The sequence below is a fragment of the Vanellus vanellus genome (assembly GCF_965231255.1).
Source record: "Vanellus vanellus genome assembly, contig: HAP1_SCAFFOLD_109, whole genome shotgun sequence".
NCBI classification, from domain to species: domain Eukaryota; kingdom Metazoa; phylum Chordata; class Aves; order Charadriiformes; family Charadriidae; genus Vanellus; species Vanellus vanellus.
Window position 1 is genome coordinate 203,408 of NW_028127033.1, and position 141,479 is coordinate 344,886.

At 53.9% G+C, this 141,479-nt stretch overlaps 1 protein-coding gene across 1 annotated transcript; it reads right to left on the minus strand.

Moving 5' to 3' along the window:
* Positions 1-29,489: 29,489 nt before the first annotated feature.
* LOC309685567 (electroneutral sodium bicarbonate exchanger 1-like) lies at positions 29,490-111,760 on the minus strand (the record flags this gene model as incomplete). The annotated part of the gene is made up of 31 exons (XM_082501312.1): positions 29,490-29,552; positions 30,113-30,208; positions 30,655-30,739; positions 31,364-31,443; positions 31,571-31,774; positions 32,190-32,321; positions 33,037-33,114; positions 93,736-93,817; positions 94,328-94,425; positions 94,842-94,976; positions 95,073-95,246; positions 96,518-96,586; positions 97,378-97,629; positions 98,225-98,386; positions 98,740-98,853; positions 99,556-99,717; positions 100,606-100,711; positions 100,814-101,059; positions 101,952-102,085; positions 102,220-102,394; positions 102,882-102,973; positions 103,138-103,284; positions 103,722-103,809; positions 104,183-104,340; positions 104,473-104,582; positions 104,729-104,917; positions 105,867-106,027; positions 106,219-106,354; positions 106,758-106,901; positions 107,612-107,693; positions 111,737-111,760. 31 exons carry the CDS (start codon positions 111,758-111,760, stop codon positions 29,490-29,492), a joined length of 3,978 nt encoding a protein of 1,325 aa, XP_082357438.1.
* Positions 111,761-141,479: the final 29,719 nt, after the last annotated feature.

Genomic DNA, 141,479 nt, shown 5'->3' on the forward strand with positions numbered 1-141,479 from the left:
CCTGTTTCCATAAAGACCGCAAAGCCGTCGCAACTCACAGTCCTGCCAGCTCAGACAGCCAATACCAATGAGGCCGCTGGCCTCTCAAACCCAACTGCACGCTGCCTTTTTCCCCCTCCTAGGCAAACCCCAGGCATCCTTTGGGACTTACAAAGTCCCCAAAACTGCCTCAAGTCCCACCAGGCTTTACAAGCTCTCTAATCCTTCTGCTTAGGATGCGGGTTTCCAAGTGAAAGAAGTGAAATGTCAGCTCATTGATGGCTCGGCAGAACGACTCACAAACAAAAACGGATTCTGCACATCCAAGGGCAACTTGGGACGGCCACCACTCGCACCCTTACTGGCTTTCTTCCCACAGCAAACACCACACCAGCACAACCCTCTTTGTCACGCAGCACGGCTCTCGCTTGTGTTGGAGATGCAACTGGCTTGCAAGCAATTCCGGAGCCGCAAGCTAGCTACTTCTCTTTCACAGCACTGAGACGATCAAAGACCGTTGGTCATCTTCGAGACTCTACCAGCGGCTGAAAGAGATACACGCGCAGAGCCAAAAGGAACAAGAAGCATCATTAGAAGAGACTCTACCTGATCGTATCACCTCTCTGCGACCGCTGCGGGCAGCAAACATCTATACATTCGACACCTGCACAGAAAAGCAGTAGTAAGAAAACAAGAAGTCGACTTTCAATCACCATCAGATGTACACAGCTCTCCATTTCTGAGTGATAAATAAAAAAAAAGGAAAAACTTTGAAGGATGACGGTATGGTCAGGAAGTTCGAATTCTGGCAAGCACTTTGAACTCGGAACGTCATCTGCGAGTGTGTAAGAAATGCCCTATTCGGATTTGACGTCTACCTACAAAGTGGAACGGATTGGAATCATGGGGATACTCACCGGTCCTGAGTGTTGCACGTGGATAGACGTCTCCTCCGTATTTTGGTTCTTCCCGGTGACCCACAGTCGCCACTGGTTCCTTGGAGGAGGCTTGAACACTTTGGGGCAGGAAACAAACAACAGAGGAGAATCACAATTTTTATACGGGGGGCATTTGTTATCAGTGCGTACCAATTCACGCTGGCTTTTGGGGTTTTTCTTTAAGAAGAACAAAATATTCTTTGCACATCCGACAAATATCTGCATTAACCTGAGGAGGCCACTTTACTCTGTGGGACAAGACAGCGTTCATTTCAACCAGCCCTGACCAATTCTGCTCAATCTATTTGTTAAAGGTTATGCTGACGCTGAGAATGGCAATGTCCACAACATCCACACTGCTGGGACATTTTACTTCAGACCTGCCCTGCTCTGACCTCAGGGACTATATGCTCAGTAGCGGTTGGAGTGCATTAGACACCTTCCCCAGGAACTTCTCTGGTTTAGCTTCCTCTGAAAGGAATCTCTTTCTCAGGCTCCAGATCTGCTCCAAAATATGAGCCAAACCACAATAAGCAACGACTGGCAGATGAGACGCCGACAGCAGAGTCTTGACCTGCTCTCAAATGCAGTGCGCTTAAACTCAGCGCACCCAAAATTACATGAGAAACTCTCTTCTGTATCATTTTCATGGTATGGATTTTCATCTGCAGTGGCGGATTCTGGCGCAGCGCACTCCTTAACTGGTGGCCTCAGTGGTAAGAAGCTGTCTGGAGCAGCTTTGATGCTCTGTTTGCCCTTCCGGCTTGTGCTCAAAACATCAACGGCAAAAGAAACGGTATCAAGAGAACATTCCAATGTGCACCTCCACCACCACCTGCTTTGTCAAGCACGTACACCGATGACGATGGAGACAGACACGAGATGTTTATGACTTTCAGATGAAGACCTGCTGTCTTCAACTGGCTAATGGGGAAGTAGAGAGAAGTAAAAGTGAAAATCACAACAACTGCCTTGAAGATACGCTGTTGATTGTGTCCTCAGCCTCCTCTCAAGTTCAACGCTTCCTCTTACCGCAGACCTTTAATCTCTAGCTAATCTCCTGTGTCAATTAAGTAGCTGGATTTAAAGAAAAAGTTTAATATTGGTTCTTCGGGAGGGGAAGCAGCTGACGACCTCCCTTACCATAGGCAGTAAACCTTTCGGGGAAGAAGTCAAAGAAAACGGAAGGATTTTTACCTCAGACGGGGAATTGTCTTGTCAGGACGAGAGAGTGGTTCCTTAGTCAAGCGAGCATGGGTCCCACACGGCATTTGACCTACGAGAGAAGAGCGTAAGGCATGGGTAAGTATAAAAGGAAACTGAAGAGGTTTATGAGTTTACAGTAACGAGCTTCACCAAAGATAAATTGTCATTTTCTCTCTCACATCATCATATGATTTGTGTTATGTCACTTTAGGACATTTTCAGGTTTTCACACCGGCAACTGCAGCAAGTTGCGCGCACAAGGTATTGCCAGCCGAAACCTGAAATACAAAAGGCTCCTCAGGATCTACTACCTAAAAGGACCATTGAAAACAATTTGCTTCTGGCAAGCTAACAGTGGACCTATCAGAACGGAAGGACTGCATCCAAGGCAGCTCTGGTACCGAGACGACCAGATCGACGCCCGGCTCCACTCCAGAAGCAATGCGAGGATGCGGGTAAGAAACAGAGGTCACGCCCAAGTATTCCCAGATGCTGCCTCGTCCCGTGCCTGCCATAATCCCTACAGAACCCTAGGGGTAGACTTGGACAGTACACAAGGTAGGGTGAAAATGAAACAAGTCGTATAACTTGATGTCAGCCTTACCAATTTGCAGCACGGCTACCTCGAGTGACGAAAATCGTGGTCTTTTAGTGGAAGGCTCTAAAGAAGTGGACCCAGGCTTAAAAGAAAACAACAAAAAAGCACCAGCGTGAGTGTAACCTGAATGTGAATCCCAGCAAACACACTTCCTGAGGCGTAGTCAGCTCTACTATGACTTGGGGACCATGACTTGCTGGTTCAGATTGCAGAAGGCGGCAAATCTTGGCAGGACCTTTGACAGGTACGCTTTAAATTTTGAATACAGGCTCTCATATGTGCAGCAATTAAAAGAATACAGTCTTGTCACTGAGTTATCACTCAGTCGGCTTCTAAACATTCCAAAGGGTGATAGTTCGGCCCTTGAGAAATATATTGTGTACAAATAAGAGTTAACGACTCTCTCAGGAACGAAGAACTAGAGCCCGACAGTCTCTTAGCCCTCTAATCCCATGGGGCAATAAGAAAAACTGCACTACACCTTTGAACCAAACTAGGCAGTCAAGGTGGCTCATTTTTACAGAGCCAAAGTCCTACAGGAACGCTCTCCTGGACTGGTGGATAATGAGCAGAAAGTGGTTTATCCAGAGCAAGTATGCAGTTTTTCTTGTCAGGTAGTGTATATTGATTCCTTAACCACAAGCTTGAGAAAGAGAATAACAGTTTGCAAACACACTAAAACTATAAACTTGAACCATTCTCAAGTATCTGGAAGACAACAAACAGTTTGCTCCTCCCGCAGCTGCCAGTGCCGGAGCAGAGGACGCAGGCTTGAGTAAGGCAAACCCAGCCCACATTAGAGCTGCCTGCTAGAAATGCAAAAGAACCACCTACTGCTGTACAGGCTCAGAGCAGGCTCAACCTCAAGATGCAGTAGGGAGAGCCGCTTGCTCTCGCACCTTGCACAGACCCTAACATTTCAAAGCCCTCGCTAACCTCTTCCGCAGACTCTGTGCCGGCAGCATCTTCGCTGACGGAAGCCGCCGGGCGTTTGGTTGCCTTGGTCGGCAACTGCAGCACTGCAGAAACGTCAACTTTCTCTTTCTGCTCAGAGATGGAATAATCTAAAAAACAAAGACAGGCCGTATAAGAACAGGATAGAAAACCAACAGAGGTACATTGCGAATACAGACAGGAGGGAGCACACAGCTTGGATTTAAGATACTCTTTCTGCTGACAGGCGCGGGCTCAGCGCCAGAGACCTGGGCTATCTCCTGCTGGCAGTAAAAGTATTGGGCCCTGCCACAGTCACCGCAGAGAACGTCCGTCATCTATAGGGCTAAGCCCTACCGGACACCCTCAAGCCATTGGCTATAGGCATAGAGAGCCACAAGGCAAGAAGCCAACAGCTTGAAAAGCCACCGTTTCAGGAACAATGCCAGAGCACAAAAGCCAGACTTTTCCAAGGGACACGAAACCTCAGAAAAATCGGGCATATTCAGTACTTGTGTAATGCGCGATACCTGATTTTTGCTTTTTCGGCGGAGTCTCGTCATCATCATCATCCACAACTATGCAAACGCTGAGGAAAGAACACACACAACAGTGTTTTGCAACCCTAGGGAAGCTCCCAGCAGGCTGACTTCCCTTCACAGGGCCCAAACTTCCCAAGTTACTTTTCCTATCCCAAAGGTCTCCCCCTCCAAGCGCCCCTGGGATCATCTCAGGCACATACACCTAACTGCAGCCCTCCTCAACACCCCCCAACCTCTCCCAGCCAACGACCGCTCGCAGAGAGCTAATGATCCCGCTGCAGCACATTAGGCCTCTTTGGCTCATTCCGTTAATGCTTCCCAACATTTTACCTTTCTTCCTATCGCCAACAAATTAAGTTCGTTTCGGAAATCCCTACACTGAGTTGCAAAGAAAAGTCTAAGGAGGACAGGACATAAAAGGTGGGAAAGCAACTCGGGCATACACCCACTTCAATCACTTTGTGCTTTGGGAATGGAGCACACAGGTTGGTCCGAGGTGGGTTTTTTCCTCTCTTTGCCCCCCCAAATGTCAGGACAGCCGGATCCTTTGAAGAACTCTTTGGTCTTTCTTACACAAAGGAATTTCTCTTGAACTGTTATGCCCCCGACCCCTGCTGATAGCATTGCTTCTGGCCGGGGAGATGGGGGGGGAGTGGGCGCCGGGGCGATGCCCGGGGGCGGCCCTGAGGCGGCGGGGCGGCTCGCTGCCCTGGGGGGCGGCCTCTTGCGCGGCGGCGGGGCCGGGGGCGGCGAGGAGGGCGCCGAGGGCCCCCCGCAGCCATTAGTGGAGGAGAGGCTGAGGGGGGAGAGAGGGGCGGGGCGGTGGGTGCGCGCGCGCAGGCGCGCCGCCGTCTGTGCTCTGCCTGAGGGAGCCGTTAGCGGCCGCCCGGCCCGCTTCTGCCCCTGCCCTGCGGTGGGGCCGGGCCGGCGCCGTCCCGCCTCGCCCTGCTCTGTCTGGGGGAGGCGCTTGCCCTTCTCCGGAAGCCCCGAGCCGGGCCCCGGCTGGCAGCTGGGCGCCGGGAGGCCGGGGAGTGCCCGGAGGAGGGGAAGAGGCCTTCGGGGAGAGGCCCCCACGGAGGCCGGAGGGCCCCCCCAGAAGCCCTCCAGAGACGGAGGGGCCCCCCAGAAGCCTCCCAGAGAGCGGAGGGGCCCCTCGGAGACCGGAGAAGCCTTTCGGCGTCCCGCAGGCCTGAGGCGAGCGACAGCGGCCGGCGGCGCGGGCTCTCGCGCGCCCCCTCCTGCCTCCTCTGCCCTCGGTGGGTGAGGGAATGCCAGTCCCGGGCTTACCGAGCCCTTTCCTCCGCGCTCGCACGGCGCTTTGCGCCCCTCTGGCGGGGAGCTGCGCTCGCTGCACCCGGCTGCGCCATGGCTGCGGTGCGACTGGAAGGACGCGGACTGCGTTCGGCGTTCCACCATGGTGAGCGGCTGTGACGGAGCGGCGCCCGACCGCCGGCCGCAGGCAGCCCCGCTCGAGCCGCTGCTGCGGGGGCCGGCGAGCGTGTGGTGAGTGCTGAGCTGTGTGCGGGGGGTTGGGCTGGCTCTTGGGGCGCTGCCTTGCTCCTAAGGGGGCTTTGAAATGCGGTGCTCGCCCCTCGTTAACGAGCTGTTTCCTGTGGGGTGGAAATGTGCGGCTGTTGCTGCAGCCCCGTCCTGGAGAGGCTTTTTTTCCAGGGCTGGGAGCGAGAGCGGCGTCCAGGCTGGGCAGGGGAGCCGGGTCTGCTCGTCCTCCAGCTGAGCAGTGGTGGTTTGCAGGTAGCATCCGGTTGCACTTGCTGGAATGCAGAGCAGGAGAGAGTTGTGTCGTGGTTTTCCCCTGCAGATGCGGGACACGGGCGGCAAGGTGGCAGCGTGGGGGGAGTGGGGGTAACTGGGAGCCCCCGTCTGCCTCCCAGCCCCATGGCGCTGGATGCAGCTCAGATGCACCCACGCTCTGTGAGGGGGGGTTTGAGGGCCTGAAGGGTTGTCCCCGTGTCCCTGCCGGGCTTATGGTGGTATCTTGCTGCTGTGCGTGGGTCTGGGGGTGGCCGGGAAGGGTCTGGCATGCTGGGGCCATCACTGACCCTCATTTTCTCTCCCACCATAGAGCTCCTCGGCGGAGCTCTCAGCCAGCTCTCGGCGGAGCTCCCCCAGCCAGCGCCTTCCCACATCAGCACCCTTTAGGTGCCTGTCCCCCCTCTCCAGGAGATCTTTGCTGGGGCACCTTGGGAGAGTGGGCAACCACTACCATGGGATGGTGGGATGGGGACAGCCACCTCCTTTGTCCCCTGTCCAGCTGGTGCCCTGACCCTCTCACTCTTCCATGCCCCCGCAGCTTCCGGAGCAAGAGGTTGTGAACGTGTTCATCGGGACGCAGGCGGTGGGGGCCATCATCGGGAAGAAGGGGCAGCACATCAAGCAGCTGGTGCGGTTTGCGGGTGCCTCCATCAAGGTGAGGAAGGCGCTGCGGGGCTGGTCCTGCGCTTCGTGCCTCAGTTTCCCCTCTGCACTGCCGAGGTCAGGGAATGGGAGTGTGCGGGGAGCAGTTTTGCTCCCCAACTTATCACAGAACGGTTGAGGTTGGAAGGGACCTTGAAGATCATGGAGTCCCACCCCCCTGCCCTGTTCAGGGACACCTCCCCCCAGCCCAGGTTGCTCCAAGCCCCGTCCAACCTGGCCTTGAACACCTCCAGGGCTAGGGCAGCCACAGCTTCTCTGGGCAAGCTGGGCCAGTGATTCACCACCCTCACAGTGAAAAATTTCTTCCTGTTATCTCCTCTAAATGTCCCCTCTTCCACTTTGAAGGCACTCCGCCTCGTCCTGTCACCCCATGCCCTTGTAAAAAGTCTCTCCCCAGCTCTCCTGTACCCGTTGGCATGGGCCCACCTCTCCCGCCTGTGTTTAGTAGAAGGCCAGATGCTCAGTGGGGGCTCAGGGGTGGGTGGTGGTGGGAGAAACAGTGCCCTGACCCCCAACTCTTGCTTTTCCCTTCTCCTCCCCAAGACTGCACAGTGCAAGATGAGGGAAATGGTCCAGCAGGTGAAGCAGCAGGAGCAGAAACACGCTCCGGGAGCCCCGGCCTCGCAGCACAGCAAGTGATGCTCCTGTCGTGCCGCCCAGCACCGCCTGATGAATGTAACCCCACTGCCGGACAACCCCCTCCAACCTCCTCCACCACCCCCAGCAGGTCAGGGGAGCAAACCAAAGACCCGCCCAGACACACAGCCCCCCATTCCCGCGGCGCTGCGAGGATGCGCAGCTGAGGGGTACGGGGAGGGCTCTCTCCATCCCACAGCCTCCCCCTTCCTCCTCCGTCGCCTCCCGACGCTGTCCCTTTAGTTGGACTAACAGGGGCAGGTTTTGGTACCTCAGCACCTCACGCTTGTGTTTCCCTTTTAGAGATTTTGTGTGCCTTGTAAAACTGAGAGTTGGAGCATTTTTTCATTAATTTTTTTAATAAAAAAGAATGAGTTGGAAAAAACCATGTCAAGCGAGTGCGAGGCGGGAGAAGGAAAGCAATCCCAGGGGTGCTGACGTGGGGAAAGAAACTCCCCAACTCGGGGCGAGTTACAAAGCAGCATGTTTATTGCAGCGCTGGGTGCAAGGGGGATGGCTCCCAACTCGCCCAGGGGCTGGTAAAGCAAGCGTTCCTTTCTGATGCAAAGGCGTACGTATTCATTAGTGTAGGCTGGGAATAGGCACCACTCTGGTCATGATCTGTGGGTTGTTGTGGAGGAAGGCTCCCAGTCTTCCTGCCGGTGTACTTTTCCCCTTTGGCTCAAGAGTGCTGCTGTGGCTGAGCTCTGAGCCGCCAGACCGGTTCTCAGCAGATGGTTACTTCGCGCAGACAATAAGGCCCTGAATAGCCCTTCCTGTTCTCTGGGTGGCTCTGGGTGGCTCTGCTCCTCTGCTGCTTCTAAGGTCGGGCTGCCCCAGTGTCATCATTGAGGAGCCTTTTGTCTATCCAGTTCTCACTTGTGGGTGTTCCTGCCCATGTCAGTGCCAGAGCTCTTCCGTAGGCTCCTTCTGCTAGCGGAGAGCCAGGGGCCGTTCCTTCAGGAGAAAGCTTGAGAAATGTTTAAAAAGAGAAAAGGGAAAGGAGGAAAAATAAAGTGGGAAAATGAAAAAGAGAAAAAGAAAAAAAGGGGGGGAAAAAGGGGGAAAAAGCAAAAAAGGTCAAAAGAAAAAAGGGGTAAAAGAGAAAAAAGGGGGAAGCGAAAACATATTAAAAAAGAAAGGTAGAAAGGAAAAAAAACCAACCAAACCAAGCAAGGAAAGTGGGAACAGCTGCGGGGCAAGAGGAGGGACAGGAGCTGGGGGGGGGGAGGTGGCAGTGCCGGCGCCGACCCCGGGGGCTGCGACACCACGTTTTTGTCCTCTACTGCAAAGTGTTGTGTGAAAAACAACCAAGCAAAACCCACCCAACGACAACATCAAAAACCAAAGAGAAATCTCTGCAGCTCACAGGAGCCTGAGCTTGCTCTCGGTTGCTTTCTTTCCAGTGTCTTGGGGGTGTCACCGCCGAGCTGAGATTGGGGTGTGGTGGTGGTGGGAGTTTGTCCCATGGCTGTGATGGGGGGAGAAGGGGTGGGCGGGGAGTGGGGGATGTGGTGTGGAGTTTTCTTTGGGTGATGGTGTTTTTTTGCCAGGCATCGCTTTACCCAGTGGCTCAGGGAGGTGTTGGCATCACAAAGCCTGCGCTAAAGCGGGGTGGGGGCCTCGCCGCAGTTGGTTAGCAGAGCCAAAGTGGTTATTAATGGTTCTTAAGGGCGCCCTAATTATGCCCGTGTAACTGGGAAGCTCAGATGCCCCCTAAGCACCCCCCCGGTGCTTCTCTAGCCAGGCGAGTGCTGGGCGTCCCCCCCTGCAGGAGAGGAGCGCACCTCCAGGGCGGGTGGAAGGGCATCACCCAAGAGGGAGAGGACCAAGATGGGGCTTGGGTGTCCTTGGGGTGGCCGTGTGGCGGGGTAGGGCTGCTGGGGGCTGCCACGATGAGGGACACCCCCACGCCTTTCTCCATGGCTTCCAGAGCTGTGCTCCCTCCCTCCCTCCCACCCATCCAGTGCCACCGGAGAGGTGGTGTCCCCCCTCCCGGGGCGGGCAGGGGCTGCTGCCACCCCACCTAACACCTCAACGCACCAAACCAGCTTTCAGCAGTCACAGCCACCCGGGCGCTGCCAAGGGGGCAGCAGGGACTCCCCAAAGGGGGCTTACAGAACACAGAGAGCGTCCGTACACCGCTGACCCCTCTCCAGGGGCGGATTTTCGGGATGCTGCTTGCTCATCTCACCACTGAACGACACCTCGATTGCCCCTGCAGCACTGTGTGACCATCGCTTCGCGGCTTCTGTGCTCCGATGCTCCTCCTGGCTCCAATCCTCTTCCTGGGGGATTGTGAGGGAGCGAAAATCCACATCGCTACATCCAACTTTTTTTCAGTTAAATAAAAAAAAAAGAATAAATCACCCTCTCTCATTACCAGGTAGAGTTTTGTTCCCTTAAGGCTCTTTTTATGAAAATAAATATTTAAATTATATAAAGAAATAAATACTTCTCTTTTCACATTAGATAACTCCCTGGAGACAGCAAAAAAAAAAGCACCACCACTGTGCACCAGTGTCCACCAGGGCTTTATACTTTTGTGGCTCTCATGTGCCAGGCCATCGAATCCACACAGTCCAATAAAGTCGGTTGTCCCTCTCCTCCTCCTGGCTGGAGGCAGGGCACCTCTACTGTTGACCGTAGTACCTACGATTATCAGATTGGTTCCCACCTGGTCCGTAGGATCGCCTACCGTAGGTTGGAGCAACCTTCTTCCTGTAAGAATCCTTTCTTCTATCGGCTTCATTTTGCAACTCAAGCACCTGTGCCTGTAGGGCTGAGGTAGGTTCTCCATCCCTCTTCTTCATGTCTTCTGCATATTCACAGAGGCAAACCCACAGGATATCTCGCATCGGCTTTGATTTGTCTTGAGTCGGAGGGTGGTTTTTCTCTTGAGTAGGAGGGCGTTTCCTCTTAGCAGCTGCAACATGAGTCTGTACAGGGAAAGCATGGAGTTTTTCCTCCACCTTGGTTAGTTTATCAAACAGTTTATCGGTTTGCTCAACTAATCTCTGGGTCATTTGCTCTATTTTCTCAGTCAGTTTCTCAGTCATTTTCTCGGTGGTCACAGTCAGCTTTTCTATGGCTGCCACAGAGAAGGGACCAGAGAGACTGTCTTCATACTGTCGTACCTTCTTAACCCCTTCATTTACAGTTGGTGTGTCAGTATCGGATCCTCCCCAGACCATTGTTGACAATGGGTGGGAATATGTTGATGGTGCACTTTGTACAAACTTTTTGAGCAGAGATCGTTTGCATGGCATTTCATCAGGGTCTACTGTCGCTTGCCCATCACTATAAATCACCTCTCGCACAGGCAGTTCTCTCAGGTACTTCATACCTTTTCCCATGTTGGTCCATTTACTTGGACGGCATTCGATATCGTCCTTGAAGGGATACCTGCGCTTTATGGCTGACACCAGTCGCCTCCAGAGACTGAGAGTGCTTGTCTTTCTCCCAATTTCTTTATCAATCCCCCCATCCTTGGCCAGGTTTCCCAATCGCCTAGCTTCTCTGCCATCTCAGTCTAGGGTATCTGCCCCGCTATCCCAGCATCGGAGCAACCAGGAGACAAGTGTTTCGCCTTCATGACGACTAAAGTCCTTCCTGATACTTCTCAGATCTTTCACGGAGAAGGATTGAACAACTCCCTCTACATCTGAGTCCTCCTGTGGGGAGGCTGCCCCAGAAGGGGCCTCTCCAGCATCTGCTCTAGAAGGACTCTGGCCTTTGTCTGTTTTCAAAGGTCTCTTTCCCTTCTGTGGTCTTGAAGGACCCTCCCCTGGATCTTGTTCAGAACTCTCCCCCAAGCTATGTGACTTGAGGTGGTCTTTGTGGTAAGGGGCAGGGGAAGGAGTTGACCTCCTCTTCCTGCTCCTGGTTCCCGGGGCGGCTTGTACCGATTTTGATGGAGTTGGAGTAGTTTTGGTACTGGTTGTAGTGGCTGCAGTAGGTTGTGCCGGGAGAGGCGGCGGCGTGGCTTGTGCCGCTGCAGGGGGGGGCGCGGCTTGTGCCGGGACGGGCGGCGGAGGGGCCGGTGTTGTTGCGGTGGGGGGGGCGGCTGCCGGTGGTGCGGGTGCCGGTGCCGGTGCAGGCGGCGGCGGAGGCGCCTGTGCCGTGGCGGTGGGGGGGGCGGCTGCCGGTGGCGCCGGTGCCGTGGGGGAGGCGGTAAGGATTTTAATTTTTTTTTTTTTTTTTTCAGAGGGGGTGGGGGCGGGAGGAGGATGTTTGGTTTTTAGCCAAAGCCGGCTTTTCTCGAGGTTCAAGGACAGGAACTAGTCCAGTGGTTCTCTAATGCCCAGTAGAGCAGGGATGTAGGATTGCCAGCAGGGGGTGAAACCCCCCATAATAATTAAAGGAGCGTTAAAAAGCGATTTCTTAAGGGCTTTGAGAAGAGCAGTGCCTGTATGAGCCAAGAGAAGGGATCCCGTCTCCTCAAAGAGGCATTTCTCTTTCACGCGCCCTTTCCTCTTTGCTTCCCTGAGTCCCAAACTGGGGTTGGCATCTGCTGCGTCCCCCTGTCCCGGCTGTCCCTCTGTCCCTTCGCTCTCCATCACCGCCCCGACGCGGCTGAAAGATGCGGGTTGCAGGAGAGAAGGGGGGAAAGAGGGGCGGGGGGTGTCCTGGTTCCGGCAGGGATGGGGTTAATTTCCCCGAGGAGCCGGCAGGGACACAGGTATCCCATCCCCTGTGAGCCATGCCCGGGGCTGGGGGGAGCTCGCCGGGGGAGGGGGCGGGAAGTCGCGGCTGGGAGCGGGCTGCGGCGGTGCGGGGCCGGTCGGTGCGCGGAGGCGCTGTCATCGCGTCCGTCTATTCCTTTACCGCTGTTATTGGGATTGTTTGCCCTTCCCGTTGCTCTTCTCTTAAACTGCCTTTATCTCAACCCGCGAGTTTTTTGCCTTTTTCTTCCGATTTTGCCCCCGGCTGCGGGAGTGGAGCGAGCGGCCGCGTGGTTCTTTGTTGCCGGCTGAGGCCAAACCACGACGGGGGAAACACCGGATTTCCAAGAGGTTGTCAGCCCAGGGCTGGGAAAAAAAAAAAAACACCAAAAAAAAAAAACAACAAAAAACGTAGCAAAATTATTATTTTTTTTAAATTTCAAAAATAAAGCACACACAACCCCCAACCCCAGATGACACACACACATCCACATAGAAAAAAACACCTCAGGTTTTCATACCTCAGCACCTTGCGTTTGTGTTTCCCTTCTAGAGATTTTGTGTGCCTTGTAAAACTGATACTTGGAGCTTTTTTTGTTGTTTAAAAACAAAACCAAGCAAGGAAAGCGGTGAAAGCCGCTGGGAAGAGGAGGGACAGGAGCTGGGGGGGGCAGTGTGAGGTGGCGGTGCCAGTGTGGCCCCAGGGGCTGTGACACCATATTTTTGTCCTCTACTGCAAAGTGTTCCGTGAAAAAAAACAACCAAACCCCACCCAACGACAACATCATCACAAGAAAAAGAGAAATCTCTGCAGCTCACAGGAGCCTGAGCTCGCTCTCTGTTGCTTTCTTTCCAGTGTCTCGGGGGGTCACGGCCGAGCTGAGACTGGGGGGTGGTGGAGGTGGGATTTTGCCCCATGGCTGTGATGGGGGGAGAAGGGGTGGGTGGGGAGTGAGGGATGTGGTGTGGGTTGTTTTTGAGGTGGTGGTGGTTTTTTGCCAGGCATCGCTTTACCCAGTGGCTCGGGGAGGCGTTGGCATCACAAAGCCTGTGCTAAAGCGGGGTGGGGGCCTCGCCGCAGTTGGTTAGTAGAGCCAAAGTGGTTATTAATGGTGCACTAATTACGGCCTTGTAACTGGGAAGGTCAGATGCCCCCAGTCACCCACACCCCCCCCCGGTGCTTCTCTAGCCAGGCGAGCGCTGGGCGTCCCCCCCGCAGGAGAGGAGCGCACCTCCGGGGTGGGTGGAAGGGCGTCACCCAAGGGGGAGAGGACCAAGATGGGGCTTGGGTGTCCTTGGGGTGGCCGTGTGGCGGGGTAGGGCTGCTGGGGGCTGCCACGATGAGGGACACCCCCACATGGCTCCATGGCTCCCAGAGCTGTGCTCCCTCCCTCCCTCCCACCCATCCAGTGCCACCGGAGAGGTGGTGTCCCCCCTCCCGGGGCGGGCAGGGGCTGCTGCCACCCCATCTAACACCTCAACGCACCAAACCAGCTTTCAGCAGTCACAGCCACCCGGGCGCTGCCAAGGGGGCAGCAGGGGCTCCCCACGGGGGGTTTACAGAACACAGAGAGCGTCCGTACACCACTAACCCCTCTCCAGGGGCGGATTTTCGGGATGCTGCTTGCTCATCTCGCTGCTGAACAACACCCCAATTGCCCCTTCAGCACGTTGTGACCATTGCTTCGTGGCTTTTGTGCTCCGATACTCATCCTGGCTCCAATCCTCTTCCTGGGGGATTGTGAGGGAGCGAAAAACCACATCGCTACATCCAACTGTTTTTCAGTTAAATAAAAAAAGAGAATAAATCACCCTCTCTCATTACCAGGTAGAGTTTCGTTCCATTAAGGCTCTTTTTATTAAAATAAATATTTAAATTATATAAAGAAATAAATACTTCTCTTTTCACACTAGATAACTCCCTGGAGACAGCAAAAAAAAACCACCACCACTGTGCACGAGTGTCCACCAGGGCTTTATCCTTTTGTGGCTCTCGTGTGCCAGGCCGTTGAATCCACACAGTCCAATAAAGTCAGTTGTCCCTCTCCTCCTCCTGGCTGGAGGCAGGGCACCTCTACTGTTGACCGTAGTACCTACGATTATCAGATTGGTTCCCACCTGGTCCGTAGGATCGCCTACCGTAGGTTGGAGCAACCTTCTTCCTGTAAGAATCCTTTCTTCTATCGGCTTCATTTTGCAGCTCAAGCACCCGTGCCTGTAGGGCTGAGGTAGGTTCTCCATCCCTCTTCTTCATGTCTTCTGCATATTCACAGAGGCAAACCCACAGGATATCTCGCATCAGCTTTGATTTGTCTTGAGTCGGAGGGTGGTTTTTCTCTTGAGTAGGAGGGCGTTTCCTCTTAGCAGCTGCAACATGAGTCTGTACAGGGAAAGCATGGAGTTTTTCCTCCACCTTGGTTAGTTTATCAAACAGTTTATCGGTTTGCTCAACTAATCTCTGGGTCATTTGCTCTATTTTCTCAGTCAGTTTCTCAGTCATTTTCTCGGTGGTCACAGTCAGCTTTTCTATGGCTGCCACAGAGAAGGGACCAGAGAGACTGTCTTCATACTGTCGTACCTTCTTAACCCCTTCATTTACAGTTGGTGTGTCAGTATCGGATCCTCCCCAGACCATTGTTGACAATGGGTGGGAATATGTTGATGGTGCACTTTGTACAAACTTTTTGAGCAGAGATCGTTTGCATGGCATTTCATCAGGGTCTACTGTCGCTTGCCCATCACTATAAATCACCTCTCGCACAGGCAGTTCTCTCAGGTACTTCATACCTTTTCCCATGTTGGTCCATTTACTTGGACGGCATTCGATATCGTCCTTGAAGGGATACCTGCGCTTTATGGCTGACACCAGTCGCCTCCAGAGACTGAGAGTGCTTGTCTTTCTCCCAATTTCTTTATCAATCCCCCCATCCTTGGCCAGGTTTCCCAATCGCCTAGCTTCTCTGCCATCTCAGTCTAGGGTATCTGCCCCGCTATCCCAGCATCGGAGCAACCAGGAGACAAGTGTTTCGCCTTCATGACGACTAAAGTCCTTCCTGATACTTCTCAGATCTTTCACGGAGAAGGATTGAACAACTCCCTCTACATCTGAGTCCTCCTGTGGGGAGGCTGCCCCAGAAGGGGCCTCTCCAGCATCTGCTCTAGAAGGACTCTGGCCTTTGTCTGTTTTCAAAGGTCTCTTTCCCTTCTGTGGTCTTGAAGGACCCTCCCCTGGATCTTGTTCAGAACTCTCCCCCAAGCTATGTGACTTGAGGTGGTCTTTGTGGTAAGGGGCAGGGGAAGGAGTTGACCTCCTCTTCCTGCTCCTGGTTCCCGGGGCGGCTTGTACCGATTTTGATGGAGTTGGAGTAGTTTTGGTACTGGTTGTAGTGGCTGCAGTAGGTTGTGCCGGGAGAGGCGGCGGCGTGGCTTGTGCCGCTGCAGGGGGGGGCGCGGCTTGTGCCGGGACGGGCGGCGGAGGGGCCGGTGTTGTTGCGGTGGGGGGGGCGGCTGCCGGTGGTGCGGGTGCCGGTGCCGGTGCAGGCGGCGGCGGAGGCGCCTGTGCCGTGGCGGTGGGGGGGGCGGCTGCCGGTGGCGCCGGTGCCGTGGGGGAGGCGGTAAGGATTTTAATTTTTTTTTTTTTTTTTTCAGAGGGGGTGGGGGCGGGAGGAGGATGTTTGGTTTTTAGCCAAAGCCGGCTTTTCTCGAGGTTCAAGGACAGGAACTAGTCCAGTGGTTCTCTAATGCCCAGTAGAGCAGGGATGTAGGATTGCCAGCAGGGGGTGAAACCCCCCATAATAATTAAAGGAGCGTTAAAAAGCGATTTCTTAAGGGCTTTGAGAAGAGCAGTGCCTGTATGAGCCAAGAGAAGGGATCCCGTCTCCTCAAAGAGGCATTTCTCTTTCACGCGCCCTTTCCTCTTTGCTTCCCTGAGTCCCAAACTGGGGTTGGCATCTGCTGCGTCCCCCTGTCCCGGCTGTCCCTCTGTCCCTTCGCTCTCCATCACCGCCCCGACGCGGCTGAAAGATGCGGGTTGCAGGAGAGAAGGGGGGAAAGAGGGGCGGGGGGTGTCCTGGTTCCGGCAGGGATGGGGTTAATTTCCCCGAGGAGCCGGCAGGGACACAGGTATCCCATCCCCTGTGAGCCATGCCCGGGGCTGGGGGGAGCTCGCCGGGGGAGGGGGCGGGAAGTCGCGGCTGGGAGCGGGCTGCGGCGGTGCGGGGCCGGTCGGTGCGCGGAGGCGCTGTCATCGCGTCCGTCTATTCCTTTACCGCTGTTATTGGGATTGTTTGCCCTTCCCGTTGCTCTTCTCTTAAACTGCCTTTATCTCAACCCGCGAGTTTTTTGCCTTTTTCTTCCGATTTTGCCCCCGGCTGCGGGAGTGGAGCGAGCGGCCGCGTGGTTCTTTGTTGCCGGCTGAGGCCAAACCACGACGGGGGAAACACCGGATTTCCAAGAGGTTGTCAGCCCAGGGCTGGGAAAAAAAAAAAAACACCAAAAAAAAAAAACAACAAAAAACGTAGCAAAATTATTATTTTTTTTAAATTTCAAAAATAAAGCACACACAACCCCCAACCCCAGATGACACACACACATCCACATAGAAAAAAACACCTCAGGTTTTCATACCTCAGCACCTTGCGTTTGTGTTTCCCTTCTAGAGATTTTGTGTGCCTTGTAAAACTGATACTTGGAGCTTTTTTTGTTGTTTAAAAACAAAACCAAGCAAGGAAAGCGGTGAAAGCCGCTGGGAAGAGGAGGGACAGGAGCTGGGGGGGGCAGTGTGAGGTGGCGGTGCCAGTGTGGCCCCAGGGGCTGTGACACCATATTTTTGTCCTCTACTGCAAAGTGTTCCGTGAAAAAAAACAACCAAACCCCACCCAACGACAACATCATCACAAGAAAAAGAGAAATCTCTGCAGCTCACAGGAGCCTGAGCTCGCTCTCTGTTGCTTTCTTTCCAGTGTCTCGGGGGGTCACGGCCGAGCTGAGACTGGGGGGTGGTGGAGGTGGGATTTTGCCCCATGGCTGTGATGGGGGGAGAAGGGGTGGGTGGGGAGTGAGGGATGTGGTGTGGGTTGTTTTTGAGGTGGTGGTGGTTTTTTGCCAGGCATCGCTTTACCCAGTGGCTCGGGGAGGCGTTGGCATCACAAAGCCTGTGCTAAAGCGGGGTGGGGGCCTCGCCGCAGTTGGTTAGTAGAGCCAAAGTGGTTATTAATGGTGCACTAATTACGGCCTTGTAACTGGGAAGGTCAGATGCCCCCAGTCACCCACACCCCCCCCGGTGCTTCTCTAGCCAGGCGAGCGCTGGGCGTCCCCCCCGCAGGAGAGGAGCGCACCTCCGGGGTGGGTGGAAGGGCGTCACCCAAGGGGGAGAGGACCAAGATGGGGCTTGGGTGTCCTTGGGGTGGCCGTGTGGCGGGGTAGGGCTGCTGGGGGCTGCCACGATGAGGGACACCCCCACGCCTTTCTCCATGGCTTCCAGAGCTGTGCTCCCTCCCTCCCTCCCACCCATCCAGTGCCACCGGAGAGGTGGTGTCCCCCCTCCCGGGGCGGGCAGGGGCTGCTGCCACCCCACCTAACACCTCAACGCACCAAACCAGCTTTCAGCAGTCACAGCCACCCGGGCGCTGCCAAGGGGGCAGCAGGGGCTCCCCACGGGGGGTTTACAGAACACAGAGAGCGTCCGTACACCACTAACCCCTCTCCAGGGGCGGATTTTCGGGATGCTGCTTGCTCATCTCGCTGCTGAACAACACCCCAATTGCCCCTTCAGCACGTTGTGACCATTGCTTCGTGGCTTTTGTGCTCCGATACTCATCCTGGCTCCAATCCTCTTCCTGGGGGATTGTGAGGGAGCGAAAAACCACATCGCTACATCCAACTGTTTTTCAGTTAAATAAAAAAAGAGAATAAATCACCCTCTCTCATTACCAGGTAGAGTTTCGTTCCATTAAGGCTCTTTTTATTAAAATAAATATTTAAATTATATAAAGAAATAAATACTTCTCTTTTCACACTAGATAACTCCCTGGAGACAGCAAAAAAAAACCACCACCACTGTGCACGAGTGTCCACCAGGGCTTTATCCTTTTGTGGCTCTCGTGTGCCAGGCCGTTGAATCCACACAGTCCAATAAAGTCAGTTGTCCCTCTCCTCCTCCTGGCTGGAGGCAGGGCACCTCTACTGTTGACCGTAGTACCTACGATTATCAGATTGGTTCCCACCTGGTCCGTAGGATCGCCTACCGTAGGTTGGAGCAACCTTCTTCCTGTAAGAATCCTTTCTTCTATCGGCTTCATTTTGCAGCTCAAGCACCCGTGCCTGTAGGGCTGAGGTAGGTTCTCCATCCCTCTTCTTCATGTCTTCTGCATATTCACAGAGGCAAACCCACAGGATATCTCGCATCAGCTTTGATTTGTCTTGAGTCGGAGGGTGGTTTTTCTCTTGAGTAGGAGGGCGTTTCCTCTTAGCAGCTGCAACATGAGTCTGTACAGGGAAAGCATGGAGTTTTTCCTCCACCTTGGTTAGTTTATCAAACAGTTTATCGGTTTGCTCAACTAATCTCTGGGTCATTTGCTCTATTTTCTCAGTCAGTTTCTCAGTCATTTTCTCGGTGGTCACAGTCAGCTTTTCTATGGCTGCCACAGAGAAGGGACCAGAGAGACTGTCTTCATACTGTCGTACCTTCTTAACCCCTTCATTTACAGTTGGTGTGTCAGTATCGGATCCTCCCCAGACCATTGTTGACAATGGGTGGGAATATGTTGATGGTGCACTTTGTACAAACTTTTTGAGCAGAGATCGTTTGCATGGCATTTCATCAGGGTCTACTGTCGCTTGCCCATCACTATAAATCACCTCTCGCACAGGCAGTTCTCTCAGGTACTTCATACCTTTTCCCATGTTGGTCCATTTACTTGGACGGCATTCGATATCGTCCTTGAAGGGATACCTGCGCTTTATGGCTGACACCAGTCGCCTCCAGAGACTGAGAGTGCTTGTCTTTCTCCCAATTTCTTTATCAATCCCCCCATCCTTGGCCAGGTTTCCCAATCGCCTAGCTTCTCTGCCATCTCAGTCTAGGGTATCTGCCCCGCTATCCCAGTATCGGAGCAACCAGGAGACAAGTGTTTCGCCTTCATGACGACTAAAGTCCTTCCTGATACTTCTCAGATCTTTCACGGAGAAGGATTGAACAACTCCCTCTACATCTGAGTCCTCCTGTGGGGAGGCTGCCCCAGAAGGGGCCTCTCCAGCATCTGCTCTAGAAGGACTCTGGCCTTTGTCTGTTTTCAAAGGTCTCTTTCCCTTCTGTGGTCTTGAAGGACCCTCCCCTGGATCTTGTTCAGAACTCTCCCCCAAGCTATGTGACTTGAGGTGGTCTTTGTGGTAAGGGGCAGGGGAAGGAGTTGACCTCCTCTTCCTGCTCCTGGTTCCCGGGGCGGCTTGTACCGATTTTGATGGAGTTGGAGTAGTTTTGGTACTGGTTGTAGTGGCTGCAGTAGGTTGTGCCGGGAGAGGCGGCGGCGTGGCTTGTGCCGCTGCAGGGGGGGGCGCGGCTTGTGCCGGGACGGGTGGCGGAGGGGCCGGTGTTGTTGCGGTGGGGGGGGCGGCTGCCGGTGGTGCGGGTGCCGGTGCCGGTGCAGGCGGCGGCGGAGGCGCCTGTGCCGTGGCGGTGGGGGGGGCGGCTGCCGGTGGCGCCGGTGCCGTGGGGGAGGCGGTAAGGATTTTAATTTTTTTTTTTTTTTTTTCAGAGGGGGTGGGGGCGGGAGGAGGATGTTTGGTTTTTAGCCAAAGCCGGCTTTTCTCGAGGTTCAAGGACAGGAACTAGTCCAGTGGTTCTCTAATGCCCAGTAGAGCAGGGATGTAGGATTGCCAGCAGGGGGTGAAACCCCCCATAATAATTAAAGGAGCGTTAAAAAGCGATTTCTTAAGGGCTTTGAGAAGAGCAGTGCCTGTATGAGCCAAGAGAAGGGATCCCGTCTCCTCAAAGAGGCATTTCTCTTTCACGCGCCCTTTCCTCTTTGCTTCCCTGAGTCCCAAACTGGGGTTGGCATCTGCTGCGTCCCCCTGTCCCGGCTGTCCCTCTGTCCCTTCGCTCTCCATCACCGCCCCGACGCGGCTGAAAGATGCGGGTTGCAGGAGAGAAGGGGGGAAAGAGGGGCGGGGGGTGTCCTGGTTCCGGCAGGGATGGGGTTAATTTCCCCGAGGAGCCGGCAGGGACACAGGTATCCCATCCCCTGTGAGCCATGCCCGGGGCTGGGGGGAGCTCGCCGGGGGAGGGGGCGGGAAGTCGCGGCTGGGAGCGGGCTGCGGCGGTGCGGGGCCGGTCGGTGCGCGGAGGCGCTGTCATCGCGTCCGTCTATTCCTTTACCGCTGTTATTGGGATTGTTTGCCCTTCCCGTTGCTCTTCTCTTAAACTGCCTTTATCTCAACCCGCGAGTTTTTTGCCTTTTTCTTCCGATTTTGCCCCCGGCTGCGGGAGTGGAGCGAGCGGCCGCGTGGTTCTTTGTTGCCGGCTGAGGCCAAACCACGACGGGGGAAACACCGGATTTCCAAGAGGTTGTCAGCCCAGGGCTGGGAAAAAAAAAAAACCACCAAAAAAAAAAAAACAACAAAAAACGTAGCAAAATTATTATTTTTTTTAAATTTCAAAAATAAAGCACACACAACCCCCAACCCCAGATGACACACACACATCCACATAGAAAAAAACACCTCAGGTTTTCATACCTCAGCACCTTGCGTTTGTGTTTCCCTTCTAGAGATTTTGTGTGCCTTGTAAAACTGATACTTGGAGCTTTTTTTGTTGTTTAAAAACAAAACCAAGCAAGGAAAGCGGTGAAAGCCGCTGGGAAGAGGAGGGACAGGAGCTGGGGGGGGCAGTGTGAGGTGGCGGTGCCAGTGTGGCCCCAGGGGCTGTGACACCATATTTTTGTCCTCTACTGCAAAGTGTTCCGTGAAAAAAAACAACCAAACCCCACCCAACGACAACATCATCACAAGAAAAAGAGAAATCTCTGCAGCTCACAGGAGCCTGAGCTCGCTCTCTGTTGCTTTCTTTCCAGTGTCTCGGGGGGTCACGGCCGAGCTGAGACTGGGGGGTGGTGGAGGTGGGATTTTGCCCCATGGCTGTGATGGGGGGAGAAGGGGTGGGTGGGGAGTGAGGGATGTGGTGTGGGTTGTTTTTGAGGTGGTGGTGGTTTTTTGCCAGGCATCGCTTTACCCAGTGGCTCGGGGAGGCGTTGGCATCACAAAGCCTGTGCTAAAGCGGGGTGGGGGCCTCGCCGCAGTTGGTTAGTAGAGCCAAAGTGGTTATTAATGGTGCACTAATTACGGCCTTGTAACTGGGAAGGTCAGATGCCCCCAGTCACCCACACCCCCCCCGGTGCTTCTCTAGCCAGGCGAGCGCTGGGCGTCCCCCCCGCAGGAGAGGAGCGCACCTCCGGGGTGGGTGGAAGGGCGTCACCCAAGGGGGAGAGGACCAAGATGGGGCTTGGGTGTCCTTGGGGTGGCCGTGTGGCGGGGTAGGGCTGCTGGGGGCTGCCACGATGAGGGACACCCCCACGCCTTTCTCCATGGCTTCCAGAGCTGTGCTCCCTCCCTCCCTCCCACCCATCCAGTGCCACCGGAGAGGTGGTGTCCCCCCTCCCGGGGCGGGCAGGGGCTGCTGCCACCCCACCTAACACCTCAACGCACCAAACCAGCTTTCAGCAGTCACAGCCACCCGGGCGCTGCCAAGGGGGCAGCAGGGGCTCCCCACGGGGGGTTTACAGAACACAGAGAGCGTCCGTACACCACTAACCCCTCTCCAGGGGCGGATTTTCGGGATGCTGCTTGCTCATCTCGCTGCTGAACAACACCCCAATTGCCCCTTCAGCACGTTGTGACCATTGCTTCGTGGCTTTTGTGCTCCGATACTCATCCTGGCTCCAATCCTCTTCCTGGGGGATTGTGAGGGAGCGAAAAACCACATCGCTACATCCAACTGTTTTTCAGTTAAATAAAAAAAGAGAATAAATCACCCTCTCTCATTACCAGGTAGAGTTTCGTTCCATTAAGGCTCTTTTTATTAAAATAAATATTTAAATTATATAAAGAAATAAATACTTCTCTTTTCACACTAGATAACTCCCTGGAGACAGCAAAAAAAAACCACCACCACTGTGCACGAGTGTCCACCAGGGCTTTATCCTTTTGTGGCTCTCGTGTGCCAGGCCGTTGAATCCACACAGTCCAATAAAGTCAGTTGTCCCTCTCCTCCTCCTGGCTGGAGGCAGGGCACCTCTACTGTTGACCGTAGTACCTACGATTATCAGATTGGTTCCCACCTGGTCCGTAGGATCGCCTACCGTAGGTTGGAGCAACCTTCTTCCTGTAAGAATCCTTTCTTCTATCGGCTTCATTTTGCAGCTCAAGCACCCGTGCCTGTAGGGCTGAGGTAGGTTCTCCATCCCTCTTCTTCATGTCTTCTGCATATTCACAGAGGCAAACCCACAGGATATCTCGCATCAGCTTTGATTTGTCTTGAGTCGGAGGGTGGTTTTTCTCTTGAGTAGGAGGGCGTTTCCTCTTAGCAGCTGCAACATGAGTCTGTACAGGGAAAGCATGGAGTTTTTCCTCCACCTTGGTTAGTTTATCAAACAGTTTATCGGTTTGCTCAACTAATCTCTGGGTCATTTGCTCTATTTTCTCAGTCAGTTTCTCAGTCATTTTCTCGGTGGTCACAGTCAGCTTTTCTATGGCTGCCACAGAGAAGGGACCAGAGAGACTGTCTTCATACTGTCGTACCTTCTTAACCCCTTCATTTACAGTTGGTGTGTCAGTATCGGATCCTCCCCAGACCATTGTTGACAATGGGTGGGAATATGTTGATGGTGCACTTTGTACAAACTTTTTGAGCAGAGATCGTTTGCATGGCATTTCATCAGGGTCTACTGTCGCTTGCCCATCACTATAAATCACCTCTCGCACAGGCAGTTCTCTCAGGTACTTCATACCTTTTCCCATGTTGGTCCATTTACTTGGACGGCATTCGATATCGTCCTTGAAGGGATACCTGCGCTTTATGGCTGACACCAGTCGCCTCCAGAGACTGAGAGTGCTTGTCTTTCTCCCAATTTCTTTATCAATCCCCCCATCCTTGGCCAGGTTTCCCAATCGCCTAGCTTCTCTGCCATCTCAGTCTAGGGTATCTGCCCCGCTATCCCAGTATCGGAGCAACCAGGAGACAAGTGTTTCGCCTTCATGACGACTAAAGTCCTTCCTGATACTTCTCAGATCTTTCACGGAGAAGGATTGAACAACTCCCTCTACATCTGAGTCCTCCTGTGGGGAGGCTGCCCCAGAAGGGGCCTCTCCAGCATCTGCTCTAGAAGGACTCTGGCCTTTGTCTGTTTTCAAAGGTCTCTTTCCCTTCTGTGGTCTTGAAGGACCCTCCCCTGGATCTTGTTCAGAACTCTCCCCCAAGCTATGTGACTTGAGGTGGTCTTTGTGGTAAGGGGCAGGGGAAGGAGTTGACCTCCTCTTCCTGCTCCTGGTTCCCGGGGCGGCTTGTACCGATTTTGATGGAGTTGGAGTAGTTTTGGTACTGGTTGTAGTGGCTGCAGTAGGTTGTGCCGGGAGAGGCGGCGGCGTGGCTTGTGCCGCTGCAGGGGGGGGCGCGGCTTGTGCCGGGACGGGTGGCGGAGGGGCCGGTGTTGTTGCGGTGGGGGGGGCGGCTGCCGGTGGTGCGGGTGCCGGTGCCGGTGCAGGCGGCGGCGGAGGCGCCTGTGCCGTGGCGGTGGGGGGGGCGGCTGCCGGTGGCGCCGGTGCCGTGGGGGAGGCGGTAAGGATTTTAATTTTTTTTTTTTTTTTTTCAGAGGGGGTGGGGGCGGGAGGAGGATGTTTGGTTTTTAGCCAAAGCCGGCTTTTCTCGAGGTTCAAGGACAGGAACTAGTCCAGTGGTTCTCTAATGCCCAGTAGAGCAGGGATGTAGGATTGCCAGCAGGGGGTGAAACCCCCCATAATAATTAAAGGAGCGTTAAAAAGCGATTTCTTAAGGGCTTTGAGAAGAGCAGTGCCTGTATGAGCCAAGAGAAGGGATCCCGTCTCCTCAAAGAGGCATTTCTCTTTCACGCGCCCTTTCCTCTTTGCTTCCCTGAGTCCCAAACTGGGGTTGGCATCTGCTGCGTCCCCCTGTCCCGGCTGTCCCTCTGTCCCTTCGCTCTCCATCACCGCCCCGACGCGGCTGAAAGATGCGGGTTGCAGGAGAGAAGGGGGGAAAGAGGGGCGGGGGGTGTCCTGGTTCCGGCAGGGATGGGGTTAATTTCCCCGAGGAGCCGGCAGGGACACAGGTATCCCATCCCCTGTGAGCCATGCCCGGGGCTGGGGGGAGCTCGCCGGGGGAGGGGGCGGGAAGTCGCGGCTGGGAGCGGGCTGCGGCGGTGCGGGGCCGGTCGGTGCGCGGAGGCGCTGTCATCGCGTCCGTCTATTCCTTTACCGCTGTTATTGGGATTGTTTGCCCTTCCCGTTGCTCTTCTCTTAAACTGCCTTTATCTCAACCCGCGAGTTTTTTGCCTTTTTCTTCCGATTTTGCCCCCGGCTGCGGGAGTGGAGCGAGCGGCCGCGTGGTTCTTTGTTGCCGGCTGAGGCCAAACCACGACGGGGGAAACACCGGATTTCCAAGAGGTTGTCAGCCCAGGGCTGGGAAAAAAAAAAAACCACCAAAAAAAAAAAAACAACAAAAAACGTAGCAAAATTATTATTTTTTTTAAATTTCAAAAATAAAGCACACACAACCCCCAACCCCAGATGACACACACACATCCACATAGAAAAAAACACCTCAGGTTTTCATACCTCAGCACCTTGCGTTTGTGTTTCCCTTCTAGAGATTTTGTGTGCCTTGTAAAACTGATACTTGGAGCTTTTTTTGTTGTTTAAAAACAAAACCAAGCAAGGAAAGCGGTGAAAGCCGCTGGGAAGAGGAGGGACAGGAGCTGGGGGGGGCAGTGTGAGGTGGCGGTGCCAGTGTGGCCCCAGGGGCTGTGACACCATATTTTTGTCCTCTACTGCAAAGTGTTCCGTGAAAAAAAACAACCAAACCCCACCCAACGACAACATCATCACAAGAAAAAGAGAAATCTCTGCAGCTCACAGGAGCCTGAGCTCGCTCTCTGTTGCTTTCTTTCCAGTGTCTCGGGGGGTCACGGCCGAGCTGAGACTGGGGGGTGGTGGAGGTGGGATTTTGCCCCATGGCTGTGATGGGGGGAGAAGGGGTGGGTGGGGAGTGAGGGATGTGGTGTGGGTTGTTTTTGAGGTGGTGGTGGTTTTTTGCCAGGCATCGCTTTACCCAGTGGCTCGGGGAGGCGTTGGCATCACAAAGCCTGTGCTAAAGCGGGGTGGGGGCCTCGCCGCAGTTGGTTAGTAGAGCCAAAGTGGTTATTAATGGTGCACTAATTACGGCCTTGTAACTGGGAAGGTCAGATGCCCCCAGTCACCCACACCCCCCCCGGTGCTTCTCTAGCCAGGCGAGCGCTGGGCGTCCCCCCCGCAGGAGAGGAGCGCACCTCCGGGGTGGGTGGAAGGGCGTCACCCAAGGGGGAGAGGACCAAGATGGGGCTTGGGTGTCCTTGGGGTGGCCGTGTGGCGGGGTAGGGCTGCTGGGGGCTGCCACGATGAGGGACACCCCCACGCCTTTCTCCATGGCTTCCAGAGCTGTGCTCCCTCCCTCCCTCCCACCCATCCAGTGCCACCGGAGAGGTGGTGTCCCCCCTCCCGGGGCGGGCAGGGGCTGCTGCCACCCCACCTAACACCTCAACGCACCAAACCAGCTTTCAGCAGTCACAGCCACCCGGGCGCTGCCAAGGGGGCAGCAGGGGCTCCCCACGGGGGGTTTACAGAACACAGAGAGCGTCCGTACACCACTAACCCCTCTCCAGGGGCGGATTTTCGGGATGCTGCTTGCTCATCTCGCTGCTGAACAACACCCCAATTGCCCCTTCAGCACGTTGTGACCATTGCTTCGTGGCTTTTGTGCTCCGATACTCATCCTGGCTCCAATCCTCTTCCTGGGGGATTGTGAGGGAGCGAAAAACCACATCGCTACATCCAACTGTTTTTCAGTTAAATAAAAAAAGAGAATAAATCACCCTCTCTCATTACCAGGTAGAGTTTCGTTCCATTAAGGCTCTTTTTATTAAAATAAATATTTAAATTATATAAAGAAATAAATACTTCTCTTTTCACACTAGATAACTCCCTGGAGACAGCAAAAAAAAACCACCACCACTGTGCACGAGTGTCCACCAGGGCTTTATCCTTTTGTGGCTCTCGTGTGCCAGGCCGTTGAATCCACACAGTCCAATAAAGTCAGTTGTCCCTCTCCTCCTCCTGGCTGGAGGCAGGGCACCTCTACTGTTGACCGTAGTACCTACGATTATCAGATTGGTTCCCACCTGGTCCGTAGGATCGCCTACCGTAGGTTGGAGCAACCTTCTTCCTGTAAGAATCCTTTCTTCTATCGGCTTCATTTTGCAGCTCAAGCACCCGTGCCTGTAGGGCTGAGGTAGGTTCTCCATCCCTCTTCTTCATGTCTTCTGCATATTCACAGAGGCAAACCCACAGGATATCTCGCATCAGCTTTGATTTGTCTTGAGTCGGAGGGTGGTTTTTCTCTTGAGTAGGAGGGCGTTTCCTCTTAGCAGCTGCAACATGAGTCTGTACAGGGAAAGCATGGAGTTTTTCCTCCACCTTGGTTAGTTTATCAAACAGTTTATCGGTTTGCTCAACTAATCTCTGGGTCATTTGCTCTATTTTCTCAGTCAGTTTCTCAGTCATTTTCTCGGTGGTCACAGTCAGCTTTTCTATGGCTGCCACAGAGAAGGGACCAGAGAGACTGTCTTCATACTGTCGTACCTTCTTAACCCCTTCATTTACAGTTGGTGTGTCAGTATCGGATCCTCCCCAGACCATTGTTGACAATGGGTGGGAATATGTTGATGGTGCACTTTGTACAAACTTTTTGAGCAGAGATCGTTTGCATGGCATTTCATCAGGGTCTACTGTCGCTTGCCCATCACTATAAATCACCTCTCGCACAGGCAGTTCTCTCAGGTACTTCATACCTTTTCCCATGTTGGTCCATTTACTTGGACGGCATTCGATATCGTCCTTGAAGGGATACCTGCGCTTTATGGCTGACACCAGTCGCCTCCAGAGACTGAGAGTGCTTGTCTTTCTCCCAATTTCTTTATCAATCCCCCCATCCTTGGCCAGGTTTCCCAATCGCCTAGCTTCTCTGCCATCTCAGTCTAGGGTATCTGCCCCGCTATCCCAGTATCGGAGCAACCAGGAGACAAGTGTTTCGCCTTCATGACGACTAAAGTCCTTCCTGATACTTCTCAGATCTTTCACGGAGAAGGATTGAACAACTCCCTCTACATCTGAGTCCTCCTGTGGGGAGGCTGCCCCAGAAGGGGCCTCTCCAGCATCTGCTCTAGAAGGACTCTGGCCTTTGTCTGTTTTCAAAGGTCTCTTTCCCTTCTGTGGTCTTGAAGGACCCTCCCCTGGATCTTGTTCAGAACTCTCCCCCAAGCTATGTGACTTGAGGTGGTCTTTGTGGTAAGGGGCAGGGGAAGGAGTTGACCTCCTCTTCCTGCTCCTGGTTACCGGGGCGGCTTGTACCGATTTTGATGGAGTTGGAGTAGTTTTGGTACTGGTTGTAGTGGCTGCAGTAGGTTGTGCCGGGAGAGGCGGCGGCGTGGCTTGTGCCGCTGCAGGGGGGGGCGCGGCTTGTGCCGGGACGGGCGGCGGAGGGGCCGGTGTTGTTGCGGTGGGGGGGGCGGCTGCCGGTGGTGCGGGTGCCGGTGCCGGTGCAGGCGGCGGCGGAGGCGCCTGTGCCGTGGCGGTGCGGAAGACGGCTGCCGGTGGCGCCGTTGCTCCGGGGGGGGCAGCTGCCGGTGGCGCCGGTGCCGTGGGGGAGGCGGCTGCCGGTGGTGCCGTTGCTCCGGGGGGGGCAGCTGCGGCCGGGCCGGGCGGGGCCGCGGTTCGCGCCGCTGCAGATCGCCGAGCGGCTGCGCGGGTCTGAGTGGCGGCAGCGCACGGTCCCCTCCAGCTCCCCCTGCACAGATGTTTCACAAGAAACCACCCCTGCACCACATTCAGGAGCATCAACAACAAAATCACGACCTTGAGAAGGTACCAGTCCTTATCCTCAGAGCCCAGAAGGTTGCCATGCCCCAGCTCTGATGGGGTCACATCAGCATAATTATCAAAGGGCGAAGTAAACATTCCCCAGGTAGAAGAACCCTTTGATCCCTTTGGTCTCTTTTCTACTGAGCATGAGGCAGATGGGATGGAATACCCTGTTGGTCAGTTTTGGGTCACCTGTCCTGTCGCTCCTCCCCGCAGGTGGGACCCCACTATGCTTTTCCGCTTCCGACCCTCCAACGGGGCAAATAACAAAGCTGGTTGGCCGTGGGGGTTATAGCAATAAGTATAAGCAGAGCCTCTCTGCATCCCATGCCTGGGCATCAGCTGTAACCATTGCTCTTATCGCTCTGAGAGAGTGAACGCTGACGGCACAATAGGCAGTTAATTTCAGTTGGTAGAAGAGGCCCAGCTAAGAAGCCAAGTTACTGAACAAAATTGGTTCTCTTTTACCTCAAACCAGGACACAGGGAGAGTTTCCTTCCATTAAGGCTCTTTTTATTAAAATAAATATTTATATTATATAAAGAAATAAATACTTCTCTTTTCACATTAGATAACTCCCTGGAGGCAGCAAAACAAGCCAACCCCAAACCAGCCCAAAGGACAGGGGCTTTGGTGAGAAATCAAGAGATGGTAAACGCTTTCTTTCTGTGGTCGTGACAAATCCAGTTTTAGGAATCAAGGAGATGGTAGATATTCCAGAAACAGAGGAAAACTCTCTTTGAGACGGTAGTTCAGCACGTTGTCCTTGGGAAGGTAAGTTGGGCAAACACAACTGTAACCACCACCACAGATGTTTCCCATTTGTCTGTAACGTGGTCGCGTGCGCTGCGAGGCGCGAGCGTGCGGCTCAGCCATGGAAGTTGACGATGTTCCTTCTTCACTCTGCCCTTAACGAGGTCACACCCATCTTTCTGGCTTTTGCTTAAGGTGCGTTAGCTAATTTCAAAGAGAGTTACTGTCTCCCAAATAAGGGGTGGTGGGGGGGGTGGTGGGGGGGGTGGTGGGGGGGGTGGGGAAATAAACTGTCTTAACCACTACTTCATAACTTGAAGAGGAAAACTTGTGTACCAAAACCCCAGAGTTACTGTCTCCAAAATAAGGGAGGTGGGGGGAACAAACCATCTTAACTTCTCCTTCATAAGCTAAAGAGGAAAACTTGTGTACCAAAACCCCAGAGTTACTGTCTCCAAAATAAGGGAGGTGGGGGGAATAAACCATCTTAACTTCTACTTCATAACCTAAAGAGGAAAATTCGTCTAAGAAATGTAACTAAAGGTCTAAGAAAACTAACTAAAGGCCTAAGAAAAGTAACTAAGGTCGAAGAAACGTAATCAAAAGAAGAGCTCTAAGAGTCCACGTGTCACAGCAGCTGTTGGTGGATTATCTCCCACACCATCTTCTTCCGGAAGTATGGCATGTGAGTCTGAAAAGAGAAGAGAAAGAAAAGAGAAATTAAATAATGACGTCACGGTAGAAAGAGGCGGCAAACACGCATAAACGCCCAGCGGAGTCCTTAATAGGAAGTTCCCTTTAGGAACTGTCAACCGTTTGGGTACAACACCCCACGCGGTTCCTAAGAGGGTGACACGACAACCCGACAAAACCAGATTGACTTGACCGCGCGACAGCTTACAAGCATGCTAATAAAAGACCCGTCTAAAACGAAATCAAGAAAAAGAAGCGGTGTCTTGACTGGTCAAAGGGTAGAAGCCATTTCTCCAAAAGATACCGAGCCCAGATATGCCAAACCCGCTGGCGGCAGTACCTTGCCCAAGAGGAATCTCACCGGCAGCAGCTCCCAAAGGCGGGGATGGAGAACCACAGCTCTGCCCTGCCCAGGCCACTTGGAAGTTCTGATCCCAGCAACTACGCACCGAAACGGGGTACGAAACCTCAGCCCCTGCCCCGGACACAATGAAGAGCTGCTGCCTAACCTCCCTGGCTCCTGTCCCTGGGCGAGAGGGGTTTATGACCTTCACTCACCTGGCTAAAGTTGAACGGTTTCTCTCTGGCGATGTAATCTGCGTATTTACACATAAAGACGCCGCAGTCGCTTCCATTCAGCTGCTGAGGGATCTCCTAAGGAATGCAAAGAAGATGGAGGATTTCCCTCTGTCTCAAAAGAAAAGCAACTTGGAAGCAGCGCACATTACCCACACCGACACTGCGCTCACCGCACACTCCTGACCCTACTTGCCTAATCCCCAATAACCACTCCCGCCCACGAGGAACAGACCCAGTTCACTGCTCACCATCCCTTCCCTCTGCCTCCCGGACTCGGACACTACGATCCAAATTTTTGGCAGGCCCAGAAGGCGCAGCAGCCCTCCCCCCTGCGAGGTGTCTGAAGGTTCGCACCGCCTCTTTCTTAAGTGACCTTTCTTAAATCCGGTCTTTAGGGACTGCTTTTTACTATCAACTCCTCGAGAAACATCAGCTCAACCCTTTCTTTGTCACGTGCCAGGATCTGGGCCCCAAAGAAGCACTTACAGTTCCCATTTCAAACCCAAGGGGTGCTCACGTACACGTGGCTCCATGCTGTGAAGAGTCCACTCTGAAACATCCAGCTCCAGCTGTCTTTTTTCCCAGCTTTCTTTTTGCAGGTATTGGCTGGTTAAAACAAAAGGAAAAAAAAAAATCCCTTTTCATCTCTGTAATTTAGGCCAACAACAAAATAAAGCAGCTGAAGGATCACAGGAAGACGGACGGCAGGACGGTAAAATGTCAGAGGATCCTCACCGCAGCTGATTTAAGGCTGATTTTGAGGAAAAATCCCAATCTGAAACTTACAAACACGGGGAGAGGCTGTGAGCTAATGGTCAAGAACGAGGCCAACGACTCCATTGCTTCGGAGAGGTCAAAAAGCCCCAAATCAGAGCACAAAGAGACAAACCAAGCAAGGAACTGTAATGCCGTAATTCCACCGGGTGCCTTGATCCCACATCCTGGGCTCCGACTAACAAAGTCGGCACACGTGTGCCACGGGGCTATGGCGTATTTGGCTGTGCCTCTCACGGGAAGGTGGCAGAATCCAGGCACCCCAGACCCTGGGTGCAGGGGACGCTGTGACAGCAGATAAGCAGTCGATGCCAGACAAGTCGCAGCAAGCAACTCCAAGATTCCTGCTTGGTTATCTACAAGCCACGTGAAAACTGGCAGTCGCCTTACAGGGACTAAATTTAAAACCCCTCTCCTCATTCACACCAGAAAAGCAGTGACGGAGCGGTTACTTACAGCAAAGTCTGACAAATCTTGTCCCCTTTCTGCCCAAGCGAGTCCAAGTACGTGATCGTGTTCTTCCTCAGATCTATGACCTGTTATTAAAAGGTGACCGTTAGGCAAAGCACAACCTTGTGCCGCACACCCCCCAACACCTACATGACTTCTCTTGCCAGTTTTTGCTCCCCGTCCAATTCTAAAGAAAAAGCCCGTGGGACTCACGGCTAGTGTCCAGTGTGCTCGCGAGTTCACAGGCACGAAGAGGATGTCCTGCTTAAAGACATCGACACTCTTGGTCCACCTTCTGACCGACTCGTAGCCCCCAGATGTTAGTTTCGGATAAAAGAAAGTACTAAACGCGTGGACTGCTGGATAGCCTTCCTTCTTCCCTCTTTCCATCACCAGACTCATGTAGAAATTAACGACCTGCACCATAAAGAGGAAATGTGAGGTGTCAAAATAAGACGCTGCCTTCCCCAGCGAAAAATACAGCACCACCTCTGTTCTGGCCACCCTTAAGCACGCAGCGCAGAGAACTCCAGCCTCAGCTGTCAGCTTTTGTTCCCAGGATTTCACACGGGGCTACATCGGCAGTTTGATCAAAACACCTGCCACCCACGCCAATAACCCGGACGAACTCCTGGAAGCTGCGTCATACAAGAAGTAACGGAACTTCCCGAAACGCTTGACCCTTCAACACCTCAAATAAGAAGTGTACAGAGATTTCTAGGCTCTGCAGCGGAGGTCATCAAAGAACGTTGACGCGACTTCTGTACAGGGCGGAGGGGTATTTTTCAATAAAGGCTGAGTGAGACTGTCCCTGTGCTGCAGCTGGTTTTACCTCATCGTTTAGCCAGCAAAGGTTCCTGAGCGTGCGGATGTCTTCGCGAGTGACCTTTAGTTTGAAGGCACTGCTCATGATCTCATCTGGCTCACCTTTGCCAAATGCGGCACTGACCTCTCTCTCCATGGCCTGAAAGGAACAATTCAATGGGGAAGGACTTGTGAAACAGAGCATGGAGCACGCTGACCTGGGGGCAGCTTTCCACTGAAACACGGCCTGTAAATTCAGCTCAGGTGACAGAGCAACTGCCTTCGACGGTTTCCTGCCTCAGTGAGCGATAGCGCTTTTGCCTTGCTTGGTTGGTTTCAGCATCCTAACTTTGAACTTCACAGCCCAGGCTTGCTGCCGTTTCTTTTCACCAAGGACGTGGGGATAAAACCCGTCAACTTAGCAAACACGCTCAAGCAGCTGAAAATGGAACACAACTCTGGCAACCCCCTTTCCCAGGTGCTGCTGCGGCCCTCGCAATACCCAGGTTTAAGCCAACCCCAGCGGGCATCCTCCGTACCGAGGCAGCTAAGTCAGGAGCCTGAAAGAACGTGAAGGTGGGGGACTTCAAAGGGAACGGCAAAGGGGGAAACTGAGGCAGCCGTCCCGCTAACAGAAGGCCCACAAACCCTTAGGGCAGCACAACTGAAGGAGCGCGGGGAGCACACAAAATCCTTCAAAGCAGCTTTAGTGCTGACCCTCGCACTGTGAAGCCACAACCACAGCCACTCGCTAACAGGTTCAATGCAAGTTCTTCAGATTTCAAAGCGCCTTAAGAACCACCGAGAAGAAGAGGACTTCCTTGCAGCTCTGCCACAACCTTCTCTTTTGTCTCACAGACTGTCGCCTACGGTACCTCTGTGAGCGGAGGAAAGCGTTCCGCTGTTTTTCCCAATCTTGGCACTTTCTTTTCCTCCACATCGAGGCTGGCTGACTTTTTGGACGGAACAGGTGTAGGGTGTCCTCGGAATAAGGCATCTTCTAAGATTTCTGTGCCACGCTGCCTCTGTTAGACAAACGGACGTTAAGCTAGCAATCAAGCACAGATTTGTTGAAGTTTCTGACCACAAAGAGCTCTATTTTCCTTGGGAATAACACAAGCTTACCCCTGCGATGGTTTCTTTCACTGCTCCTTCCTCTTCCGCAGAGTTTTCTTCTGGTGTGCAGTACCTGCCAGGAGAGGGAGAGAGAGAAGTGAGCTCTATATCCGTCCTGTCCCATGGAATTCTCAAGAATTCACCCTCTGGACAAGAAAGGCTTTTGCAAGGCCTATTCTGACTAGCCCCGGTTGCACACATCAACATGTGACAATATCGCCTCAACTTCCAGCACCGGTCTTTCTTAGCAGCAAGACTGGGATAGAATGAAGAGCTGGGAGCTTTGGAAGTTTGTTTTTTTTTTCCCATCTACTTGTACAAGACTCCTTTTCCTTCTCTTTATCAGTTGCATTATTTGGAAAACAGGGAAGCAACCAGCACTTCCTCTGTCGAGTGCTTTGTGATCTGCTGCTGATAAACACTGCATGCTGGGTGTTCTACTGCAAGGTATAACAGGAACATCTGCAACTAGACTTGCACCCAAACAGAGTGAGCTTCGGGAAACCAAGACCTGTTTCCATAAAGACCGCAAAGCCGTCGCAACTCACAGTCCTGCCAGCTCAGACAGCCAATACCAATGAGGCCGCTGGCCTCTCAAACCCAACTGCACGCTGCCTTTTTCCCCCTCCTAGGCAAACCCCAGGCATCCTTTGGGACTTACAAAGTCCCCAAAACTGCCTCAAGTCCCACCAGGCTTTACAAGCTCTCTAATCCTTCTGCTTAGGATGCGGGTTTCCAAGTGAAAGAAGTGAAATGTCAGCTCCTTGATGGCTCGGCAGAACGACTCACAAACAAAAACGGATTCTGCACATCCAAGGACAACTTGGGACGGCCACCACTCGCACCCTTACTGGCTTTCTTCCCACAGCAAACACCACACCAGCACAACCCTCTTTGTCACGCAGCACGGCTCTCGCTTGTGTTGGAGATGCAACTGGCTTGCAAGCAATTCCGGAGCCGCAAGCTAGCTACTTCTCTTTCACAGCACTGAGACGATCAAAGACCGTTGGTCATCTTCGAGACTCTACCAGCGGCTGAAAGAGATACACGCGCAGAGCCAAAAGGAACAAGAAGCATCATTAGAAGAGACTCTACCTGATCGTATCACCTCTCTGCGACCGCTGCGGGCAGCAAACATCTATACATTCGACACCTGCACAGAAAAGCAGTAGTAAGAAAACAAGAAGTCGACTTTCAATCACCATCAGATGTACACAGCTCTCCATTTCTGAGTGATAAATAAAAAAAAGGAAAAACTTTGAAGGATGACGGTATGGTCAGGAAGTTCGAATTCTGGCAAGCACTTTGAACTCAGAACGTCATCTGCGAGTGTGTAAGAAATGCCCTATTCGGATTTGACGTCTACCTACAAAGTGGAACGGATTGGAATCATGGGGATACTCACTGGTCCTGAGTGTTGCACGTGGATAGACGTCTCCTCCGTATTTTGGTTCTTCCCGGTGACTCACAGTCGCCACTGGTTCCTTGGAGGAGGCTTGAACACTTTGGGGCAGGAAACAACAGAGGAGAATCACAATTTTTATACGGGGGGCATTTGTTATCAGTGCATACCAATTCACGCTGGCTTTTGGGGTTTTTCTTTAAGAAGAACAAAATATTCTTTGCACATCCGACAAATATCTGCATTAACCTGAGGAGGCCACTTTACTCTGTGGGACAAGACAGCGTTCATTTCAACCAGCCCTGACCAATTCTGCTCAATCTATTTGTTAAAGGTTATGCTGACGCTGAGAATGGCAATGTCCACAACATCCATACTGCTGGGACATTTTACTTCAGACCTGCCCTGCTCTGACCTCAGGGACTATATGCTCAGTAGCGGTTGGAGTGCATTAGACACCTTCCCCAGGAACTTCTCTGGTTTAGCTTCCTCTGAAAGGAATCTCTTTCTCAGGCTCCAGATCTGCTCCAAAATATGAGCCAAACCACAATAAGCAACGACTGGCAGATGAGACGCCGACAGCAGAGTCTTGACCTGCTCTCAAATGCAGTGCGCTTAAACTCAGCGCACCCAAAATTACATGAGAAACTCTCTTCTGTATCATTTTCATGGTATGGATTTTCATCTGCAGTGGCGGATTCTGGTGCAGCGCACTCCTTAACTGGTGGCCTCAGTGGTAAGAAGCTGTCTGGAGCAGCTTTGATGCTCTGTTTGCCCTTCCGGCTTGTGCTCAAAACATCAACGGCAAAAGAAACGGTATCAAGAGAACATTCCAATGTGCACCTCCACCACCACCTGCTTTGTCAAGCACGTACACCGATGACGATGGAGATAGACACGAGATGTTTATGACTTTCAGATGAAGACCTGCTGTCTTCAACTGGCTAATGGGGAAGTAGAGAGAAGTAAAAGTGAAAATCACAACAACTGCCTTGAAGATACGCTGTTGATTGTGTCCTCAGCCTCCTCTCAAGTTCAATGCTTCCTCTTACCGCAGACCTTTAATCTCTAGCTAATCTCCTGTGTCAATTAAGTAGCTGGATTTAAAGAAAAAGTTTAATATTGGTTCTTCGGGAGGGGAAGCAGCTGACGACCTCCCTTACCATAGGCAGTAAACCTTTCGGGGAAGAAGTCAAAGAAAACGGAAGGATTTTTACCTCAGACGGGGAATTGTCTTGTCAGGACGAGAGAGTGGTTCCTTAGTCAAGCGAGCACGGGTCCCACACGGCATTTGACCTACGAGAGAAGAGCGTAAGGCATCGGTAAGTATAAAAGGAAACTGAAGAGGTTTATGAGTTTACAGTAACGAGCTTCACCAAAGATAAATTGTCATTTTCTCTCTCACATCATCATATGATTTGTGTTATGTCACTTTAGGACATTTTCAGGTTTTCACACCGGCAACTGCAGCAAGTTGCGCGCACAAGGTATTGCCAGCCGAAACCTGAAATACAAAAGGCTCCTCAGGATCTACTACCTAAAAGGACCATTGAAAACAATTTGCTTCTGGCAAGCTAACAGTGGACCTATCAGAACGGAAGGACTGCATCCAAGGCAGCTCTGGTACCGAGACGACCAGATCGACGCCCGGCTCCACTCCAGAAGCAATGTAAGGATGCGGGTAAGAAACAGAGGTCACGCTCAAGTATTCCCAGATGCTGCCTCGTCCCGTGCCTGCCATAATCCCTACAGAACCCTAGGGGTAGACTTGGACAGTACACAAGGTAGGGTGAAAATGAAACAAGTCGTATAACTTGATGTCAGCCTTACCAATTTGCAGCACGGCTACCTCGAGTGACGAAAATCGTGGTCTTTTAGTGGAAGGCTCTAAAGAAGTGGACCCAGGCTTAAAAGAAAACAACAAAAAAGCACCAGCGTGAGTGTAACCTGAATGTGAATCCCAGCAAACACACTTCCTGAGGCTTAGTCAGCTCTACTATGACTTGGGGACCATGACTTGCTGGTTCAGATTGCAGAAGGCGGCAAATCTTGGCAGGACCTTTGACAGGTACGCTTTAAATTTTGAATACAGGCTCTCATATGTGCAGCAATTAAAAGAATACAGTCTTGTCACTGAGTTATCACTCAGTCGGCTTCTAAACATTCCAAAGGGTGATAGTTCGGCCCTTGAGAAATATATTTTGTACAAATAAGAGTTAACGACTCTCTCAGGAACGAAGAACTAGAGCCCGACAGTCTCTTAGCCCTCTAATCCCATGGGGCAATAAGAAAAACTGCACTACACCTTTGAACCAAACTAGGCAGTCAAGGTGGCTCATTTTTACAGAGCCAAAGTCCTACAGGAACGCTCTCCTGGACTGGTGGATAATGAGCAGAAAGTGGTTTATCCAGAGCAAGTATGCAGTTTTTCTTGTCAGGTAGTGTATATTGATTCCTTAACCACAAGCTTGAGAAAGAGAATAACAGTTTGCAAACACACTAAAACTATAAACTTGAACCATTCTCAAGTATCTGGAAGACAACAAACAGTTTGCTCCTCCCGCAGCTGCCAGTGCCGGAGCAGAGGACGCAGGCTTGAGTAAGGCAAACCCAGCCCACATTAGAGCTGCCTGCTAGAAATGCAAAAGAACCACCTACTGCTGTACAGGCTCAGAGCAGGCTCAACCTCAAGATGCAGTAGGGAGAGCCGCTTGCTCTCGCACCTTGCACAGACCCTAACATTTCAAAGCCCTCGCTAACCTCTTCCGCAGACTCTGTGCCGGCAGCATCTTCGCTGACGGAAGCCGCCGGGCGTTTGGTTGCCTTGGTCGGCAACTGCAGCACTGCAGAAACGTCAACTTTCTCTTTCTGCTCAGAGATGGAATAATCTAAAAAACAAAGACAGGCCGTATAAGAACAGGATAGAAAACCAACAGAGGTACATTGCGAATACAGACAGGAGGGAGCACACAGCTTGGATTTAAGATACTCTTTCTGCTGACAGGCGCGGGCTCAGCGCCAGAGACCTGGGCTATCTCCTGCTGGCAGTAAAAGTATTGGGCCCTGCCACAGTCACCGCAGAGAACGTCCGTCATCTATAGGGCTAAGCCCTACCGGACACCCTCAAGCCATTGGCTATAGGCATAGAGAGCCACAAGGCAAGAAGCCAACAGCTTGAAAAGCCACCGTTTCAGGAACAATGCCAGAGCACAAAAGCCAGACTTTTCCAAGGGACACGAAACCTCAGAAAAATCGGGCATATTCAGTACTTGTGTAATGCGCGATACCTGATTTTTGCTTTTTCGGCGGAGTCTCGTCATCATCATCATCCACAACTATGCAAACGCTGAGGAAAGAACACACACAACAGTGTTTTGCAACCCTAGGGAAGCTCCCAGCAGGCTGACTTCCCTTCACAGGGCCCAAACTTCCCAAGTTACTTTTCCTATCCCGAAGGTCTCCCCCTCCAAGCGCCCCTGGGATCATCTCAGGCACATACACCTAACTGCAGCCCTCCTCAACACCCCCCAACCTCTCCCAGCCAACGACCGCTCGCAGAGAGCTAATGATCCCGCTGCAGCACATTAGGCCTCTTTGGCTCATTCCGTTAATGCTTCCCAACATTTTACCTTTCTTCCTATCGCCAACAAATTAAGTTCGTTTCGGAAATCCCTACACTGAGTTGCAAAGAAAAGTCTAAGGAGGACAGGACATAAAAGGTGGGAAAGCAACTCGGGCATACACCCACTTCAATCACTTTGTCCTTTGGGAATGGAGCACACAGGTTGGTCCGAGGTGGGTTTTTTTCCTCTCTTTGCCCCCCCAAATGTCAGGACAGCCGGATCCTTTGAAGAACTCTTTGGTCTTTCTTACACAAAGGAATTTCTCTTGAACTGTTATGCCCCCGACCCCTGCTGATAGCATTGCTTCTGGCCGGGGAGATGGGGGGGGAGTGGGCGCCGGGGCGATGCCCGGGGGCGGCCCTGAGGCGGCGGGGCGGCTCGCTGCCCTGGGGGGCGGCCTCTTGCGCGGCGGCGGGGCCGGGGGCGGCGAGGAGGGCGCCGAGGGCCCCCCGCAGCCATTAGTGGAGGGGAGGCTGAGGGGGGAGAGAGGGGCGGGGCGGGGCGGGGCGGGGCGGTGGGTGCGCGCGCGCAGGCGCGCCGCCGTCTGTGCTCTGCCTGAGGGAGCCGTTAGCGGCCGCCCGGCCCGCTTCTGCCCCTGCCCTGCGGTGGGGCCGGGCCGGCGCCGTCCCGCCCGGCCCTGCTCTGTCTGGGGGAGGCGCTTGCCCTTCTCCGGAAGCCCCGAGCCGGGCCCCGGCTGGCAGCTGGGCGCCGGGAGGCCGGGGAGTGCCCGGAGGAGGGGAAGAGGCCTTCGGGGAGAGGCCCCCACGGAGGCCGGAGGGGCCCCCCAGAAGCCCTCCAGAGACGGAGGGGCCCCCCAGAAGCCTCCCAGAGAGCGGAGGGGCCCCTCGGAGAGCGGAGAAGCCTTTCGGCGTCCCGCAGGCCTGAGGCGAGCGACAGCGGCCGGCGGCGCGGGCTCTCGCGCGCCCCCTCCTGCCTCCTCTGCCCTCGGTGGGTGAGGGAATGCCAATCCCGGGCTTACCGAGCCCTTTCCTGCGCGCTCGCACGGCGCTTTGCGCCCCTCTGGCGGGGAGCTGCGCTCGCTGCACCCGGCTGCGCCATGGCTGCGGCGCGACTGGAAGGACGCGGACTGCGTTCGGCGTTCCACCATGGTGAGCGGCTGTGACGGAGCGGCGCCCGACCGCCGGCCGCGGGCAGCCCCGCTCGAGCCGCTGCTGCGGGGGCCGGCGAGCGCGTGGTGAGTGCTGAGCTGTGTGCTGGGGGGTTGGGCTGGCTCCTGGGGCGCTGCCTTGCTCCTAAGGGGGCTTTGAAATGCGGTGCTCGCCCCTCGTTAACGAGCTGTTTCCTGTGGGGTGGAAATGTGCGGCTGTTGCTGCAGCCCCGTCCTGGAGAGGCTTTTTTTCCAGGGCTGGGAGCGAGAGCGGCGTCCAGGCTGGGCAGGGGAGCCGGGTCTGCTCGTCCTCCAGCTGAGCAGTGGTGGTTTGCAGGTAGCATCCGGTTGCACTTGCTGGAATGCAGAGCAGGAGAGAGTTGTGTCGTGGTTTTCCCCTGCAGATGCGGGACACGGGCGGCAAGGTGGCAGCGTGGGGGGAGTGGGGGTAACTGGGAGCCCCCGTCTGCCTCCCAGCCCCATGGTGGTGTCTTGCTGCTGTGCGTGGGTCTGGGGGTGGCCGGGAAGGGTCTGGCATGCTGGGGCCATCACTGACCCTCATTTTCTCTCCCACCATAGAGCTCCTGGGCGGAGCTCTCAGCCAGCTCTCGGCGGAGCTCCCCCAGCCAGCGCCTTCCCACATCAGCACCCTTTAGGTGCCTGTCCCCCCTCTCCAGGAGATCTTTGCTGGGGCACCTTGGGAGAGTGGGCAACCACTACCATGGGATGGTGGGATGGGGACAGCCACCTCCTTTGTCCCCTGTCCAGCTGGTGCCCTGACCCTCTCACTCTTCCATGCCCCCGCAGCTTCCGGAGCAAGAGGTTGTGAACGTGTTCATCGGGACGCAGGCGGTGGGGGCCATCATCGGGAAGAAGGGGCAGCACATCAAGCAGCTGGTGCGGTTTGCGGGTGCCTCCATCAAGGTGAGGAAGGCGCTGCGGGGCTGGTCCTGCGCTTCGTGCCTCAGTTTCCCCTCTGCACTGCCGAGGTCAGGGAATGGGAGTGTGCGGGGAGCAGTTTTGCTCCCCAACTTATCACAGAACGGTTGAGGTTGGAAGGGACCTTGAAGATCATGGAGTCCCACCCCCCTGCCCTGTTCAGGGACACCTCCCCCCAGCCCAGGTTGCTCCAAGCCCCGTCCAACCTGGCCTTGAACACCTCCAGGGCTAGGGCAGCCACAGCTTCTCTGGGCAAGCTGGGCCAGTGATTCACCACCCTCACAGTGAAAAATTTCTTCCTGTTATCTCCTCTAAATGTCCCCTCTTCCACTTTGAAGGCACTCCGCCTCGTCCTGTCACCCCATGCCCTTGTAAAAAGTCTCTCCCCAGCTCTCCTGTACCCGTTGGCATGGGCCCACCTCTCCCGCCTGTGTTTAGTAGAAGGCCAGGCCTGCAGCACCCTGGTTATGAGCCCGGCTCGGGTGGGAGGGGATGCTCCTGCATGGGGGGATTGCCCTGCGTTGTGGGGGGACATGCCACCGAGGGAAGGTCTTGCTGAAGCGGTGGCTGCACTCACGCTCCTTCTCCCCCATACTTCCCCAGATTGCACCGGCAGAAGGTCCCAAGGGCAGCGAGCGCATGGTCATCATCACAGGGCCGCCCGAGGCTCAGTTCAAGGTGCGCTGGGTGGGGGCTGTGGGTGTGGGGGACAGTAAGGGCCAAGTTGAGAGCGTCCCTGTGGTCAGCACTGTGCTGCCAGCCTGGCTTGGCCTCCCTCAGCGCCAGGGGAGCTCTTTGCTGGGTGCCATGATTTTGATGCTGCTGGACGTGAGGACATTGTGAATGGACTCCTCGGTGCGGGCAAAGCCACCCGCATCCCACCTGGGTTCATCTTCCATAACCTTGTCTCCTGTCCACTCGAGCGGGATGGCGGCCCCCCCCCAAAAAATTGAGCCTCTCTCAAGGAGCGATGGAGGAAGCACAAGTTAAAAAAAACCCAGAAACCTGAAATTAATTAGGGCTTGTCCGGGGTGAAAAGTTGGGAGCGGCGAGATGCTCGGTGGGGGCTCAGGGGTGGGTGGTGGTGGGAGAAACAGTGCCCTGACCCCCAACTCTTGCTTTTCCCTTCTCCTCCCCAAGACTGCACAGTGCAAGATGAGGGAAATGGTCCAGCAGGTGAAGCAGCAGGAGCAGAAACACGCTCCGGGAGCCCCGGCCTCGCAGCACAGCAAGTGATGCTCCTGTCGTGCCGCCCAGCACCGCCTGATGAATGTAACCCCACTGCCGGACAACCCCCTCCAACCTCCTCCACCACCCCCAGCAGGTCAGGGGAGCAAACCAAAGACCCGCCCAGACACACAGCCCCCCATTCCCGCGGCGCTGCGAGGATGCGCAGCTGAGGGGTACGGGGAGGGCTCTCTCCATCCCACAGCCTCCCCCTTCCTCCTCCGTCGCCTCCCGACGCTGTCCCTTTAGTTGGACTAACAGGGGCAGGTTTTGGTACCTCAGCACCTCACGCTTGTGTTTCCCTTTTAGAGATTTTGTGTGCCTTGTAAAACTGAGAGTTGGAGCATTTTTTCATTAATTTTTTTAATAAAAAAGACTGAGTTGGAAAAAACCATGTCGAGCGAGTGCGAGGCGGGAGAAGGAAAGCAATCCCAGGGGTGCTGACGTGCGGAAAGAAACTCCCCAACTCGGGGCGAGTTACAAAGCAGCATGTTTATTGCAGCGCTGGGTGCAAGGGGGATGGCTCCCAACTCGCCCAGGGGCTGGTAAAGCAAGCGTTCCTTTCTGATGCAAAGGCGTACGTATTCATTAGTGTAGGCTGGGAATAGGCACCACTCTGGTCATGATCTGTGGGTTGTTGTGGAGGAAGGCTCCCAGTCTTCCTGCCGGTGTACTTTTCCCCTTTGGCTCAAGAGTGCTGCTGGGGCTGAGCTCTGAGCCGCCAGACCGGTTCTCAGCAGATGGTTACTTCGCGCAGACAATAAGGCCCTGAATAGCCCTTCCTGTTCTCTGGGTGGCTCTGGGTGGCTCTGCTCCTCTGCTGCTTCTAAGGTCGGGCTGCCCCAGTGTCATCATTGAGGAGCCTTTTGTCTATCCAGTTCTCACTTGTGGGTGTTCCTGCCCATGTCAGTGCCAGAGCTCTTCCGTAGGCTCCTTCTGCTAGCGGAGAGCCAGGGGCCGTTCCTTCAGGAGAAAGCTTGAGAAATGTTTAAAAAGAGAAAAGGGAAAGGAGGAAAAATAAAGTGGGAAAATAAAAAAGAGAAAAAGAAAAAAAGGGGGGGAAAAAGGGGGAAAAAGCAAAAAAGGTCAAAAGAAAAAAGGGGTAAAAGAGAAAAAAGGGGGAAGCGAAAACATATTAAAAAAGAAAGGTAGAAAGGAAAAAAAACCAACCAAACCAAGCAAGGAAAGTGGGAACAGCTGCGGGGCAAGAGGAGGGACAGGAGCTGGGGGGGGGGAGGTGGCAGTGCCAGCGCCGACCCCGGGGGCTGCGACACCACGTTTTTGTCCTCTACTGCAAAGTGTTGTGTGAAAAACAACCAACCAAACCCCATCCAAGGACAACATCAAAAACCAAAGAGAAATCTCTGCAGCTCACAGGAGCCTGAGCTTGCTCTCGGTTGCTTTCTTTCCAGTGTCTCGGGGGTGTCACGGCCGAGCTGAGATTGGGGTGTGGTGGTGGTGGGAGTTTGTCCCATGGCTGTGATGGGGGGAGAAGGGGTGGGCGGGGAGTGGGGGATGTGGTGTGGAGTTTTCTTTGGGTGATGGTGTTTTTTTGCCAGGCGTCGCTTTACCCAGTGGCTCAGGGAGGTGTTGGCATCAGGAAGCCTGTGCTAAAGCGGGGTGGGGGCCTCGCCGCAGTTGGTTAGCAGAGCCAAAGTGGTTATTAATGGTTCTTAAGGGCGCCCTAATTATGCCCGTGTAACTGGGAAGCTCAGATGCCCCCTAAGCACCCCCCCGGTGCTTCTCTAGCCAGGCGAGTGCTGGGCGTCCCCCCCTGCAGGAGAGGAGCGCACCTCCAGGGCGGGTGGAAGGGCATCACCCAAGAGGGAGAGGACCAAGATGGGGCTTGGGTGTCCTTGGGGTGGCCGTGTGGCGGGGTAGGGCTGCTGGGGGCTGCCACGATGAGGGACACCCCCACGCCTTTCTCCATGGCTTCCAGAGCTGTGCTCCCTCCCTCCCTCCCACCCATCCAGTGCCACCGGAGAGGTGGTGTCCCCCCTCCCGGGGCGGGCAGGGGCTGCTGCCACCCCACCTAACACCTCAACGCACCAAACCAGCTTTCAGCAGTCACAGTCACCCGGGCACTGCCAAGGGGGCAGCAGGGGCTCCCCAAAGGGGGCTTACAGAACACAGAGAGCGTCCGTACACCGCTGACCCCTCTCCAGGGGCGGATTTTCGGGATGCTGCTTGCTCATCTCACCACTGAACGACACCTCGATTGCCCCTGCAGCACTGTGTGACCATCGCTTCGCGGCTTCTGTGCTCCGATGCTCCTCCTGGCTCCAATCCTCTTCCTGGGGGATTGTGAGGGAGCGAAAATCCACATCGCTACATCCAACTTTTTTTCAGTTAAATAAAAAAAAAAGAATAAATCACCCTCTCTCATTACCAGGTAGAGGTTCGTTCACTTAAGGCTCTTTTTATGAAAATAAATATTTAAATTATATAAAGAAATAAATACTTCTCTTTTCACATTAGATAACTCCCTGGAGACAGCAAAAAAAAAAAGCACCACCACTGTGCACCAGTGTCCACCAGGGCTTTATACTTTTGTGGCTCTCATGTGCCAGGCCATCGAATCCACACAGTCCAATAAAGTCGGTTGTCCCTCTCCTCCTCCCGGCTGGAGGCAGGGCACCTCTACTGTTGACCGTAGTACCTACGATTATCAGATTGGTTCCTACCTGGTCCGTAGGATCGCCTACCGTAGGTTGGAGCAACCTTCTTCCTGTAAGAATCCTTTCTTCTATCGGCTTCATTTTGCAGCTCAAGCACCCGTGCCTGTAGGGCTGAGGTAGGTTCTCCATCCCTCTTCTTCATGTCTTCTGCATATTCACAGAGGCAAACCCACAGGATATCTCGCATCGGCTTTGATTTGTCTTGAGTCGGAGGGTGGTTTTTCTCTTGAGTAGGAGGGCGTTTCCTCTTAGCAGCTGCAACATGAGTCTGTACAGGGAAAGCATGGAGTTTTTCCTCCACCTTGGTTAGTTTATCAAACAGTTTATCGGTTTGCTCAACTAATCTCTGGGTCATTTGCTCTATTTTCTCAGTCAGTTTCTCAGTCATTTTCTCGGTGGTCACAGTCAGCTTTTCTATGGCTGCCACAGAGAAGGGACCAGAGAGACTGTCTTCATACTGTCGTACCTTCTTAACCCCTTCATTTACAGTTGGTGTGTCAGTATCGGATCCTCCCCAGACCATTGTTGACAATGGGTGGGAATATGTTGATGGTGCACTTTGTACAAACTTTTTGAGCAGAGATCGTTTGCATGGCATTTCATCAGGGTCTACTGTCGCTTGCCCATCACTATAAATCACCTCTCGCACAGGCAGTTCTCTCAGGTACTTCATACCTTTTCCCATGTTGGTCCATTTACTTGGACGGCATTCGATATCGTCCTTGAAGGGATACCTGCGCTTTATGGCTGACACCAGTCGCCTCCAGAGACTGAGAGTGCTTGTCTTTCTCCCAATTTCTTTATCAATCCCTCCATCCTTGGCCAGGTTTCCCAATTGCCTAGCTTCTCTGCCATCTCAATCTACGGTATCTGCCTCGCTATCCCAGCATCGGAGCAACCAGGAGACAAGTGTTTCGCCTTCATGACGACTAAAGTCCTTCCTGATACTTCTCAGATCTTTCACGGAGAAGGATTGAACAACTCCCTCTACATCTGAGTCCTCCTGTGGTGAGGCTGCCCCAGAAGGGGCCTCTCCAGCATCTGCTCTAGAAGGACTCTGGCCTTTGTCTGTTTTCAAAGGTCTCTTTCCCTTCTGTGGTCTTGAAGGACCCTCCCCTGGATCTTGTTCAGAACTCTCCCCCAAGCTATGTGACTTGAGGTGGTCTTTGTGGTAAGGGGCAGGGGAAGGAGTTGACCTCCTCTTCCTGCTCCTGGTTACCGGGGCGGCTTGTACCGATTTTGATGGAGTTGGAGTAGTTTTGGTACTGGTTGTAGTGGCTGCAGTAGGTTGTGCCGGGAGAGGCGGCGGCGTGGCTTGTGCCGCTGCAGGGGGGGGCGCGGCTTGTGCCGGGACGGGCGGCGGAGGGGCCGGTGTTGTTGCGGTGGGGGGGGCGGCTGCCGGTGGTGCGGGTGCCGGTGCCGGTGCAGGCGGCGGCGGAGGCGCCTGTGCCGTGGCGGTGGGGGGGGCGGCTGCCGGTGGCGCCGGTGCCGTGGCGGAGGCGGCTGCCGGTGGTGCCGTTGCTCCGGGGGGGCAGCTGCGGCCGGGCCGGGCGGGGCCGCGGTTCGCGCCGCTGCAGATCGCCGAGCGGCTGCGCGGGTCTGAGTGGCGGCAGCGCACGGTCCCCTCCAGCTCCCCCTGCACAGATGTTTCACAAGAAACCACCCCTGCACCACATTCAGGAGCATCAACAACAAAATCACGATCTTAACAAGGTACCAGTCCTTATCCTCAGAGCCCAGAAGGTTGCCATGCCCCAGCTCTGATGGGGTCACATCAGCATAATTATCAAAGGGCGAAGTAAACATTCCCCAGGTAGAAGAACCCTTTGATCCTTTGGTCCCTTTTCTACTGAGCATGAGGCAGATGGGATGGAATACCCTGTTGGTCAGTTTTGGGTCACCTGTCCTGTCGCTCCTCCCCGCAGGTGGGACCCCACTATGCTTTTCCGCTTCCGACCCTCCAACGGGGCAAATAACAAAGCTGGTTGGCCGTGGGGGTTATAGCAATAAGTATAAGCAAGAGCCTCTCTGCATCCCATGCCTGGGCATCAGCTGTAACCATTGCTCTTATCGCTCTGAGAGAGTGAACGCTGACGGCACAATAGGCAGTTAATTTCAGTTGGTAGAAGAGGCCCAGCTAAGAAGCCAAGTTACTGAACAAAATTGGTTCTCTTTTACCTCAAACCAGGACACAGGGAGAGTTTCCTTCCATTAAGGCTCTTTTTATTAAAATAAATATTTATATTATATAAAGAAATAAATACTTCTCTTTTCACATTAGATAACTCCCTGGAGGCAGCAAAAAACAAACAACCCCAAACCAGCCCAAAGGACAGGGGCTTTGGTGAGAAATCAAGAGATGGTAAACGCTTTCTTTCCGTGGTCGTGACAAATCCAGTTTTAGGAATCAAGGAGATGGTAGATATTCCAGAAACAGAGGAAAACTCTCTTTGAGACGGTAGTTCAGCACGTTGTCCTTGGGAAGGTAAGTTGGGCAAACACGACTGTAACCACCACCACGGATGTTTCCCATTTGTCTGTAACGTGGTCGCGTGCGCTGCGAGGCGCGAGCGTGCGGCTCAGCCATGGAAGTTGACGATGTTCCTTCTTCACTCTGCCCTTAACGAGGTCACACCCATCTTTCTGGCTTTTGCTTAAGGTGCGTTAGCTAATTTCAAAGAGAGTTACTGTCTCCAAAATAAGGGGGGGTGGGGGGTGGTGGTGGGGAAATAAACTGTCTTAACCACTACTTCATAACTTGAAGAGGAAAACTTGTGTACCAAAACCCCAGAGTTATTGTCTCCAAAATAAGGGAGGTGGGGGGAACAAACCATCTTAACTTCTACTTCATAAGCTAAAGAGGAAAACTTGTGTACCAAAACCCCAGAGTTACTGTCTCCAAAATAAGGGAGGTGGGGGGAATAAACCATCTTAACTTCTACTTCATAACCTAAAGAGGAAAATTCGTCTAAGAAATGTAACTAAAGGTCTAAGAAAACTAACTAAAGGCCTAAGAAAAGTAACTAAGGTCGAAGAAACGTAATCAAAATAAGAACTCTAAGAGTCCACGTGTCACAGCAGCTGTTGGTGGATTATCTCCCACACCATCTTCTTCCGGAAGTATGGCATGTGAGTCTGAAAAGAGAAGAGAAAGAAAAGAGAAATTAAATAATGACGTCACGGTAGAAAGAGGCGGCAAACACGCATAAACGCCCAGCGGAGTCCTTAATAGGAAGTTCCCTTTAGGAACTGTCAACCGTTTGGGTACAACACCCCACGCGGTTCCTAAGAGGGTGACACGACAACCCGACAAAACCAGATTGACTTGACCGCGCGACAGCTTACAAGCACGCTAATAAAAGACCCGTCTAAAACGAAATCAAGAAAAAGAAGCGGTGTCTTGACTGGTCAAAGGGTAGAAGCCATTTCTCCAAAAGATACCGAGCCCAGATATGCCAAACCCGCTGGCGGCAGTATCTTGCCCAAGAGGAATCTCACCGGCAGCAGCTCCCAAAGGTGGGGATGGAGAACCACAGCTCTGCCCTGCCCAGGCCACTTGGAAGTTCTGATCCCAGCAACTACGCACCGAAACGGGGTACGAAACCTCAGCCCCTGCCCCGGACACAATGAAGAGCTGCTGCCTAACCTCCCTGGCTCCTGTCCCTGGGCGAGAGGGGCTTGGAGGGGTTTATGACCTTCACTCACCTGGCTAAAGTTGAACGGTTTCTCTCTGGCGATGTAATCTGCGTATTTACACATAAAGACGCCGCAGTCGCTTCCATTCAGCTGCTGAGGGATCTCCTAAGGAATGCAAAGAAGATGGAGGATTTCCCTCTGTCTCAAAAGAAAAGCAACTTGGAAGCAGCGCACATTACCCACACCGACACTGCGCTCACCGCACACTCCTGACCCTACTTACCTAATCCCCAATACCCACTCCCGCCCATGAGGAACAGACCCAGTTCACTGCTCACCATCCCTCCCCTCTGCCTCCCGGACTCGGACACTACGATCCAAATTTTTGGCAGGCCCAGAAGGCGCAGCAGCCCTCCCCCCTGCGAGGTGTCTCAAGGTTCGCACCGCCTCTTTCTTAAGTGACCTTTCTTAAATCCGGTCTTTAGGGACTGCTTTTTACTATCAACTCCTCGAGGAACATCAGCTCAACCCTTTCTTTGCCACGGGCCAGGATCTGGGCCCCAAAGAAGCACTTACAGTTCCCATTTCAAACCCAAGGGGTGCTCACGTACACGTGGCTCCATGCTGTGAAGAGTCCACTCTGAAACATCCAGCTCCAGCTGTCTTTTTTCCCAGCTTTCTTTTTGCAGGTATTGGCTGGTTAAAACAAAAGGAAAAAAAAAAATCCCTTTTCATCTCTGTAATTTAGGCCAACAACAAAATAAAGCGGCTGAAGGATCACAGGAAGACAGACGGCAGGACGGTAAAATGTCAGAGGATCCTCACCGCAGCTGATTTAAGGCTGATTTTGAGGAAAAATCCCAATCTGAAACTTACAAACACGGGGAGAGGCTGTGAGCTAATGGACAAGAACGAGGCCAACGACTCCATTGCTTCGGAGAGGTCAAAAAGCCCCAAATCACATGTTATCAGAGCACAAAGAGACAAACCAAGCAAGGAACTGTAATGCCGTAATTCCACCGGGTGCCTTCATCCCACATCCTGGGCTCCGACTAACAAAGTCGGCACACGTGTGCCACGGGGCTATGGCGTATTTGGCTGTGCCTATCACGGGAAGGTGGCAGAATCCAGGCACCCCAGACCCTGGGTGCAGGGGACGCTGTGACAGCAGATAAGCAGTCGATGCCAGACAACTCGCAGCAAGCAACTCCAAGATTCCTGCTTGGTTATCTACAAGCCACGTGAAAACTGGCAGTCGCCTTACAGGGACTAAATCTAAAACCCCTCTCCTCATTCACACCAGAAAAGCAGTGACGGAGCGGTTACTTACAGCAAAGTCTGACAAATCTTGTCCCCTTTCTGCCCAAGCGAGTCCAAGTACGTGATCGTGTTCTTCCTCAGATCTATGACCTGTTATTAAAAGGTGACCGTTAGGCAAAGCACAACCTTGTGCCGCACACCCCCCAACACCTACATGACTTCTCTTGCCAGTTTTTGCTCCCCGTCCAATTCTAAAGAAAAAGCCCGTGGGACTCACGGCTAGTGTCCAGTGTGCTCGCGAGTTCACAGGCACGAAGAGGATGTCCTGCTTAAAGACATCGACACTCTTGGTCCACCTTCTGACCGACTCGTAGCCCCCAGATGTTAGTTTCAGATAAAAGAAAGTACTAAACGCGTGGACTGCTGGATAGTCTTCCTTCTTCCCTCTTTCCATCACCAGACTCATGTAGAAATTAACGACCTGCACCATAAAGAGGAAACGTGAGGTGTCAAAATAAGACGCTGCCTTCCCCAACGAAAAATACAGCACCACCTCTTTTCTGGCCACCCTTAAGCACGCAGCGCAGAGAACTCCAGCCTCAGCTGTCAGCTTTTGTTCCCAGGATTTCACACGGGGCTACATCGGCAGTTTGATCAAAACACCTGCCACCCACGCCAATAACCCGGACGAACTCCGGGAAGCTGCGTCATACAAGAAGTAACGGAACTTCCCGAAACGCTCGACCCTTCAACACCTCAAATAAGAAGTGTACAGAGATTTCTAGGCTCTGCAGCGGAGGTCGTCAAAGAACGTTGACGCGACTTCTGTACAGGGCGGAGGGGTATTTTTCAATAAAGGCTGAGTGAGACTAGCCCTGTGCTGCAGCTGGTTTTACCTCATCGTTTAGCCAGCAAAGGTTCCTGAGCGTGTGGATGTCTTCGCGAGTGACCTTTAGTTTGAAGGCACTGCTCATGATCTCATCTGGCTCACCTTTGCCAAATGCGGCACTGACCTCTCTCTCCATGGCCTGAAAGGAACAATTCAATGGGGAAGGACTTGTGAAACAGAGCATGGAGCACGCTGACCTGGGGGCAGCTTTCCACTGAAACACGGCCTGTAAATTCAGCTCAGGTGACAGAGCAACTGCCTTCGACGGTTTCCTGCCTCAGTGAGCGATAGCGCTTTTGCCTTGCTTGGTTGGTTTCAGCATCCCAACTTTGAACTTCACAGCCCAGGCTTGCTGCCGTTTCTTTTCACCAAGGACGTGGGGATAAAACCCGTCAACTTAGCAAACACGCTCAAGCAGCTGAAAATGGAACACAACTCTGGCAACCCCCTTTCCCAGGTGCTGCTGCGGCCCTCGCAATACCCAGGTTTAAGCCAACCCCAGCGGGCATCCTCCGTACCGAGGCAGCTAAGTCAGGAGCCTGAAAGAACGTGAAGGTGGGGGACTTCAAAGGGAACGGCAAAGGGGGAAACTGAGGCAGCCGTCCCGCTAACAGAAGGCCCACAAACCCTTAGGGCAGCACAACTGAAGGAGCGCGGGGAGCACACAAAATCCTTCAAAGCAGCTTCAGTGCTGACCCTCGCACTGTGAAGCCACAACCACAGCCACTCGCTAACACGTTCAATGCAAGTTCTTCAGATTTCAAAGCGCCTTAAGAACCACCGAGAAGAAGAGGACTTCCTTGCAGCTCTGCCACAACCTTCTCTTTTGTCTCACAGACTGTCGCCTACGGTACCTCTGTGAGCGGAGGAAAGCGTTCCGCTGTTTTTCCCAATCTTGGCACTTTCTTTTCCTCCACATCGAGGCTGGCTGACTTTTTGGACGGAACAGGTGTAGGGTGTCCTCGGAATAAGGCATCTTCTAAGATTTCTGTGCCACGCTGCCTCTGTTAGACAAATGGACGTTAAGCTAGCAATCAAGCACAGATTTGTTTCCTTGGGGACAGGACAGAAAATCTTGCTTATATAGAAAACTGGAAGGGTTTTTGTACACCCATGCAACCAGCAAACTCCAAAGTTACTTCTTCTTGACGACTGCATTCCAACTGTGCACCCATGGAGTGCTGCACTCGGAGGCAAGAGAGGCAGAAAGCTCCTTTGCCTTGGGCTAGCGTTAAGAACCCCAGCAAAGCCTCCACGTGTAGGTATCAAGTTGAGATTGAGACTACTATTTCTGATTACCATGACTAAAATTTTATTTTTGACCTCAACCCTGACCAGAGGTGAAAGTCAGAGACGTACTTCCTATCCCAGCAAACAAGATAAGACTAAAGACACCCCAGTCCAGCTTTGCAGGTCAACCAAGTCTGTGCGCTAAAGATTTTGAGGCTATACCCAACACATGAAAGGGGAAGAATCAAAACCGTATAGTGTAGTGTGCTCCTAATAGTCCAGAAACAAAATTAACGGCAGCGGAAAACACTTGGCGATAGCGCTACTCATCAAATAACGCTCCCGCTTTCCCGGGGAAAAACAACCTGGGCAAATACAGATATTGTTGAGGAAGTCATGTGAAGAGTGCTGAAGTTTCTCATCACAAAGAGCTCTATTTTCCTTGGGAATAACACAAGCTTACCCCTGCGATGGTTTCTTTCACTGCTCCTTCCTCTTCCGCAGAGTTTTCTTCTGGTGTGCAGTACCTGCCAGGAGAGGGAGAGAGAGAAGCGAGCTCTATATCCGTCCTGTCCCATGGAATTCTCAAGAATTCACCCTCTGGACAAGAAAGGCTTTTGCAAGGCTAAATACAGCACTAGTTTTTAAAGCGGGGAGAAGAATAGGGACAGAATTAGCTACAAAACAGGACTGCTGCAACTGAACCTCCCTCTGCTCCCATCTACGCTTTCTCCTCTCTCATGTAAGGGCAGGTCACTGCAGAAAGATGCGTGCATCTTACCGCCGTACAAGATCTCTCCCTGTAGCTGCACCTACTGCCCCGAAAAACCTGTTTCCATAAAGACCGCAAAGCCGTCGCAACTCACAGTCCTGCCAGCTCAGACAGCCAATACCAATGAGGCCGCTGGCCTCTCAAACCCAACTGCACGCTGCCTTTTTCCCCCTCCTAGGCAAACCCCAGGCATCCTTTGGGACTTACAAAGTCCCCAAAACTGCCTCAAGTCCCACCAGGCTTTACAAGCTCTCTAATCCTTCTGCTTAGGATGCGGGTTTCCAAGTGAAAGAAGTGAAATGTCAGCTCCTTGATGGCTCGGCAGAACGACTCACAAACAAAAACGGATTCTGCACATCCAAGGACAACTTGGGACGGCCACCACTCGCACCCTTACTGGCTTTCTTCCCACAGCAAACACCACACCAGCACAACCCTCTTTGTCACGCAGCACGGCTCTCGCTTGTGTTGGAGATGCAACTGGCTTGCAAGCAATTCCGGAGCCGCAAGCTAGCTACTTCTCTTTCACAGCACTGAGACGATCAAAGACCGTTGGTCATCTTCGAGACTCTACCAGCGGCTGAAAGAGATACACGCGCAGAGCCAAAAGGAACAAGAAGCATCATTAGAAGAGACTCTACCTGATCGTATCACCTCTCTGCGACCGCTGCGGGCAGCAAACATCTATACATTCGACACCTGCACAGAAAAGCAGTAGTAAGAAAACAAGAAGTCGACTTTCAATCACCATCAGATGTACACAGCTCTCCATTTCTGAGTGATAAATAAAAAAAAAGGAAAAACTTTGAAGGATGACGGTATGGTCAGGAAGTTCGAATTCTGGCAAGCACTTTGAACTAGGAACGTCATCTGCGAGTGTGTAAGAAATGCCCTATTCGGATTTGACGTCTACCTACAAAGTGGAACGGATTGGAATCATGGGGATACTCACCGGTCCTGAGTGTTGCACGTGGATAGACATCTCCTCCGTATTTTGGTTCTTCCCGGTGACTCACAGTCGCCACTGGTTCCTTGGAGGAGGCTTGAACACTTTGGGGCAGGAAACAAACAACAGAGGAGAATCACAATTTTTATACGGGGGGCATTTGTTATCAGTGCGTACCAATTCACGCTGGCTTTTGGGGTTTTTCTTTAAGAAGAACAAAATATTCTTTGCACATCCGACAAATATCTGCATTAACCTGAGGAGGCCACTTTACTCTGTGGGACAAGACAGCGTTCATTTCAACCAGCCCTGACCAATTCTGCTCAATCTATTTGTTAAAGGTTATGCTGACGCTGAGAATGGCAATGTCCACAACATCCATACTGCTGGGACATTTTACTTCAGACCTGCCCTGCTCTGACCTCAGGGACTATATGCTCAGTAGCGGTTGGAGTGCATTAGACACCTTCCCCAGGAACTTCTCTGGTTTAGCTTCCTCTGAAAGGAATCTCTTTCTCAGGCTCCAGATCTGCTCCAAAATATGAGCCAAACCACAATAAGCAACGACTGGCAGATGAGACGCCGACAGCAGAGTCTTGACCTGCTCTCAAATGCAGTGCGCTTAAACTCAGCGCACCCAAAATTACATGAGAAACTCTCTTCTGTATCATTTTCATGGTATGGATTTTCATCTGCAGTGGCGGATTCTGGTGCAGCGCACTCCTTAACTGGTGGCCTCAGTGGTAAGAAGCTGTCTGGAGCAGCTTTGATGCTCTGTTTGCCCTTCCGGCTTGTGCTCAAAACATCAACGGCAAAAGAAACGGTATCAAGAGAACATTCCAATGTGCACCTCCACCACCACCTGCTTTGTCAAGCACGTACACCGATGACGATGGAGATAGACACGAGATGTTTATGACTTTCAGATGAAGACCTGCTGTCTTCAACTGGCTAATGGGGAAGTAGAGAGAAGTAAAAGTGAAAATCACAACAACTGCCTTGAAGATACGCTGTTGATTGTGTCCTCAGCCTCCTCTCAAGTTCAATGCTTCCTCTTACCGCAGACCTTTAATCTCTAGCTAATCTCCTGTGTCAATTAAGTAGCTGGATTTAAAGAAAAAGTTTAATATTGGTTCTTCGGGAGGGGAAGCAGCTGACGACCTCCCTTACCATAGGCAGTAAACCTTTCGGGGAAGAAGTCAAAGAAAACGGAAGGATTTTTACCTCAGACGGGGAATTGTCTTGTCAGGACGAGAGAGTGGTTCCTTAGTCAAGCGAGCATGGGTCCCACACGGCATTTGACCTACGAGAGAAGAGCGTAAGGCATGGGTAAGTATAAAAGGAAACTGAAGAGGTTTATGAGTTTACAGTAACGAGCTTCACCAAAGATAAATTGTCATTTTCTCTCTCACATCATCATATGATTTGTGTTATGTCACTTTAGGACATTTTCAGGTTTTCACACCGGCAACTGCAGCAAGTTGCGCGCACAAGGTATTGCCAGCCGAAACCTGAAATACAAAAGGCTCCTCAGGATCTACTACCTAAAAGGAGCATTGAAAACAATTTGCTTCTGGCAAGCTAACAGTGGACCTATCAGAACGGAAGGACTGCATCCAAGGCAGCTCTGGTACCGAGACGACCAGATCGACGCCCGGCTCCACTCCAGAAGCAATGCAAGGATGCGGGTAAGAAACAGAGGTCACGCTCAAGTATTCCCAGATGCTGCCTCGTCCCGTGCCTGCCATAATCCCTACAGAACCCTAGGGGTAGACTTGGACAGTACACAAGGTAGGGTGAAAATGAAACAAGTCGTATAACTTGATGTCAGCCTTACCAATTTGCAGCACGGCTACCTCGAGTGACGAAAATCGTGGTCTCTTAGTGGAAGGCTCTAAAGAAGTGGACCCAGGCTTAAAAGAAAACAACAAAAAAGCACCAGCGTGAGTGTAACCTGAATGTGAATCCCAGCAAACACACTTCCTGAGGCTTAGTCAGCTCTACTATGACTTGGGGACCATGACTTGCTGGTTCAGATTGCAGAAGGCGGCAAATCTTGGCAGGACCTTTGACAGGTACGCTTTAAATTTTGAATACAGGCTCTCATATGTGCAGCAATTAAAAGAATACAGTCTTGTCACTGAGTTATCACTCAGTCGGCTTCTAAACATTCCAAAGGGTGATAGTTCGGCCCTTGAGAAATATATTTTGTACAAATAAGAGTTAACGACTCTCTCAGGAACGAAGAACTAGAGCCCGACAGTCTCTTAGCCCTCTAATCCCATGGGGCAATAAGAAAAACTGCACTACACCTTTGAACCAAACTAGGCAGTCAAGGTGGCTCATTTTTACAGAGCCAAAGTCCTACAGGAACGCTCTCCTGGACTGGTGGATAATGAGCAGAAAGTGGTTTATCCAGAGCAAGTATGCAGTTTTTCTTGTCAGGTAGTGTATATTGATTCCTTAACCACAAGCTTGAGAAAGAGAATAACAGTTTGCAAACACACTAAAACTATAAACTTGAACCATTCTCAAGTATCTGGAAGACAACAAACAGTTTGCTCCTCCCGCAGCTGCCAGTGCCGGAGCAGAGGACGCAGGCTTGAGTAAGGCAAACCCAGCCCACATTAGAGCTGCCTGCTAGAAATGCAAAAGAACCACCTACTGCTGTACAGGCTCAGAGCAGGCTCAACCTCAAGATGCAGTAGGGAGAGCCGCTTGCTCTCGCACCTTGCACAGACCCTAACATTTCAAAGCCCTCGCTAACCTCTTCCGCAGACTCTGTGCCGGCAGCATCTTCGCTGACGGAAGCCGCCGGGCGTTTGGTTGCCTTGGTCGGCAACTGCAGCACTGCAGAAACGTCAACTTTCTCTTTCTGCTCAGAGATGGAATAATCTAAAAAACAAAGACAGGCCGTATAAGAACAGGATAGAAAACCAACAGAGGTACATTGCGAATACAGACAGGAGGGAGCACACAGCTTGGATTTAAGATACTCTTTCTGCTGACAGGCGCGGGCTCAGCGCCAGAGACCTGGGCTATCTCCTGCTGGCAGTAAAAGTATTGGGCCCTGCCACAGTCACCGCAGAGAACGTCCGTCATCTATAGGGCTAAGCCCTACCGGACACCCTCAAGCCATTGGCTATAGGCATAGAGAGCCACAAGGCAAGAAGCCAACAGCTTGAAAAGCCACCGTTTCAGGAACAATGCCAGAGCACAAAAGCCAGACTTTTCCAAGGGACACGAAACCTCAGAAAAATCGGGCATATTCAGTACTTGTGTAATGCGCGATACCTGATTTTTGCTTTTTCGGCGGAGTCTCGTCATCATCATCATCCACAACTATGCAAACGCTGAGGAAAGAACACACACAACAGTGTTTTGCAACCCTAGGGAAGCTCCCAGCAGGCTGACTTCCCTTCACAGGGCCCAAACTTCCCAAGTTACTTTTCCTATCCCAAAGGTCTCCCCCTCCAAGCGCCCCTGGGATCATCTCAGGCACATACACCTAACTGCAGCCCTCCTCAACACCCCCCAACCTCTCCCAGCCAACGACCGCTCGCAGAGAGCTAATGATCCCGCTGCAGCACATTAGGCCTCTTTGGCTCATTCCGTTAATGCTTCCCAACATTTTACCTTTCTTCCTATCGCCAACAAATTAAGTTCGTTTCGGAAATCCCTACACTGAGTTGCAAAGAAAAGTCTAAGGAGGACAGGACATAAAAGGTGGGAAAGCAACTCGGGCATACACCCACTTCAATCACTTTGTCCTTTGGGAATGGAGCACACAGGTTGGTCCGAGGTGGGTTTTTTCCTCTCTTTGCCCCCCCAAATGTCAGGACAGCCGGATCCTTTGAAGAACTCTTTGGTCTTTCTTACACAAAGGAATTTCTCTTGAACTGTTATGCCCCCGACCCCTGCTGATAGCATTGCTTCTGGCCGGGGAGATGGGGGGGGAGTGGGCGCCGGGGCGATGCCCGGGGGCGGCCCTGAGGCGGCGGGGCGGCTCGCTGCCCTGGGGGGCGACCTCTTGCGCGGCGGCGGGGCCGGGGGCGGCGAGGAGGGCGCCGAGGGCCCCCCGCAGCCATTAGTGGAGGGGAGGCTGAGGGGGGAGAGAGGGGCGGGGCGGTGGGTGCGCGCGCGCAGGCGCGCCGCCGTCTGTGCTCTGCCTGAGGGAGCCGTTAGCGGCCGCCCGGCCCGCTTCTGCCCCTGCCCTGCGGTGGGGCCGGGCCGGCGCCGTCCCGCCCGGCCCTGCTCTGTCTGGGGGAGGCGCTTGCCCTTCTCCGGAAGCCCCGAGCCGGGCCCCGGCTGGCAGCTGGGCGCCGGGAGGCCGGGGAGTGCCCGGAGGAGGGGAAGAGGCCTTCGGGGAGAGGCCCCCACGGAGGCCGGAGGGGCCCCCCAGAAGCCCTCCAGAGACGGAGGGGCCCCCCAGAAGCCTCCCAGAGAGCGGAGGCGCCCCTCGGAGAGCGGAGAAGCCTTTCGGCGTCCCGCAGGCCTGAGGCGAGCGACAGCGGCCGGCGGCGCGGGCTCTCGCGCGCCCCCTCCTGCCTCCTCTGCCCTCGGTGGGTGAGGGAATGCCAATCCCGGGCTTACCGAGCCCTTTCCTGCGCGCTCGCACGGCGCTTTGCGCCCCTCTGGCGGGGAGCTCCGGTAGCCGCATCCGGCTGCGCCATGGCTGCGGCGCGACTGGAAGGACGCGGACTGCGTTCGGCGTTCCACCATGGTGAGCGGCTGTGACGGAGCGGCGCCCGACCGCCGGCCGCGGGCAGCCCCGCTCGAGCCGCTGCTGCGGGGGCCGGCGAGCGTGTGGTGAGCGCTGAGCTGTGTGCTGGGGGGTTGGGCTGGCTCCTGGGGCGCTGCCTTGCTCCTAAGGGGGCTTTGAAATGCGGTGCTCGCCCCTCGTTAACGAGCTGTTTCCTGTGGGGTGGAAATGTGCGGCTGTTGCTGCAGCCCCGTCCTGGAGAGGCTTTTTTTCCAGGGCTGGGAGCGAGAGCGGCGTCCAGGCTGGGCAGGGGAGCCGGGTCTGCTCGTCCTCCAGCTGAGCAGTGGTGGTTTGCAGGTAGCATCCGGTTGCACTTGCTGGAATGCAGAGCAGGAGAGAGTTGTGTCGTGGTTTTCCCCTGCAGATGCGGGACACGGGCGGCAAGGTGGCAGCGTGGGGGGAGTGGGGGTAACTGGGAGCCCCCGTCTGCCTCCCAGCCCCATGGTGGTGTCTTGCTGCTGTGCGTGGGTCTGGGGGTGGCCGGGAAGGGTCTGGCATGCTGGGGCCATCACTGACCCTCATTTTCTCTCCCACCATAGAGCTCCTGGGCGGAGCTCTCAGCCAGCTCTCGGCGGAGCTCCCCCAGCCAGCGCCTTCCCACATCAGCACCCTTTAGGTGCCTGTCCCCCCTCTCCAGGAGATCTTTGCTGGGGCACCTTGGGAGAGTGGGCAACCACTACCATGGGATGGTGGGATGGGGACAGCCACCTCCTTTGTCCCCTGTCCAGCTGGTGCCCTGACCCTCTCACTCTTCCATGCCCCCGCAGCTTCCGGAGCAAGAGGTTGTGAACATGTTCATCGGGACGCAGGCGGTGGGGGCCATCATCGGGAAGAAGGGGCAGCACATCAAGCAGCTGGTGCGGTTTGCAGGTGCCTCCATCAAGGTGAGGAAGGCGCTGCGGGGCTGGTCCTGCGCTTCGTGCCTCAGTTTCCCCTCTGCACTGCCGAGGTCAGGGAATGGGAGTGTGTGGGGAGCAGTTTTGCTCCCCAACTTATCACAGAACGGTTGAGGTTGGAAGGGACCTTGAAGATCATGGAGTCCCACCCCCCTGCCCTGTTCAGGGACACCTCCCCCCAGCCCAGGTTGCTCCAAGCCCCGTCCAACCTGGCCTTGAACACCTCCAGGGCTAGGGCAGCCACAGCTTCTCTGGGCAAGCTGGGCCAGTGATTCACCACCCTCACAGTGAAAAATTTCTTCCTGTTATCTCCTCTAAATGTCCCCTCTTCCACTTTGAAGGCACTCCGCCTCGTCCTGTCACCCCATGCCCTTGTAAAAAGTCTCTCCCCAGCTCTCCTGTACCCGTTGGCATGGGCCCACCTCTCCCGCCTGTGTTTAGTAGAAGGCCAGGCCTGCAGCACCCTGGTTATGAGCCCGGCTCGGGTGGGAGGGGATGCTCCTGCATGGGGGGATTGCCCTGCGTTGTGGGGGGACATGCCACCGAGGGAAGGTCTTGCTGAAGCGGTGGCTGCACTCACGCTCCTTCTCCCCCATACTTCCCCAGATTGCACCGGCAGAAGGTCCCAAGGGCAGCGAGCGCATGGTCATCATCACAGGGCCGCCCGAGGCTCAGTTCAAGGTGCGCTGGGTGGGGGCTGTGGGTGTGGGGGACAGTAAGGGCCAAGTTGAGAGCGTCCCTGTGGTCAGCACTGTGCTGCCAGCCTGGCTTGGCCTCCCTCAGCGCCAGGGGAGCTCTTTGCTGGGTACCATGATTTTGATGCTGCTGGACGTGAGGACATTGTGAATGGACTCCTCGGTGCGGGCAAAGCCACCCGCATCCCACCTGGGTTCATCTTCCATAACCTTGTCTCCTGTCCACTCGAGCGGGATGGCGGCCCCCCCCAAAAAATTGAGCCTCTCTCAAGGAGCGATGGAGGAAGCACAAGTTAAAAAAAACCCGGAAACCTGAAATTAATTAGGGCTTGTCCGGGGTGAAAAGTTGGGAGCGGCGAGATGCTGGGTGGGGGCTCAGGGGTGGGTGGTGGTGGGAGAAACAGTGCCCTGACCCCCAACTCTTGCTTTTCCCTTCTCCTCCCCAAGACTGCACAGTGCAAGATGAGGGAAATGGTCCAGCAGGTGAAGCAGCAGGAGCAGAAACACGCTCCGGGAGCCCCGGCCTCGCAGCACAGCAAGTGATGCTCCTGTCGTGCCGCCCAGCACCGCCTGATGAATGTAACCCCACTGCCGGACAACCCCCTCCAACCTCCTCCACCACCCCCAGCAGGTCAGGGGAGCAAACCAAAGACCCGCCCAGACACACAGCCCCCCATTCCCGCGGCGCTGCGAGGATGCGCAGCTGAGGGGTACGGGGAGGGCTCTCTCCATCCCACAGCCTCCCCCTTCCTCCTCCGTCGCCTCCCGACGCTGTCCCTTTAGTTGGACTAACAGGGGCAGGTTTTGGTACCTCAGCACCTCACGCTTGTGTTTCCCTTTTAGAGATTTTGTGTGCCTTGTAAAACTGAGAGTTGGAGCATTTTTTCATTAATTTTTTTAATAAAAAAGACTGAGTTGGAAAAAACCATGTCGAGCGAGTGCGAGGCGGGAGAAGGAAAGCAATCCCAGGGGTGCTGACGTGTGGAAAGAAACTCCCCAACTCGGGGCGAGTTACAAAGCAGCATGTTTATTGCAGCGCTGGGTGCAAGGGGGATAGCTCCCAACTCGCCCAGGGGCTGGTAAAGCAAGCGTTCCTTTCTGATGCAAAGGCGTACGTATTCATTAGTGTAGGCTGGGAATAGGCACCACTCTGGTCATGATCTGTGGGTTGTTGTGGAGGAAGGCTCCCAGTCTTCCTGCCGGTGTACTTTTCCCCTTTGGCTCAAGAGTGCTGCTGGGGCTGAGCTCTGAGCCGCCAGACCGGTTCTCAGCAGATGGTTACTTCGCGCAGACAATAAGGCCCTGAATAGCCCTTCCTGTTCTCTGGATGGCTCTGGGTGGCTCTGCTCCTCTGCTGCTTCTAAGGTCGGGCTGCCCCAGTGTCATCATTGAGGAGCCTTTTGTCTATCCAGTTCTCACTTGTGGGTGTTCCTGCCCATGTCAGTGCCAGAGCTCTTCCGTAGGCTCCTTCTGCTAGCGGAGAGCCAGGGGCCGTTCCTTCAGGAGAAAGCTTGAGAAATGTTTAAAAAGAGAAAAGGGAAAGGAGGAAAAATAAAGTGGGAAAATGAAAAAGAGAAAAAGAAAAAAAGGGGGGGAAAAAGGGGGAAAAAGCAAAAAAGGTCAAAAGAAAAAAGGGGTAAAAGAGAAAAAAGGGGGAAGCGAAAACATATTAAAAAAGAAAGGTAGAAAGGAAAAAAAACCAACCAAACCAAGCAAGGAAAGTGGGAACAGCTGCGGGGCAAGAGGAGGGACAGGAGCTGGGGGGGGGAGGTGGCAGTGCCAACGCCGACCCCGGGGGCTGCGACACCACGTTTTTGTCCTCTACTGCAAAGTGTTGTGTGAAAAACAACCAAGCAAAACCCACCCAACGACAACATCAAAAACCAAAGAGAAATCTCTGCAGCTCACAGGAGCCTGAGCTTGCTCTCGGTTGCTTTCTTTCCAGTGTCTTGGGGGCGTCACAGCCGAGCTGAGATTGGGGTGTGGTGGTGGTGGGAGTTTGTCCCATGGCTGTGATGGGGGGAGAAGGGGTGGGCGGGGAGTGGGGGATGTGGTGTGGGGTTTTCTTTGGGTGATGGTGTTTTTTTGCCAGGCGTCGCTTTACCCAGTGGCTCAGGGAGGTGTTGGCATCACAAAGCCTGCGCTAAAGCGGGGTGGGGGCCTCGCCGCAGTTGGTTAGCGGTGATGGTGCACCATGTTGATGGTGCACTTTGTACAAACTTTTTGAGCAGAGATCGTTTGCATGGCATTTCATCAGGGTCTACTGTCGCTTGCCCATCACTATAAATCACCTCTCGCACAGGCAGTTCTCTCAGGTACTTCATACCTTTTCCCATGTTGGTCCATTTACTTGGACGGCATTCGATATCGTCCTTGAAGGGATACCTGCGCTTTATGGCTGACACCAGTCGCCTCCAGAGACTGAGAGTGCTTGTCTTTCTCCCAATTTCTTTATCAATCCCCCCATCCTTGGCCAGGTTTCCCAATCGCCTAGCTTCTCTGCCATCTCAGTCTAGGGTATCTGCCCCGCTATCCCAGCATCGGAGCAACCAGGAGACAAGTGTTTCGCCTTCATGACGACTAAAGTCCTTCCTGATACTTCTCAGATCTGTCACGGAGAAGGATTGAACAACTCCCTCTACATCTGAGTCCTCCTGTGGTGAGGCTGCCCCAGAAGGGGCCTCTCCAGCATCTGCTCTAGAAGGACTCTGGCCTTTGTCTGTTTTCAAAGGTCTCTTTCCCTTCTGTGGTCTTGAAGGACCCTCCCCTGGATCTTGTTCAGAACTCTCCCCCAAGCTATGTGACTTGAGGTGGTCTTTGTGGTAAGGGGCAGGGGAAGGAGTTGACCTCCTCTTCCTGCTCCTGGTTCCCGGGGCGGCTTGTACCGATTTTGGTGGAGTTGGAGTAGTTTTGGTACTGGTTGTAGTGGCTGCAGTAGGTTGTGCCGGGAGAGGCGGCGGCGTGGCTTGTGCCGCTGCAGGGGGGGGCGCGGCTTGTGCCGGGACGGGCGGCGGAGGGGCCGGTGTTGTTGCGGTGGGGGGGGCGGCTGCCGGTGGTGCGGGTGCCGGTGCCGGTGCAGGCGGCGGCGGAGGCGCCTGTGCCGTGGCGGTGGGGGGGGCGGCTGCCGGTGGCGCCGGTGCCGTGGCGGAGGCGGCTGCCGGTGGTGCCGTTGCTCCGGGGGGGGCAGCTGCGGCCGGGCCGGGCGGGGCCGCGGTTCGCGCCGCTGCAGATCGCCGAGCGGCTGCGCGGGTCTGAGTGGCGGCAGCGCACGGTCCCCTCCAGCTCCCCCTGCACAGATGTTTCACAAGAAACCACCCCTGCACCACATTCAGGAGCATCAACAACAAAATCACGATCTTAACAAGGTACCAGTCCTTATCCTCAGAGCCCAGAAGGTTGCCATGCCCCAGCTCTGATGGGGTCACATCAGCATAATTATCAAAGGGCGAAGTAAACATTCCCCAGGTAGAAGAACCCTTTGATCCCTTTGGTCTCTTTTCTACTGAGCATGAGGCAGATGGGATGGAATACCCTGTTGGTCAGTTTTGGGTCACCTGTCCTGTCGCTCCTCCCCGCAGGTGGGACCCCACTATGCTTTTCCGCTTCCGACCCTCCAACGGGGCAAATAACAAAGCTGGTTGGCCGTGGGGGTTATAGCAATGAGTATAAGCAAGAGCCTCTCTGCATCCCATGCCTGGGCATCAGCTGTAAACATTGCTCTTATCGCTCTGAGAGAGTGAACGCTGACGGCACAATAGGCAGTTAATTTCAGTTGGTAGAAGAGGCCCAGCTAAGAAGCCAAGTTACTGAACAAAATTGGTTCTCTTTTACCTCAAACCAGGACACAGGGAGAGTTTCCTTCCATTAAGGCTCTTTTTATTAAAATAAATATTTATATTATATAAAGAAATAAATACTTCTCTTTTCACATTAGATAACTCCCTGGAGGCAGCAAAACAAGCCAACCCCAAACCAGCCCAAAGGACAGGGGCTTTGGTGAGAAATCAAGAGATGGTAAACGCTTTCTTTCTGTGGTCGTGACAAATCCAGTTTTAGGAATCAAGTAGACGGTAGATATTCCAGAAACAGAGGAAAACTCTCTTTGAGGAGACGGTAGTTCAGCACGTTGTCCTTGGGAAGGTAAGTTGGGCAAACACGACTGTAACCACCACCACAGATGTTTCCCATTTGTCTGTAACGTGGTCGCGTGCGCTGTGAGGCGCGAGCGTGCGGCTCAGCCATGGAAGTTGACGATGTTCCTTCTTCACTCTGCCCTTAACGAGGTCACACCCACCTTTCTGGCTCTTGCTTAAGGTGCGTTAGCTAATTTCAAAGAGAGTTACTGTCTCCAAAATAAGGGGGGGGGGGGGGGGGAAATAAACTGTCTTAACCACTACTTCATAACTTGAAGAGGAAAACTTGTGTACCAAAACCCCAGAGTTACTGTCTCCAAAATAAGGGAGGTGGGGGGAACAAACCATCTTAACTTCTACTTCATAACCTAAAGAGGAAAATTCATCTAAGAAAAGTAACTAAAGGTCTAAGAAATGTAACTAAGGTCTAAGAAACGTAATTAAAATAAGAACTCTAATAGTCCATGTGTCACAGCAGCTGTTGGTGGATTATCTCCCACACCATCTTCTTGCGGAAGTATGGCATGTGAGTCTGAAAAGAGAAGAGAAATCCATTAAATAATGACATCACGGTAGAAAGAGGCGGCAAACAGGCATAAACGCCCAGCGGAGTCCTTAATATGAAGTTCCCTTTAAGAACTGTCAACCGTTTGGGTACAACACCCCACGCGGCTCCTAAGAGGGTGACACGACAACCCGACAAAACCAGATTGACTTGACTGCGCGACAGCTTACAAGCACGCTAATAAAAGACCGGTGTAAAATGAAATCAATAAAAATAAGCACTGTCTTGACTGGTCAAAGGGTAGAAGCCATTTCTCCAAAAGATACGAGCCCAGATATGCCAAACCCGCTGGCGGCAGTACCTTGCCCAAGAGGAATCTCACCGGCAGCAGCTCCCAAAGGCGGGGATGGAGAACCACAGCTCTGCCCTGCCCAGGCCACTTGGAAGTTCTGACCCCAGCAACTACGCACCGAAACGGGGCACGAAACCTCAGCCCCTGCCCCGGACACAATTAAGAGCTGCTGCGTAACCTCCCCGGCTCCTGTCGTTGCGCGAAAGGGGCTGGAGGGGTTTATGACCTTCACTCACCTGGGTAAAGTTGAACGGTTTCTCTCTGGCGATGTACTCTGCGTATTTGCACATAAAGACGCCGCAGTCGCTTCCATTCAGCTGCTGAGGGATCTCCTAAGGAATGCAAAGAAGATGGAGGATTTCCCTCTATCTCAAAAGAAAAGCAACTTGGAAGTAGCGCACATTACCCACACCGACACTGCGCTCACCGCACACTCCTGACCCTACTTGCCTAATCCCCGATACCCACTCCCGCCCACGAGGAACAGACCCAGTTCACTGCTCACCATCCCTCCCCTCTGCCTCCCGGACTCGGACACTACGATCCAAATTCTTGGCAGGCCCAGAAGGGGCAGCAGCTCTCCTCCCTGCGAGGCCTCTCGAGGTTCGCACCGCCTTTTTCTTAAGTGACCTTTCTTAAATCCAGTCTTTAGGGACTGCTTTTTACTATCAACTCCTCGAGGAACATCAGCTCAGCCCTTTCTTTGCCACGGGCCAGGATCTGGGCCCCAAAGAAGCACTGACAGTTCCCATTTCAAACCCAAGTGGTGCTCACGTACACGTGGCTCCATGCTGTGAAGAGTCCACTCCAAAACATTCAGCGGCAGATTTCTTTTTTCCCGGCTTTCTTTTTGCAGGTATTGGCTGGTTAAAACAAAAGGAAAAAAAAAAATCCCTTTTCATCTCTGTAATTTAGGACAACAACAAAATAAAGTGGCTGAAGGATCACAGGAAGACAAACGGCAGGACAGTAAAATGTCAGAGGATCCTCACAGCAGCTGATTTAAGGCTGATTTTGAGGAAAAATCCCAATCTGAAACTTATAAACACAGGGAGAGGCTGTGAGCTAATGGTCAAGAACAAGGCCAATGATTCCATTGCTTCAGAGAGGTCAAAAAGCCCCAAATCACATGTTATCAGAGCACAAAGAGACAAACCAAGCAAGGAACTGTAATGCCATAATTCCACCGTGTGCCTTCATCCCACATACTGGGATCCAACTAACAAAGTCGGCACACGTGTGCCACGGGGCTATGGTGGATTTGGCTGTGCCTATCACGGGAAGGTGGCAGAATCCAGGCACCCCAGACCCTGGGTGCAGGGGACGCTGTGACACCAGATAAGCAGCCGATGCCAGACAACTCGCAGCAAGCAACGCCAAGATTCCGGGTTGGTTATCTACAAGCCATGTGAAAACTTGCAGTCGCCTTACAGGGACTAAATCTAAAACCCCTCTCCTCATTCACACCATAAAAGCAGTGACGGAGCGGTTACTTACAGCAAAGTCTGACAAATCTTGTCCCCTTTCTGGCCCAGAGAGTCCAAGTACATGATGGTCTTCCTCCTGAGATCTATGACCTGTTATTAAAAGGTGACCATTAGACAAAGCACAACCTTCTGCCGCACACCCCCCAACACCTAAATGACTTCTCTTGCCAGTTTTTGCTCCCCGTCCAATTCTAAAGAAAAAGCCCGTGGGACTCACGGCTAGTGTCCAGTGCGCTTTCAAGTTTATAGGCACGAAGATGATGTCCTGCTTGAAGACATCAACACTTCTGGTCCATCTTCTTACTGCATCGTAGCCACCAGATCTTAGTTTGGCATAAAAGAAAGTACTGAAAGCGTGGACCGCTGGATATCCTTCCTTCTTGCCTCTTTCCATCAGCAGACCCATGTAGAAATTAACGACCTGTACCATAAAGAGGAAACGTGAGGTGTAAAAATAAGACGCTGCCTTCCCCAATGAAAAATACAGCACCATGTCTTTTCTGGCCACCCTTAAGCACGCAGCGGAGAGAACTCCAGCCTCAGCTGTCAGCTTTTGTTCCCAGAATTTCACACGGGGCTACATCGTCAGTTTGATCAAAACACCTGCCCCCCACACCAAAAACCCGGACGAACTCCGGGAAGCTGCGTCATACAAGAAGTAACAGAACTTCCAGAAACGCTCGACCCTTCAATACCTCAAATAAGACTTCTACAGAGGGTTTTAGGCTCTGCCACGGAGGTCGTCAAAGAACGTTGACGGGACTTCTGTACACGGCAGAGGGGTATTTTTCAATAAAGGCTGAGTGAGACTAGCCCTGTGCTGCAGCTGGTTTTACCTCATCGTTTAGCCAGCAAAGGTTCCTGAGCGTGCGGATGTCTTCGCGAGTGACCTTTAGTTTGAAGGCACTGCTCATGATCTCATCTGGCTCACCTCTGCCAAATGCGGCACTGACCTCTCTCTCCATGGCCTGAAAGGAACAATTCAACGGGGAAGGACTTGTGAAACAGCGCATGGAGCACGCTGACCTGGGGGCAGCTTTCCACTGAAACACGGCCTGTAAATTCAGCTCAGGTGACAGAGCAACTGCCTCCGACGGTTTCTTGGCTCAGTCAGCGATAGCGCTTTTGCCTTGCTTGGTTGGTTTCAGCATCCTAACTTTGAACTTCACAGCCCAGGCTTGCTGCCATTTCTTTTCACCAAGGACGTTGGGATAAAACCCGTAAACTCAGCAAACACGCTCAAGCAGCTGAAAATGGAACACAACTCTGGCAACCCCCTTTCCCACGTGCTGCCGCGGCCCTCGCAATACCCAGGTTTAAGCCAATCCCAGCGGGGAATGCAAAGAAACCACTACGGATGGTGGTATAAAATACTCTGATCTGCAATAGCATCTCCTTCTTGCTTGAATCTGGGCAAGCAAAATAAGAAAACCACCCGGTTTCCCTTGTACCCAGCATCAACTCTGCAGACTTTGTAAACTCTGCATTTGCCCGCCCTTTCTGAGTCCATCCTCAACAGGCAGGAAAAGGTGGGGGGAGCTCAATTAGACTGCAACTCCAAAGAATAAAAGCAGCCAAAATTCATACAAGCAGGGGAAACTGAACTCCCACTCCCTGGGGAACGGCATCACGGACCAGCACAAGCTGATCTTTCAGGTTCTATCACCACGGTAGGACAAGAGGCACATCCAATATAACTGGATGAGTCGGGTTAGCACTGCTCTGGAGACTGGTGTTCAACCTGGACTCATTTTTTGTCCTGCTAACAGAAGGCCCACAAACCCTCAGGGCAGCACAACTGAAGGAGCGCTGGAGCACACGAAATCCTTCAAACCAGCTTTAGTGCTGACCCTCGCACTGCAAAGTCACAGCCGCAGACACTCGCTAACAGGTTCAATGCAAGTTCTTCAGATTTCAAAAAGCCTCAAGAACCACCGAGAATAAGAGGAGTTCCCTGCAGCTCTGTCACAACCTTCTCTTTTGTCTAACAGACTGTCGCCTACGGTACCTCTGTGAGCGGAGGAAAGCGTTCCGCTGTTTTTCCCAAGCCTGGCACTTTCTTTCCTTCCACGGTGAGGCTGGCTGACTTTTTGGACCGAACAGGTATAGGATGTCCTTGGAATAACGCATCTTCTGAGATTTCAGCTCCATGCTGCCTCTGTTAGACAAACGGACATTAAGCTAGCAATCAAGCACAGATTTGTTTGCTTGGGGACAGGACAGAAAACTGGAAGAGTTTTTGTACACACATCCAAACAGCAAACCCCAAAGTGACTTTTTATTGACGACTGCATTCCAACTGTGCACCCATGGAGTGCTGCACTTGGAGGCAAGAGAGGCAGAGAGCTCGTTTGGCTTGGGCTAGCGTTAAGAACCCCAGCAAAGCCTCCACGTGTAGGTATTAAGTTGAGAGTGAGACTACTATTTATGATTTCCATGATTAAAATTTTATTTTTGACCTCAATCCTGACCAGAGATGGAAGTCAGGGATGTACTTCCCATCCCAGCAAGACTAAAGACACCCCAGTCCAGCTTTGCAGGTCAACTAAGGCTGTGCAGTAAAGATTTTGAGGCTATACCCAACACATGAAAGGGGAAGAATCAAAATGCTATAGTGTAGCGTGCTCCTAATAGTCCAGAAACAAAATTAACGGTAGCGGAAAACACTTTGCCATAGCGCTACTCATCAAATAACGCTCCCGCTTTCCCGGGGAAAAACAACCTGGGCAAATACAGATATTGTTGAGTAAGTCACGTGAAGTGGAGAGTGCTGAAGTTTCTGATCACAAATAGCTCTATTTTCCTTGTGAATAACGCAAGCTTACCCCCGCGATGGTTTGTTTCGCTGCTCCTTCCTCTTCCTGAGAGTTTTCTTCTGGTGTGCAGTACCTGCCAGGAGAGGGAGAGAGAGAAGTGAGCTCTGTATCTGTCCTCTCCCATGGAATTCTCAGGAATTCACCTTCTGGACAAGAAAGGCTTTTTCAAGGCTTATTCTGACAACAGCCCCAGTTGCACACATCAACACGTGACAATATCGCCTCAACGTCCAGCACCATTCTTTCTTAGCAGCAGGACTGGGATAGAATGAAGAGCTGGGAGCTTTGCAATTTTTTTTTTTCCCATTTACTTGTACAAGACTCCTTTTCCTTCTCTTTATCAGTTGCATTATTTAGAAAACAGAGAAGCAACCAGCACTTCCTCTATCGAGGGCTTTGTGATCTACTGCTGATAAACACTGCACGCTGGGTGTTCTACTGCAAGGTATAACAGGAACATCTGCAACTAGACTTGCATCCAAACAGAGTGAGCTTCGGGAAACTAAGGCCAGCACACTGAATTCCAAATGGGACAGCGACAGGATGTTTACTTGCCTTCTACAGGCCAGTCAAGAGAGTGACTATCCCCATTTGGAGAGGATTGTCATTCAAACCACACAGACTCTGAAGAGCAAACAAATACACAGACATTAAAGTTGTCCAGATATATGTCCCTGCTTCAAAAACAAGAATTCGCATTGTCACCAAAAGACCCCTTTGAGAGAGGCTGCTGGCCTCTCAAACCCAACCGCACGCTGCTTTTTTCCCCCTCCTAGTCAAACCCCACGCATCCTCTAAGTCCCAAAAACTGCCTCAAGTCCCACCAGGCTTTACAAGCTCTCTAATCCTTATGCTCAGGATGCGAGTTTCCAAGTGAAAGAAATGAAATGTCAGCTCCTTGATGGCTCGGCAGAACGACTCACAAACAAAAACGGATTCTGCACATCCAAGGACAACTTGGGACGGCCACCACTCGCACCCTTACTGGCTTTCTTCCCACAGCAAACACCACACCAGCACAACCCTCTTTGTCACGCAGCACGGCTCTCACATGGCAGCTGTGTTGGAGATGCAACTGGCTTGCGAGCAATTCTGGAGCCGCAAGGTAGCTACTCATTACTACATTAAAAGAGACTCTACCTGATCGTATCACCTCTCTGCGACCACTGCGGGCAGCAAACATCTATACATTCGACACCTGCACAGGAAAGCAGTAGTAAGAAAACAAGAAGTCGACTTTCAGTCACCATCGGATGTACATAGCTCTCCATTTCTGAGTGATAATTAAAAAAAAAAAGAAAAACTTTGAATGCTGACTGTATGGTCAGGAAGTTTGAATTCTGGCAAGCGCTTTGAACATCATCTGCCAGTGTATAAGAAATGCCCTATTCCGATTTGAAGTCTACCTACAAAGTGGAACGGATTGGAATCATGGGGATACTCACCGGTCCTTAGTGTTGGACGTGGATAGACCTCTCCTCCATATTTTGGTTCTTCCAGGTGACTCACAGTCGCCACTGGTTCCTTAGAGGAGGCTTGAACACTTTGGGGCAGGAAAGAACAACAGAGGAGAATCACAATTTTTATATGTGGGGCATTTGTTATCAGTGTATACCAATTCACGGTGGCTTTTGGGGTTTTTCTTTGAAAAGAAAAAAATATTCTTTGCACATCCGACAAATATCTGCATTAACCTGAGGAGGCCACTTTACTCTGCGGGACAAGACAGCGTTCATTTCAACCAGCCTTGACCAATTCTGCTCAATCTATTTGTTAAAGATTATGCTGACGCTGAGAATGGCAATGTCCACAACATCCATACTGCTGGGACATTTTACTTCAGACCTGCCCTGCTCTGACCTCAGGGACTATATGCTCAGTAGCAGTTGGAGTGCATTAGACACGTTCCCCAGGAACCTTCTCTGGTTTACCTTCCTCTGAAAGGAATCTCTTTCTCATGCTCCAGATCTGCTCCAAAATATGAGCCAAACCACAATAAGCAACGACTGGAGCAGCTTTGATGCTCTGTTTGCCATTCCGGATTGTGCTGAAAACATCAACGGCAAAAGAAATGGTATCCAGAGAACATTCCAATATGCACCTCCACCACCAACTACTTTGTCAAGCACGTACACCGATGATGATGGAGACAGACACGAGATGTTCATGACTTTCAGATGAAGATACGCTGTTGATTGTGTCCTCAGCCTCCTCTCAAGTTCAATGCTTCCTCTTACTGCAGACCTTTAATCTCTACCTAATCTCCTGCGTCAATTAAGTAGCTGGGTTTAAAGAAAAAAGTTGAAAATTGGTTCTTCAGGGGGGAAGCAGCTGGAGACCTCCCTTACCATAGGCAGTAAACCTTTTGGGGAAGAAGTCAAAGAAAACAGAAGGATTTTTACCTCAGACGTGGAATTATCTTGTGAGGATGGGATAGTGGTTCCTTCGTCAGGTGAGCATGGGTTCCACACGGCATCTGACCTACGAGGGAAGAGCATAAGGCATCAGGAACTCTAAAAGGAAACTGAAGAGGTTCATGAGTTTACAGTAACGAGCTTCAACAAAGACAAACTGTCATTTTCTCTCTCACATCATCATATTATTTCTGTTATGTCACTTGAGGACATTTTCAGGTTTTCACACCGGCAACTACAGCAAGTTGTGCGCACAAGGTATTGCCAGCCAAAACCTGAAATACAAAAGGCTTCTCGGGATCTACTACCTAAAAGAAGCATTGAAAACAATTTACTTCTGGCAAGCTAACAGTGGACCTATCAGAATGGAAGGACTGCATCCAAGGCAGCTCTGGTACTGAGATGACAAGATAAATGCCCGTCCCCACTCCAGAAGCAATGCAAGGATGCAGGTAAGAAACAGAGGTCACGCTCAAGTCTTCCCAGATGCCGCCTCGTCCTGTGCCTGCAATAATCTGTACAGAACCCCAGGGGCAGGCTTGGACAGTACACAAGGTAGGGTGAAAATGAAACAAGTCGTATAACTTGATGTCAGCCTTACCAATTTGTAGCATTGCTACATCGAGCGATGAAAATCTTGGTCTTTTACTTGAAGGCTCAAAAGAAGTGGACCGAATCTTAAAAGAAAACAAAAAAAAAGTACCAATGTGAGTATAACCTGAATGAGAAACCAAGCAAACACACTTCCTGAGACTTAGTCAGCTCTGCTATGACTTGCGGACCATGACTTGCTGGGTCAGATTGCAGAAGAATGCCAATCTTTGCAGGACCTTTGACAGGGACGCTTTAATTTTTGAATACAGGCTCTCATACGTGCAGTCAGCTCCTAAACATTCCAAAGTGTGATAATTCAGCCCTTGAAAAATATATTTTGTACAAATAAGAGTTAACGACTCTCTCAGGAATGAAGAATTAGAGCCCGACAGTCTCTTAGGCCTCTAATTCCATGGGGTAATAAGAAAAATAGCACTACACCTTTGAACCAAACTAGGGAGTCAAGCAGTAGGTGGCTCATTTTTACAGAGCCAAAGTCCTACAGGAATCCTCTCCTGGGCTGGTGGCTAATGAGCAGAAAGAGGTTTATCCACAGGAAGTACGCAGTTTTTCTTGTAAGGTAGTGTATTTTGATTCCTTAACCACAAACTCGAGAAAGAGAATAACACAGACTTGAGTAAGGCAAACCCAGCCCACATTATAGCTGCCTGCTAGAAATGGAAAAGAACCACCTACAGCTGTACAGGCTCAGAGCAGGCTCAACCTCAAGATGCAGTAGGGAGAGCTGCTTGCTCTCGCACCTTGCACAGATCCTAATATTTCAAACCCCTCGCTAACCTCTTCCGCACACTCTGTGAATGGAGCATCTTCGCTGACGGAAGCCGCCGGGCGTTTGGTTGCCTTGGTCGGCAACTGCACCACAGCAGAAACTTTCTCTTTCTGTTCAGAGATGGAATAATCTAAAAAACAAAGACAGGCCATGTAAGAACATGATAGAAAACCAACAGAGGTACATTGCGAATACAGCCAGGAGGGAGCACACAGCTTTGATTTAAAATACTCTTTCTGCTGACAGGCGCGGGCTCACCGCCAGAGACCTGGGCTATCTCCTGCTGGCAGTAAAAGTACTGTGCCCTGCCACAGTCACCGCAGATAACGTCATACAGAGGGCTAAGCCCTACCGTACACCCTCAAGCCATTGGCTATAGGCATAGATAGCCACAAGGAAAGAACAGCTTGAAAAGCCACAGTTTCAGGAACAATGCCAGCGCACAAAAGCCAGACTTTTCCAAGGGACACGAAACCTCAGAAAAATCAGGCATATTCAATACTTCTGTAATGTGCAATACCTGATATTTTCTTTTTCGCCGGACTCTCATCACCATCGTCCACAGGTATCCAAACGCTGAGGAAAGAACACACACAACAGTGTTTTGCAGCCCTAGGGAAGCTCCCAGCAGGCTGACTTCCCTTCACAGGGCCCAAACTTCCCAAGTTACTTTTCCTATCCCAAAGGTCTCCCCCTCCAAGTGCCCCTGGGATCATCTCAGGCACATACACCTAACTGCACCCCTCCTCAACACCCCCCAACCTCTCCCAGCCAACGACCGCTCGCAGAGAGCTAATTATCCCGCTGCAGCACATTAGGCCTCTTTTTCTCATTCTGTTAATGCTTCCTAACATTTTACATTTGTTCCTATCGCCAAAAAATTGAGTTTATATGTAATGTTTTCCTCTTTCATCAGGGAAAGCAGCACACCAGAGATTACTACGCCATCTCATTTCGTAAATCACTACACTGAGTTGCAAAGAAAGGTCTAAGGAGGACAGGAAATAAAAGGTGGGAAAGCAACTCATGCATACACCCACTTCAATCACTTTTTCCTTTGGGAATGGAGCACAAAGGATGGTCCGAGGTGGGTTTTTGCCTCTATTTGCCCCCCCAAATGTCATGACAGACGGCAAGGATTCTTTGAAGAATTCTTTGGTCTTTCTTACACAAAGGAATTTCTTTTAAAATGTTATGCCCCCGAACCCTGATGATAGCATTGCTTCTGGACTATCTTCTCTCTGTATCAGGAGCACAAAGAAGTCCCTAACGGCACCTTTCATACAATGTCAAGAGTATTGGCTATTACTATGCTATTAAAGTCAGGCAGAAAATATCGGGGGGTAGGCATTAGAGGTAAATATCTTCCCATGAAAATGCATTCTTACTCAGCATATGTGATACTTCAGAAGGCAAAAGTAGAGAAGGCAAAATCTTTGTATCCTCCTGCTCAATTGTTCGCAGGAGCTAACTCCTTCTGAGCTGCTCTCCAGGCTCAAGGCTACGTCCTGAGAGAAGCGCAGTTTCAATACCTGACGGCACTTACAGCAACTGCCTGTGAACAGAAATGCCGCTTTCTCCAGCTTTACCAGAGCACCCGGCACCTGGGAGAGACTTGTTTTGTCCTTTTTTACTTTACCAGCCACTTGGAGGTTTAGGATCAGTTTGAGGGTGAGAAAAGAGGAATTCTCTCCTGGGAAGTTGTACTAAGCTGCTCCCCGCTCCTTCACCACTCCAAGTCTCCACCCCCTCTTTTTCCCTTTTCAAGCCCCCGCTGTGCAGACGGAAAGCCAACGAGGGGGTGGCTTTGCCCACGGATTTGGGGGGAACATCTGGAAGCCACAGTCATCTCAGCATCACAGGGGAACGACTCTGACTGCGGCCCGGGGCGAGCCCACAGCGGCAGGAGCCACAGCCGCCGCACAGGGCCGGAAGGACGGGGCTGCCGGGCTGGGAGAGGGCGGGGGGGGCACGGGGCTGCCGGGGCCCACCACGAGCCCCACCGCCCCGGAGGGGGGACTCTGGGCGGGCAGAGGGGCCGAGGCCAGAGCCAGGGGAGCCCCAGAGCAAGACCCCGCCCTGCACCCGAGCCCACAGAGCGACTAACGCCGCTCCCGGCCGAGGCGCCGGGCGGGCTCCCGCCAAGGAGCCCCGGGGGTCCCGCAGGCCCCAGGCGGAGGGGGGAGTGGGCGCCGGGGCGATGCCCGGGGGCGGCCCTGAGGCGGCGGGGCGGCTCGCTGCCCTGGGGGGCGGCCTCTTGCGCGGCGGCGGGGCCGGGGGCGGCGAGGAGGGCGCCGAGGGCCCCCCGCAGCCATTAGTGGAGGGGAGGCTGAGGGGGGAGAGAGGGGCGGGGCGGTGGGTGCGCGCAGGCGCGCCGCGTCTGTGCTCTGCCTGAGGGAGCCGTTAGCGGCCGCCCGGCCCGCTTCTGCCCCTGCCCTGCGGTGGGGCCGGGCCGGCGCCGTCCCGCCCGGCCCTGCTCTGTCTTGGGGAGGCACTGACCCTTCTCCGGAAGCCCCGAGCCGGGCCCCGGCTGGCAGCTGGGCGCCGGGAGGCGGGGGGTGCCCGGAGGCGGGGAAGAGGCCTGTCTGCCCTCGGGGAGAGGCCCCCACAGAGGCCGGAGGGGGCCCCCCAGAAGCCCTCCAGAGACGGAGGGGCCCCCCAGAAGCCCTCCAGAGAGCGGAGGGCCCCTCCGAGAGCGGAGAAGCTTTCCGGCGTCCCGCAGGACTGAGGCGAGCGGCACCGCCCGGCGGCGCGGGCTCTTGCGCGCCCCCTCCTGCCTCCTCTGCCCGCGGTGGGTGAGGGAATGCCAATCCCGGGCTTACCGAGCCCTTTCCTCCGCGCTCGCACGGCGCTTTGCGCCCCTCTGGCGCGGAGCTCCGGTAGCCGCATCCGGCTGCGCCATGGCTGCGGCGCGACTGGAAGGACGCGGACTGCGTTCGGCGTTCCACCATGGTGAGCGGCTGTGACGGAGCGGCGCCCGACCGCCGGCCGCGGGCAGCCCCGCTCGAGCCGCTGCTGCGGGGGCCGGCGAGCGTGTGGTGAGTGCTGAGCTGTGTGCGGGGGGTTGGCTGGCTCTTGGGGCGCTGCCTCGCCCTGCCCTTGCTCCTAAGGAGGCTCTTCAATGCGGTGCTCGCCCGTCGTTAACGGGGGGTGGACATGTGCAGGTGTTGCTGCAGCCCCGTGGCGGAGAGGCTTTTCCAGAGGGGTTTTTAAGTGTAAGAGGAGCAAATGTCCTGAGCAGGAGCTGGTGTCTTGGGCTGTAGCTTCATCTGTGGAGCTGTAGAGTCGTGGGAAGGATGGAGGAGAAGGAACGAGGCTCCTGGTGAAGGGAAGGAAGTGAGGAGGTGCAGTGTCCAGCCCGGCGTCGAGGAGTGTCTGGGCAGGAGGGGACACGTTGGTGTAGGAGCCGTGGAGCAGCCCGTGGCCCGAAGCAGAGGGTGGACACGGGGAGTGTGAGCTCAATGCGAGGAGGAGCACAAAACCTCGGCGTGGTGGGTTTAAATGGAGGGCTGGGAGCGAGAGCGGCGTCCAGCCTGGTCAGGGGAGCTGGGTCTGCTCGTCCTCCATGTGAGCAATGGTGGTTTGCAGGTAGCATCTGGTTGCACTTGCTGGAATGCAGAGCAGGAGAGAGTTGTGTCCTGGTTTTCCCCTACAAAGGCAGGACACAGACGAAAACATGGCAGTGGGGGGGGTGTGGGGGTAACTGGGAGCCCCTGTCTGCCTCCCAGCCCCATCGCGCTGGGTCGGGGCTGCAGCTCACCCCAATGCACCCTCGGGTGCACCCACACTCTGTGAGGGGGGGTTTCAGGGCCTGAAGGGTTGTCCCCGTGTCCCTGCTGGGCTCACAGTGGTGGCACACTGCTCTGCGTGGGACTGGGAGTGGCCGGGAAGGGTCTGGCACGCTGGGGCTGTCGCTGACCCTCGTTTTCTCTCCAACCATAGGGCTCCTCGATGTACCTCTTGGGTGTGTATGGAGCCCCCCCCGGCCGGTGCCTTCCGCCATCAGCACCCAGTAAGTGCCTGGTACCCCTTTCCAGGAGATCTTCACTTGGGCACCTTGGGAGGGTGAGCAGCTACTACCATGGGATGGTAACAAGGGGACAGCCACCTCCCTTGTCCCTTGTCCGTCCGGTCCCCTGACCCTCTCGCTCTTCTGTGCCCCTTCAGCTGCCGGAGCAAGAGTTTGTGAACCTGTTCATCGGGATGCAGGCGGTGGGGGCCATCATCGGGAAGAAGGGGCAGCACATCAAGCAGCTGGTGCGGTTTTTGGGTGCCTCCATCAAGGTGAGGAAGGGGCCGCGGGGCTGGTCCTGTGTTTTGTGCCTCAGTTTCCCCTCCCCACTGCCGAGGGCAGGGAATGGGAGTCTGCGGGTTACAGTGTTGCTCCCCAAATTATCATAGAATGGTTTCGGTTGACAGAGACCTTGAAGACCATCCAGTCCACCCTGCTGCCCTGGTCAGGGACACCTCCCACCCGCCCAGGTTGCTCCAAACCCTGACCAACCTGGCCTTGAACACCTCCAGGAATGGGGCAGCCACAGCTTCTCTTGCCATCTCATGTTGAGCTTCTCATCAATCAGCACCCCCAGGTCCTTCTCCTCAGGGCTGCTCTCCATCCATTCTCCGCCCAGCCTGGATTTTTGCTGGGGATTGCCCCGACCCATGTGTAGGACCTTGCACTTGGCCTCCTTGAACTTCATGAGGTTGGCATGTGCCCACCTCTCCAGCCTGTCATTAGTAGAAGGCCAGGCCTGCAGCACCCTGGTTATCAGCCCAGCTCAGGTGGGAGGGGATGCTCCTGCATGGGGCGGTTGCCCTGCGTTGGGGGGGTACATCCCACCAAGGGAAGGTCTTGCTGAAGTGGGGGCTGCGCTCATGCTCCCTCTCCCTCATCGCTCCCCAGCTCGCCCCGGCAGAAGGTCCCGAGGCCAGCGAGCGGATGGTCATCACGGGGCTTCCCAAGGCTCAGTTCAAGGTGCGCTGGGTGGGGGCTATGGGGGGGGCGACAGTAAGGGACAAGTCGAGGGCATCCCTGTGGTCACCACTGTGCTGGCAGCCTGCCTTGGCCTCCCTCAGCGCCAGGGGAGCTCTTTGCTGGGTACAGTGGTTTTGATGCTGCTGGACATGGGGACATCGTCAGCTTTGGGGATGGAGAGGCACAGTGGGCGCTGCCTGATGGTTTTCCTTTCTGTCCGTCTCCTCCCCAGGCCCAGGGGTGAATATTTTGGGAAGATGAAAGAGGAAAACGCGAAAGACGTGAAGCTTGAAGCCCACATCAAGGTGCCTTCTTTCGCCACCGGCCATGTTATAGGCAAAGGTGGCAAGATGGTAGGTGGTGGTGCCCCGGGGACGCAGAGTTGGGCATCAGCCGTCACCCCTGCCCACCCCAGGGGGACAAATCCCGGGTGCACAGTGGTTTCGGCGATGTCTTGACCCTCAGCCCCTATGTCCTGGTGGTGGTTCTTGTTGGTCCCAAGGAAGGGGGAGACACACAGGGTGCCTGGTGCCGTGGTGACACCGGCAGCAGAGCATTTTGGCTCTTCCACAACAAAACCCTCTTGTGGTTCGCTCCAGGTGAATGAACTGCAAATTTTAACCAGTGTGGAAGTCCTTGTGCCACGAGACCAAACCCTGGACAAGAACGAGGAGGTCATCATTAAAATCATTGGGCACTTCTTTGCCAGTCAAGTACGGTTTGGCCGTGGCTTTACCCAATATTCCCCGGCTGCTTCCGTCCACCGAGGAAAGGAGCAGTGTGTGCTGAGCCCAGCACCACCCGAGTGTCCTGCCGCTCTTCTTTCAGGTGGTCCCTGTGCCCCCAAGAGGCACTGAAGGTGTTTCAGTAGCTCCCCCCGGCTGTGGGAGTGCAGAAATTGAAGATTGGCTCGATTGAGCTAAAAATGGGTGTTTTGAATGCTGTGCAGAGCGGCACCCAGGGTGTGAATGGACTCCTCGGTGCGGGCAAAGCCACGCGCATCCCACCTGGGTGCATCTTCCATAACCTTGTCTCCTGTCCACTCGAGAGGGATGGTGGCCCCCCAGAAAAATTCAGGTGGTCTTGAGGAGCGATGGAGGAAGCACAAGTTTAAAAAAAAAAAAAAAAAAAAAAAAACAAACAAACAAAAAAAAACCCCTTGAAATTACTTACAGCTTGTCCAGAGTGACAAGTTGGGAGTGGCGAGATGCTCGGTGGGAGCTTGGGGGTGGGTGGTAGGGGGAGAAACAGTGCCCTGACCCCCACCTCTTGCTTTTCCCCTCTCCTCCCCAAGACTGCACAGCACAAGATGAGGGAAATGCTCCAGCAGGGGAAGCAGCAGGAGCAGAAACACGCTCCGGGAGCCCCGGCCTCGCAGCACAGCAAGGGAGGCTCCCGCAATGATGCCCAGCACTGCCCAATGAATGTAACCCCACTGCCAGACTTTGCCCCCCCTCCCCCACCCCCAGCAGGTCAGGGGAGCAAACCAAAGAGCCCTCCCAAACACACCTCCCCCCCACCCCCCCATTCCACGTGGCACTGTGAGGATGCGCAACCGAGGGGTGTGGGGAAGGCTCTCTCCATCACCTCCCGACACTATCCCTTTAGTTGGACTAACATAGGCAGAGAGAGAGAGAGAAAGAGAGTTGTTATTATTCTTTTTTAAAATTTTTTTTATTTCCTAAAAGCCACCCGGTTTTCATCCCAGGCATGGCCAGAGGAGCTCACCCAGTGTTCAGGGGGGGAGGTTGGGCTGCGTCACGCAGCGCAGCGGCTCATCAGTTTTTAGAATTAATGTAACAATAACGAAACTAACGGCGATTTTTAAGTTTTTTAAGGATTTTAATTCTTTATTTATTTCATTTCAGAGGGGGTGGGGGCAGGAGGGGGATGTTTGTTTTTTAGCACAAGCCGGCTTTTCTAGAGGTTAAAGGAAAGGCCGTGCTCGGCCGTAAACACTTTGGGGAATGATCCCGGTTGTAAGGAGAGAAGGGGGAAAGAGGGGCAGGGGTGGAAAGCCAGATTTCCAAGAGGTTGTCAGCCCAGGGCTGGGGGAAAAAAAAAAACACACTAGCAAAATAATATTTTTTTTTTTAATTTCAAAAATAAAACGCATACAACCCTCAACCCCAGATGACACACACACAACCACACACAAAAACTACCTCAGGGTTTACCTCAGCACATTGCGCTTCTGTTTCCCTTTTAGAGATTTTGTGTGCCTTACAAAACTGATAGCTGGCACATTATTTTTGTTTCTTTTCTTAATAAAAAAAAAAAAAGAGTTGGAAAACACGCTCTACTGAGTGCGAGGCGGGAGAAGGAAAGCAATCCCACGGGTGCCAGAGCTCTTCCATAGTCTCCTTCTGCTGGCTGAGAGCCAGGGGCTGTTCCTTCGGAGAAAGCTTGAGATGTTTAAAAAGAGAAAGAGAAAAAAAAAATAAAAGAAAAAAAGGGGGGGAGGAAAAAAACGAGGGGAAAGAAGAAAAAAGGGAAAAAGAGATAAAAAGGGGGGAAAAGAAAAAAAAAAAGGGAAAAAACCCAACAACCCCAAATTAAAAAAAAGAAAGGTAGAAAGGAAAAAAACCCCTAAAAAAACCAAGCAAAGTAAGTGGTGAAAGCCGTCGGGCAAGAGGAGGGACGAGAGCCAGAGGTGAGGTGGCGGTGCCAGCGCCGGCCCCGGGGGCTGTGACACCACACTGCAAAGTGTTCTGTGAAAAAAAACCAAACAAATCCCATCCAACGACAACAACATCAAAAAACAAAGAGGAATCTCTCCAGCTCACAAGAGCCTGAGCTCGCTCTCCGCTGCTCTCTTTCCAGTGACTCGGGGGGGGGGGAGGGGGGGTGGGTCATAGCTGAGCTGAGAGTGGGGGGGGTGGTGGGAGTTTGCCCCATGGCTGTGATGGGGGGAGAAGGGGTGGGTGGGGAGTGGGGGATGTGGTGTGGGGTTTTTGAGGGTGGTGTGGGTTTTTTTGCCAGGTGTCGCTTTACCCAGTGGCTCGGGGAGTGTGACGAAACGGGAAAAAGGACTTCACTGAGAGGTTCAAATTAACAATTTCTTTGGACTTCACTCACAGGTCCAATACATCACTATTGCAAGTTCTGTGTGTGCGATGGCGATTGCACTATTGCGGTTTAAAAGAAATCAGCAGGATCCACTATTGCGAGCTACAAATGCCCCCGACAAGTAGCAACACAAACCACAAGGGCGCTAGATATTAATACCTTAGAAGAGTGCACCAGTCACAAACTCAATCGCATGCCCTATACCGTACGGATGTTTCTTAGTCACTTACCCTCTCTCTCTCAGGTGAGGTCGCTCCATCCCGGGGAAGTTACCCTGTACAGCGTCCTGGATGGGGGGGACGGATCTCCTAGGGGCCAGCTGTATCCTTGGAGGATTCCCCATTTGTCTCCCCAGACCCTGCGGTTTATATTTCCTGACTCGGTGAGGGTGCAGGATTATGCCCGAGTGGATTACACTGTCTGGGATATTTCCCTCTGGTGGTGCCATAGCGAAGTCTCTGTTGCCAATTTGTGATGTCCGGCGCTCAACGTCACGGGAAGAGTGGTGGGATGGGACTCGGGGCATTTTGATTGTTAAGGGCCATTTGGTTTTGGTTGTTCTGTGCCATCTGGAGATAAGCCCGGGCTGAGCTGTTTTGCAGCTCCCCCAAGTTCTCTCTGCACAGCCAAGGCACGGCGGGGATGGAGCTGAGTGGGATGGCAGCTCCCTGCCTCTCACCTCTTGTGCTCCGAAACCGGCTCGGCTGGCTGCTCCCACACAGGGAGGCGTGTGCATCAGGAAGCCTGCGCTAAAGCGGGGTGGGGGCAGTTGGTTAGCAAAGCCAAAGTGGTTATTCATGGTTATTAATGGCACACTAATTACGCCCGTGTAATGCGGAAGCTCAGATGCCCCCTAACCACCCCCCCCCCCGGTGCTTCTCTAGCCAGGCGAGCGCTGGGCGTCCCCCCCGCAGGAGAGGAGCGCAGCTCCGGGGTGGGTGGAAGGGCATCACCCTCTTGTGGTTCGCTCCAGGTAAACGAACTGCAAAACTTAACCAGCGCGGCAGTCACTGTGCCACGAGACCAAACCCCAGACGAGAACGAGGAGGTCATCGTTAAAATCATTGGGCATTTCTTTTCCAGTCAGGTACGGTTTGGCCGTGGCGTTACCCGATATTCCCCGGCCGCTTTCATCCACCGAGGAAAGGCGTGGGGCTTGCTGAGCCCAGCAGCACCCGAGCACCCTGCCACTCTTCTTTTGGGTGGTCCCTGTGCCCCCAAGAGGCACTGAAGGTGTTTCGGTAGCTTCCCCCCGGCTGTGCAAGTGCTGAAATTGCAGATTGGCTCGATTGATCTAAAAATGTGTGTTCTGGAGGCCGTGCAGAGCAGCGCCCAGGGTGTGAATGGACTCCTCTGTGCAGGCAAAGCCACCCGCATCCCACCTGGGTGCATCTTCCATAACTGCACAGCGCCAGATGAGGGAAATGCTCCAGCAGGTGAAGCAGCAGGAGCAGAAACACGCTCGGGGAGCCCCGGCCTCGCAGCACAGCAAGGGGGGCTCCCGCCGTGCCGCCCAGCACCGCCCGATGACTGTAACCCCGCCGCCAGACATCCCCCCCCCCCCCCAGCAGGTCAGGGGAGCAAACCAAAGACCCCCCCAAACACACAGCCCCCCATTCCCCGCGGCGCTGCGAGGATGCACAGCCGAGGGGTACGGGGAGGGCTCTCTCCATCCCACAGCCTCCCCCTTCCTCCTCCCTCGCCTCCCGACGCTGTCCCTTTAGTTGGACTAACGTGGGCAGGTTTGGGTACCTCAGCACCTCACGCTTGTGTCTCCCTTTTAGAGATTCTGTGTGCCTTGGAAACCTGAGAGTTGGAGGGTTTTTTTATTAATTTTCTAATAAAAAAAGAAACGAGTTGGACAAAACGATGGGGATAGGCAGCACTGTGGTCATTCTCTCCGGGGCGTTGTGGAGGAAGGCTGCCAGTCTTCCTCCCAGTGTACTTTTCCCCGTTGGCTCCAGACTGCTGCTGGGGCTGAGCTCTGAGCCGCCAGAGCGGTTCTCAGCAGACGGTCACTCGGCGCAGACAATGAGGCCCTGAATAGCCCTTCCTGTGCTCTTGATGGCTCCGGACAGCTCTGCTCCTCTGCTGCTTCTAAGGTGGGGCTGCCCCAGTGCCCTCACTCAGGAGCCTTTTGTCTGTGCAGGTCTCCCTTGTGACAGGGGGTGGGGGTGTTGCCAAACTAACTGCTGTGTTGCGATGTGGGAGTGGGTGTTCCTGCCCGTGTCAGTGCCAGAGCTCTTCCGTAGGCTCCTTCTGCCAGCGGAGAGCCAGGGGCCGCCCCTTCAGGAGGGAGCTTGTTTAAAAAGAGGAAAAAAAAAGCGGGGGGGGGGAGGGAGGAGAAAAAAAAAAGTGGGAAAAGAAAAAAGGGGAAATAGAAAAAAAGGGGGAAAAATGAAAAAGAAAAACGGGAAAAGGCGGGGGGAGAGAAAAAAAAACGGGGGGGGGGAAGGGGAAACAGAAAAAAGGGGGAAAAAGCAAAAAGGGGAAAAAGAAGAAAAAGGAGGGGGAAGCAAAAAACAAAAGGGAGAAAAAAGAAAAAGGGAAAACGGAAAAAAACCCCACATATTAAAAAACAAAGGTAGAAAAGAAAAAAAAAACAAACAAACCAAGGAAGGAAAGTGGGAACAGCCGCCGGGCAGGAGGAGGGACAGGAGCCGGGGGAGGGGGGAGGGGGGGGGAGGGGGGGGGATGGTGGCGGTGCCAGCGCCGGCCCCGGGGGCTGCGACACCACGTTTTTGTCCTCTACTGCAAAGTGTTCTGTGAAAAACAAACAACCAAATCCCACCCACCGACAACATCAAAACCCAAAGAGAAATCTCTCCAGCTCACAAGAGCCTGAGCTCGCTCTCCGTTGCGCTCTTTCCAGTGTCTCGGGGGGGTCACGGCCGAGCTGAGATTGGGGGGAGTGGTGGTGGGAGTTTGCCCCATGGCTGTGATGGGGGGAGAAGGGCTGGGTGGGGAGTGGGGGATGTGGTGTGGGGGTTTTTTGGGGTGGTGGTTTTTTGCCAGGCGTCGCTTTACCCAGTGGCTCGGGGAGGTGTTGGCATCAGGAAGCCTGTGCTAAAGCGGGGTGGGGGCCTCGCCGCAGTTGGTTAGCAGAGCCAAAGTGGTTACTAATGGTTATTAATGGTGCACTAATTACGCCCGTGTAACTGGGAAGCTCAGATGCCCCCTAACCACCCCCCCCCGGTGCTTCTCTAGCCAGGCGAGCGCTGGGCATCCCCCCCGCAGGAGAGGAGCGCACCTCCGGGGTGGGTGGAAGGGCGTCACCAAACGGGGAGAGGACCAAGATGGGGCTTGGGTGTCCCTTGGGGTGGCCAGGTAGGGCTGCCACGATGAGGGACACCCCCACGCCTTTCTCCATGGCTCCCACAGCTCTCCTCCCTCCCTCCCTCCCACCCATCCAGTGCCACCAGAGAGGTGGTGTCCCCCCTCCCGGGGTGGGCAGGGGCTGTGCCACCCCATCTAACACCTCAACGCACCAAAGCACCTCACTGGGGGAGGGACCCTGTGCCTGGTAGCCCCGTGCGCCCCAGCACTGTAAGGATGGGGCTGAGCCCCCACCACGGCCACCCTGTGCAAACCAAAGACCCTCACACAGACCCCCCCACCCCCATTCCCCGTGGCGCTGCGAGGATGCACAGCCGAGGGGTACGGGGAGGGCTCTCTCCATCCCACAGCCTCCCCCTTCCTCCTCCCTCGCCTCCCGACGCTATCCCTTTCGTTGGACTAACACAGGCAGAGAGAAAGAGAAAGAGAGGTTTTATTATTCTTCTTTTTTTTTTAATTTTTTATTTCCTAAAAGCCACCGGTTTTTCATCCCAGGCACGGCCAGAGGAGCTCGCCCAGCATTGAGGGGGGGAGGTTGGGCTGCGGCACACAGCGCAGTGGCTCGTCAGTTTTTAGAATTAATGTAACGCTAACGAAACTAACGGCGATTTTTAAGTTTTGCAAGGATTTTAATTCTTTCTTTATTTATTTCTTTTCAGAGGGGGGCGGGGCAGGAGGGGAACATTTGTTTTTTAGCAAATGCCGGCTTTTCTAGAGGTTAAAGGAAACGCCGTGCTCGGCTGTAAATGCTCCCCTCCAGCGTCCTGGATGGGGGGGACAGATCTCCGAGGGGCCAGCTGTATCCTTGGAGGATTCCCCATTTGTCTCCCCAGACCCCGCGGTTTATATTTCCTGACTCGGTGAGGGTGCAGGATTATGCCCAAGTGGATTACACTGTCTGGGATATTTCCCTCTGGTGGTGCCATAGAGAAGTCTCTGTTGCCAATTTGTGATGTCCAGCGCTCAACATCACGGGAAGAGTGGTGGGATGGGACTCGGGGCATTTTGATTGTTAAGGGCCATTTGGTTTTGGTTGTTCTGTGCCATCTTGAGATAAGCCCGGGCTGAGCTGTTTTGCAGCTCCCCCCAAGTTCTCTCTGCACAGCCAAGGCACCGCGGGGATGGAGCTGAGTGGGATGGCAGCTCCCTGCCTCTCACCTCTGGTGCTCTGAAACCAGCTTGGCTGGCTGCTCCCACACAGTGTGTTACTGGCTTGCCCAGCAGGTAAAGAACCCAGATTTGGGACGCCACTGGGGTGTCCGTAAGAGGTCCTGGGGGGGACTCTTGCAGGCCAGAGGGAGTCTGGGGCAGCCCTTCAAGGATCTGGGGGTCCCCTCTGGTGCCTCTGGGGAGGGTTTTGTGTCTGGAGAGGGCCGAGCTGGTTGCAAGAGGTGCTTCCTCCCTTTCTCCAGCCCACCCAGCTCCCCCGACACCACCACCCCCCCAGGTTGGTGGGTGCCAGCAGTGCCAGCCTGTCCCACTGGGTCGGGCACTGAGGGGGGCACAGCCCCAGCCGCGGGATGGGAGGATGAACCACAGCACCAGGGATAGAGACCAACATTTTATTTCTTTAACATTTCCCATGGGGGGCACCCCAGGGTTGCGCGGCTGCACCGCAGCTGGTGCCAGGAGGGACTCCAACGTCCCCCCCACAGCTCACCTGGCTCCGCGCGTGATGCTTTTGATGGGGCTCAGCGCGGTCTCTTCTGTGCTACGGACCAAGCGGCTCCAGGTAGGCGACTGCTGCACCGCACTGTGCCGCAGCGTGGGGTTGTGTGGGGGGCTGCGGCGCGGGGCTGGGAGCTGCTCCCGTCTCACCCAGCTCCCGGGGTCCTGCAGAGGGACTGGAAGAAGCCAAAGCAAGGGACGACGGACGCGAGAGCCCGCCCAGAGGAGCAGAGCAGTGAGTGGCCCCGGCACCGAGCACCATGCAAACAGCCCACACCCCACGGCAGCCCTGAGCCGGGGCTGTGCCGGGGGCTGCCGGCCGCTCACTCCGTCCCCTCCCTCAGCAGCTTCTCGGCTAGCAGATGAAGGATGGGAGCTCAAGTCGACACAGGAGAAGCAGGGTGTGGGAGACCCCCAGATCCTGCCCCAGACCCTCAGCCCGTGCCCTGCCCTGCCTGCGCTGGGCAGCCCTGCCCGCCTGCTGAGGAGGGGGTGCTGCCCGCGGGCCCCGACGGAGGAGACGGGGTGCAGCGGGTCTCTTCTCTCTCCTCCTCTGCAGGGCAACCGAGGAGGCAGCGAGGAGGAAGCACCGGGCCCCACAGGACCCACTGGGCTCCCTGCCAACCATATACCATCTGAGCAGTGATGCCTCTCTCTACCCCCTGCCCCCCCCAAGCCCCCAGGTCCCCCTGCCCTCCTCTGCCGCCTATAGGTCCTATCAGTGGGGACAGCTCCTTCTGGTCCAGGCACCCCCCGGGCTCCTGGGCCCCCCGAGGGCCACCGCAAGAGCCCCTGCAGCCTGTGCTCGCTGGCCAACTCGGAGGACTGCAGCAGCCTGTTGAGGAGCAGCTCCTCTTCCCAGAGCTCCCTCTACCACTTCCTGGAGCCCTGGCCCAGTGCAGCAACAGAGCCAGTGGTGCTCACACACTCAGGACAACCCCGCTCTCCCATGGCTGCTGGTGGGGCAGTGGGGAAACGGGCTGGTCCTCAGCCAGGAGCTGCCAGCAGGGGCCCAGCGCTGACACCCCCCACCCCATCTCGGGGGTACCTGGGGGACTCGGCCGTGGGCTGGAGGCGGGCGAAGGGGGCACGGCCGGGCTGACCTGCCGGGGGGGGCTGAGAGCGGAGCCCAGAGCGGAGCCAAGCGCCCGGCCAGGCCGGCCCCGGGCACCCTGCGCTGCGGCCGGGGCTGCCGCCACCTGCGGGGAGCGAGCGGGGGGTGAGGGGGCGGCAGCGGGGGACGGGAGGGGCCTGAATCGGCCCTGTTCTCCCCGGGGACCCCCCACTCGGCTCTGTCCCTCCCAAAAAGGCCCAGGCCGCCCCCCGAGCCCCCCAGCCCGGTCCCGCCACCCCACAAACCCCCCGAACTGGCCCCGGAGACCTCCGTACCACTCCTGCCGCTGCCGCTGCCGCCGCCGCCGCCGCCGCCCCGTCCCACCCCGCTCCCGCTCCCGCTCCCGCTCCCGCTCCCGCCCCCCTCGGCCCCGGTCCCCCCATCTCTCCCGGTACCGAATGCCGCAGCTCCCGACCACCGCCGCACAACGGAAACGTTCTCCTTCGCGTCCGCCCAACCGCGCATGCGCCGAGGGGCAGATCCGGGCCACGCCCCCCAGCGTCGCCGCGGCAACGGCGGACGAGAGGGGCGGGGCCGCGCCGAGGACGACGAGGGCCCCTCAGCCCCGCACCACCGCTTCTTTCCGCCCCGGGCACTGCGAGGCCGAAACCAGCGCAGCCCTCCCCCAAAATGCGCCGGGACCCCCCTAAACCAGCCCAATCCTCCGCAAAATGAGCCGGGACTCCCTGAAATCAGCTCAGCCCTCCCCAAAATGAGCCACACATCCGCCTGCAGAGCTCCGCCAGACCCCCCGACGGACATCACAGGGGTGGGGGGAAAGAAAACAACCAGAAAGGTACTGAAAATAACGTGGAGACGGTGCTTAGAGATCCTTCCGAGAGGCAAAACACGGGCTTTATCCTCATTTTTGAACACGGGGTTTCGCAGTGCTTCGCGGGCAGTGGTTATCCAGGGGCATCAGCTATCCCGGGAAGCGAACGTTCCCATCCCGTGTGGCAAAAGTCCACTCGCATGAATAACTTAGACAAAACCCGCCCACAAAAGGACAAGAGGCACCTTTGGTCACCCTTTGCTTGAAGCTTCGCTAAAACTGTATACTCAGATTGGCCCTGTCCTGCAGTTTCTTTCCCAGAGTTTTGCCCCAAACCCACGCTTCTAGCCCCGCTCCCCAAGCCCTCCCTCAGGGCCCACCACCTTTCCCCAGCCCAGCCTGTCCTTAAAGCTTTTCTTTCCACACACAGCCCTTTCCACTCACCTCCCTCCGGGGCCTCCTCTCTCACAGGCACCTCACAGCCCTGCAAACCTCCTCTCCTTCTCCTCTCCCACTCACGAAAACCCATTCCCCCCTCACAAACACCCATTCCCCTCACTCCCCCCTCACACGCTCACTCCCACACCCTCAACCCTTCCCCCCACCATTCTCCCCTCCCCCCTCGACTCTTCTCTCTTCTCTTCTCTTCTCTTCTCTTCTCTTCTCTTCTCTTCTCTTCTCTTCTCTTCTCTTCTCTTCTCTTCTCTTCTCTTCTCTTCTCTTCTCTCCTCTCCTCTCCTCTCTCTCCTCTCCTCTCCTCTCCTCTCCTCTCCTCTCCTCTCCTCTCCTCTCCTCTCCTCTCCTCCTTTTTTCTTCTCCTACCCCTCTCTCTGCCCGTGGGCAGCCCTGGGACCCCTTTAAAGCCCACGGAGAGCCCCGGGGCCCCCTTGTCTCCCCCAGAGCCCACCGGGAGCCGTAGCTGTGGAGTCAGCTTAAGGAGTCTGCCCTAAGGACTGCTGCTTTTTGGAGCGTTGGGGGAGGGGGAGGGTTGGCGGTGTGGGGAGTGGAGGTGTGTGGGTCCCTTCTGCCAAAGTGCAGTGAGAACCACGTTCACTGAACCCCCATTCTACATGGACAGGGTCAGTTGGATGTATAGGACCAAGTTGTTGGAATAACCTCAGCTCTTTTATTAGCAATTCCAAGGCATTGGTATGTTGGTCAGTCCATTCCCAGGATTTTCCCTTCCTGAGCAAATCATCAAGGGGCGAGCAATGATGGAAAAGCCAGGGGTGTGTTTACGCCAACAGCTTAAAGTTCCTAGAACTTGCTGTAACTCCTTCACACTGGGTGGATTCTGCCCCTGTTCTGTTTTTTTTAGGGTATCTTGAGGGACCGAAGCAGCTCCTTTAATCCACCAGAGCCCCAGGAATTGCACTTCCTGCGCCGGTCCTTGACACTTGGTGGGGAACGGCCCCAGTTGCAGATCTGACCTTGGGGGATGAAACCAGGCTTGGGTCTAGTGGGAGGTGTCCCTGCCCATGGCGGGAGGTGGAACTCGATGATCTTCAAGGTCCCTTCCAACCCAAACCATTCCGTGAGTCTATGATGGTGTCTGTCCAGCTGATGAGCTCCCACCCGAGTTTCACTCGGCGAAAAGCAGCAGCCGGTGCTTGGGTACCCAAAGGCTTCTTTTACATTTTCCCTCTTCTTTGTTTCTTAACTTTTTCAACTCAAACCAAAGGTGTTGGAAAGGGTGGCCCCGTGGGCAGAGAAATCATTCCTCCCTGCGAGATGGGCTGTGGCACCACAGGGCCATCTCACCTGAAAGGAGGAAACCCACAGGTCACTCCTTTGGTCCAAAGAGTGGAAAAAAATAGAAAAGAGAACCACCACCACCACCACCCCCCACCACCCCCTACCCCCCCACCCCCAACCACCAAACCAGCCCCTCGCTGAAGGCGTAAGGTGGGAAATACTGCAACAACTGTATTTTTTGCAACAGCCCCACTTAAAAAACGCTGTAATGATTCATAACGACCCATCCGACTAAAACCAGGAGTAGCGGTGACCTACCCGTCAGCTTTTAGCATCCTGCTAACCAGCTTAAAGGCACCGGTGAGGAGAAGAGTTCAGCCACAACCAGCTCGAAGGAGGAAAAGAGGATCTTGCTTTTAGGGGAACGGCTGTCTTTGCAGAAGGTAAGTGCCCCCGCGGCTCGACCGCCCCTTCAAACCTCGATTTCTCCGGCTCAGTTTTCTCTGTAACTGCTCCCACAGCACCGCGGATCCTGCAGCTTTCCCTAAATCATAATAAAACCTTCCCTAAATCCGGCAGCAGGTTTCTGACGTCTCCAACGCCTCCGAGCATCGCATGGGGATCCCGCACGCCACTGGTCCCCCGGGATTTCCAGGCTCTGACCCCTGGCTTGGCTCAGGTGCCCTCTTTTTTCACTCAGTTCCTCAAGTTTTAGGTAAAAGGGCACTGGGGATGCGCCTGCCTGACCCCACAGACCTGTGCCAGAGGGGGGTTTGAAAGAAATGAATAAAAAAAATACTATATGAAAGATAACTACAATCTCTTTGGATTTAATGTAATGCTAATTAACTATTGCAAATGGGCAAAAATATACCCCCAAGAATGTAGGGAGGAAGAAATGCTCAATTTCTGTTGTGCGCCGGCCCCTCCATCCCCCCCAGTCCCCTTTCTGAGCTCCCTGAGCACCCCACGGTCTGGCAGAGGGGACACGTGTGACACTGGTGTCCCCTCCCTCCTGCAACACAGAGCTCATTGCAGTTACTTGCACAGAGAAACAACCAAAATTATATATAAAAAAAACATTTAAAAACCCAAATTAAAGTAAACAACAAAATTTAAACCCCCAAATTTAATAACCCAAATTAAAAAAAAAATAAATTAAAAACCAAAACATAGTTAAGTCATTAAATTTTTCAACCCCCCAAACCCGCTAATTTCAGCCCTTTCCCCAGTCAGCTGGTTCCCCACCCCCAGCCCCAGGCAAATGGGCTTTCTCCCAAAAATCAGTGCTGCCCACTCCTCCATCCCCTCCGCCCCCCCCCCCCCCCCTCAAAAAAAGCTCCACAGCCCCCTCCACCTCCTCCCCGCCCTCCCAAAGACACGGCAGCGGCGCAGTGAGACAAACGAGAGGTTTATTCCATTTTTTTTCCCATTACGTTCAATGGGCAACAAGAGAAAAAGGGACGACAGTCCCAGCTCCGGCGGGGGGAACCCCTCAGTCCACAGTGACGCTCCACCGACGGGACCCACACGACGGCGACAGGGATTTGTGTCATTTGTGTTCCACAGAATGAACCCAAAATAAATTAAAAAAACCCAATGAAACAAAAAAACTAAAACCAAACACAAAACCACACAAAGATTCAAAGTGATAACTAACACAGATTCGCTTGGGGGATTCCCCCACCCCCCACCTCCAGTTTTATTTACAACACGGAGTGTTTCCAAACTAGATCATCTCTTACAATAAAATAAATATATTTCAGCATCTGCGCAACAAAAATAATTGGTGTATTTCTACATGTAGCGCACTGGGGGGAGGGGGGGGGAATTAAAATAATTAAAAAAAACCCACCCTTTTTTATTACCTTTTTACATTACATACACACACACCCCGCTTAAGGATCTCTTTTATGCGTATCATTTTAGGAAACTTCTTTCGAGGGGCCCCCGGGGGTGTGAGGAGCTGTTTGAAGGCACCGAAGCACACAGCAGCCCCCGTCCCGCCTCGCTGGGAAGGGGCTTTGCTGCCAACTAAAGCATTGCGGGTCACTGCAGGGATATCTCTTTTGATTCCTAAAGCGACTCCAGCAGCAGCTTTGAGAGAGATTTTTCCTCCCGACTCCTCCCCGTAAAATTCTCCTCTGCACAGGGAAATATTAAATCCTCCCAAAATACAGAGCCGGCCGTGGGATTACGGGGCACGAAGGGGGGGACAGGCGCAGCACTGTGTCCCACAGTCAGCCCGGGGGGTTACAGCCGCCTTTTAGGTGGCTCAGAGTCACGTTGTTAACCAAGGCCTCAGCTTTCATTTAATTAAAAATAAATACATAAATATATAAATAAATAAAAAATCTCACCCTGTAAGCAGCAAAAACCCCCGAGCTTCGAATGCAGAAGAGGGCCGCGCCGGGGAAATCTGCTTTGCTTTTTAAGTAAGGACTTTTGGAGGCAGCCGCCAAGGTTTTGTGGCCCCTGGGGAGGGGGGAGATGCAGAGCCGGACTCAGCCCACTCTGCCCCAAAACCGTCCGCGTTTTCCCTCCAGGGTGATTTTCTTCCTTTCTGTCTCTGCCGGAGTGATGCCCGGCACGTGCCGAAAACAATCCCAGGCTCTGGCCCCGGTCCCGGCCAGGAGGGAGTGAAGCTCAGCCCCACTCCCTCCTTTTACAGGCAGGAAAACAAAATGGAAAAAAAAACCCAAATTGCCCTATATTAGAAGTGTATAATTCCATTTTAAGGGCAGGGCAGCAATAGGGCTGGTACCACAGCCCCCAGTCCCACAGCCACTGTGGGTCACCAGTGTAACGATTAAATTAAAGTTTCTTTTGGGAAGGGGGGAGAGACAGGGACTCTCCTGCTCTGGGACCTTTCCCCTCCGGGGAGGCAGAGCCGGAGCAGCGAGCACGGTCCTGCCGGGAGGGCAGCGTGGAGGGGACACGCACGGGCATCCCAGAGGAACAGCAGCAAGGAAACCCCGGCGCTGCACCTTTCCCTTCCTCCAAGCCTTTTTCTTTTCCTCTTTTTAAGGGCTCAACCAGTTTCTTCCCCCTCCGACCGTCACCGTGGGGCACTGGCACCAGCCGCTTTGCAAAACCCCGTCCCGTAAAAGCCGCCTGATTTTGGCCCTGTTTGGGGATGTGCCGCTTCCATCCTTACAGAGCAAACTGATAGATGATTTGTTTTTCTCCCCCCTCCCCATTTAGCAAGAAGCACCAACGTGCCGTTGTCGTTTTGGGTCGGTTTGCTGCAGAAAAAGGCTCCCGCAGGGGACGGGATAAGCCGATGGCAGGAGGGTCCCTGCACCCATCCCACTGCTGCTGGTGGAGGGCGGCAAGGGGACCTTTTCTTCGGGGTTGTCCTCTCCTCCCGGGCTCCGCAGCCCCACGCCGCAGCCCAACGACCCCCCCGAGATGGGAAGAGAGCACGAGAACCATCTCTGCTCAACAGCTTCTTCCTGCAAAGGGGCAGGAAAAAGGAGGAGGAAAAGGCACCTTCCCACTTGCCTCCGGGCTCATCCCACCCTGTGAGAGAGACGCGGCTTTGCGAGGAGAGGGGAGGAGGAAAAAACACCACAGCGAGAGAGCCAGGGAGGGAAAAGGAAGGAAAGCGGAGGGACAGCGGAGGGGCCGCCCGGGGACACAGAGCCCCAGGTCTCGCCTGGCCGCTCCCGCCACCACCCGGCGGATTGGAGGGGTTTGATCTGAAGCGCTGCCTTATATTAATTTAACAGCCGGGGGAGGAGAAGGCACCATTTCTGCCTTTTGCAGCTTCCAGGCTGATGGCAGAGCCGAAGCAAGAAAAATAATTATCATAAAACAAACAAACAAACAAACAAAAATTCAAAAAAAACCCCAATGTAAAACTGGAGCGCAGGGAGCAAATGCTTTTCCTTCGCCTCGGCCCAACCGCTCGGGCGCTCCGCGCTGCCCCGCCACGGAGGGCATCCCTCTCCTGGCAGGGAGAGACAGAAGGGCGAACTGAAGGCAGGACCCCAAACCAGACCCAAGAACCTGGTCGCGATGAAGAAGAAAGTGGAGAAAGCGTCACATACAACAGAAACATTCAGAGTTTATTTTGGGGGAACAAAAAAAAAAGAGAAACAGAAGAGGAGGAGTGAGATATTAAAAAAATAGCACTGAACAATGAGGCGGCAGCAGTCCCTCTACTGCTAAAAAACGGCAACAACCAACACAAGAACACACAGAGGCGGAACACCACCGAACTCCCACTGACTGTCATGTGCGCCTCAGTTTGCTGCTCTGGAGAGAGGGAATGCCTGAAGCACACCAAGGACAGCTGAAACCATCGCCGTGGCTTAAAGGGGAATCCGCCAACTGGAAAACAAAATAAAAGCGGTTTCTGCCCATGTCTGCGTGGGCACATCCCCGAGTCACGTTCTCACGCCTCTCCTTCAAAGTCAAGATTCCTACACATGAAAACTGGAGTTGGGGGGAGGGAGGAGAGAGAAAAGGAGGGAGAGCGTCATCAGTGGGGCTGTTGCCCCGCTCGTGGGACCGCGCCGGCAGAGAGGAGCTGGTTCGTGTGCCGCAGCCCTCGCCGCTTGCTCGGCATTGCTGGCAAAAAAAAAAAGCCGTAGGCACGTGCCACCGCTCGCAAAGGAGCACGGCCACGTTCCCACGCGATCCTTTACCTCTTTCCTCCCCAGATTCAGACTGTTTCCGTGCTCATAGTGAGAGCCTTCCACACGGTTGTTTTTGATATCTCATCCGAGACATTAATCTCCAAAGGATCAGTCCTGCAATAAATATTTGAGACAGCAATCTGTGACTGTGGGAACTGACGCCACCCAGCGCATCAGCACCAGCAAGAGGAACGGGGGGGAGGAGAACCAAAGCTGCGCATAAGCACAGCGGGTTGGGTGGGAGGAGGAGGTTTGGAAGGCGAGCCGGAGAGCCGCAGAGCTACAGCTCTGTGCAAAGGCTCTGCACAGAATCCCAGACTGGTCAGGGCTGGAAGGGCCCTCTGGAGCTCCCCCAGTCCCACCCCCGCCAGAGCAGGGGCACCTACAGCAGTGGCACAGGACACCTCCAGGCGGGTTTGGAATGGCTCCCGAGTGGGAGACTCCCCCACCTCTCTGGGCAGCCTGTGCCAGCGCTCTGCCGCCCGCCCTGCCCATAAATTTGCTCTTCCCGCCAAGCTGAGTGCATGGCGCTGGGATGCTCAGCAAAGATAAACGTGGAGAAAATTCTGCCAACCCCCTTCAGGCTGATCTTGCCGGGGGTCCTGCTGCTTGGTGGGGCTTTACCTGTCGCTGCTTGGCTTTGGGATATCCGCGCTGCTGGTCTTGCCCAGCTGCAGCCGAACGGAGTTTGCAGCAGCAGCTTCCATCATCTCCTGGGACTCCTGACATAAAAAGGGACAAATCAAAGTTCTCTGTCTATGATCGAAGTGGAGATAAACTAAAGACCCAGCAAAGCCCACGTGCTGCCCTCTCCTTCTGACCTTCTGTTAGCGCAGCCGGGGAAAGACCTTTCACTCCAAACACTTGGGGGGGGGGTTAAAACCACCCTTACGAGCAAATCTTTCCATCATAATTATAATGTTGATTATAAATGGCACCTTTAAAAATTATACCGCTATTCAAGTGTTAAGCTCACTGCTAATTTAAAAACAAGGTTATGATGCGGGATCCAGGCTGTCAGGATCTATTTCTATTGAGTTCGGATCTTCCCCCAACATTTCAAGAGAAGCTGTGACAGAAAGAGGCAATCTCAGAGCCTGAGGGAGACACCCACCCCCGAGCACCCAGCAAGCATCACCTCTTCTTCTTTGGCTTCATTTTTGGCATCGGCCAACTTCTTCCTGCTTTCTGGCATAAGGTCATCCAAAAAGCTGAGCTCCCGCTTTGAGAAGCAGAAGTCCATCACTTTCCGGACAAACACGAGAGCCAAAACCTTCACAAAATAAGAAGGAAGAGGGGGTGAGGTCTGAGATGATGTTACATCTCCGACGCTGCAAACGTCCCGCTGCTGAGCGGCACCGGCTCTTACCATCATGGGAAAGATGATGGCAGCACGGGACACCTTGATGGCCCAGAGCAGGACGAGGCAGATGAGCTGGATCAAGGTGAAGAAATGCACCTTCCGCAAGGGAACGTGCCGCAGGTAGATGAAATCCGGCTGGTGTTTTGCCGGCATCCAAAAGAGCTTCAAGCGGTCGAAGAACTGCAAAATAAAAGCAGAAAAGTTACCCCTTGGGGCTGTGGAAAGTTTCTGGCCCTGTTGGGACGTGGAAGGAGTTTTCAGGATCTCACGTGCAGTGAGAAATCCTGGATCCCACTTTGTTCCTCCCAGGAGCAGCACCCGTTTTCCCTTTGCTCCATCTATAAACCAGTGTGTCCATGAGAGCTGCCCACCAAATTGCAATTATTCCACATCCTTCTATTATAGAATCACAGAAGGGTTTAGGTTGGAAGGGACCTCGAACACCAGCCAGTCCCACCCCCTGCCCTGGGCAGGGACACCTCCCACCAGCCCAGGTTGCTCCAAGCCCCGACCAACCTGGCCTTGAACACCTCCAGGGATGGGGCAGCCACAGATTCTCAGGGCAACCTGCGCTGGTGCCTCACCACCCTCACAGGAAAAATTTCTCCCTGATATCTCAATCTGCCCTCTGTCAGTGTCAAACCATCCCCCCTCGTCCCATCGCTCCCCTCCCTCATCCAGAGTCCCTCCCCAGCTCTCCTGGAGCCCCTTTAGGCACTGGAAGGGGCTCTGAGGGCTCCCCGGAGCCTTCTCTTCTCCGGGCTGAACACCCCCAACTCTCCCAGCCTGTCCTCCCAGCAGAGGGGCTCCAGCCCACCCAGCAGCTCCGGGGCCTCCTCTGGCCCCACTCCACCAGGTCCATGGCTCTCCTGTGCTGTGGTCCCCGAGCTGGAGGCAGCACTGCAGGGGGTCTCCCCAGAGCAGAGCACAGCAGAGGGCACAATCCCCCCTCGCCCTGCCGGCCACACTGCTGATGCAGCCCAGGATGCGGTCGGCCTTCTGGGCTGTGATCGCGCATTGCCGGCTCACGGTGAGCTTCTCATCAGTCCGCACCCCCAGGTCCTCCTCAGACCATCTCACCCCCCCTCCCTGTTCTTCTATAAAAATATATGTTTAATATATTCTATTCTTCTGTTTGTTATTTGGCATTTCTCAGCCCACTGAATCCCCCAGCGAGGATTCCCACCGGCAGTAGAAATCGCCTTCGCTTTGCACTGAATTCCCCCATTTTCACCACACCAAACACTGCCCTGTCCCAAACTGTGACGCAGAGCGCGCTGAACTTGCCTGGTCCTCCCGCCCTACGTACCTCCTGTGCCCCCACCAATCTTCTCCTTATACAAAATACTTTCACTGCCTGCTTTTGGGGAGGTTTTCTCCCACACCACTGCTTTTTTCCTGCTTCTCTGGAGATGACACAGCAGGGAGCTGCACGCTGTAAGAGTCCATACCTGAATCCCTCTGAGCGACGACACACCCATGTAGAGAAAGACACCGTAAAGCACAGGCATGGGTATAAACTGGGAAATTAAAAAAAAAGAATGAAATAATTTATTTTTTTAATTGCTTTTTCAGTATTACTGCTCTCTTCTAGAGGCACTGCCTAAAATTGCCTAAAGCTTTCCAGTTTCCACAGGGTTAGAGATGTGTCACCTCTTAACCCGTAGAGGTTTTGTGCGTGCGAGTGAGTGAGTGAATGCTCTGCTTTAGGCTGAGCTTCTGAGTTACGTTTCATTAGAATAATCCTATTTTCCTGAAAGGTTGGAGGAAAATAGGTCATTTCACCAATGAAACTGTACACCACGTTCTGTGATGGGAGAAGAACATTTCTACACATTTTTGTGGCAACACGCAAAAGCGAAGTGCCTCCTTTTAGCCTTGAGCTGTGGTGACTTTGTGGGAGGAACACACAAGGAAGCCCACGGGGATGATTTTGGTGTGTTTAGCTACTGGGAACGGCTGTTGGGAGGCATTTGGGGGAGCCAATTGCATCCCATAAGGTGCTGCCTGCTTGAAAGAGAGCAGTGTACTGGTCTGAATCCGCTTCATCGTAACCCATAAACACAGGTGGGCCTGAGAGACACCTGGGAATTAAAGCAGTTGTCCTGCTCGCTTGCCTCGAGGACACCAAACTGGGGTGTGAAGGGCTGGAAAGGGTAACTGAGGCTGGTTCCCACTGTGGGCCAAGCCTCAAGGTTTGGGATCGCCTCCTCCTCTGCTCCACACCTACTCAGGCCTGGAGGGAGGGGATGGTTTTTGTCAAACCTCCAAAAAGCTCACGCTTGTTGGGCGTTTTGCATTTTCCTCTTACCTTTAACACCGAAGTGAAGAAGACAGAGCAGCCCATGAGCACAAAGATCATCAAGCCGGTGACTCTCTGCTCTCGTATCCCCAGAAACTTGGGTTGTTCTCCTGGAGCTGAGCAGCCAGACTCCACTTTGAGGCTATTGACGTGGGTGATGGACAGGACAGTCGCAGCCACAAACCAGGGCAGCCCCATCACGGAGCACACCCCGAGCATCACGGCCACCATGAAAAGGTCCAGGTGGTACCCGCATCCTTTCTGTGGGCAGCAAAACAAGGAACAGAGCATCCCACAGCACAAGAGCGAGGACAACGTCGTGACTCAGACTCAAACCCTACTTGGGCACAAGTCACCCTCTTGAAACTTTAAGAGAAGAATTGGCAAAAATAAGGATGGATCCGGTCTTTGCGCAAGCACCTTGCATGAAAATCTGGCAGGGGTTCAGACCAAGTGGATTTGGGAGGTTTGTGCAATAGCTACTTCTCAAAAAAAACCAAACAAAAAAGACTATTTTCATTCATAAAGAAAGTTCTACCACTGGCAAGCAAGGCGTGACCCCGAGTTATCCCTGGCAGCGCGTCAAAACAGATCGTTCCCCCAGCTCCTGCTGGCGTTTTGAAACAAAAACACGCTTCTATAGTGCTCAAAAATTAATTTGTTCCTCCAAAAGATTGCTCATCTGAACTCCCCTCGTTTGCTCCCTGTGACATCACTAATCCAGCAGAGCATCCTGCCACACAGCCTGACATTGTCCCAAACCAACGCCTTCACAAAGCACTTGGCATAGGAGCTTCTCCCCACACCTGCAGCCCAGAGTGGGGTGGGGATGGGGTCAGCTCTTGCAGCCCCTTACCTTCAGCTTGTGCTCCTTCCTGTTGACAATGACAGCCGTGATCTGCTGGTCCATGAATATCAAGATGGTGCAGAGCAGAGCTGGGATGGGCGCGGCCAACACCGTCCACCAAGGGTTGGGCCCTATGGGGTTGACCAACCACCCGCGGTCGTCTCTGGTAGGCTGCAACAAAGCCAAAACACACATCAGGATCAACTCCCAGCCCAGCCACTTCACTGGCTTTGATTTTCCTCTCCATCGCTGTGCCGCCTCATCTCCTGGCCCTGCCTTCGTGTCACCCTCTCCTACCGGGTTCAGCAGTGCCAGCGTCCTCGTCGCAAGCACCTATAGATACTTCTGTAGGTATCAAGTTTTGGGGCTGGCTTCCTCTTTCCAGAAGGAAACGATGCACTCGGAGGTGGAAGAGGAGATGGTAACACCACCAGCATCTCCAGGCTCAGCCCTGTCCTGTCCCAGCATCACCTTGTGGCATCCCCAAGGGCTGAAAGCGGCTCCACACCAAAACACCCCATTACCTTGAACATGTGGGGGACGTGGAGCTTCGGCGACGGGATCCCAACCAGGAAGTCAATGAGGACCATGACGACGATGGTGAGGAAGACACCAAAGTCACTTACTGCGGACCGTACCTGGGGCAAGAAAGCAGAGCTGAAAGGGACAGCACAAACGGGGCCATACCGTGAGATGGAAAAGTTAAAGACATCAACAGCATTAAGGCTGGTTAACAAATTCCCACCACTCTGAGAAGATGCAGCCAAATCCCTCGTTTGGATAGTGTTGCTGTGTTTGTACCTGCGAGATCTGGTGTCAGGCAATAAAAAAAGTTTAATTAGGTGGAAAAGGGTGGTTTAAATTCAAACTTAAAAAAAAAGCCAATAAATATTAAAAAATAACGGAACAGACGTCTGCCACTACAGCTGCACTCACAGCTACAATGGGAATAAGGCACTGAGGCATCATTTGCTCCTCAAAAGGAAGAAACGGTGTCTTTTGTGTCTTTTTCTATGGCAGTTCCTCATTTGAATCAACTTTCCCCTTGGGCACACCAGGTGAAAAAAACCACAAATGAAAATACAACAAACAACCAACTTTGGAAGACCGATTTCCCACTGCCTGGGGAAAATACCACTCTGGGGCAGGTCACGAGGCAGGTGGGAAACGCTACGATTGTTTTGCACTCCTGGAAATGAGTGAGAGACATCCAAGTTTGGCCTTCAAGGTCCAATATTTCCCAGTTTGACCAAGTGGTGGCAAACACTGCTTAGTGCTCCGGGAAAGCCATTTTGGGAAATGAGTGTGGAGACTGCTGCTGGCCGCCGTCTTCTACCTACTCTGGTCGGGAAGTAGCGGCTGGTTTTAAACTTCTTCAATAAGCCCGACAGGACAAAGGTGGAGAAGAAGAGGATGCAGCACCAGAAGAGGACATCGGGCGTGTAGGGGCCATCGTGTCCACAGGCAGGTCCACGAAACTCTCCATGCAAATACCGACATTCCTGGGGAAACAGAGCATCAGGACACAAAGGTAGTGCACATGCGGCAAGGAAACCTCGGATAACTTGGGGGTTTGGAGGATCTTGCTCCAAGATCTGTGACCTCGGGACTGCTGCAGCTAGCGGAGATTTATATTTAACGATCAACAGCAGCTGAATAAGTGACACATGGAACTACACAGACAGCAGAGAGAGGAGATGTGATGGGACACTGTACCACAGACCTATGGCACATCCTCCGCTTGAACGGCAGGTAACCGTGGCTGAAGACACCAGAGGGGAAGGAAACACTGGGAACTCTTGGGGAGAGCGAAAGAGGGAACGGGGAAGGAGGGCTAAGACAACAGCGACAGGAAAGGAGAAGAGACAAATTGTCCCTTCCCAGGGGCGGGTTCACAGGACACGGCCAAGGGGGGTGAAGATGTCCATAAGAGCGTCCCACCCTGTGCCTGAGCTCTGCTTCCAGCAACAACGGCCCAAGGGGCTGCTCAGACATGCAAGTTTATGCACGTACCTTCAGACAGCGCTGAGTAAGAAAGCAAGGCCTGGAGTTACTAGGAACCAATTAAGGAAGCTAATTACAGCCTTCAAGCATGAACTTAAGTCCTCCAACTTCTCCAATAACCAAAGCACCCACTGAACCTTGCTCCCAGACAGAACCGCTGTCCTGAGGATAACAGTTATTGCCCACCATGTCGGGGATGAGGTGGAGAGGTGGACTCTCCTTCCCAGGCCCAAGGAGGTTAAACACACTGAAGTAATGACTTTTCAGAGCAGCACTGGCACAAGTTGAAGCCCACCATCACCTGAAGGGCTCTGAGCTTTGCACCAGGCCAGTGCCCCTGGACCCCGCGGCCGCAGCACGAGGAAGCAGTGACTCGGGGCACTTACAGTCACCGTGAGGTTCTCCCAGGTGATGCCAGACACATTGATCTTGTTGCTCTCCCAGAACTGCAGGGTTCCGTTGCTGGGATGGGTCGGTGCCTCACACTTACAGCTGGGAGGAGAGAAGCCAAGACAGGGGTGAGGGGAAGGCGATGGAGGTGCAGCCCTGAGCTCCTGCCAAGGGGCAGCGGTGTTTTAGGAGGAAGAAACCCACTAGGAGACGGTGAGGAAGTCCAGCTTGCTGTGCGTGTGCACAGGGTAGGTCACTCGCAGGTGACTCAGCTTCTCCAGAGCCTCATAGATGAAGATGATGCAGATGAGGGAGGCGAAGGCTTCTTCGGTGAAGCGGGTGATGTAGCACACCAAAGAGCTAGCATCAGTGGCCACCAGCACTATGCAGAAGAAGGCGGTCCACAGACCAATGCATGCCCGGAGAGAGAGATAGGAGAGCGCGTAGTCCCTGGGAAAGCAAAAGAAAACGCAGGGTGGAGAGGGCAGCAAGAGGCTCCGAGCCGTGCCTTCCTTTGGGGAAAGTCGGCAGCAATTCAGGAGCGTGTCAAGGCTGCGGATGGTAAATGCAGTTTCCACGTCCTACAACAGACAGCCTCAGGGCTGCGGCACAGGGTGTGGGCCCGCAGGAGGAGAGGCTAATTATTTAATTATCCTTATTTAACAATGACCTTGTGTTAACGCCTCAGAGCCTAACTGAGGTCAGGTCCCTGTTGTGGAAGGTGGTGTTCTCCCACATCACCCCGATGCCCTAACAGCAAAACCGGCTGGGTTTGCACCCAGTTACCTGCTGCCAGCAAGTTGGGGCTTCATAATAAATTTAATTGCAATAAGGGGGTTAATCTCCCATCACAGTTGCCACAACAAAAAGACTGTCATGGAAAATATCCATTTTGCCTGAAAAGCTCCTGCTTTCTCAAAAATCATCAAAACATTGGACCAGAAAACTCTTTGGATATGTGGGTAAAATATATTTCCACTTCCAGCAAAATTCATGCAAAAGTGTGCCCGAGTTTGTACTGAGAGGAAAGCAAATCTTCCCTCATTCCCAAACCAGAGTCATTTGTCTCATCTTCCCTGTGCAGCCCATCTCGGGCATCCACATCCTTGTGGTTTCTCCTCCTCCTGCTCTTTCACTTTAACCCTAAAAACCCCGAACCACCCATCCATCCTTCAGAGACTGAGGGCTCCTGCACCGTCACATACTAAAGCAGCAGCGCGTGATGTCTGTGACACAGAAGACAACTTAAATCTACCAACTACCACTAAGAAAAACATCTTTTCTCCATCTCTGCCTTCTTCCAAAGGCGCTCGCAGCACCTGGCTGCAGCAGCCAGCCTTACTTGCAGAATTTGTAGAGGATCTTCTCGAACACGAGGACAGGGCCGGTGCTGCCGAGGATGGTGAGAGGTTGGCCAGCAAAGAGGGAATACACCACGCCGGTCATGGATGCGCCCAGCAGCGACTCCATGGCACTCTGTCCGGGGAAGAGAGGCAGCAGTGAGTAATTAAATCATTAGGGGGAAAAATACAAGTGCAAATTCACTGCAGCAAGGACTTCTGCATGAGTGTTGTCCTCCCCCGTGCCACCCAACAGAGAGAGGTGCTCACTATGTGGCCGTTGGTCGCCTCCCCCAGCAGTCCCCCAAAGGTGATGATGGGGGACATGCAGGCACAGTAGAGAAAGAGAAAGGACGCCAGACACTGCAGGCTCAGACCATCCCGAAAGTCACTCCAGAACCAGGGGGCTTTTCGCTTCACATCCCGGATCAAACCTCCAAAGAGCCTGGAGGAAGGAAAAAAAAAAACCACAACATTTTCGTGGAAGACTGCATTAAGTTTTCTTGGCTGAGGAAGGACAATCACAAGCACAGAGTAACTTCCGTTGCTAAAAAGAAGTCTCCTTCTTCCATTTTAGCCCCAGTAGAAACTGAGGCATACAAAAACCCCTCCAACAAAAAGAAAAAGAGACCAAACCTGAGAGCCCGTCCCCTCTTATTGCAACAGTCCCTCACTTTGAGAAGCAGCAGAGCTCTACCTGGAGGTACTTACACATCTGCTTCCACCCCAAAGCAAGAAAACCTCTGTGCAACCATGCTGCGGCTCAGCCCAGCTGCCCAAATGTCCCACCCGCCCAGCCCAGGGGACCAAGCTGGGAACCTGGAGCCCCTTCACTGACCCAGTTCACCCCAAAACTCTGCTAGAAGGGAGGTGCGCACTCAGATTTTAGGACCAAACAGAAAAACACCCCACCAAACTATTTCAGTTCACACCTTCCTGTCCGCTCCAGTTCAGGACCGCTGTGTTTCTCCGGCTTGCTGTGAGAAGCGCTGTCATCGAGAGCTTCTGGCACCTTCCTTTTTTCCTGTTAAAATGGAAATAAGATAAAGATATGTCTCTGCAGCCACTGGCTTGGTTTGCTTTTTGGGCTGGGTACGTGACCTGTGAATTTGGGCCCCTGAGTAGCACCCCCAGCCATGCTGCCCTCCTGCCCGTCCCCCTCGTGCCTCCTTCTGCCGCAGCACCCACCTGCGAAGGGATGTTTTTGGGGGGCTCAATTCGGATGGAGGGATCCCACTCTCCTGGCGGCAAAACCATGACCTGATCCAGAAACTCATCGATGCCAGCCACCAGGTCAGCCCGGTTCTTGGCTTTATAGGCAACGTCGTGGAAAACCTGCCGTAGGAGACAACCTGGTGAGAGGATGACCCATCTCAGATGTCCTAACCAGTGCAATAAGCTCTTGGCTAAATGCAAGGTCATTTCCCCCAAATTGCCTGTTGGAAGTGGCAGGAAATATTCCCCCCAAAGGAAAAATTTGTGCATCACAGTATTTGTAACCATCTCCACCAGGCTCCCGTCCCCCATGGCACACCACAGCCTTCTGCTTCAAGCAGAGAAGTTTCACTGGCCCTGGCAATGCCACCACTGGGGACAGCGTGCTGGGGACCCTGGGGAGAAGGATGAGGCATGGGCTGCAGCCCAGGTGGGATTTTAGCCTCCTGCAGGCAGCTAACAGGGACAACAAACCCTCTTCCTCACTACTACAGAGACAGGAAGAGGTGAAGAAAGCCCAAAAAAATGACCCGGAGATATCTCTTATCTCGTCACACCTCATCCGTCATGATAGTAGCCATGGACCTGCCGATCTCGTGGTACTGATGGGCTCTTCCTCCTGGTCCAAGCAAAACAAACAGGAACCTAGGCAAGAAAACCAAAATGAGAGAGAAGAACATGGCCTCACTCAAAGGGCACCCAAGGAAATCCCTGGGAGCTCCCACCCCAGAGCGTGGCTCCAGGGGGGATGTGTAGGCTCACCGACTCCGGTGATGAATTTGAAACGCATCAAAACCAAATGCAAATTTGAGTTTGGGGCCAACTTTCATTAAAATTGGCCAATGGGTTTAAAAGCTCCAGCAGGGAAGGGAGAAATGAAAGCACGGAGATGTGGGTGGGAGAAACGTGCTTGCTCCCACTGGCCGTGTTCCCCTGGGACGCCCAACTGATGCGTGCAATTTGGTGGTTTGTTGTGGTGTTTTTTTTTAAATACAAACTTTGCGCTTCTCATTCAGACCTCGTTGGGATGGGAACTTCCGTCATGCCCGAGAGGAGGACAGCTGGGCTCAGGCGGACAAATGCCACGATGGGCTGGCGAAGGAAATCCAGCTCTCCTACGAGCACGTTGCACGCTTCAGCCCCGGTGGGAATTTTCTTCATGAAGCGCAGCTCAGCCTGGGCATGACAAAGGATTTTCAGGCCATTACCCCAAAAGCAAAGCCCACAGCACTCTGCAGAACACTCTGCAGCCAAGTTTGCAAGAGCAAATCTGGCCCTAAAGGTGTAAGAAAGCTATGAGTGACTCACCTTGCTTAGGTCCATTGCATTGGTGTCACGGTTCACCCCATTTTTAGCTTCTGCAGTGGTGGGAGATGGGTGAGGAGTGAGTGTTTGGGTTGGAAGGAGAAAGAAAGACACTCAGAAAGAAAAGCAAGGAGCAATCGGGACACTTCTCCTTTGCCAGGAGAAGTCTAATGGGGCCAAAGCCCTGCAGAAACCTTCACCTGGTGCCAAAGCCTGGCAGAAACCCTCATCGGGTACCAAACCCTGCAGGAACCCTCACCTGGCTTGTCGAGGGGATGCACGTCTAACTGCTTCTTGCTCATGTCAGGAAACGAGCAGACGATGGGGAGAAGGTTGTTTCTTTTCTTCTCGTTCTGATGGTGATGTTTCTTCAAAAGCACTTCTCGAACTTTCTCCCGCATGCACTCATCAAACCCCGCGGACTGCTCTTGCTGGCCCAGGATCATATCTGGAGATGGCAACAGGAAACGAAGCCGTCAGAGCAGAAAGTCCCCAAGCCCCGACCCCTCAAGCCCCCGGCGAAGGCTGCGCCACGCAGGATACCCTAACGCGGGCTCAGCCTTGCTTAGCAAGACGTTTTAACGCAGTTCAGCCTTTGCAGCAAAAGGAAGAATTCTCTTTTGCTAAAAGCCATCATCAAAGTGCTTATTCATCACTCCGCTCAGATAATTATTCCCCATCCTAGATAATGACATTTTTTTGCCCAATCTGGCGTTTCTAGACAGACTCTCTAGACTCGACACATTTCAACAAATTATAAGCAATCTCTAGCACAGACTTTCCCAGAGTTTCCTTTGCCCATCGACTGCAATTTGGCAAGCCCGGGGAGAAACGTGCTAAGAACGGCTCTGACTTCTCCAGCTCTTGCAAGGGCTGAATGGAGACCTGCCAGTCAAAGATAATTTCTCCAAAGCTGCTTTTTCAATTAACTTCAATTATCTTCCCCACAGAAATATGCTGCTTGGTCACCTGCCAGATAAACTCTGCCTTTAAAGCTCTTAAATCCTGGATGTTAAGGCAATAGGAAAAAAACAAAACAAAGAACAGGAGGAAACAGCTTGTAGTAAGTAGTTTATTTAAGGAGGTTCAGCTCTTACGCAGACTCCGTGTTCCTGAGAGCAGCCTGCCAAGGCCTGACACTCCTTTCTGGCCAGAGAATATTCTCTAATCGCCTCTCTGACCCCACAAATTGCTTTCAAAAGGCTCCCATACTGGGAGAAAAAGCTGATGTGACTGTTGTACACCCAGTCTACATCCAAAAAGCAACCCACGATTTAAAAACACAGCGGAGGTTCTGGAAAAGGACGTGCCATTGGGGCAGGGTTTGATACGGGAGTGAAGGGCACCGCGGCAAATTGAGCTCGGCCGTTCCCGGCGGGTCGCAGCGTGCTCAGTACCTGCGATCTCTTCGATGCTGTTGGCACAAACGTCCAGCAGCACCATCCCGTTCATGATGCAGCTCCGCAGCTCGAAGAGGCTGTGCAAGGACAGCGTGGCCACGTAGGGCTTGCTCCAGCGCTCGCCGCCATCTTCCACGTCCTCCTCAAACTTCAGCCACCTGCAGACATTGGGCACGATCAGACCCGTTGCAAGAAAACAGCCTCAGCTCTGCAACCCCTTTGGTGCAGCTACGGGGCGGCAAGAGGAGAAGGCTCCGCGCATCGGCACCTGCAGCTGCAAAAGCTTCGCGTCCCGGAGAGCGGAAGGCAGAGCCCACGGCCGCCACCGCAGCTGGCAGCAGGGATTTACCTTGCCGTTTCCTTCCACTCGGCATCTTCACCCGCCTTCAGGAAGATCTCATCCAGCTCAGTGAACAAGTGGTGGGGAACGTGCTGCTCGTTCTCCTCGGTGCTGAGGATGAACTGCACCCGCTGGGATGGGGTGTCTGGGGGCAGAAGATAAATCCCGTTACCACACCTGCATTCAGCCCGTCACGCTCACACGCAAAGTGGCCATCGATTGGCACCAGTTCAGCCCTAAATATTGGGCTAGCCCCTCTCCCCCGGGTCTGGCCGGGCTTGCACAGAGCCATGGAGAAGGAGAAGCATCTATTGCACCTCTGCATAAGGACGGGCCACTTTCCTTCCCCACGTTTCCATTTTTAATGGCAGGATCCCTCCAAGGAAGAACAGCCTCAATCCATTATGCCTTCAACTGCCTCCCAAATAATGCCACTTTCCCTCAGAAGAACAGCAAACCACACAAATCAGCCACACAGACCGGCTTGCAGAGGACCCCGGCACCCACGCAGCCCCGAGGAGGCTCGTGAACGCTGCGGCGGGACTTACAGTGGTAGCCCTGCTCCATTGGGGCACAGTCCTTCTCCTGTTCCTTCTTCCAATGCTTCTGGCGGTGGGGTCGGTGGTGCCGGTGGCACCGGTGGCTTTGCCTCACCAGTGGCATCTGCACGCCCACGGACAGGGTGCGGTGGCCTGCGAAAAAAGCAGTGTTCGCATCACTCTCGATATTGCGGAGATGGTTGACACCGCTGCCACGATTAAACCAGCGCATCCATCCCAGGAGGAAACACCAACTTCTCTTCATTTTAGTTTCACTGCATCCCTGAATGTCAGAGACCCCTCCCTTTTTCCAAGCCTGTTTTACTCTAACTTTGCAACAACAGAGCAACAACAAGCGATGGCTCCGGGTCACCTAAAAATGCCCTGAAAGTATCAACCCTCGTCTCAAATCCCAGCTTTGGCTGGACAACACTCAGACCTGCTCATTAAGCAGCGACAGAAGGTAATTATTTTTAAAATCTTTGTTGGCACAAGGCGACAAGAGGAGATCCAATCAGTCCCGTGATAATGAAGTCTGGAACAAAAAAAAAGAAAATCACAGCCCTGTGTCTGCAGCCATCAAATTATTCTCCTGACCTCTCCAAGCCAAGAGCAGCCTCTGAGAAAACAAGCTGGGAACTACCCAGCTCCATGGCCAACACTCACACCACAGATGCTGCGGGGGCTTTTTCCCCTCTGTCTAAAAGCCACAACATTAAAAAAAATGTAAAAATAACTGTGCTTGTTTATTTAGAAGCATGCCACGTTTCATGGCAGGTGATGCATACGCTGAGCACAGGACGCGGCAGGGACTTTGCGCGACGGGAAAACGCGTGGGGCTGGTGGCACCTCTCCCGACTCACCTTCCAGCTCCTCCTTCTCATAGTGAATAGTGACAGCGGCGCTCGTTCTTCCCTGGTCAATCACCGCCTCCTCGTCATGTCTCTGTTTAGCGAGGAGAAGAAGATACAAGTTGGGACCAGGTGAGGAGAGCTCCCTTATGTCCTCCCAGCCATCACCCATCCCTGCGGCCACGCGAGCCCACGAGCATCACACCTCTGTGTGTCTCCTCCTCCAGGCACAGCCCTAAAAACACGGATTTGGAGGAGGTTTTTATTCCCATACCCAAATAAAACCACCTGTAACGTCACCTGTATTGTATACACCGTGAGTCTGGAAGGATTTACTAAAAGGGGAGACAGTTGAGTGTTTCAAACCAAAACCAAACCTCCTGCTTCGTTCTTGTGGTTCCTTTCAAAAAACTAAAATAGGGATTTCCAAACTGGGGGTGGGGTGGGGGAACCCAACCCCACACTTTTGAGCACAGCCAGTTTCATTCTCCAAACGTGACACCTGCAGGACTCACTAGATGGCACTTGGCTACAGGACATGGCCACCATCAACCTCCAAAGGCCCTCAAGAACCTGCAAGGGTGAAGCTTCGACTTCAGCCCAACCAGGCTCGGGCTTCTCTTGCTGCAAGCCTGCTTTCCACACAAAACTGCGTTTTTCTCCTCAAAAGAAAAGCCAAAGGCTAACAGCTAATGCCCTCCTTGGCTGAAATACCACTGCCAGCGCTGCACAAAGAGCATCTGTGCCTTAAAAGCTGAAGGAGAACTACAGGAGTTCTCTTCTCCCCTTGTCCCTGGGCTGGGGAAGGGCATCACCGGGATCACCACGCTCAAAGAAATAAAAACCCAACCACGTCTCACACTCGAGTCGCAACTGCAGCTTTGAAAGGGCCTCCAGGAAACCCTTCTCTTTAGAGAAGAGCAAAACACCAGAGATCTGCTTTTTATCCCCCAAATCCCTGCTTCGACTGAATGGCATCACCTGCCGCCGCGCAGCAGCGACACTCGGGAAGCTCACACCTCCCGCTCACCAGCCAATTTAACGAGCAAAAGGAACAAACGTTCCCATCTGGGAATGAGTTTTTTCTGGCCCCCGAGTACTAATTTCAAAGCCGACTTGCTGCGACCTCCCCACCAGCTCCGGGCACTCGCCCGCGTCACCCGGCAGACAGATTATGACACGCCTGTGGCTTTCCTGTCCTCTCTCCCACGCCGACCTCTGCCACCCTCCGTCCCTTCTTAGCAATGTGTCTGCTCCCCTCCAGATTTACCGGAAAAAAAACTCAAAAACCCAAACCCCATCCTCAGAAAAGGCACGGGACAAAAGGGGCTTAATCAAATCGCTTTAAATGGCAATTTTAGTAAAATCGTTACTTAAGTAAAACACCAATTTGAATTAAATCGCAATTTAAGTAAAATTGCCACCGAAATAACCCCCCAATTTGAATTAAATCACTATTTAAATTAAATCGCAACTTAGATACAATCACACTTGAAATAAAATCGCAATTTAAATACAACAGCGAGCTTGAGTGTGTTACAAGGGTGTCAGAGTGGGAATAAACGGAGCGATTTGGGCATCACAGCTCCCCAAATTCCCCCCGAGCAACATGGGGAATGTCTGCTTCTCTCTCAGAAACCATTTTGGCTCCGTGCTCCCACCCACGATGCTAAACCTGCCCCCGGCAGGGCACAAAGCATCGTCCCCCCCGCATCCTTCCCTGCTCTGGCGACATGCCAGTGGGATTTTGGGAAGTCTCCCCCCCCTTTTTGGGGGATGCGCAGCTCCTCGGCACAGCCCTCCCACCTGTAACTCTTCCAGAAGTGTCATTTTGGGACCCTCCTCCTGCTTCATCCTCAAGTCGGTCACCGGTTTTGGGGGATAACTGAGCCTCCAGATCAATCAGAGGACCAAACCCTCCGACTGCAGCCCAGTGACTCCCAGTCTGCACCATCTCCAGCACATAAACAGCGACCGTTGCTGGGATCGGAATGTTCAGGGTGACCCCGGCAGTTATTTAAAGCCATACACCCCAATACTGATCCCGCTTGGAAAACTTAGCGGATGGGGAGAAACCTGCTCTGTTTTGAGGAAAAACTATCCAGAATAGAGAAAAGGGGTGGAAACGCTGCATCTCGGCAGGGCAAAAGGTGTTACACAGTGTTTGGGTGTATTTGAAAGCCCAAACTGCCAAAAGACCACGTGAGGCACAAACCGTTGGGGAAATGCCCGTTATGGGGCAGCCCTGATTTTCATCAACATTTCCTGCATCAAATCAGGGTGTTTCAGGGAGGTCTCCCTTCGGCACGGCCTCCGTCCCTTCGCGGCTTCCATAAACCCTCGTTAGCCAGACCAAGTCCTACGCCGTACGGAAATGGCCAGAGAAGCCCCATGTTTTACTCTCCTCGCTTCCGCCAGCTATCTCCAGCCCTACCTTATTTTCCAAGCGGAGCTAATCCCTCATTTCCAGCCTACAGATTCATTTGCTGTCATGAACTTCCTCCCCGGCGCTGCTCAGCACAAAGGTTAACGGCCCCGGCTCGCCCTGAAAGGTGACATGGGATGTAAAAGAACACAGCGAAGGAGGGTGACAACGAGGGCTAATCCGTTAAAATCCCATCGGGATCCAAGCTCAGATCTCTGCTGCTTTTTTATTATTTAGTATTAAAGCTTCAGACGCAAAGACAGGAGGAAAGAAACCAAGTGGGTCCGTGGCAAGATGCTCCGAGCATCCCATCGCCCTTCCCCAGTTGTTGCAGCATCCCCGAAATCGTGGCAAACCTCGCACAGAGATGCCACCGAAGGAACCGGTGCCACTCAAAACCCTCTTTTTCCTGATTAAGCCACTCAAATGGACTCAGAAAGGTTATTTCATTGCGGAAATTGCTGGAGGATTTAAGAATTTAATAAGTCTATGGGATCTGTGGATGCGTGGGCTTGGGATGGGACGGAGCAGGACGGAGAGATGCCTCCAGAAAGCGAATTATCCCATCCCAGGATGGGTACCAGCACTCACAGACGCTTCACCTTCCCCCTTTGTCCTTCGCCGCCGCTGCCAGGCGCTTGGAAAACATCAAATCATCGAAACTGGGCTGGGAAAGGGGATGGCGAGCTCACTTTTGAGTTTCGGAGCAGAGGGTGTTGTTCCATCTCAAGAAAACTTCTCCAAATTATTATTTTGCTGCAGGGTTTTTTTTGTCCCAGCAGGAGGGAGAGGGACTTTTGACTGTCCTGCCTCAGTTTACCTGTCTCAGTGCAACTCTTCCGGTTAGAAAGAAAAATCTTTCCCTGGGGAAGCTTCGGTGTAATTGAGGATGAGGAAAAGTACAAAGCAGAGGTTCAGGTCTGGCTTTGAGTCCTCCCAGTGCCAGGGGAGGCCAAAAGCATCGCACGAGCAGGCAAACTTCCCACCTCGGCCCCCTCGTCCCGTCACACGCAAGCTGGACTGGCCACCAGCAGCAGGAGGGAGGACTAATGTAATTAATCTCACGCAAAGTGTAATTAATAACACTGATCCCAGTGTTATAAGGGGATGAGGGGCCAAACTGGGGGAGCTGCTCTGGTGGCGGAGCAGGAGACCCCCCTCCTCACCCCTCTCCATCTCCATCCTACCCAGACGAAGCCACCGGCCCTGTGGCTCCCTCCTTTGCTATCGTGGGGGTCAGCACCATCCCCTGCAGGGACCCCTCCAGCTCCTGAGCCAGGATTTGGGCTGTGACGGGGACTGGACCCGGGAGAGGACACATCTCCAGAGCCCCAAAGTGGGGCTGTGAGGGGGGGACACACGCAGGTCACAGCTGAGCATCACCAGGACGTGACCATCATCCCTTGCTGGCGGAGACGCAAATTCCTCTCAGTCTTTCACCCGAAAGACTACACGTCACTAAAGAAAGACCGAAAATCTACATGTCACTATCACCTAAGGGGGAAACACTATTAAATACAATACCTTATTCTCTGCTGTTCTTATCTTCTGGGTCTTTCTGGAGCGGGGGCGACCTCGTGGTGGTGGACCCTCCGCAGAGCTCAGGTGCTGCCGGAGGCGAGAGATGGTGGGTGGGTTTTCCCAGTGGAGGAAAGGGACCTGATTGCCGGGCTGAACCGGCAGTTGCCCAGTTGCCAACTAGAGGCGGTCACCCTCTGGGCTTCTGCCGGCTTCATCACCCTTTAAAAACGCCTCCGGGGCCTTCTGAACCTCCCGCGGGTGATGGTATTTCACGTGCACTTTCCTTCCATTGACCGTCCCAAACACCCTGGAAGGGAGAAAACAAACGGGGATTTTTAACTCCTTTTTTTAAAAAAAAATAAATCCTTAGATGACACTTCATTATTTCTACTTTTGTGAGTTTCTTGTGTGTTTTGCTGCGTGGTGCCACAGAGTCTCTGCCAGTACCCCCGGCTTGGTGGGACCTTGGTGGTTAAACACAGCAGATTGTTGGGGATTAAAATAAGAGAAATAACAGCGAGACGGCTTAAAATCAGGTTGCACTGAAACTCGAGTGGCTCTGCGTGGCACTAGTGATGTCGCTTGGCACGAGCAACTGCAGCGCAGGAGCCCTCGGGCCGCAAATTGCAAAAAGGAACTTCAGTGGAACCTTTTTCTCAGACAGAAAAAGGAGAAACGCTGGGATTCTCGCCCGAGGAGATGAACCGCCCCAGGCCTGTAATGGGAGGAAAGGGCCTTCAAAGGGAGAGAGAGAGAGAGAGACCCTTGTGGCTGCAGTCAGCGGGAGACGGAGGAGCCCCGAGTGCGGAGGAGATGGGAGGAGGATGGAAATGCCGAGTCTCCATCGGTTTGAGCCCAAAGCAGCGGGTTTTGAGAAGAAAAAACGAGCGGCTCACCTTCCACACTGCCCGCAGGGAAACCCAGCCACATCGCCTGCGCCTCCAGCCCCGCACGGAGCGTCCCCGGAATGGCGGGAGGGACTGCCTGTGCCACGGGGCATCTTTTCGCTGCTCTTCTGCTTCTTGGTGAGCTTTTCATTGGGCCCGAGCCGGCGCCTCTTCTTCGGGCTGCAACCAGCCTGTAAAGCAGACAGCCTGTGCTCATTTCTCCTTCTCCTCAGCAAGGGGGACAGCTAAAGCGAAAAACTGGCTGGAAACATCCCCAAATGGCCCAGGCAGTGAGGGGTCTATTTGTGTACCGGGTGGAACGTGTTCTATCAGCCCCAGCCTGCCCCGGTGAGCTCCTCCGAACACTAAAACAGCCCAAACAATGCTGAAACTCAGCGGGGAGGATGGGGTGCAAAGACAGATGGTGAAAGAAAAACCGTATTATTTCTACCGTCCTCAGCGGAACAGCACTTTCCTCCACAAAAGTCTGTAAAATGGGTTTAAAATGTAGAATTACTGAGCACTGAAGGGACATGGTTACCCGGTGTCTACCACCAAAAAAAACCCTAAATAATATGTGTTTCTGTGAGCCAAAGTCCCATTTCCTGGCAAGGAAGGTTTTGGCAACACCCGCGCAGAGGTGGGTCACCAACAGTTCCTTTGACGGAGCACTGGGACGTTACGAAACATCCCCAAAAATCATCAGCAGCAGGTTTAACACGAAGTGGATCGTTTCCCAGAGCCTGGGACGAAGGGTTCATGGAGGAGCGGCATCTCGCACCCACCCCCGGCAGTTTTCCTACCTTCTCTTCGGCCTCCTCCACCTCATCTGTGCCTCGCTGCAGCCTTTTGGCTGTCCATCCTGGTCGGGTGGCACCAAACCTGATGTGTTTTTTCCAGGTGTAGTAATATTCCACACACTGGGCCACGGTCTTCGTCTGAATCTGTCGGGAGAAAACCAGAAGCGATCGATGAGGGAAATACCACAGGAAAACAATGAAGGCACAGACCCAGGACGGATCTATCCAGCACTGTTTGTCCTCCCCTGTGTCTGCGGTTCCCACAGCGCAACGCACGGGTGAGATCAGGCCGAAAACGAGCCCCCTTCTTCTGAAAGGGCCGTAAAGAAGCCTTGGGAGGGCAGAACTGTACGTTTCGTGCCGATGGTCAGCAGAACGTGTCAGTATTCTTCTAGTATTTCCTGTATTTTGTACTGGAGAGATTAAATATTCGCTTGATATTCGGGCAAATTCAGTAGACATTAGAGCCAATTATGTCTTGTACCGGTATCTTTTTGGAATGAAGCGGCATCCCAAGGACAGGATTACAATGCACCATTCAAAAGACTACTTTTCTGGGTTAAAACTCCCCTCCACGCTACCAACCCGTGACCCGCCTCGGTCTAACGGCTTTACCTTCTTCTGGATCAGGTGGAAATTCTTCTTATGCACATAAAAAGCCTCTTTAAACAACTGCTCCTCCAGGGGCGTCCAAGTGTCTGAGCCTGGGAAGAAACAGCCACGTGCAAACGATTAGACCCCTTGCAACCTCACGGAAACGCGCACAATTTATTCGTCACGCGTCCACATGTCTCCTCCTTCGCAAAGCAATTAGCCAACACCGCAGGCAGTTTGTTAGCACGAGCAGTTATGGCTGCCAGCAGAGCAAGCCCTGCACGCAGTAAAGCCGGGGCGCGAGGGAAAGGAGGAGCGTTGGGCGGCGTGGGTTGTCACCGCAAGGGACAGCAGCAGGCTAGAACACAGGGACGAGGCATTCCCTGTGCCAAAAGGCCCCCAGAACAGATTAAAAAGACTACTTCCCTGCCCCAAAGAACACGAGCCACTGCTCGCACGTTTCTAAAAATCACTTCTTTCAATCAGAACAAAGGGAACGGCAGTACCCGCTCGCATTCCCGGAGAAGCAACAAGCTCTGCTTCCAGTTTACCTGCGTAATGATAATCAGCCAGGGGATGGGATTCAGGTCGCTGGGGTGCCCCAGACTGCAACATCTCCAGACCCTCCTGCGGGAGTTCAGAGAACAAGACTTAGATTCCCCCTCAGCAGGGGCCAAAAGATCAACTCTTCAGCCCACTGTGGGAAGATGGTACTCAGTCGACGCTCAGCAACAGCGTGTCGGGGTCACCTCCGCCCACGGCAGTTGATGAGAATATTTCCTAGTCCAGTAGGAATTCGAAAAGAGCTGCTTCTTACCAGAGCTTCATGCAGGCGGTGCAAGGCGTGCTCCAGGTTGGCTCTTCCCCCCGGCATGACATTGGAGCAGGCGAAGTTGAGCAGATTTGTCACTAGAAATGCAACAAAAACCAACAGAAAGTCAGTTTTCGTCAAGAAAGGAGAAAAAGTGCGATACAAGGCAGAGGGCAAACAGAGCAGACAGACTGGAGACCCAGAAAAGGCACCGAAAAAAAGGCAGGTTATCCGGTATCGCTCTCTCTCCCTTCAGAGCAGCTTTGGGACCGGTAGCTCCAGAGACAGATCTCCCCTCTCCCGAGGTCGCTGCAGCTGACGTGGGACAGCTACAAACGCCCCTGACCGTCTCTCCCAGAGGACGCGACTCAGAGCACCACCGGTTGTTATCTGTTCACTGTCCCACCAGATCTGAGCCACCCTCGGGTGCTACCAGCCACGAATGCTGTCAAGGAAAAGAGGGAGAGGGTCCCAACGGACAAACAGCTGCTGTGAAAACGTGCAGTTTTCGACCCTTAGTATCTCGGGGGGGACCTGGGAAGAAAAGCGTTAAGAGAAACCTCTGTCCTGTGTTTCCGGGTTCGTTGCGATGTCTCCCCAGGGCTTCCACACTAGCGATGCTCCCTCCTCCTCCTCCTCCAACCGGGATCTGTCCTGGAGGTCTGGGATCTCGGCCTGAAATTCACTGCCGACGTTGACGTGTCTGAAATTGTTAAGGCAGAGGAGGTGAGGAAGGAGAGCTGGGAACAGCACGCTAGCACGCACCCGCTTCGAAGGAGGGGACGTGTCAGGTACGGCAGTTATTTCCCAGCACAGCGTCACCAACTGCCCTCTAACAACTCCCACAGCCCCTTCTCGCCACCAACAGCATTACCGTTCCACCACGTGAGCCCTTTTGCGCCCCATCGGGCAAGAAAATTGCCGCTTCCTTCCTCAAACGCTGAGCAAACTGGCGAGGTTCACTCTGAGACCGACAGCCAGCAGCAGAAGAGCTGCGACGGTGGGCCAAGACCACCGTTGGAATGTTGTGTAGAACGCGGGAGGCCGGCAACCGGCATCATGAGGTCAGCCTGAGTGGCAAGCCCAGCCTGGGCTAGCACTGGCCATTTCTGGCAAGCACGGGGGTATACTCCAGCCAAAATAACCCCTCTGTTACCCTCTGCAGCACTGCGGGGCAGTGGGAGAACTGGCCAAGCCATGGGGAGCAACAGCAAGGACTGGCAGAGCCCCGGTGCCGAACCAACCGTGCACCCGCTCCTCAGCCCCCTTTCCCCAGGGTTTGCGGTTATTCTGACCGCTGGGCCGGAACTCACGGCCCAACGCTGATTTTAGGGTTATCCTTCTTCGGCTAAACCCAAAGTCCCCATCCATTCTGCCCAAAAGATGTATAGAAAAAACAGCACAAGTTAAAATCGTTGAGATCATCCTTTAGCCTTCCTCACCGCCCTCATCATCACACACCGCTCCCCATTCTCCCAGAATTTCCCTCCTTTCGGGGAAACTGCTCACTGGACACGGAAGCTGTGGAGATGGACCCTCTGGATCTCCTGGCACAGCTGCCCCTCACCCTGCTCAGAGTTGGCCCCACAGGGATCAAACCGTTCAGGGCTTTTTCCAAGCCAAAGCCAGGAGCGGAGCAAAACCCCCGTGGGTTGTTTCCATCCCCTCTGCCACAACAGCAATCCCAAAGGAGAAAGGCACCTCCTTTTTCACTTTTCCAGACTTTCATTAAAAGGAGGAACCTCTGAACAACGTAATTTAATTACCGTCAACGTTGGATCCGCGCTCACATTCCTGCGTAGAGCTCACTGCCTGTCTAGCTGGGAAATCTCTGCCGCTCATTTAGTGGCAAAAGGTGGAAACTGGAGAAAAATCTCCAGCGCGACATCAATCCCCGGCATTATCACGATACAGCCTAAAATCAGAAATGCGGTTAAGATCCCTTCTCCTGTGAGCGGCTATGTGAATTGTACCCGTTGACAGATGCATACAAATATTCATTTCAAAGTTACAGACATCACGTTTTAACCGCTACACCAAAAAAGAATGACCTGCATTAAAAACTCCAGGAGCGTTTTCTTTCCATAACACGCTGGAATTTCTGAAAAATCCATTTCCTGCACGGAAAAACACGTTGTTTGTGGATAACAAATGGCAAACTCAGCGTTTGGGGAAGGTGAGCTCCCAAGTGCTGCGGATCCATCTCTCCATCTGGAAGACAGCAAAGGCAGTCAAAGCTCCCCAGCACAGCATCCTTACTGCCTCCCCTTTCCTACAGCCCAGGAGATCCTCGGAGCCTTCCCACAGGGAAAGGGAGGAGCGGACTGATCACCAAGGCTGGCTGGACCAGGTCACCATTGTCACCACATTCGTTTGTTGCCAAAGAACGATGAAATTCGTCCACCTAACGATATAGCAGGTCCCTTCCCTGCCATGGTTCCAGCGCTGGAGGAAAGGTGCCTCTCCCGAGGCCGCATTGGGACGGCACTGCTGCACAGAAGGATAGAGATTTTTAAATCTCTTTATTTCTTCCAGGGAAAAACTTGCTTTCTCACTCAGTAAAGGACAAGCTCCCCAGGCCGGGCAGGAAGGCGGCACAGCCACAATTTACTTACCGAGAAACGTGCAGAGGGCTGTGTGGTCCCTGTGCCCAAGGAAAGCGGCCATTGCCAAAGCAGAGGGAAGGACGTGTCTCACCTTCAGCACAGAGAACCGATTCACAGACTCACTCTGAAAAAAAAAAAAAGCATTAACCACAAAATTAGCTAATGGCTTCCCAAACCTGAATTCAGGGCCTCCCTCCGTGATTATAAAGTAATAATGGTCTTAACAGGCAGGCAGCTCACCAGGAATGAGATGGAGAGTGACCCCCATATTCCCCTGGAAACCCTTCGATGAGGCAAATCCCTGAACGCCCTCCCAGATTGTCGGTTCTTTACCTCCACGAGGAACTCGTGGCCTTTTATTGTCATAGTGTGTGACCAGAACAAGCCCCGCCATTCCTTATTCCAGCCTTAACAGCCTTCAGCGTTTCACTCCGGTCACCTCCCTGTCCCACTTCCGTCCCTGCACAATTTTTAAGATGGCGACTGAGAAATTAGGTCTTGTGGTTCCCATTGAAACACCCATTAATTCATACAACCAAAAGCTAGGCAAATGAAAAGGCCGTGTTAAACCTCAGCCCCCAGGGAAAAGAAATGTGCCCGACGAGGTGCTAAAAGGCGCTCTGGCAAAACACCCCCCTCTCCAAACTGCAGTTTGCTCCAGGAAACTGACAAGTTTTCTTCCTCTGCGGCCTTAGCGAGGCTGTAGATTTTCCCACCCTGCAGGGAAAGAAACAATCCTCAAAAGCAGATGTTATTCTGCCTGCAAGGAAAGCTTTAAAATATTTTTCTTTTTTTAAAGGCAGAATGCCTAAACGGAACATCCGAGCTGGTTTCTCCATGAAAATAACACTTTGCACTTGCACAGCAAAGCAACGCTCATTAACCAATCTCGTAAATCTTCGCAGGCATTAAGAAACACTCCACGTAACACACATGCGTGCACCCTGTAAGCACATGTGCAAAGAGGAATCCCCGTTTACGCACCCCGGCTATATCAAACCGCACTATTTCCCTCACAAGCTGTGATGGAAATGGGCCACGCTCCCATTCCTTGGCTCCAGAGCTCCGGCGATGCCGGGATCATGCCGACCCTCAGCCGCTGCGGGCATCAGCTCTGCTAACACCCCGCTGACGGGTCAGTGACAGGAATCTGGGAGCAGGAAGGGGATTGTACCACACAGGCTCCCCAAAATCCCCCGCACTTAAGAGGAATGCAAATCTCAGGCTCCCCTAAGCCAACACATTTCTCACCGTGACCGCCGCACTAACACCCAGAGCAGTTTTTAAGCAGCACGCACCAGGTTTAACCTCCGCACCTGAGAAAGTCCCTGTCCTGAGGGCTGCCGGTCCCCTTGGCCCAATGCAGGAGGCAGCAGCAAACCCCTCCAGACAGGGCAAGAGGTGCTTCTAAGAGTGACATCCAGCTAATAACCAAAAAGCACTTAAACCAATCCCAAACTTTGGAGACATTTAGTCTCGGGCCAGCAGCAGCATGTTGCTCAGTAAGGCACACTTCCATGACTCCCCTCAATTAACCATCACCTCCAGAGCGCGACCTCTGAAGGTGAGAAGTTCCTTTAGGTTGACTCTTGACGTCCCTTTCCCTCCCACAGGCAACGAGACCCCAAGTATTGCCACTTGAGAGTGCGGTTCCCCTTCCACGGGCACCCAGCTCGCTCTGCAGTTTTGGATTATCACCGACCTCTGTGCCAGCTCCACCAAGAAGCCAGGTGAGAGGCTCCGAATCACGTTACTAAAGATCCCAAGGCTTGACCTTGTTCCATTTATTTCTAAACCTTTGGCCCTGGATCAATGAGTTCATTGTTTTCAGGGAGTTCCAGATGTAAGCGCTGAGTACTGTTATTGGTGAATCCAGAACTGTCAACAGTGATAAAAAACAGAGCGCAGGAAGACAGTAAGGCCTCCGAGTCCCAAACTCAAATAACAGATGGCTAAAAAGGAAGGAGGAGCACACAGACATATTCGAATCCTGCTGAAAATAGTCAGCCATGGCCAACAGGAGCCGAGGAGGCAGTGGCCGTGGACACCTGGCTCGGGGGAGCCGCGCAGCTCTGCACGTATTTCGAGAGCTTTTCAGAACAAGTAATAAAAGCTTGACAGCAGCAGGGAGTGCGGGAGTCGCGGCAGCAGTTGCATCGATAGGCAATCTGCGCAACAGTTCCTAAAACAGGGGCTGCCCACAATCAGAAGTTGACTCTTTGGTACAAACTCCCTCCACACCAGTCATCACACAGGGGAAAAAAAACAACCAAGCTATTGTAGGGCTCAGTATTACCCATTTCTCTGCAGCTGGACAGAAATACACACTTCTGCGGCTTTTCCCACACTGGAAAATTCAAAGCACCCAAACAGGGCGCGCTTTTAGAGACATCAGCAATTAAGTTCTCCATCCCCTCCAGAAAAGCCTTTTCCTAAAGGCGTTCTCCTCCCAAGGGCAGACCCACAAAAAGAAGCCCTCTCTGCTTAATCCATTTCACAGAGAATTTGAAATGCAAACAAGAATTAAACAGGACGTCTTTTCCCCGCTTCAGGGAAAGCCACTAATATAGACCTTGGCAACATATTTAGCAAATCTATCATTGTAATGCCTTTGCATTGCCCATTTCCACCTGGAGAGCAGGCTGAAAGGACTCATAAAAAAACCTCAAACCAACCACAAAACATATTCCTGTCTAGGGGGTAATTTTATGAAACGATTTGAACACCTTAACGATTTGAACATCTTTTTACAGGTACAAGGCAACAAGAAACATTCTCGAGGTGAAAAAAAAACAAACCACCTATTCACCTCTTTACCCCAAAGATCTTTTCACCACACGGATTCCACCACCAATACACAGCTGCTAAATATCCCCGGCTGCTGCCGATCCGTAAGAAACCCTTCAAAATACAAGAGAACGCTGAGCCCAGCGCGCTGACGGTGCTGCCAGGGCTGTGAGTCGGAGCTGGACAGAGTCGCAGCCCCTGAGGTTGAAATCAGCCCCACACTTAGGCACAACCCGGGGTTTTAAGCCTCACTACAAACCAGCCCCCCGCTTTTCAAGAAAAACTGGGAGATTCACCTCAAAATAAACCACGTTCTCGACGCCAAAGGGGCGCTGGTCCATGGCCGCCGCCGCCCTTAGGGCCAGTTCCATGGGGCTTCGCTTGACCTGGAGCAGAACTCGCGGGCGTGAGGACAACGAGCCCCCTACACAAAATCTGAAAAAAAGGAAAAGTTCAATAAGATTTGCTGTTACTCACCCACCAAAGCCTAACCACTACAACTGGCCCTTTCACAACCATTCCCGATCGCAGAAGAAAACTGAAATATCCCAATTCCCACTTCAAACACAAGACGTGGAGCTGCCCAGACCCCACGTGTGGGCTGGGGAGACGGGGGCCTCTTCTTCTCAAAACCCGCAGGAAGAAAAAGGGCAGGAGTGTTTTCCCAGCCCTGGAAGAGCTGTGGGGAGAAGGTGGGAGGGAGGAAAAGGCTGCCCAGGAGTGGGGTAGGGGGAAGGAGAGGGCTCCATCCCTGGGGGAAACGCCGTTCCTGGCCACACAGGCGGCTGTGGGACCACCCTGGGGATGGATTTGGGGGCTCTCCCTGAGGGAAACACTGCTCCCAGCCATGCAGGAGGCTGTGGGACCACCCTGGGGATAGGTTTGGGGATGAGGGGGGATCTATCCCTGAGGGAATCACTGCTCCCAGCCATGCAGGAGGCTGTAGGGCAATGACAGAGATGGATTTCGGGACTCTCCCTGAGGGAAACCCCATTCCCGGACACACAGGAGGCTGTGGAGCCGCCCAGGGGACAGATTTGGGGGCTCTCCCTGAGGAGAGCCTGTGGGGAGGAGGGAGGCGGGGGCCGCCCCAGGGCCGGGGCCACTCCTGGAAGGGGAGGGGGGGATCTCCAGCCGCCCACGCGGGGCTGCCCGAAGCCTGAGGAGATGAAAAGAAGAGGAAAAAAGAGGAAAATTCCCTCACCGCCATCGCCTCTCACAGCCCCGGCCCTCCCCGCCGCGCCTCATGGCGGCTGTGTGCGGTGTCACCTGAGCGGGGGGCGGGGGCTGAGGCAGGAAAAGGCGGGAGGGGAAGGGTAGGGCGGCGGCATTTTGAATGGGAGGAGAGGGGAAGGGGGGGCGAAAGATGAGGGGAGGGGGAGGAAAGAGGAAGAGAGGATGGTGGGGGGGGTGGGAGCGAGTGTGTGAGGGGAAGAGGTGTTGCGTGAGGGGGGAGTGAGGGGGGAGCGAGGGGGGAATGGCTTTTCGTGAGAGGGAGGTTTGCAGGGCTGTGAGGTGCCTGTGAGAGAGGAGGCCCCGGAGGGAGGTGAGTGGAAAGGGCTGTGTGTGGAAAGAAAAGCTTTAAGGACAGGCTGGGCTGGGGAAAGGTGGTGGGCCCCGAGGGAGGGCTTGGGGACCGGGGCTAGAAGCGTGGGTTTGGGGCAAAACTCTGGGAAAGAAACTGCAGGACAGGGCTAATCTGAGGATACAGTTTTAGCGAAGCTTCAAGCAAAGGGTGACCAAAGGTGCCTCTTGTCCTTTTGTGGGCTGTTTTTGTCTAAGTTATTCATGCGAGTGGACTTTTGCCACACGGGATGGGAACGTTCGCTTCCCGGGATAGCTGATGCCCCTGGATAACCACTGCCCGCGAAGCACTGCGAAACCCCGTGTTCAAAAATGAGAACAAAGGCCGTGTTTTGCCTCTCGGAAGGATCTCTAAGCACCGTCTCCACGTTATTTTCAGTACCTTTCTGGTTGTTTTCTTTGCCCCCATCCCCGTGATGTCCGTCGGGGGGGCTGGCGGAGCTCTGCAGGCGGACGTCCGTCTCATTTTGGAGAAGGCTGGGCTGGTTTCGGGCGGTCCCGGCTGATTTTGGGGAGGGCAGGGATGGTTTCGAACTCGCAGTGCCCGGTGCGGGGCTGCGGTGGGGCCCGGCCCCCTCGTTCTCCTCGGCGCGGCCCCGCCCCTCTCGCCCGCTTTCGCCGCGGCGACGCTGGGGGGCGTGGCCCGGGTTTGCCCTTCGGCGCGTGCGCGGTTGGGCGGACGCGAAGGAGAACGCTTCCGGTGTGCGTCGGCGGTCGGGAGCTGCGACGGTCGGTACCGGGAGAGACGGGGGGGACCGGGGCCGAGGAGGGCGGGAGCGGGAGCGGGAGCGGGAGAGTGGGCGGGCGGGCGGGCGGGCGGGCGGCGCGGCGGCGGCAGGAGCGGTGGTGCGGAGGTGTCCAGGGCCAGTTCGGGGGATTGTGGGGTGGCGGGACCGGGCTGGGGGGCTCGGGGGGCGGCCTGGGCCTGTTTTGGGGGGACAGAGCCGAGTGGGGGGTCCCCGGGGAGAACAGGGCCGATTCAGGCTCCCCCGTCCCCCGCTGCCGCCCCCTCACCCCCCGCTCGCTCCCCGCAGGTGGCGGCAGCCCCGGCCGCAGCGCAGGGTGCCCGGGGCCGGCCTGGGCGGGCGCTTGGCTCCGCTCTCAGCCCCCCCCGGTAGGTCAGCCCGGCCGTGCCCCCTTGGCCCGCCTCCAGCCCACGGCCGAGTCCCCCCAGGTACCCCCGAGATGGGTCGGGGGGTGTCAGCGCTGGGCCCCCTGAAGCGGGGGTGGGTGGTGGGCACGGGCATTGCTGGGAGCCCGTGGGCAGCCCTGGGACCCCCTCAAAGCCCACGGAGACCCCCCGGGGCCCCCTTGTCTCCCCCAGAGCCGACGGGGAGCCGTAGCTGTGGAGTCAGCTTAAGGAGTCTGCCCTAAGGACTGCTGCTTTTTGGAGCGTTGGGGGAGGGGGAGGGTTGTCGGTGTGGGGAGTGGAGGTGTGTGGGAGGAGTCCCGTATGTTTGGGGAGCTTTGGGGATGTTGGGCAGATTTGGGGGAGTGGGGGAGGGGTCCCTTCCTTTGGAGCTCCCTGGTTGGTTTCTTCCAAACTGTGGGAGGCAGCGGGCGAAGGGGGAAGGCAATAGAGTGAGTTGCTGTACTTCAGTCCTTGGTTGAGAGTCAGCGACTCTGCTCCCTTGCTGCTCAGCAGACTATTGGCTCCGTGGGGCTGTTTCTCCAGGCAGGCTACGACTACAGAAATGGCCCCACTTCCTTGGAAGAGTTGTCAGCGGTGATGTCTCCTGGGAACATACTGCCTGACGTTGGATAGACCTGGCACCACGCAGCAGCTCAGAGCTCCACAGTGTATGCTTCCACGCTCAGTTCCGTTCCCTGCCTGGGAACCCGCTCTTTCTCGGTCCCTGCTGGCAGCTCCTGTGGAGGCTCCTGGCCGAGGACCAGCCCCAGTTTCCCCACTGCCCCACCAGCAGCCATGGGAGAGCGGGGGTGTCCTGAGTGTGTGAGCACCACTGGCTCTGTTGCTGCACTGGGCCAGGGCTCCAGGAAGTGGTAGAGGGAGCTCTGGGAAGAGGAGCTGCTCCTCAACAGGCTGCTGCAGTCCTCCGAGTTGGCCAGCGAGCACAGGCTGCAGGGGCTCTTGCGGTAGCCCTTGGGGGGCCCAGGATCCCGGGGGGTTCCCTGGACCAGAAGGAGCTGTCCCCACTGATAGGACCTATAGGCGGCAGAGGAAGGCAGGGGGACGTGGGGGCTTGGGGGGGTCAGGGGGTAGAGAGAGGCATCACTGCTCAGATGGTATATGGTTGGCAGGGAGCCCAGTGGGTCCTGTGGGGCCCGGTGCTCCCTCCTCGGTTGCCCTGCAGAGGAGGAAAGAGAAGAGACCCGCTGCACCCCGTCTCCTCCGTCGGGGCCCGCGGGCAGCACCCCCTCCTCAGCAGGCGGGCAGGGCTGCCCAGCGCAGGCAGGGCAGGGCACGGGCTGAGGGTCTGGGGCAGGATCTGGGGGTCTCCCCCACACTCCCTGCTTCTCCTGTGTCGACTTGAGCCTCCCATCCTTCATCCGCTAGCCGAGAAGCTGCTGAGGGAGGGGACGGAGTGAGCGGCCGGCAGCCCCCGGCACAGCCCCGGCTCAGGGCTGCCGTGGGGTGTGGGCTGTTTGCATGGTGCTCGGTGCCAGGGCCACTCACTGCTCTGCTCCTCTGGGCGGGCTCTCGTGTCCGTCGTCCCTTGCTTTGGCTTCTTCCAGTCCCTCTGCAGGACCCCGGGAGCTGGGTGAGACGGGAGCAGCTCCCAGCCCCGCGCCGCAGCCCCCCACCCCACCCCACGCTGCGGCACAGTGCGGTGCAGCAGTCGCCTACCTGGAGCCGCTTGGTCCGTAGCACAGAAGAGACCGCGCTGAGCCCCATCAAAAGCATCACGAGCGGAGCCAGGTGAGCTGTGGGGGGGATGTTGGACTCCCTCCTGGCACCAGCTGCGGTGCAGCCGCGCAACCCTGGGGTGCCTCTCATGGGAAATGTTAAAGAAATAAAATGTTGGTCTCTATCCCTGGTGCTGTGGTTCCTCCTGCCATCCCGCGGCTGGGGCTGTGCCCCCCTCAGTGCCCGACCCAGTGGGACAGGCTGGCACTGCTGGCACCCACTAACCTGGGGGGGGGTGGTGTTGGGGGAGCTGGGTGGGCTGGAGAAAGGGAGGAAGCACCTCTTGAAACCAGCTCAGCCCTCTCCAGCCACAAAAGCCTCCCCAGAGGCACCAGAGGGGACCCCCAGATCCTTGAAAAACTGCCCCAGACTCCCTCTGGCCTGCAAGATTCCCCCCCCAGGACCACATAAGGGCCGCCCAGGATCCCTAACGGACACCTTAGTGGCGTCCCAAATCTGGGTTCTTTACCTGCTGGGCAAGCCAGTAACACACTGTGTGGGAGCAGCCAGCCAAGCCGGTTTCAGAGCACAAGAGGTGAGGGGCAGGGAGCTGCCATCCCACTCAGCTCCATCCCCGCCGTGCCGTGGCTGTGCAGAGAGAACTTGGGGGGAGCTGCAAAACAGCTCAGCCCGGGCTTATCTCAAGATGGCACAGAACAACCAAAACCAAATGGCCCTTAACAATCAAAATGCCCCGAGTCCCATCCCACCACTCTTCCCGTGACGTTGAGCGCTGGACATCACAAATTGGCAACAGAGACTTCGCTATGGCACCACCAGAGGGAAATATCCCAGACAGTGTAATCCACTCAGGCATAATCCTGCACCCTCACCGAGTCAGGAAATATAAACCACAGGGTCTGGGGAGACAAATGGGGAATCCTCCAAGGATACAGCTGGCCCCTCGGAGATCCGTCCCCCCCATCCAGGACGCTGGAGGGGAGCATTTACAGCCGAGGACGGCCTTTCCTTTAACCTCTAGAAAAGCCGGCTTTTGCTAAAAAACAAACGTCCCCCTCCTGCCCCTGCCCCCTCTGAAATGAAATAAATAAAGAATTAAAATCCTTGCCAAACTTTAAAATAGCCGCTAGTTTCGTTATCGTTACATTGATTGTAAAAACTGATGAGCTGCTGTGCTGTGTGCCGCAGCCCAACCTCCCCCCCCCAACGCTGGGCGAGCTCCTCTGGCCATGCCTGGGATGAAAAACCGGTGGCTTTTAGGAAATATCAAATAAAAAATTAAAAGAAAAAAAAGAATAATAAAACCTCTCTTTATCTCTGCCTGTGTTAGTCTAACAAAACGGATGGCGTCGGGAGGCGAGGGAGGAGGAATGGGGAGGCTGTGGGTTGGAGAGAGCCCTCCCCGTACCCTTCGGTGGTGCATCCTCGCAGTGCCGCAGGGAATGGGGGAGGGGGGGTGTTTTTGGGAGGGGTCTTTGGTTTGCACAGGGTAGCAGTGGTGGGGGCTCAGCCCCATCCTTACAGTGCTGGGGCGCACGGGGCTACCAGGCGCAGAGTCCCTCCCCCAGTGAGGTGCTTTGGTGCGTTGAGGTGTTAGATGGGGTGGCACAGCCCCTGCCCGCCCCGGGAGGGGGGACACCACCTCTCCGGTGGCACTGGATGGGTGGGAGGGAGGGAGGGAGCACAGCTCTGGGAGCCATGGAGAAAGGCGTGGGGGTGTCCCTCATCGTGGCAGCCCCCAGCAGCCCTACCCCGCCACACGGCCACCCCAAGGACACCCAAGCCCCATCTTGGTCCTTTCCCCCTTGGGTGACGCCCTTCCACCCACCCCGGAGGTGCGCTCCTCTCCTGCGGGGGGGACGCCCAGCGCTCGCCTGGCTAGAGAAGCACCGGGGGGGAGTGGTTAGGGGGCATCTGAGCTTCCCCATTACACGGGCCTAATTACTGTGCCGTTAGTAACCATTAGTAACCACTTTGGCTCTGCTAACCAACTGCGGTGAGGCCCCCACCCCGCTTTAGCACAGGCTTCCTGATGCCAACACCTCCCCGAGCCACTGGGTAAAGCTGCGCCTGGCAAAAAACCACCACCCCAAAAAAACCCCACAGCACATCCCCCACTCCCCACCCAGCCCTTCTCCCCCCATCACAGCCATGGGACAAACTCCCACCACCACCACCCCCAATCTCAGCTCGGCCGTGACCCCCCCGAGACACTGGAAAGAGAGCAGCGGAGAGCGAGCTCAGGCTCTTGTGAGCTGCAGAGATTTCTCTTTGGTTTTTGATGTTGTCGGTGGGTGGGATTTGGTTGGTTGTTTTTCACAGAACACTTTGCAGTAGAAGACAAAAACGTGGTGTCGCAGCCCCCGGGGCCGGCGCTGGCACCGCCACCTCCCCCCCCTCCCCCCTCCCCCGGCTCCTGTCCCTCCTCCTGCCCGGCGGCTGTTCCCACTTTCCATCCTTGGTTTGTTTGGTTTTTTTTTTTTTCCTTTCTACCTTTCTTTTTTAATATGTGGGGTTTTCTTCTTTCTCCCTTTTGTTTTTTGCTTCCCCCTCCTTTTTTCTCTTTTTCCCCTTTTTGCTTTTTCCCTTTTTTTTTGCTCCCCCCCCCCTTTTTTCTCTGTTTCCACCTTTTCCCCCGTTTTCACTTTTCTCCTTTTTTCACTTTTTTCCCCTTTTTTTCTCTTTTTCCCCTTTTTTCTTTTCCCACAATTCCGCCCCCCCCCCCCCTTTTTTTTTTTTTCCTCTCTTTAAACAAGCTCTCTCCCGAAGGAGCGGCCCCTGGCTCTCCGCTGGCAGAAGGAGCCTACGGAAGAGCTCTGGCACTGACACGGGCAGGAACACCCACTCACACATCGCAACACAGCAGTTAGTTTGGCAACACCCCCACCCCCTGTCACAAGGGAGACCTGCACAGACAAAAGGCTCCTGAGTGAGGGCACTGGGGCAGCCCCACCTTAGAAGCAGCAGAGGAGCAGAGCCGTCCGGAGCCATCAAGAGCACAGGAAGGGCTATTCAGGGCCTCATTGTCTGCGCCGAGTGACCGTCTGCTGAGAACCGCTCTGGCGGCTCAGAGCTCAGCCCCAGCAGCAGTCTGGAGCCAACGGGGAAAAGTACACTGGGAGGAAGACTGGCAGCCTTCCTCCACAACGCCCCGGAGAGAATGACCACAGTGCTGCCTCTCCCCATCGCTTTTCCAACTCGGTTCTTTTTTTATTAAAAAATTAAAAAAAAAAATATATGCTCCAACTCTCAGGTTTCCAAGGCACACAGAATCTCTAAAAGGGAGACACAAGCGCGAGGTGCTGAGGTACCCAAACCTGCCCACGTTAGTCCAACTAAAGGGAGAGCGTCGGGAGGCGAGGGAGGAGGAAGGGGGAGGCTGTGGGATGGAGAGAGCCCTCCCCGTACCCCTCGGCTGTGCATCCTCGCAGCGCCGCGGGGAATGGGGGGCTGTGTGTTTGGGGGGGTCTTTGGTTTGCTCCCCTGACCTGCTGGGGGTGGGGGAGGGGGGGGGGATGTCTGGCAGCGGGGTTACAGTCATCGGGCGGTGCTGGGCGGCACGGCGGGAGCCTCCCTTGCTGTGCTGCGAGGCCGGGGCTCCCGGAGCGTGTTTCTGCTCCTGCTGCTTCACCTGCTGGAGCAATTCCCTCATCTTGCGCTGTGCAGTTATGGAAGATGCACCCAGGTGGGATGCGGGTGGCTTTGCCTGCACAGAGGAGTCCATTCACACCCTGGGCGCTGCTCTGCACGGCCTCCAGAACACACATTTTTAGCTCAATCGAGCCAATCTTCAATTTCAGCACTTGCACAGCCGGGGGGAAGCTACCGAAACACCTTCAGTGCCTCTTGGGGGCACAGGGACCACCCAAAAGAAGAGTGGCAGGGTGCTCGGGTGGTGCTGGGCTCAGCAAGCCCCACGCCTTTCCTCGGTGGATGAAAGCGGCCGGGGAAGATCAGGTAAAGCCACGGCCAAACCGTACCTGACTGGCAAAGAAATGCCCAATGATTTTAACGATGACCTCCTCGTTCTCGTCTGGGATTTGGTCTCGTGGCACAGTGACTGCCGCGCTGGTTAAGTTTTGCAGTTCGTTTACCTGGAGCGAACCACAAGAGGGTGACGCCCTTCCACCCACCCCGGAGGTGCGCTCCTCTCCTGCGGGGGGGACGCCCAGCGCTCGCCTGGCTAGAGAAGCACCGGGGGGGGGGGGGTGGGGTGGTTAGGGGGCATCTGAGCTTCCGCATTACACGGGCGTAATTAGAGTGCCATTAACCACCATTAATAACCACTTTGGCTTTGCTAACCAACTGCCCCCACCCCGCTTTAGTGCGGGCTTCGTGATGCACACGCCTCCCTGTGTGGGAGCAGCCAGCCGAGCCGGTTTCAGAGCACCAGAGGTGAGGGGCAGGGAGCTGCCATCCCACTCAGCTCCATCCCCGCCGTGCCTTGGCTGTGCAGAGAGAACTTGGGGGGAGCTGCAAAACAGCTCAGCCCGGGCTTATCTCAAGATGGCACAGAACAACCAAAACCAAATGGCCCTTAACAAACAAAATGCCCCGAGTCCCATCCCACCACTCTTCCCGTGACGTTGAGCGCCGGACATCACAAACTGGCAACAGAGACTTCGCTATGGCACCACCAGAGGGAAATATCCCAGACAGTGTAATCCACTCGGGCATAATCCTGCACCCTCACCGAGTCAGGAAATATAAACCGCGGGGTCTGGGGAGACAAATGGGGAATCCTCCAAGGATACAGCTGGCCCCTAGGAGATCTGTCCCCCCCATCCAGGACGATGGACGTTACAGGGTAACTTCCCAGGGATGGAGCGACCTCACCTGAGAGAGAGAGGGTAAGTGACTAAGAAACATCCGTACGGTATAGGGCATGCGATTGAGTTTGTGACTGGTGCGCTCTTCTAAGGCATTAATATCTAGCGCCCTCGTGGTTTGTGTTGCTACTTGTCGGGGGCATTTGTAGCTCGCAATAGTGGATCCCGCTAATTTCTTTTAAACTGCGATAGTGTAATCGCCATCGCACACACAGAACTTCCAATAGTGACGTATTGGACCTGTGAGCGAAGTCCAAATAAATTGTTAATTTGAACCTCTCAGTGAAGCCCTTTTCCCCTTTTTTCACACACACAGAGCAGAGGTATTTCTAAGTTTATGCCATTAATGCGCAGAAATGGGCTGCTTGTCCCAAAACAGGAGCGCTCACACCTTAGTTCCAAAAATCTCCACTTTTATTCATTGATTATTACATATTCGAACAATTAATACATATTCCCTGTCATTCCCTCTAATGACTGGTCGAGATTTCTTTGCTTCCCACGTAAAGGAGTGCGCAGACTCTGCCTTATTTTTCCTTCTTTTGAGTAGGTGGTACCGTTTGGGGAGGTGGTCAATGAGTGGGTGGTCACCATCTCCCCCTGCCGGAACTCCCTTTTACCTGCTTTTCCTCTCATCTTGGCACTTCCGAGTGGTTTTTGGGGTTTGCTGACCAGGCCTACAGTTCATGGCTCTCTCGACAGGAACCCCCTGCTTCTCAACAGTGCTCCATCGCCTGCTGGGTAGTTCCTTAACTGAACCATAGATAAATCGTGTCCAGTAACTATTTCTCTATGTGAAGATGAGGTCAAGAAATAGCGTTGGGGCAGTAGAGAGGACTTGAGCAGCAGCAGGTTTCCTTTGTTGCTTCAATGACATTTAATTTTCCTAGTTGATGTCCATTTTACTACAACAATTCCCCCCATTGAGACTTATCCAAGTCTTTCTGTACTTGGATGAGCCTCATTTTCTATCCCGTATCACTAATACATAAGATTGAGATAATTGCTTGATAACGAGACTCTTAAGACATTCGAACAAAACTCACTATGATGACAAAAACCTTTGCAGCCATCCAGTCAGGGCAAACTCCAATGTCATTCCCTGGACTAATCCAACTGCCATTTTCACTGCCGAAAGCCGCGTTATTTGTGCAATCAAACACCGATGGGCGCTACAGTGCAGCACGAAAGGCCAACGCCGACTCTGACGGATAACCGAGAGGCTTTGCGGCCATCCAACGCCTTCACCCACCCCAATCCTGCTGCCAGCTCTGCCACGGTGGTGCAACGGTGCTCTCCAGTGGGAAAACCAACCAGGGAACAGCACCACGCGGCGCGGACCCAGGTTCTCCTTCACTTTGCACCACCAACCGTGTGGAACGGGTTTTGACGGCTTCAGTTATTTACAGCACAAACCCAGCAAGAGCAGCCCCAGGACTGGAACGTTCAACAACCCAATGTAATAAATTAAGGAGAACAACACATAACCCCCCCCACTTACTCCTATAACAAGATAAACATCCTGACTCGTACCAGAACAACAAACCTCACTCCTATCAGAAGAACACTAAAGCCTAAAACTAAGACCTAAAGGATGGCTAGCTAAGACCTAAAACCTACACGGGACTATTACCTAAGGGGGAAACACTACACTATTAAATATGATAACTCTTTCTCTGCCATTCTCAACTTGTGGGTCTTTCGTGAGTGGGGGCGACCTCGTGGTGGTGGACCCTCCGCAGAGCTCAGGTGCTGCCGGAGGCGAGAGATGGTGGGTGGGTTTTCCCAGAGCAGGAAAGGGACCTGGTTGCTGGGCTGAACCGGCAGTTGCCCAGTTGCCGACTAGAGGCGGTCACCCTCTGGGCTTCTGCCGGCTTCGCCGCCCTTTAAAGACTCCTCTGGGGCCTTCCGATCCTCCTGCAGGTGATGGTATTTCACGTGCGCATTCCTCCCGTTGACTGTCCCAAACACCCTGGAAGGGAGAAAACAAACAGGGATTTTGAATTCTTTTTTTTTAAAAAAAAAAAAAAAATCATTAGATGACATTTCATTATTTCTACTTTTGTGAGCTTCTGGTCTGTTTTGCTGCGTGGTGCCATACAGCTTGTGCCAGTACCCCCGGGTGGGTGGGACCTCGGTGGTTAAACACGGCAGATCATTAGGGATTAAAATAAGAGAAGTAACGGCGAGACGGCTTAAAATCGGGTCAGACTGAAACTCAAGTGGCTCTGCGTGGCACAAGCGACTGTAGTGCGGGAGCCCTCGGGCCGCAAACCGCAAGAAGGAATTTCAGTGGAACCTTTTTCTCAGCCAAAAAAAACGAGAAACGCTGGGATTCTCGCCCGAGGAGATGAACCGCCCCAGGCCTGTAATGGGAGGAAAGGGCCTTCAAAGGGAGAGAGAGAGAGAGAGAGACCCTTGTGGCTGCAGTCAGCGTGAGACGGAGGAGCCCCGAGTGCAGAGGAGATGGGAAAAGGATGGAAATGCCGAGTCTCCATCGGTTTGAGCCCAAAGCAGCGGGTTTTGAGAATTAAAAACGAGCGGCTCACCTTCCACACTGCCCGCAGGGAAACTCAGCCACATCGCCTGCGCCTCCAGCCCCGCACGGAGCATCCCCGGGATGGCGGGAGGGACTGCCTGTGCCACGGGGCGTCTTTTCGCTGCTCTTCTGCTTCTTGGTGAGCTTTTCATTGGGCCCGAGCTGGCGCCTCTTCTTCGGGCTGCAACCAGCCTGTAAAGCAGACAGCCTGTGCTCATTTCTCCTTCTCCTCAGCAAGGGGGACAGCTAAAGCGAAAAACTGGCTGGAAACATCCCCAAACAGCCCAGGCAGTGAGGGGTCTATTTGTGTGCCGGGTGGAACGTGTTCTATCAGCCCCAGCCTGCCCCGGTGAGCTCCTCCGAACACTAAAACAGCCCAAACAATGCTGAAACTCGGCGGGGAGGATGGGGTGCAAAGACAGATGGTGAAAGAAAAACCGTATTATTTCTACTGTCCTCAGCGGAACAGCACTTTCCTCCACAAAAGTCTGTAAAATGGGTTTAAAACGTAGAATTACTGAGCACTGAAGGGACATGGTTACCCGGTGTCTACCACCAAAAAAAACCCTAAATAATATGTGTTTCTGTGAGCCAAAGTCCCATTTCCTGGCAAGGAAGGTTTTGGCAACACCCGCGCAGAGGTGGGTCACCAACAGTTCCTTTGACGGAGCACTGGGACGTTACGAAACATCCCCAAAAATCATCAGCAGCAAGTTTAACACGAAGTGGATCGTTTCCCAGAGCCTAGGACAAAGGGTTCATGGAGGAGCGGCATCTCGCACCCACCCCAGCAGTTTTCCTACCTTCTCTTCGGCCTCCTCCACCTCATCCGTGCCTCGCTGCAGCCTTTTGGCTGTCCACCCTGGTCGGGTGGCGCCAAACCTGACGTGTTTTTTCCAGGTGTAGTAATATTCCACACACTGGGCCACGGTCTTCGTCTGAATCTGTCGGGAGAAAACCAGAAGCGATCGATGAGGGAAATACCACAGGAAAACAATGAAGGCACAGACCCAGGACGGATCTATCCAGCACTGTTTGTCCTCCCCTGTGTCTGCGGTTCCCACAGCGCAACGCACGGGTGAGATCAGGCTGAACACGAGCCCCCTTCTTCTGAAAGGGCCGTAAAGAAGCCTTGGGAGGGCAGAACTGTACGTTTCGTGCCGATGGTCAGCGGAACGTGTCAGTATTCTTCTAGTATTTCCTGTATTTTGTACTGGAGAGATTAAATATTCGGTTGATATTCGGGCAAATTCGGTAGACATTAGAGCCAATTATGTCTTGTACCGGTATCTTTTTGGAATGAAACGGCATCCCAAGGACAGGATTCCAATGCACCATTCAAAAGCCGACTTTTCTGGGTTAAAACTCCCCTCCACGCTACCAACACGTGACCCGCCTCGGTCTAACGGCTTTACCTTCTTCTGGATCAGGTGGAAATTCTTCTTATGCACATAAAAAGCCTCTTTAAACAACTGCTCCTCCAGGGGCGTCCAAGTGTCTGAGCCTGGGAAGAAACAGCCACGTGCAAACGATTAGACCCCTTGCAACCTCACGGAAACGCGCACAATGTATTCGTCACGCGTCCACATGTCTCCTCCTTCGGAAAGCAGTTAGCCAACACCGCAGGCAGTTTGTTAGCACGAGCAGTTATGGCTGCCAGCAGAGCAAGCCCTGCACGCAGTAAAGCCGGGGCGCGAGGGAAAGGAGGAGCGTTGGGCGGCGTGGGGTGTCACCGCAAGGGACAGCAGCAGGCTAGAACACAGGGACGAGGCATTCCCTGTGCCAAAAGGCCCCCAGAACAGATTAAAAAGACTATTTCCCTGCCCCAAAGAACACAAACCGCTGCTCGCATGTTTCTAAAAATCACTTCTTTCAATCAGAACAAAGGGAACGGCAGTACCCGCTCGCATTCCCGGAGAAGCAACAAGCTCTGCTTCCAGTTTACCTGCGTAATGATAATCAGCCAGGGGATGGGATTCAGGTTGCTGGGGTGCCCCAGACTGCAACATCTCCAGACCCTCCTGCAGGAGTTCAGAGAACAAGACTTAGATTCCCCCTCAACAGGGGCCAAAAGGTCAATTCTTCAGCCCACTGTGGGAAGACGGTGCTCAGTCGATGCTCAGCAACAGCGTGTCGGGGTCACCTCCGCCCACGGCAGTTGATGAGAATATTTCCTAGTCCAGTAGGAATTCGAAAAGAGCTGCTTCTTACCAGAGCTTCATGCAGGCGGTGCAAGGCGTGCTCCAGGTTGGCTCTTCCCCCCGGCATGACATTGGAGCAGGCGAAGTTGAGCAGATTTGTCACTAGAAATGCAACAAAAACCAACAGAAAGTCAGTTTTCGTCAAGAAAGGAGAAAAAGTGCGATACAAGGCAGAGGGCAAACAGAGCAGACAGACTGGAGACCCAGAAAAGGCACCGAAAAAAAGGCAGGTTATCCGGTATCGCGCTCTCTCCCTTCAGAGCAGCTTTGGGACCGGTAGCTCCAGAGACAGATCTCCCCTCTCCCGAGGTCGCTGCAGCTGACGTGGGACAGCTACAAACGCCCCTGACCGTCTCTCCCAGAGGACGCAACTCAGAGCACCACCGGTTGTTAATCTGTTCACTGTCCCACCAGATCTGAGCCACCCTCGGGTGCTACCAGCCATGAAGGCGGTCAAGCAAAAGAGGGAGAGGGTCCCAATGGACAAACAGCTGCTGTGAAAACATGCAGTTTTCGACCCTTAGTATCTCGGGGGGGGAACTGACAAGAAAAGCGTTAAGAGAAACCTCTGTCCTGTGTTTCTGGGTTCGTTGCGATGTCTCCCCAGGGCTTCCACACTAGCGACGCTCCCTCCTCCTCCTCTTCCAAACGGGATCTCTCCTGCAGGTCTGGGATCTCTGCCTGAAAGTCGCTGCCAATGTTGACGTGTCTGAAATTGTTAAGGCAGAGGAGGTGAGGAAGGAGAGCTGGGAACAGCACGATAGCACGCACCCGCTTCGAAGGAGGGGACGTGTCAGGTACGGCAGTTATTTCCCAGCACAGCGTCACCAACTGCCCTCTAACAACTCCCACAGCCCCTTCTCGCCACCAACAGCATTACCGTTCCACCACGTGAGCCCTTTTGCGCCCCATCGGGCAAGAAAATTGCCGCTTCCTTCCTCAAACGCTGAGCAAACTGGCGAGGTTCACTCTGAGACAGACAGCCAGCAGCAGAAGAGCTGCGACGGTGGGCCAAGACCACCGTTGGAATGTTGTGTAGAACGCGGGAGGCCGGCAACCGGCATCATGAGGTCAGCCTGAGTGACAAGCCCAGCCTGGGCTAGCACTGGCCATTTCTGGCAAGCACGGGGGTATACTCCAGCCAAAATAACCCCTCTGTTACCCTCTGCAGCGCTGCGGGGCAGTGGGAGAACTGGCCAAGCCATGGGGAGCAGGTCAACAGCAACAGCAAGGACTGGCAGAGCCCCGGTGCCGAACCAACCGTGCACCCGCTCCTCAGCCCCCTTTCCCCAGGGTTTGCGGTTATTCTGACCGCTGGGCCGGAACTCACGGCCCAACGCTGATTTTAGGGTTATCCTTCTTCGGCTAAACCCAAAGTCCCCATCCATTCTGCCCAAAAGATGTATAGAAAAAACAGCACAAGTTAAAATCATCGAGATCATCCTTTAGCCTTCCTCGCGGCCCTCATCATCACACACCGCTCCCCATTCTCCCAGAATTTCCCTCCTTTTGGGGAAACTGCTCACTGGACACGGAAGCTGTGGAGATGGACCCTCTGGATCTCCTGGCACAGCTGCCCCTCACCCTGCTCAGAGTTGGCCCCACAGGGATCAAACCGTTCAGGGCTTTTTCCAAGCCAAAGCCAGGAGCGGAGCAAAACCCCCGTGGGTTGTTTCCATCCCCTCTGCCACAACAGCAATCCCAAAGGAGAAAGGCACCTCCTTTTTCACTTTTCCAGGCTTTCATTAAAAGGTAGGAACCTCTGAACAACGTAGTTTAATTCCCGTCAACGTTGGATCCGCGCTCACATTCCTGCGTAGAGCTCACTGCCTGTCTAGCTGGGAAATCTCTGCCGCTCATTTAGTGGCAAAAGGTGGGAACTGGAGAAAAATCTCCAGCGCGACATCAATCCCCGGCATTATCACGATACAGCCTAAAATCAGAAATGCGGTTAAGATCCCTTCTACTTTGAGCGGCTACGTGAATTGTACCCATTGACAGATGCATACAAATATTCGTTTCAAAGTTACAGACGTCACATTTTAACCGCGACACCAAAAAAGAATGACCTGCATTAAAAACTCCAGGAGCGTTTTCTTTCCATAACGCACTGGAATTTCTGAAAAGTCCATTTCCTGCACGGAAAAACACGTCGTTTGTGGATAACAAATGGCAAACTCAGCGTTTGGGGAAGGTGAGCTCCCAAGTGCTGCGGATCCATCTCTCCATCTGGAAGACAGCAAAGGCAGTCAAAGCTCCCCAGCACAGCATCCTTACTGCCTCCCCTTTCCTACAGCCCAGGAGATCCTCGGAGCCTTCCCACAGGGAAAGGGAGGAGCGGACTGATCACCAAGGCTGGCTGGACCAGGTCACCATTGTCACCACATTCGTTTGTTGCCAAAGAACGATGAAATTCGTCCACCTAACGATATAGCAGGTCCCTTCCCTGCCATGGTTCCAGCGCTGGAGGAAAGGTGCCTCTCCCGAGGCCGCATTGGGACGGCACTGCTGCACAGAAGGATAGAGATTTTTAAATCTCTTTATTTCTTCCAGGGAAAAACTTGCTTTCTCACTCAGTAAAGGACGAGCTCCCCAGGCCGGGCAGGAAGGCGGCACAGCCACAATTTACTTACCGAGAAACGTGCAGAGGGCTGTGTGGTCCCTGTGCCCAAGGAAAGCGGCCATTGCCAAAGCAGAGGGAAGGACGTGTCTCACCTTCAGCACAGAGAACCGATTCACAGACTCACTCTGAAAAAAAAAAAAGCATTAACCACAAAATTAGCTAATGGCTTCCCAAACCTGAATTCAGGGCCTCCCTCCGTGATTATAAAGTAATAATGGTCTTAACAGGCAGGCAGCTCACCAGGAATGAGATGGAGAGTGACCCCCATATTCCCCTGGAAACCCTTCGATGAGGCAAATCCCTGAACGCCCTCCCAGATTGTCGGTTCTTTACCTCCACGAGGAACTCGTGGCCTTTTATTGTCATAGTGTGTGACCAGAACAAGCCCCGCCATTCCTTATTCCAGCCTTAACAGCCTTCAGCGTTTCACTCCGGTCACCTCCCTGTCCCACTTCCGTCCCTGCACAATTTTTAAGATGGCGACTGAGAAATTAGGTCTTGTGGTTCCCATTGAAACACCCATTAATTCATACAACCAAGAGCTAGGCAAATGAAAAGGCCGTGTTAAACCTCAGCCCCCAGGGAAAAGAAATGTGCCCGACGAGGTGCTAAAAGGCGCTCTGGCAAAACACCCCCCTCTCCAAACTGCAGTTTGCTCCAGGAAACTGACAAGTTTTCTTCCTCTGCGGCCTTAGCGAGGCTGTAGATTTTTCCACCCTGCAGGGAAAGAAACAATCCTCAAAAGCAGATGTTATTCTGCCTGCAAGGAAAGCTTTAAAATATTTTTCTTTTTTTAAAGGCAGAATGCCTAAACGGAACATCCGAGCTGGTTTCTCCATGAAAATAACACTTTGCACTTGCACAGCAAAGCAACGCTCATTAACCAATCTCGTAAATCTTCGCAGGCATTAAGAAACACTCCACGTAACACACATGCGTGCACCCTGTAAGCACATGTGCAAAGAGGAATCCTCGTTTACGCACCCCGGCTATATCAAACCGCACTATTTCCCTCACAAGCTGTGATGGAAATGGGCCACGCTCCCATTCCTTGGCTCCAGAGCTCCGGCGATGCCGGGATCATGCCGACCCTCAGCCGCTGCGGGCATCAGCTCTGCTAACACCCCGCTGACGGGTCAGTGACAGGAATCTGGGAGCAGGAAGGGGATTGTACCACACAGGCTCCCCAAAATCCCCCGCACTTAAGAGGAATGCAAATCTCAGGCTCCCCTAAGCCAACACATTTCTCACCGTGACCGCCGCACTAACACCCAGAGCAGTTTTTAAGCAGCACGCACCAGGTTTAACCTCCGCACCTGAGAAAGTCCCTGTCCTGAGGGCTGCCGGTCCCCTTGGCCCAATGCAGGAGGCAGCAGCAAACCCCTCCAGACAGGGCAAGAGGTGCTTCTAAGAGTGACATCCAGCTAATAACCAAAAAGCACTTAAACCAATCCCAAACTTTGGAGACATTTAGTCTCGGGCCAGCAGCAGCATGTTGCTCAGTAAGGCACACTTCCATGACTCCCCTCAATTAACCATCACCTCCAGAGCGCGACCTCTGAAGGTGAGAAGTTCCTTTAGGTTGACTCTTGACGTCCCTTTCCCTCCCACAGGCAACGAGACCCCAAGTATTGCCACTTGAGAGTGCGGTTCCCCTTCCACGGGCACCCAGCTCGCTCTGCAGTTTTGGATTATCACCGACCTCTGCGCCAGCTCCACCAAGAAGCCAGGTGAGAGGCTCCGAATCACGTTACTAAAGATCCCAAGGCTTGACCTTGTTCCATTTATTTCTAAACCTTTGGCCCTGGATCAATGAGTTCATTGTTTTCAGGGAGTTCCAGATGTAAGCGCTGAGCACTGTTATTGGTGAATCCAGAACTGTCAACAGTGATAAAAAAACAGAGCGCAGGAAGACAGTAAGGCCTCCGAGTCCCAAACTCAAATAACAGATGGCTAAAAAGGAAGGAGGAGCACACAGACATATTCGAATCCTGCTGAAAATAGTCAGCCATGGCCAACAGGAGCCGAGGAGGCAGTGGCCGTGGACACCTGGCTCGGGGGAGCCGCGCAGCTCTGCACGTATTTCGAGAGCTTTTCAGAACAAGTAATAAAAGCTTGACAGCAGCAGGGAGTGCGGGAGTCGCGGCAGCAGTTGCATCGATAAGCAATCTGCGCAACAGTTCCTAAAACAGGGGCTGCCCACAATCAGAAGTTGACTCTTTGGTACAAACTCCCTCCACACCAGTCATCACACAGGGGAAAAAAAACAACCAAGCTATTGTAGGGCTCAGTATTACCCATTTCTCTGCAGCTGGACAGAAATACACACTTCTGCGGCTTTTCCCACACTGGAAAATTCAAAGCACCCAAACAGGGCGCGCTTTTAGAGACATCAGCAATTAAGTTCTCCATCCCCTCCAGAAAAGCCTTTTCCTAAAGGCGTTCTCCTCCCAAGGGCAGACCCACAAAAAGAAGCCCTCTCTGCTTAATCCATTTCACAGAGAATTTGAAATGCAAACAAGAATTAAACAGGACGTCTTTTCCCCGCTTCAGGGAAAGCCACTAATATAGACCTTGGCAACATATTTAGCAAATCTATCATTGTAATGCCTTTGCATTGCCCATTTCCACCTGGAGAGCAGGCTGAAAGGACTCATAAAAAAACCTCAAACCAACCACAAAACATATTCCTGTCTAGGGGGTAATTTTATGAAACGATTTGAACACCTTAACGATTTGAACATCTTTTTACAGGTACAAGGCAACAAGAAACATTCTCGAGGTGAAAAAAAAACAAACCACCTATTCACCTCTTTACCCCAAAGATCTTTTCACCACACGGATTCCACCACCAATACACAGCTGCTAAATATCCCCGGCTGCTGCCGATCCGTAAGAAACCCTTCAAAATACAAGAGAACGCTGAGCCCAACGCGTTGACGGTGCTGCCAGGGCTGTGAGTTGGAGCCCCTGAGGACGGAGTCGCAGCCCCTGAGGTTGAAATCAGCCCCACACTCAGGCACAACCCGGGGTTTTAAGCCTCGCTACAAACCAGCCCCCCGCTTTTCAAGAAAAACAGGGAGATTCACCTCAAAATAAACCACGTTCTCGACGCCAAAGGGGCGCTGGTCCATGGCCGCCGCCGCCCTTAGGGCCAGTTCCATGGGGCTTCGCTTGACCTGGAGCAGAACTCGCGGGCGTGAGGACAACGAGCCCCCTACACAAAATCTGAAAAAAAGGAAAAGTTCAATAAGATTTGCTGTTACTCACCCACCAAAGCCTAACCACTACAACTGGCCCTTTCACAACCATGCCTGATCGCAGAAGAAAACTGAAATATCCCAATTCCCGCTTCAAACACAAGGCGTGGAGCTGCCCACACCCCACGTGTGGGCTGGGAAGACAGGGGGCTCTTCTCAAAACCCGCAGGAAGAGAAAGGGCAGGAGTGTTTTCCCAGCCCTGGAAGAGCTGTGGGGAGAAGGTGGGAGGGAGGAAAAGGCTGCCCAGGAGTGGGGTAGGGGGAAGGAGAGGGCTCCATCCATGGGGGAAACGCCGTTCCTGGCCACACAGGCGGCTGTGGGACCACCCTGGGGATGGATTTGGGGGCTCTCCCTGAGGGAAACACTGCTCCCAGCCATGCAGGAGGCTGTGGGACCACCCTGGGGATAGGTTTGGGGATGAGGGGGGATCTATCCCTGAGGGAATCACTGCTCCCAGCCATGCAGGAGGCTGTAGGGCAACGACAGAGATGGATTTGGGGGCTCTCCCTGAGGGAAACACCATTCCCGGACACACAGGAGGCTGTGGAGCCGCCCAGGGGACAGATTTGGGGGCTCTCCCTGAGGAGAGCCTGTGGGGAGGAGGGAGGCGGGGCCGCCCCAGGGCCGGGGCCACTCCTGGAAGGGGAGGGGGGGATCTCCAGCCGCCCACGCGGGGCTGCCCGAAGCCTGAGGAGATGAAAAGAAGAGGAAAAAAGAGAAAAATTCCCTCCCCGCCATCGCCTCTCACAGCCCCGGCCGTCCCCGCCGCGCCTCATGGCGGCCGTGTGCGGTGTCACCTGAGCGGGGGGCGGGGGCTGAGGCAGGAAAAGGCGAGAGGGGGAGGGAAGGGCCATTTTGAATGGGAGGAGAGGGGAAGGGGGGGCGAAAGATGGGGGGAGGGGGAGGAGAGAGGAAGAGAGGATGGTGGGGGGGGTGGGAGCGAGTGTGTGAGGGGAATAGGTGTTGCGTGAGGGGGGAAGCCCGCGCAAGCAAGTGCCCGCGCAAGTGCCCGCGAAGCACTGCGAAACCCCGTGTTCAAAAATGAGAACAAAGGCCGTGTTTTGCCTCTCGGAAGGATCTCTAAGCACCGTCTCCACGTTATTTTCAGTACCTTTCTGGTTGTTTTCTTTGCCCCCATCCCCGTGATGTCCGTCGGGGGGGCTGGCGGGGCTCTGCAGGCGGACGTCCGTCTCATTTTGGAGAAGGCTGGGCTGGTTTCGGGCGGTCCCGGCTGATTTTGGGGAGGGCAGGGATGGTTTCGAACTCGCAGTGCCCGGTGCGGGGCTGCGGTGGGGCCCGGCCCCCTCGTTCTCCTCGGCGCGGCCCCGCCCCTCTCGCCCGCTTTCGCCGCGGCGACGCTGGGGGGCGTGGCCCGGGTTTGCCCTTCGGCGCGTGCGCGGTTGGGCGGACGCGAAGGAGAACGTTTCCGGTGTGCGTTGGCGGTCGGGAGCTGCGGCGGTCGGTACCGGGAGAGACGGGGGGTACCGGGGCCGAGGAGAGCAGGAGCGGGAGAAGGAGAGTGGGCGGGCGGGCGGGGCGGCGGCGGCGGCGGCAGCAGGAGCGGTGGTGCGGAGGTGTCCAG